The 144,179-nt window shown below is 40.1% G+C and overlaps 5 protein-coding genes and 3 pseudogenes across 5 annotated transcripts; 6 read left to right on the forward strand and 2 right to left on the reverse strand.

Annotated features, from left to right (window-relative positions):
* The first annotated feature begins 567 nt into the window (after window positions 1-567).
* LOC131687653 (CKLF-like MARVEL transmembrane domain-containing protein 4) lies at window positions 568-37,152 on the forward strand. Its single transcript, XM_058971752.1, has 4 exons — window positions 568-1,600; window positions 26,192-26,359; window positions 26,512-26,625; window positions 36,100-37,152. The coding sequence occupies exons 1-4, from the start codon at window positions 1,439-1,441 to the stop codon at window positions 36,178-36,180; spliced, it is 525 nt and encodes a 174-aa protein (XP_058827735.1). The 5' UTR covers window positions 568-1,438; the 3' UTR covers window positions 36,181-37,152.
* Window positions 37,153-37,383: 231 nt separating this feature from the next.
* Window positions 37,384-41,390, forward strand: LOC131687659 (protein MAL2-like). The gene is made up of 5 exons (XM_058971759.1): window positions 37,384-37,459; window positions 37,531-37,944; window positions 39,718-39,882; window positions 39,941-40,057; window positions 40,831-41,390. Exons 2-5 carry the CDS (start codon window positions 37,810-37,812, stop codon window positions 40,897-40,899), a joined length of 486 nt encoding a protein of 161 aa, XP_058827742.1. The 5' UTR covers window positions 37,384-37,459; window positions 37,531-37,809; the 3' UTR covers window positions 40,900-41,390.
* Window positions 41,391-48,278: 6,888 nt separating this feature from the next.
* On the forward strand, window positions 48,279-49,976 carry LOC131687668 (uncharacterized). Its single transcript, XM_058971768.1, has 2 exons — window positions 48,279-48,673; window positions 48,736-49,976. Exons 1-2 carry the CDS (start codon window positions 48,494-48,496, stop codon window positions 49,162-49,164), a joined length of 609 nt encoding a protein of 202 aa, XP_058827751.1. The 5' UTR covers window positions 48,279-48,493; the 3' UTR covers window positions 49,165-49,976.
* Window positions 49,977-53,327: 3,351 nt separating this feature from the next.
* Window positions 53,328-54,241, reverse strand: LOC131676154 (craniofacial development protein 2-like). The gene is made up of 2 exons (XM_058955275.1): window positions 53,697-54,241; window positions 53,328-53,634 (listed from the first exon to the last, which is right to left on the reverse strand). Exons 1-2 carry the CDS (start codon window positions 54,239-54,241, stop codon window positions 53,328-53,330), a joined length of 852 nt encoding a protein of 283 aa, XP_058811258.1.
* Window positions 54,242-58,206: 3,965 nt separating this feature from the next.
* On the forward strand, window positions 58,207-105,988 carry LOC131687677 (tumor necrosis factor receptor superfamily member wengen). Its single transcript, XM_058971777.1, has 5 exons — window positions 58,207-59,570; window positions 82,154-82,621; window positions 82,693-82,942; window positions 91,953-92,189; window positions 104,730-105,988. Exons 2-5 carry the CDS (start codon window positions 82,157-82,159, stop codon window positions 104,873-104,875), a joined length of 1,098 nt encoding a protein of 365 aa, XP_058827760.1. The 5' UTR covers window positions 58,207-59,570; window positions 82,154-82,156; the 3' UTR covers window positions 104,876-105,988.
* Window positions 99,420-101,364, forward strand: LOC131687687 (serine--tRNA ligase, cytoplasmic-like; annotated as a pseudogene).
* Window positions 105,989-107,280: 1,292 nt separating the features above from the next.
* On the forward strand, window positions 107,281-108,243 carry LOC131676156 (general transcription factor IIH subunit 4-like; annotated as a pseudogene).
* A 1,137-nt stretch (window positions 108,244-109,380) lies between these two features.
* Window positions 109,381-112,030, reverse strand: LOC131676157 (serine/arginine-rich splicing factor 7-like; annotated as a pseudogene).
* Between the last annotated feature and the right edge of the window lie 32,149 nt (window positions 112,031-144,179).

Here is a 144,179-nt window from a genome sequence, read left to right on the forward strand (position 1 = left end):
CGAAGTCGAAACGTAAATTTCGTAACTAATTTAAAACTTTCTTGGCCATTCTTTTTTCTCAGTACCTTTGACCATTTCATCTAGAGTCTGAGAGAGACTGATTCTCTCGGTGAACGTTTACGTTTACGTGAGGAGAGGCTACACGTTTTCTGTACCAAACAGCTCGTAGTCAGGGTTACCATATTCACAGATTTTTTCCCGGTATTATTTCAAATTTATTTACCTGTTTTTAGATACAGACACTTTTTCACAAATGACTGAATTTGACACGTTTTTAAGAATAACTCAGATTTCTACAGAACTTTGTAATTAAGCATATATTTCCACAGATTTTAACAGATTTGTTTTCTATTTCAGGCATCACAGATGGTAAAAATATTCATTGAACTGCAACGAAAATTCCAACGTGGCATCCCTGGTCCTAGTTCCAGTGCGCAGAGTAACCAGCTTCAAAACAGAGAGAGTTTAGACGAGACCGGTCCCGATTCGACCCCGCGAGAGAGCGAAGCGACGATGCAACTTAAGCCTAGTTCCCTCTCTGATACTATCGCCTAGCAGGCAAGACCAGACCGCCACCAGTATCGAATGTACGATCCCCGCGAATGGAAGTCGGAACCGTGTGACGACGTCGCGCATTACCTTTTGAGTTTGTTGGAATTTGTCAAGTAGCAGCACTAGCAGCGGCAGGTAACAAGTTCCGAATCCAGAAAAAGACTTACGAGCGAGAGAGAGAGAGAGAGCGAGAAGAAACTGGTCGCCTGTTCCGGTGTGCAAAGAAGACAAAAATACCTTACAGCACACACCTGTTTTTTTTTTGTGTGCTACTATCTATACGACCCGTTCGTGGTTGTAAGGTATCTTTTATTTTTTAGTGTTCGAACGAAACAGAGCAAAAAAGTGCGCGAGGAGAAAATGCATATTTAATCAAAGTTGATAATTCAGTCGGGTGTCTAAGTTGGGTTAGTTGGAAGTTTGCTGTGGCAAGGGTGTCACCAGAACCAGAGAGCTCTAAGTAAGTTATTTCGAGTGTCGCGCGCTGCTAGCGAAAAAGTATCCGGGTGCGATCACATTCCCTGTCGAATTCGACGACGATAGGACGGATAGTGTGTGCGGTAGTATTCTATCCATCCGTGTCACGCTTCTCTTGTTTTTGGGTGCGTACAACTACGCTTCAAAAATAGACCGAGCAACGCAGCAGTCTCTGACTGGTGCAGGCGGGGGTGTCGGGAGGACCGAGGAGGACCATAGTTGAAATTGAAGAAGAAAAAGAAGACGAAGTGTCACACCGTGGCGGTGGTGGTGGTCTAGTGTGCGGAGAAAGTTTTGTGGTCAAGCGACTGTGTGCGGTGAGACCTTTTCTTGGGTCCGAGAGCGCGCGCGCGTGTGTAAGGGAGTCGGCAAGCTCAAACAACAGTAACAACAAAAACAACAGTAAACCATGATGACAGAAACCGTGGTAACGGTTGAACAGTCGCAGGCGGCTCCTGGTTCCAATGCAGCTCACCAGACACAGGCCAAACCGGACAATAGTCTCAATTGGATCAAGTTCAATGTGCAGTACTTCCAGTCGATTCCGGGGATTTTGAAGGTGGTGCAGTTGGTGAGTAGAGTTTTGTTTTTAGTGATGTTTTGTTCTGTGGGGTAGGGCAGGGCTGGATCAGTCGAATGACTAGACTAGATCAAAGTAGGTTGCGCATGACTAGACGCTATGTTTCTAAGAGACCTTGAATATTTTACAAGGTTTGACATTTGTGATCAGTCATTGAAGATTAGTTTTAGGTACTTATTTTGAATGTGAAACAAACTTAAATCTTAAACACCATTTTCTAGAGTTGTCAGTCTAATACCCAACTAGAACAATGAGCTATTATTGTTGATTACAATGTAACGATGTAAATTTCGCATTTTCAGCCTTGAATGCTAGAATAATTGAAAGGTGTGAGAAATATTTCTACAAAATTGATGAAAATAGTCTACCTTTGAAGTAAGTTTATGGTTAATTGAATTTCATGCTGACAACTGTTAAGTCTCTTCAAGAATTTAAGAATAATTTCAGCTTAATTTTCAGATCAAATCCACACTGACAAGACTAGGGTCAGTTACCGATTTGGTTGGGAAAAATGTTTTTTAAATTGCTTCAGTATAATTTTTTTAAATAACAAGTTTATATGCCAAAAAGGCAACTAATTCGAACTACGATCGCCAACTTTTGATGATGTAACTTCGCCATTGCTGGACGACGTGCAGAAAAAAACAACTCTCACAGGTTGCTTTGCTTTTGTTTGGTCCGCAACATTCTCCTTGACCAAGAAAACAACAAAAAACGTGTCAAACAGGAAAGTCTCGTATTTTGGCTAACAACAGGTTTTTCTTCCTCATTCGAACATATGGTGATCAGTTCTGCTTGTCACTTTCGACGTCGTCGGTTGCTAGTTTCAGGAGTATAAATCTGAACCTCTTCACTTGTTTTAAATAGGGAACGCGTCGTATGGCATAAATTCATTTGGTATAATGGTCATTTGGCGTAATGGTCGTTTGGCATAATTAATTCGACATCGAATTTGTGCGCAAAAATTACAGGGTTTTATAACATTTATGACATTCTCCCGAAAGTCATTTCGAATGACGTTCGGCGGAATGTCATTAGCCAGAATGGACCATTTACCCGAATGCCATAAAACCGAAAACCACATTCATTCAAACATAATATAAAATCAAATGCAACGGACGGTAACCCTATACTTATAAGAACTTTTACTATTGTCACAATTCCAACTAAAGTATTACGTAAAGTCCCGTCAAAGATTCTGAATATTGAGCACATCATCATAATCGTCATCATCATCATTGTAGTTTGCTGTTGTGATTTCCCGGTTGCTGTCGGCTAAGAGCAATATCACCACATCACCGGGTCCGTCGTCTATGGAACAACATTTGTTCACGGCATCGACATCAACCAGTACGTTTGCCAGAAATGTATGCGTTGTTTCCTTCTTTCAAACATGAGCAGTTCTTCGAATTGCATAACTAAAACCAAGATCCGCCGGAGGAGGTGGTCACAGATCCACCGTCGGAAGTGGCGGCCCCTCGCAAGCAAACCTGCGATACACTCGTTTGTCCGGATTACTCAAACATAGAGGTTATGAAATGGTTTAAGTCCGGCGGAGCGGAGCCATGTCGAACAGCACCAAACTTAAAGACACCTTACGTAACCTAATATATTTCTAATTATATCGAACGTAACTTATACCAAACGAAAGCATGTGTCACTTGCTGTTATGTCAAATGAACATAACGCCAAACGAACTTATGCCAAATGACGTGTGCTCCGTTTTAAATGTAATTTAAGGTCAAAATAAACTACTTTTTGAGGTTCATCCACAGTGGAGTTGTTCGAATCCCAATCCGAGACTTGAAATTTGGAAATCCCGAATCCGACACGAATCGGTGAAGCAACCTTTCGGAAGTCACGCCAATGAGCAGCTTCTGATAGGTTCGATGATTTTTAATTTTTTAGGCTCGACCCGAGATTCTCTTCTATTATTTACCTAAAACCATCTTCTAAGTCTAAGACTTTTTTGGGGTTACCAAATTGGTTTAGGGTTAGTGGTTAAATTTGGAAAGTTCTGTTAGTGATTCGTTTGGAAAATACACGTGATTCTGTGGGACGAATTTTGTCTTTATGTGATCAGTAAAAAATTGTACTAGATGGAGAACGAAAACAAAAAGATGGGTGGGTAATGTCAGAGACATAACTGCAATGAAGTAGAATACACTCAAGTTTTTCCCTTCTAACTTGTGCTGTAAATTGTCTTCGAAAACTCTAAGTAAGTCGTTTGGGATGATTCTTGTTTCAAATTTCCTAAATAACAATCCCAATCGTTATTTATCAAATTCGAAAATAATACCATCGCATTCAGTGATCTGGAATATGCAAGCAATTTAAAAACAATGAACAACTCAATCTCCTCATCCACCAAAATCTCCAACTAACCCCCACCTTTAAGTAAGCGCAAAGCCAGTGTAGTCCGCCCGTGCTTTATAAATACCTCCAAGAGCACGTTATCCTTACTGCTAAAAACGCATCACCTATATTCAAAATATGAAACGTATATGCCAATTGGTTCATTCAGTGCTGAACTCCACTACGGTACTGATGGCAAACCTACTGGACGAAAGAGAATGAAACGGTTAGCAGTCAAAACAGTAAGCCAATGCTTATTGAGTTACGGTTCTCGCTCCAATGAATTGACAACAGTAAGACGGTTCTCTTCTGATTCTCTCACTCATTGAAATCATTACTGAGAGGAATGGAAACTGACCATCATTTTATTTACAATATAAATACGGTCATGACGGTCGTCCTATTACAAACAACGAGTTAGTAGTAACTTGCATAAAAAACGAGAAATTAAAAAAGGATAACATGCTACCTGTATACAAAACACTGATAATATTTCGTTTACCATACAAATACAAAATAAATGGTTCTCAATCTGCTATCACTTCAAAACGCTCTCTCTCTCGCACTGCTTCTGTGAAAGATAGTTTACTGAAACACTATGCGAGGAAAATGGAAATGAAATAACGGTAATTTTGTAGTGGTTATTTCATATGTACCATCACAATTCAAAGACCATCGTGAGATTGCACAGCATTGGGTGCATTACCGTAGGTAATTACAACCCCGCCAAAAGCATTTTGAAATGAAATTTACATAGTATAAAAATAAACAAGCAGCACACACTCGTTGCACCCTGTGCAGTGTGCTGAACTCAATCCAAACCCACCCTATCAGCTACCTTTTGTAAATCATCGAGTGCACACCATGATCCATATCATAGTGGGGTGTACTACACTCGTTCATTTCAAATCGCGTGCGTAATAAGTTTTACACACAGCAAAGAAACGAGTACAAATTCGAACATGTTTTACGGTGTTTAACCGCTTATTGTACCTCCCGGACGTTACAGCCATGATGTTGCTCGTTTGGCAGGCGAGCGACGAATGATTCAAACGGACAGGCGGTGCTTCTATTTATTCGTATTCGATTGAGTCTCTCAGATGTCACATTCCCCATATTGACGGCTCTGGCCAACCAACAAGCGATCTGCGGTGGACGGGTAACAGCAATCATGCTACGGCGTCAAAAAGCAAACTACTCATTCGATGCGATATTTTCAACCCATTAGTGATTGCAAATTGCGAAAGGCTTGTCGAGCTTAATTCTCAGACCCGATTCATGTCCTTGTACTTCGATTACATGGCACAGAATATCAATTCATCTTCGTATAACGTCAACCGTGCTCATCTCTTAGATACTTTTGATCTAACTGTATTTTTCGACACATCCATGAAGGACGAGATTTGTAGAATGCCGGATCACATTCGCCCACAAGTGGTCCCAAATACTTTCTATAATAAATACCATTAAAGTCGACTGCGGCTAAATGTTCTACACTGACGGATCAATTCCCGACGGGTCCACAGGCTTCGGTATCTTCAACGAAAATCTTGCTGCCTCATTCAAACTCAATGATTCTGCTTCAATTTCCATCGCAGAATTAGCTGCCAATCAGTATACTCTCGGGATCATTGGCACCCTACCCTCAGACCATTACTTCATCGTTTCGGACAGTGTCAGCTCCATTGAGGCTATCCGTGCGGCGAAGCTTGGAGAGCACTCACCGTATTTCCTCGGGAAAATCTGAGTGCTTTATCTGAAAAATCTTATCAGTTTACCTTGGTTTGGGTCCCGTCACATTGTTCTGTTGGCGGGCAATGAGAAGGCGGGCTCTTTAGCCAAGGTGGGCGCATCAGAAAGCGACACTTACGAAAGACCAATTTGCTTCAATGAATTTTTCAGTATCTCTCGTCCGAGGACGCTCGATAATTGGCAAACTTCATAAAGCAATGGGCATCTTGGACGGTTAATTCGCTTCACCCAAATTACTTAAAAGAATCGCAAAAAATGTTTTTTTACGCTGAAATACTTATAACTTACACCTCTTCACCCCCCTTAAAATCAGTCGCAGTGGTTACTCTCGTAGTGGAGGCACATTTCGCTTCTGTAGTTTTCTGATATCACCGCGCAGTCGGAGGAACGATACTGTACAGTTTGTGCAGTGGATAAGCAACAAAACAGTAGAAATAAGGGTTTTGGCGTAAAAAAACTTTTTTTGTGAATTTTTTCTAGAAATGTGGTTGAAGCAAATTGATCGAAACTTTTCTACATTATATTGCATCATTGCAATAACATTCTTTAATTTTTTCATGCAAAAATATCGACAAGCGACTCGGTACAGAATGTTATTGAAATGATGCAATATAATGTAGAAAAGTTTCGATCAATTTGCTTCAACCAAATTTCTAAAAAGAATCGCAAAAAAGCGTTTGTTTTGCGCTGAAACCCTTATAAGTCACCCCCCCCCCCCCCCCTTAAAGTTAGTCGCAATGGTTGCTTTCGTAGTAGAGGCACATTTCGCTTCTTTAGTTTTCTGATATCACTGCGCAGTCCGAGGATGATACTGTACAGTTTGTGCAGTGGATAAGCAACAAAGCAGTAGAAATTCATTGCTTGCTTTAGTGATAGCAATAAGAATAATTTTTTGCTTCCTTTTTGAGCGAGATCAGAAGGTTGACTGAAGCAGAGCTTACCAATAAATGTGTATTTTTTAACATTTTATTTCGCTCTGCTGTTATTTAGTTTTTTTTTTTTGACTCCCTTAGAATCCCTGCCTCCCTCACCCATCTTGCATAACAAAAAAAGGAAGGGTAAAAGATTGGGGTTTACATTAACAACTCCCTCCCCAACACATTCCTTCCCTCACGGCGAAACCATCTATCAATTTATTCTGGCTTGTGCAGGATAGAAAAGCTTATACAGCTTTGGTTTGAGAACTACATTTCCATTTTTAACCCCGTCTTCGTGGCTCTCAACAACAATGACTTGACAAATTATCATTAAATGCCTCGTGCATGTATACTTGCGAATAGTGTCTCTATCCGACCTTACAACTCGTGAGATTTGTTCTGTCATAGTCAATATGTCAATATGACTGATAAAATAAACAGAATATACGTCTATTGTTCGGCACATTCACCATCTTCTGATGATGTCAAAAGGGTTTTATCATGCTATGACAGAAATGGGTATCCACTCATAATCGGCGGTGATGCAAATGTCCATCACATAATTTTGGGACAGCTCTGATATCAATTTGAGAGGCACTCAAATTGAGCTAAAACTTAAGCAATACAAGTCTGCCTATACTCAATAGAGGAAATCGTCCAACATGTGCACAGTCTGGCAAGAATGAGGTGTTAGATGTAACTCTGTGTTCTGACAGTACTGCGCATGAGTTGGCACACTGACACGACACGAATAGACAATAGCGACCCATATGCACAAGAAGCAAATAAGAACATCCGATCGTGAATAGCAAAAAAGAAGGATCTGTGGCGGCACGGATGTGTACACGCAGTAGTCAACTGCGTGCCAGGGTTACCATATTCACAGATGTTTCTGTAATGTCACAGACTTTTTTTCACAATTTTTTATCACAGATTCTTTTTCACAGATGACAGATTTTTGGAAATATTGTGATTTTTCACAGATTTTTTGGAAATTTACCACATATTTTCAAAGATTTATTTTCCTGTTTAAGTCATCACAGATGGTAAAAAGATTTTTTTTTCGCCGAAACACAGATTTCAATGTGACATCCCTGCTGCGTGCACGTGATTCAACGGACAGAAAAGCATTTAAGATCTGTTTTGCATTACAGCAAACGTGGTTTGATCGAATCTAACATCTGTTCGACTTTGCTGTCCTTATTGAGACTGCAAATCACATTCGTTCGATAAAGTGGTCTGTCATAATGAAGAATAAAGTAATAATGTGTAGCCTGAAATTTGGTTTACCTTCGTACTCCACTGTCTGACCGCACATCGACGTGCTTCTCATTCGACTAGCAAAAGTCGAATAAAGCGCAAACATGCATGCTGGTCTTGCATAACTTCCCGGTGTTCGATTAGGGCTCTTAAGTGCTCCATATTGGGGGCACTGTCTGCATCCATACCCTTGTGGTATGATATCAATACTGACTTCCGTAAGCCTAAGCTCCATTTTTACCTTTAGAAAATATTCCACATCACGCAGACTCGGTCGTATAGAGCAAAACTTGATACCAGCGACCGCGGTGTTGGGTCGGCGAGCAGCGCTTTTTCGTCAACTTCACTCATGACGGTAAGAACAAGAACAATGTATTCGTTATGCTTGAGACAATGCACACCACATCGAGTGGCTGCTAGTTATCATTCATTTGATCTTTTTGTAACTTCGACTCGAGCAGAAGTCTCCATTTTCAGATGTTATTACGGTCCATTTTCACTGAAATTTAGCATGAACATTTTTTATTGATTTTATTACCGGCGATGGACAAAATTGGAACGTCGCTAAATTATCTGCCACTCTGTTATAAACAAATAGTGAAAGATGATACGAGTGAGGAGAACCAAAGTTATCTTATTTTTTTAACTTCAACATGGACATCAAATTTTTGTCAAAAAAGTTATTTTCGGAATTTCTGAAGGTTCCGAAAGCTTGGGCCATCATAAACAGAACACTAATGCTCAGAACACTAAGTATTAGTTCAGGAGGGATTGTGCTCTGGCTCTGTTTATTTTGTGTTAACCGTTGGTGTTTTTTTACATTTAAACTGTTTCTCGCTTGCTGTCTAGTCTTCGTGGTATAACTGATCTGCTCAGGTCAGGTGGAAATATCGTCACCTATCGAGACGCGATCCAAGCCAGAGAAGCCGAACATAATTACTTGCATCTTTTTAGAACCAGGGTTTGTTATCTGTTTTGGCTATACTCGTTCCTAATTATCTACTAGCTGGTGCTGAGAGTTTCCCGATAGCGGAATTTCTCCGGATACCGGTGCCCGTTTTGTGAGCTATTTAGTTTTCTATCACTGTGGCGCAGAGATCACCTACGGTGAAATTTCTCTAGTCTATGATATCCCAATATTCTCCGAGTTCGTGTTGTTCAATCGTTGCTATTCCTCCTTAGCTGCTGTTGCTAGCTCGCCGACCGACCTTTGCTGTGTAATTGATTTACTCACAACTGTTGTTAATATTGAAACATGTCGAGCCCTGAAACGATCCAGCGATGCCGACCAACTTGACTTACATCCTTTTACAGCCCCCCCGCAGGGTTTCTTCGAAAACTTGTTTCTAGAATGACCGAACTCAAATCACATTTTGTGTATTAAAACCAGCCCCGTGAATACTGTGTGTTGCCTGAAACTGCTACCAAATGCCAGTAGCGCTAGCTACGTTTCAAGTGTTTAAGGTCTGTTCACAGGAACTGTTTAAAAGTGTAATTCAAAATAGTTAATTATTAACATGAGAAACCATGCTTTTTCTTGCATCGCCTTTTCCCCATAAAATCCGAACGCTTTCATCACCTGAGTACCAGTTAAGCACATCAAAATGAAGTTTGTTTGCATTTGACAAATTTCAGGTCGAGTTAGCAACATTGGCTCGCGGCAATATGAACGTTGCTTAAAGCGCGTTCGCTGTCATTTTTGGCAGCTAGTCGGGCCAGGAAGCCAGCCATTTTTAAAAACAAACGTCGAAACATTCACCCTCTTGATTAAAACGGCTCACAGTATAATTTTTTTTCAGATCAGGAGGTTAAGAAATTTTCAAAAGTAATTCAAAACTCTTAACCATCCCCTAGCGCACACGCCTTCTAATGCTTCATAAAAATATAACTGCAAATCCAAACTAGCAGCGAATCAAAAGTTGATTGAAAATGAGTATAAAATCTGAAATCAAGCAAACCTGGAAGCATTGGACGCAGCCTACTATCCCACCTTGGAGTGGGCGATGTTCATTGTACGTGTATCTGAATTTTGGGTGATTCGACTTTGACAGTAACTAAACGAGAAGTAAGGCATGCTTGGATGATGATTCAGGACAGATAAAATTACTGCTAGCAACTTTGAGACACGGATATAATTCGAAGCATTCTGATGTGGTTTCTGCTTGAGACGAAACCAAGTCAGTTTCTAACCCCAACTGCAGTCAAAGTGTATGAACTGACAGCGGTTGCGTGTGGAATCTGACTTAGTTTCTGGGTCAGGCCAAAACAGCCCTAATTGTTATGTATTTCATGTGACATATCGTGCTATAACTCTTCATGTTTTCTTTCAGAAAATTATAATTCAGATTATTAATCGATGATTGGTATACTTGTGACTTTTAGTCTAATAATTATTTGAACTCGCGACTGGCCGCTAACAAGTTGAGTAAACAGTGTTATTTGCTGTCATCGCGCAAATTCAACAGGGCGTATTGTCATTTTCTCGAACATCATATCCCATTTAGACTCCTCAAGCACATTGGAACGTGGGGTTCTTCTCATTTTGCGAATAAACGATCTCACTCAGCTGGCGCCAGTATTCACCGCACCCATCCATGTTTGGTGTGATGTTCTAGAGAAAACAAGTTCCCGTAGCCGTGTTGCCTTGGTACCGGTGATTCATTTATTTTGTGTTCAAGGCCGCCTCTGCGCTAATGGAAAGAACTTTGATTTCAGCTGTGACAAAAATACACAAACACACTCTAGCCCTAGAATCGGTCATACGATTTAACGTCCTCAAAATTAAGTTTATTCTGAAGTTCATTAAGAATATTATAAGCAAACTTTTATATGAATGCAGAATGTTTCATTTGACCATAGCGTGCACCTTAAAAAAACAACAAAAAACATAAATCTCGCATGCACCTCACACGTGCGAATTTCCAACCCTTGCGTGTCGTGGGAAAACCTTTTTTTTCGACCAGAGCCTTGGCTTACGAACGGTGTTAACTTGCTGAACATATTCAGCGCTGCTTCATGAGCATTTGGGATCGATTCCGGAGGGGTTTTAGGCAGCCAGCCGGCCGGGGGAAACAGCTGGTGCTTGTACTCTTGTACTGTACTCTACTATACTAATACACAGCTCACTTGGCGTGTGGGTTTTTCGCTGTTCGCGAGATACAACCTTCTAGCGTTTAGTTCTGTGCTGTGGCGAACAAACGCTCGGTTCAATTATTGCGGTCAACAAGTTGCTGTAGCTAGCTGGTTCCCCCGTGGGCTGGTTTTGATGCAGTGATTTTCATGCTGTGCATTTGATAGAAGTAGGAATGAGTCCAGAATAGTAATGGGTATGTTATAGAATTACTTCTGAAAAGTTTCGAGTTAGAGACATTACATCTCTATTTTTAGAATAGATTTTTTTTGATCGCAACCCAAGCAATTAAAAGATTCATTTTAGGTTCCGCAGATGCTTTTTGGCTGCTGAGAAAACACGCTGATAATTCCAAATGCACAGAGATTTTGTTTTAGGACTTGGATCAACTTGAAAGTTCAAAGCAAGAAATCTCGTCAGTAACTATGATTTTTTTAAACTGGCTTCTCCATGTCGCAATTTCAGTTAAAAGATCTTTTAGCTTTCGCCGACAAAAAAAAATGAACGGATATTTTTGTAATTTGTAACCTTCGGAAGTCGCCTTCGAACGAGCAGTTTCTGGTATTCAAGGATAATTTCGCAGGACGCAGTGCACTAGCGCAACTGCATTTTTTTTTTCAAAAATATCACCACGAACTACTTTTTAAAGTAGAGCACGCTAGAACACATACGTCCCTTTGAAAATATATTCATAAGTCAGAATGGTCTGGTTGTCTGTGAATCATATGAAGATTCACAAACCGAACACAATTGAAAGATTTCGTTCGAATTGGGCATGGTGGGTTGTTTTGACATGGAACTCATCAACGGAACCATTGCAGAGTTCATTTTGGTATACGTTTTTTGGCCGCCCTGTCACAAAGGGTCTATCTGGTGGATACATTCTATACAACAGTGCCTCGTCTTAATGGATGAAGATCGCTCGTCGCTCTGTACGCTCATTTTCAAAGCTTTTTCATGCGATTTTTCCTGCAACTGATTTTTTACATCTCACTTAGTTTTGTACATAAGCCTTCCTTCATTTTTTTTTCAAAAACCAGTCAAACAGATAAATGCGCAAATTAAATATTACCCGGTTTTTTAACAGAGGTAAGCGACAGAAATGCTACATGCCTTACAATAGTATGATTACCGGGCATTCGAGTATACAGGAATTCCTACCAAAATGCAAGTGTTGGCTGAAATAATTGATGGTAGTGAAACTTTGGTCATTGGAGCAAATAATTTTTTTTTGCTGTGGGCAACTTAGTCTCAGGTTTAGCACTTCACAAAAATCAGCTTTTCGATAAGCGAGAAGCATTTTTTAAACCTGTTATAAATCCCTTAAAGCTTGGGATTTATATGGAAATATATAAGTTTTGGCAGCAATTCAGTTTGTTGCACAACTTGAAGCATACTGTAAAGTCTGAATCGAGATGCGTCTACACGATTTCTCGCCGTGCAATACCGTAAGCGCTATTACAAAATTCATGTCAAAAAACGCAGAAGTGGGTCTCGATTCTTCCTTGGTAGAGACATGTTGGCTAGCACTCGCTTTTCCTTCGTTCCTGTCCATTGCTCCACACACACTCAATGCTAGAAACACACTATTGACGTACGAATATGAAACCGCTACGGGACAACGCTAACCCCAGAAAGGCCCTGCACGAGAGTAGCTAAAAAGCATCTACTGTAATTTCGGCTTTCGAACAAAAAAAATGTCTTCTATTTTTTTTTATTGAAAAATCATTTAAAAAATAACTAACAGCCCTGTGGATGTTTCTTTCTCGCGCATTCGGCAGTGGTACCTTTGTGCAATCTGTTTGAGAAGTCCAATTTGGTTCCAAAAATTTCGCCTTCCGCAAAAATATTGATTGACAAACGTATGCAGTAGAAAATTGCGCGCACAGGATTCAGTCAAATAAACTATTTAAAAAAATAATGGCTGCGGTCTATGAAAATAAAAATAGAACGATTTTGGAAATAGTTTTTTATAATCGAGAAGATCAATTCTATATGTTGGCTACCTTAACAGCAATTGCATACATGCATGATGGATGGAGAAAAAATAGTTTCTACCAAAATTGTTCTCCACCAAGGAGAAATATAGCATAGTGCATCTTACATTGGCCTGCTAAGTCTAACCAACTGCTTCGATTTCAGTAGTTATCATCTACTTAAAATGAGCTTCTTTTCTTGCAGGACATCACGCTTGACTAGAAGTTTGCTCAGGAACACAACTTATGTCTCCGTTTTTTTAGTCCTGTCACTGAGTTAGTGTTAGATTCTGATGAGACGAAATCGAAAAGCAAATTCCACAAATAATTGAGGTATATTGTTCCTAAGTAATTTTTCCGTAGTGCCAGGAAGCATTTTTGCAAACATTCGTTGACATAAACATCTTGCATGACAGTGCCAGATGTCACTAAAATTGCCCTCTTGCGCAAATCGCCTGCCAAACCATTCATTCGGAAATTGACAATCTTTTCTACCTCAACCTATCTTGAAAATTGTTCTTTCTATTTGCCTAACAATAGTATGATAACCGAGGATTCGATTATCCAGGAATTCTTTTTTTTTGAGAGTTGTTCTACTGGAGCTGTAGGTTCTCGGAAAGGCTCCCCGTCAGAATCACATACTACAATTTGCAGACGAGACAGGCAATGTCGCCCACTAAAACATTGCTTAAGGCCAATTGCAGCGGGCCGTGATTCTGAATGTGATATTCATTGTACGGTTCAGGTATGTGCGGGTGTAGGGACTCGCGATCGCGTGTATCATCGCGAAGGACTCGAGCATTTGTACGTTAACGTGTTCGATCGCGTGTGCGTTTGTATGTCGCGTGTGTTAACGTGTATGTAACTTCGCTTGTATAAATTATATTTTATAACCGTGTGCCTTTCGCATATTCGCGTGTGTTCTTGTATAATCGCGCGCGGACCGTGAATCTAATATTTTATTTTTTGTGTACGGCTAGGATGCTATAAAGAGAGTGAGATCTTCCATATCACTAGAGTTCCCGGTGATGTCGCCATCGAACGTGTGGTCTAGTGGATATGAGCTTTATTTTTTAATTGGCCCTACTGAATGTATTGGGACAGAGAGTAATGGTAACTTCGTAAGTGCCAAAACGTTCTCCTTATTATCGCGTGTTATTAAGTTTGCGCGATCGCGAACGTAGATGTGCGTTAATCGCGAAGGGCTTAAGCGTTCGTATGTTAACGTGTTTGTCACGTGTGCTCGCGTTCGTGTGGCTTCGCGTGTGCAAGACTGGATTTTGTAACCGTGTGGCAGTTCCTATATACGCGTGCGTTCTTGGATGGTCACGCGGACCTTCATTCTGATAGTTAGTTTTCGGTGTACAATTCACATTCTGACAGAGAGTAAGTTACCCCATATCACTGGAGTTCTCGGTCATGTCGCCATGTAACGTGGTGTCCAGTGGATATGAGAGCTTTCTTTTTTTAATTGATCCAATTGAAGGCATGGGCCTAGTCTGCTGATATCAAGGATAGAAACATCCGGAAGTGACCGATTCATGATCGTGCTGGTGCGGGAGTTTTTAGGTTCACGCTTGAGACCGCGTTTGAAAATTTATAGGAGCTGAGACATTCATTTTATCACCGGGATGTTATCATGTTTACGAGATCGCGGGTGTAGGTGCTGGGGATGGTCGCGAAGGGCTCAAGCATTTGTATATTAACGTGCTTGTCACGTGTATGTGAGCTCGCGTGTATAACTTCGATTTTATAATGACGTAGTGTGTATTTTTGTTTGATCGCGCGCGGACCGTGAATTTGAAGCTTAATTTTTAGTGTATGGTACAGATGGTAGTCCGTTTCCCTATGGGGAAACTTGAGTTCCAGGTCATGTCACCATGGAACGTGTTGTTTAGTGAATATGAGCGTCACTTTTTTGATTGGTTCAACTGAAGGCATTAGTCCAGACTGGTAAAACTTTCGGACGCGACCGTTTCATAATCGCGCGAGTGGTGGGTTAATGTTTGAGACCACGTTTGGAAGTTTGAAGATGCCACGTTTACTTAACTACCGGGGTGTTTTCATGAAGGCGAAATCGCGGGCGCAAGTATGGGTGGATTACTGCAACTGCATGGTCGCGCCCGTGGCCAGGCCTGTGTTATCGCGAAGGCCACGAGCGCTTGTACCTATATAAGTATAGATAGTGTATAGTAGAGATATACTAATAAAAGGAATCATAATATGCCGAATAAAGAAAAAAATTCAAAGAGCTTGACTAGAAGTGTATAAATTGAACAATACTATTTTGGTATACATAAATAATGGAAAAGCAAACTAATAGATGTACAAAAGAAACAGACTAATGAAGTAGAATAGAAAAACACATGTAACATGCAATCAAACTCGTCTAAAACCAGGAAATGTTGTATATTTATTATTAACGACAATTGCATGCTGTTAGACTTTCATCATGCTGTGCTAGCCGGGAATAGATGACTCACGTGCGTCGGTAAATTCATTGTACCCGAATTTATCCAATCCGTCTTTCCCGAATGAATAGAACCAAATGTACAAGTTGATCACTAGAAGTATTAGCCACTATTCCATCATATACGTTAGTGCTGCATCCGTTCCCTGACCCAACTGTCACAAATACTCAGACGAATACATACATAGATAGACATACGACTAGCACATAACAGTTGTACACTAGTACGAAAAACTACGATTATTACAAAGCTACAACTAACAGTTTTCTACTTATTCTACTTTATTAAATTAATTTAATTGGTATGGACAGACAATGACTCCCTCCGTGAGCCCCGTCCACGAATACCACCAATAGAACAATATTTGCAAACACGGCATACAGCAAAAGTCAATCTACGTCGATCCGCCAGTCGGCCACGACACCGCTCGTAGACCAGTGGTTTAGCGTTGGTATGCGCAGGTGCAGAGTATGAAGCAACATATCACGTAAAAAAGCCGCATAAGCCCTTTCGGTCTCCTCGATGCACCACTATCGAGGCGTAATGCAATACCCATCTTAAAGCAATTGATGCTTGATGATGTTTGCAATACCGTCAAACCCCTCAGCCTAGGGGAGTGAAAATCTAATCACGCCCTCAAAGTTACACTAAAAATAATCATCTTATTTTCAATGCCACTGGGTGGCTACTTTTATAATTGAAAATATTTTTTTTTTCGATTGCTCATAAAAAGCGATTCTGATGCGCTAGAGACAAATGGTAAACGTAATTTTTAATCTTTTTTCATCTACTTCCTGAAAGAAATGCGATCACAACACACTCAAGTTGTGTAACACATCGAGATCTGGTGTCATCCCGAGTACAAATTTTATTTATTGAAAATAGTATTTCTGGGATGAACCAAACCGATTGTTACATGATAAAACGCTTTTAGCGCTGTGATACACACGATGCAGATGCAGAGTATTTATAGGTTTCTAGCAGCGACATGTATCGGACTAACATTTCTTCCTTCCCCAGAAGATCTGCACTCTGGTGTGGCCGGCATCGATATTGTGTATCAGCTTGCAGGAATCAATATACAGGGACATCACTCGATATCAGTTGCTTTAGGCGTTCACACACGTTGTGTGACCTGTTTGGATTTAGTGTCTAACTGGAGCCAATTTGGTGTTAATTTGGATATATCGTCTAACTGGCAGCAAGTTAGTGTCAGTTACTAACGAGTGGAACATGAAACATAAAAATCGAACTTTTCAATTTTGAAACGTTTTCCAGGCATGATTCATAGCAAGATGAAATAGCCATATTTGAGGAAATCACCGACAAAAATTGGATTAAAAATCTCAGTCTCGGTGTCTTTTATTCCCTATGACAGTTCTCAAGTTAATAAAAAAACACCCTGTGAATTGCTACCGGAACCGACCACCGTTTTTGTTACAGCAAATAATTTTATAACTTTGTAAAGCAAAATAAATAAATATGACACAGAACTAGGGAGAAACCATTTCATCATACACTGGATATTTGAACAAGAGTTACCTCGACTGTATTGCAGTTAGTTCCTTCGAAAGAATCCGCCCTCACCGCGCGCCTTTAGTCAGCTAAGTTCTTCGAAACTGAGCAACTATACAAACAAAGCGATGATGTTTATCCAATTCACTATTTTCATTGCGGTTGCATTGTTTTCTATTTTCTCGTTCTTTCTTGCGCTAGCTACCCCTTCAGCAGCTGGAAACCCTGAGGAATTTCATTCAACTTTTCAATTCTCCGTGGGTAAACGTCGCGCTAGGTTGACATTCCGTTCCTAACCTTCGGCGACCTAAACTTACCAGCGAGTATAAAGACGGTTACCCGTTTGAAAAAAAAAACCTATTTTAATCCACCTAGCGGTGCAATTGTGCCTTTCTCATTTCTCTGAACTATAGCACGGAGGCTTTTTATGTTCAACATAGTTGTGGAAATGTCCATTACATTCTTAGTACACTTTGCATTTATACACAATAGCTTGCCAGCCACGAACTTGATGAGCTACGTGACGACGGTGAAACACTTGAAACAAAAAAATATCGTACTTCATTAGCCTAATCAGTATTAGATCAATGTTATCTGCTTGCTAACTCATTTTGTCATGCGGGGGTGGGTATGTGAGGAGGGCGAAAGTCCCATGAACGAACGACTCCCCAGCTTAAATTGGTTTGCTTTGTGATATAGTGATGGTTTAAAGATGATGGGGTTGATGGGGAGGGGTATGAGGGCTGAGGGGTGATTTAAGGAGATTTTTAAGAGAGGGGAGTGAACGGTAGAGGGGGGGGGGGTGTAACCCCTCTCCTTAAACCATCAACTACGCCCCTGTTAAAATCCAGAAACCCTATGCGAGTCAAAAAAAAAATTGGCCGGGATTAGGTTGACGTTTTTCAGAGTGATTGCATAACCTTTCTATATGAGAAAGGCAACAAGGCTACAGCCCGACGGTCAACGGCACCATTTTACAACCGGTGGGTGGGTGGTCGGTCGCTCGGTTGGTCATAAAAACTTTGTAGGTAATTAAACTACTATTACTGGAAGCAGCGTGGAAACAAACACACACACACACACAATTCGTTTCAGATTTTGAAGTGAAACAATTCTTCGCTCGGTTCACGAATCGGTTGGACACACGGCCTTCTTCGATTTGCACGAAGCTATAGATTTGTTTCAGTACTCGATAATTGATATTAGGTTAGGTTTCTTTTAGTACCATGAGAAAGCAAACAGGGAAAAAGTTATTCCTGTCTTCGCTAGTTCTTTTGCATCTTCCAGTAGCAATCCCGATTAAACAGAAGAAAGTTATATTTGCTCCTGCTTGCTTTGGTCGGAGTAAGAAGCGTGTACAGGAACAAACCTATTTGAGTACAGTTGCATAGATTTTAATCAACTTCCAATCATTTTCTGAAAATACAAATTGCACAAGAACCGATTAAGCATGACCCGGCGCATTACACAGAAAAGTTATCACAGCCAATATATCAAGTGGCTATGACAACAAATAAAAAAAAACCGCGATAAGATGATAAGATTAACAATAACTCCCACCAGGTAATTCCTGAACGGTTCAACTACCACTCGATTGCGTTGAAAAGGTTGAAAAGGTAATGACGAAGCATAAGCACATTATTGTCCGACAGCGAGGTGTGATGTGTCACGCGAAACTGTTGACATACTAACTGATATAAAAAGCTGGCTTTTACTTTGCCCAGCTTTGGAAAGGTTGTCAAGCCACCATCAGTAGCTTGTCGCGTGGAAAATATGGCAACCCTTTCCGGTGCATTGGAAGTGTCTTTGCGTAAACAACGACTACTTTTCTTTGATCAAGGAATGACGCGATAACAGTGTCGCGCTGTGGAAAATGAGCTCACAATTTACATATACGTATACCCTTAAGTCGCACCTGCGTTGGCAAATATATGTACCTATGTATGGATTAGATTGTTTGCAGTATTATTAAATTCCGTACGTTCGGCTAAGTCTGTGCTTGGGTGTGACTTTTCGAGCGGTGTGCTGAAATTGACACACACATACGGTAAGCGAAGTGGTTCCAGCTAAATGATCAAGACAGAACTTGTAATATTGGTGAGGTTCTATTCTAGGTCGTAATAGTGTAACCATAATTCGTGGCGGTAATTTTCCGGAGGCGTCCCGTCCTCTGTACGTACGGCTTCAGGCCACGAACGATGTTAAAAACTAATGTTGTCGACTTTCATTTTTTTATTTAGTGATCTTCCTACCAGTATCCGGGGAAACTAATTCTCGTCAGCAAACCAGAGGTTCTGTGCTTGCCTTTCGGGACATCCTTCGGTGTCAGCCGGTTGCTTTAGACGTGCACTCAAGTTGCTAATTTGGGTACTAGTTTAGACACACCGTGTTCTTTGGCGCCACGTTGGTGCTAGTTACTGACGAGATGAAACACATCGAGAAAAAAATAAAACTTTTCGGACAAAATTGGGCAATTTCACCATCAGAAATACATAAGATTGGCCATTCAAAATGATCGCCATATGGGGTATGCATTTTGTGTGCAGAAACTTAGCAATTTTATAAAATTGTGTCTGAATTCAGTTCTCTTATTATTTTTTTTACTAAATTATATTCATAAATGCCCAACAGTGTTGATATAAAATTGAAAAAAGAATATTTAAAAACATCTTTTGGGTGTATTAAGGATCTATCGCTGAAGAGGTCTGATATCAAAATTGACAAAATAATGGATACTTTTTATTTTATGAAAATAGGTTTGGTAAAAACAAAAATTGCTCAAAAATTATCATTTTGTTTTAGCTGTTTTAGACTATTGTGCTAAATATTACAACCAAAGATGGAATGAAGCCGTTCAACGCAACCACCAACATTACATCGTTTTTGCTACCATTTAGCGAAATAAATCTTCTTGATTCCCTAAAAAAGTGAAAATCGTTATATTTCCAACAGACTTGATACCAGTTAAAATTCTAATTCAAAAATACTGTGATCTGCGTCTGTGTGTTCCTTTTATTTGCATACAGGATTTTTATAACGGTGGAGTTTTTGCTTAGCGTCTCTCAGTTTCCTTGTTTTGACGTGTGACCGCCGAAATCGGCATTCTATTCTAACGTGCATCCGCTGCAACCATTCAGCTCCTAGCCTGGTTTTTCGCATCTATCACTCTTCGGCACTCCACATCGAATACGCTATTGTGCTGCATTTTCTCGAGGAGTATCTAATACCTTTGTGGATATTGTAGTGGTCGCCTGGTAGTGTTCTATATTGAACTATTGTCGGTCAAAGATCAGTGAAACATCACTAGACGTATAATATATGGGCATAATTTAAACTGTTTCGATTATACATCAGTTTTTGCAACTTTTTTTTCTCAAGCCTGACGAAATAGTTGAGCTCAGTTTATTACTTTCAAGGAAATGTTTTACCCTTTTGAGAAAGTTGTAAAACAAACAAAATGAAGCAATTTTGCGGAATAAACTAAACGGCTATCGCTAATGGTTCATGTGTTATGATTGTTTAAGTATTTAAGGTAGGGTGGCTCTTGAATGTCCGATTTACTGGTATTATCTTTTCATGTGTTATTTTTTTGTAAATGCTTTATTTTAGTGACATTAAAAACTTTTAACGAGGCACGTTTTAGCCGATGTGACCAACTTTCTGTCTCTTTTCTTTCGATAGCTACAAGTGATTTTCGTAACAAAAATGGTTTTCTTCGAATCTGTATACGTTCGTGGAGCGCAAATAGATTTTTAAGTTACTTGAAAAATCAAAGTTTTATCACATTTTGGTGAAAATACTGCATGGGTTATGTTGTAGTTAAAAACTTTTGAATTAGAACAGATTACTTTGTTACTTCAATAGAAAAATACGATGAACCATTGTCGAACCACTGTTGGATTAATGTCGGAACAGACTTGACGCAGTGTCGGACATGTATTGGACCAATGTCGAACAAGTGTTGGTCCTACATCAATGTAATGTTGAACTTATGTCGGTTGAATTTTGAATCTATTTCGGACCAACGTCTGTTCAATGTTAATTCAATGTCGGACTCATGATGAACCAATGTCGGGTAATTTTTTTTAATTTAGATTATAGAAGTTTTAACCTTAAGGTCATTCGTCTCTTCGGGTTAGAAAAATCTCTTATATAGAATTTCTAACACTATGTACGGGGTCGGGACTCGAACCCAGCCGCGCTGCGTACAAGGCAATCGATTTACCAACTACGCCCACCCCCCAATTTCGGGTAAATGTCGGACCAATGTTGAACCAATGTCGGCCCAATGTGGAACTAACGCCAGACCAATGTCGGACTCATATTGAACCAATGTCGGTTTAATGTTCATCACCTCTCGAACTCATAATATCAAGAGCAAAGCTAAACAAATCTTGCAGCAATGTCGGCCCTATGTTTAACCAATGTCGGATCAAATTAAAGCTAATGTAAGGTCCCTGTTGGACCAATATCAAACTAATGTCGGACTAATGTCAGATAAATGTCGGACCATTGTCGGACAAATGTTGAGCCAATGTCGACCCAATGTTGAACAAATGTCGGATAAATGTCGGACTAATGTCGAACCGCATTGAGACCAATGTCGTATCCATGTTGGACCAATATCAGTCTAATTTAATTTAAATTTAAAATAAAATATGAATCAAAATTATAAAAAAGACTAAATTTTGACCGGGTTTTTTGAACTGTTTCAAATAAATTTGTATGTTTCATAATAGATTTTATTGATTATCGATGGTGGACCAATTTCGGATCAATGTTGGACCAATGTGCAATCCTTGTTGGACCAATGTCGAACTCATGATGTCAAGACCAATGTGGAATCATGGTCGAGTCAACGTCGACCCAATGTTGAAACAAATGTCGGGTCAATGTTCGACCAATGTCGGGCGGAATTGAGACGAATGTTGGACTCATATCAGACTGATGTCGGATCAATGTTCGACCAATGTCGGATAAATGTCAGTCAATGTTCATCCTGTGTCGAACTCATAATGTCAAGAACTAAATTGAACAAATGTTGAACCAATGTCGACCCAATGTTGAACTAATTTTGGACCTATGTTGGACCAATATTAGACTAACGTCGGATTAATATTGGACCATTGTCGAAGAAAAGGTCGGACTAATGTTCATGTTATGTCGGGTCTCATAATGCCAACAATAAAGGTGAACAAATGTTGAGCCAATGTCGCATTAATGTCGGATCAAATTGAGACCAATGTCGGATCCATGTTGAACCAGCATCAGACTAATGTCGAATAAATGCCGGACTAATGCTTATTCCATGTCGGGCGCATTATGTCAAGAACAAAGTTGAATAAATGTTTAGCCAATGTCGGTTCAATATTGATCTAATGTCGGATCAAATTAAGACCAAGGTCGGACCTATGTTGGACCAATATTAGACTAACGTCGGATCAATGTTAGACCAATATCGGAGAAAGGTCGGACCAATGTTCATCCTATGTCGGGTCTCATAATGTCAACAACAAAGGTGAACAAATGTAGAATCAATGTCGGACCAATGTTGAATTAATGTCGGATCAAATTGAGACCAATGTCGGACCCTGGTTGGACCAATAGCAGACTAATGTCGGACCAATGTTTATCCCATGAATGTTTCAAGAAAAAAGTTGAACAAATGTTGAACCAATGTCGGTCTTATGTTAGACCAATGTCGGATAAATGTCGGATGAATCTCGAACCAATGTTAAATTATTTTCGGCCCAATGTTGAATCAATGTCGTATTGAATTTGAGCCAATGTCGGACCATAATATCCACAACAAAGGTGAACAAGCGTTGAACCAATGTCGACCAAAATGGAACCACTGTTGAACCAAGTTTGGCCCAATAAACCAATATCGGCTCAATGTTGAACCAATTTCGGATAAATGTCGGACGAATTAGTTCTGTAATTTGGACCAATGTTGTACCATACTAATCTCGAATCAATGTCGAATAAATATCGGACCAATGTTCAACCCATGTCGAACCAATATCGGCCTCGTGTTGTTAAAGCCAATGTTGAACCAAGTTTGGTCCATTGTTTGACCAATGTCGGCTTATTATTTTACATTTATTATTTTATTTTTTGTCGGACTCATTATTGACCCAAAGTCGTATAATTGTCGGACCAATTTCGGCACAATGTCGAACCGTATTAAAGCTAATATCGGCCATATGTTAAACCAGTAAATAAGACCATTGTCGGTTAAATATCGGACAAATTTCGACCAAATTTCGGAACGATATCAGCCTATTGTCGGACCAATGATAGACCCATTTTAATGAATTATTGTTCCGTTTAAGGTTCAACTGAGAAAGCCGCGAAAAGTGGCCATCTTTGAAAGCGGAAAAAGCAGTTTTTTCGCTAACCTTTATTCAATTTTCGACCACAAATAATGAAGGCATTAAAATTAAAAAGATTTTGTAGTGCTTATGGAGGAAATGTCAGGACTTTTGACCAAATCATGGCACACAAATTTTGATATTTTGATTAGCCGAAAAAATGTCGAAATTTTCTAATAGATTGCAAAACATTTAGAAAATAGTTTTGAACACAATAAAAGAGTAGATATATTAAAGATTTCGAACGAATTCAAATGTCAAGTTTCGAAACAAATTTAAAATAAAATATCAAAATTATAAAAATGTTACTGTCAATGAATTTTGAACGGGGTTTTTAATACTGTTTAGAATAAATTTGTATGTTTTATGATAGATTTTATCGATTGTTATTATTTTTATTATGTTTCGATATTTTTCTCGAAAATGGATCGAAACAAAAATTACTCGAATCTATAAATAGGGACAGACTGAATCATTTCAGCATCACTCGCCTTCGACATATGTACGACCATACATCGCGGCTCTTCCTACTGTTTTATCCAATCCAATTTAACTTGATTTGACGTGAATTATCGCTTTGTGTGTGGAAGATAAATGCTGGTAGAATTCTCTATTTTGAAATTACTGTAATTTATTGCCTGCTACAGAAAATTGTTCGATACTTGTGTCATCTACGGTTTGTGTGTGTGGCCTACTGTCCAGTTCCCACTGTGTATTGGATTCGTCCCAATACGATGTACATGACCTACCGAGTAGTATCGTCAATTTAGCGATTTAGTTAACTTCGTTTGATTCTAAACATAATACAAGTCGTCTAAAAATTATACGTTTCTGGTACTCGAACCATTCGCGTTTTTATTTGGACTTTTTCGAAACAAAAAATTGCAATACTCATTATTGAGGTCGATCGCAGAGTAGTGGAAGAGGCATTTTTGCGTTCTTACAAGGGAGTTCACGAGAATCGGACTGACTATAGACGCCGACAAGACAAAATACATGGTAACTGGTAGAGAACGAGGTAATCTTAGTTGAAATGTGGAAATTAGTGGTGTGCGGTAGAAGGTTGTAGATGAGTTCATGAGTTCATCTTGGAACACCGGTGACATGTAATAACGTAGTGAATAGATGTATTGCGGCTGAAAATAAGATTTTCTTTAGTTCGCTTGGTCAGCTGAGGTCCCGTAGCCTACGGATACGCACAAAACATGCTCTAAACAATTCGCTGATACTCCCTGTTGCCTTGTACAATGATAAGGCGTGGTTGCAGAAGGATCCAGGAGGGGGTGGGCGTAGCGTAGTTGGTAAATCGATTGCCTTGTACGCAACGCACCTGGATTCGAGTCCCGACCCCGCACATAGGGTTAGAAATTTTTCATGAGAGATTTTTCTAACCCGAAGATGCGAATGACCTTAAGGTTAAAACCTCCATAATCGAAAAAAAAGGATCCAGGAGTGCTCGAAATTCTGAGCAAAGTTGAAGTTGAAAAGTTGAAGCAAAAATTATTGATGTCATTTAAAATTTAAAACTAGCTTTATTTATATGTAATATAATAATAACTTGTTTATTATTTTGTTTCAACAGTAGTCGAATATTCCCTCAGTTTTGAAGCTGATGAATTCTAAACAAAGTTTATGTTGACAACAACAACAACAACAAATTTGTTTCAATATCTTCCCGCATGTGTAATTGACTCACCCGAAACGGGTACAGTGACCAGTTGGCAATTGCACAAGTTTCCGTCAACTAACAAATCACCACATGCTAGCTATGCATATGTTGGCGGCGGTGTGCATCCTGGTTTTGTTTTCTTTTCCAATTTAAGTGGATGCGAGAGAGATCAGAAATCAGCACTAGGTACTACCACCTATTATTAAAGATGACCGACGACGTCTAAGCAAAGAGATGACAGTATTAGGTTTACGATCTTCGAGCTTCGATTCGGTATGGGTGTATGAAAATCTATCTGTATGACGAACGCGGTGGCGTATAGGTACCTCCAATAATGGACGGATGACTGTGGCTTGTAAACATCGTAAACCCACGCAGTTGAGTATGCATGCAAGCTAGGGGACACGATGACTAAAGTTATGCAGTTGAATAGGAAACGAAGATGGCCGTTAATTTTTGAAATGAAAGAGCACATTTCGAATGTGAAGTATTTAGTTGTAGTTACTATGGTTACGGTTTATATTATACCATTAGCTGAACTGTCTCGCTCTATATCGTCAAATTTTACTACGTTGACATGGTTAGGTTAGTAAAATTTTCATTTGGAACCAGTGGACTTTGGCCAGACCAGAAAAACGTGCAGTAGCAATTAAACCTCATTTATCACCCGGTTGCATTCGCTTAAACTAATAAAAGTCTGTCTGTTTCTCTCACCACCACCGAAGTCCCAGCTTTGCAAAAATCAAAAACGTCATAAAATAACAGTAAGTAAAAGTGAAAACACATTTTATTACTGTTTCGAACAGTGCCACTATGGTCCCATAGATTTTGACAATATATTTCTCAACTAAATAAGATTTGCTTGCTTTCAATCAACACAACAACAACAAAAAAAAAACCAGAACACTCGCCCGTTATTCATAACCCTACCCCGTGGTGGTGGTGGGTATCGACTTCGTCCATAGAAAGTTGCCCGACGTGATCACCATATTTATGCTAATTAGTGACGAACTAGTTTCGTTGAGCCGCGCCGGCTCGGAACAACGACACGCTCTCGACACAAAACTGAAACTGCGACCGTGTCCGGAGCAGCTGCTATTTACCACCGATCACTAACCACTTGTCTCAGATTTAATATGTAAACCTAAATTAATTTTTTTCAGATAATCGGCATCATCTGCATGGCCTGTGCTTCCCCTGCCCTGGTTGGAGGAACCCACTGGTTTCTGTTCGTGGTGATCACCTCGTTCATTGCGACCGTGCTGTGGAGTTTCGTATATCTGCTTGGGATTCGTGAAGTGCTGAACCTTCCGATCAACTGGATTCTGACGGTGAGTTCTTTGGACAGGGTTGGGCGAGTTTTGGAAAGGTGTGCAATCAGGCGTGGTTCCTACCAATATCATCGTTCGTTTGGCCCCACTGTCATTGAATTATTTATAATTGAAACGATTCGTTGAATTATTTGTTTTTTTCTGTTTTTTAGGAACTACTGAACACTGGCATCGCGACGTTCCTGTATTTCATTGCGTTCATTGTGCAGCTGGCGTCGTGGTCCAATTACCACTACCTCGGAAGGGGTTCGAACATTGCGGCTGGCGTAAGTTAACAGTTGGTTTAGAATGGGTTAAATGTTTACATGTAATCGAGAAATAGTATTAGTACTTATATGTCTTTTTTCGAGAGTTGTCCTACAGGAGCTGTAGAGCTGTAGGTTCTCGGAAGGGCTCCCCGTCAGAATCAGAATACTACAATTTGCAGACGAGACAAGCGAATGGCGCCCACTAAAACACTGCTTTAGGCCAATGGTAGCGGGTCGTGATTCTGAATGTGATATTCATTGTACGGTTCAGGTATGTGCGGGCGTAGGGACACGCGATCGCGTGTATCATCGCGAAGGGCTCGAGCATTTGTACGTTAACGTGATCGATCGCGTGTGCGTTTGTATGTCGCGTGAGCTAATGTGTATGTAACTTCGCGTGTATAAATTCTATATTAAAACCGCGTGCCTTTCGCATATTCGCGCGTGTTCTAGAATGATCACGCGCGCACCGTGAGTCTGATACTTAATTTTTTCGGTACGGTTCAGATTCTAGAAGAAAGTGGGTTCTTCCATATCACTAGAGTTCCCAGTCATGTCGCCTTGGAACGTGCTGTCTCGTGGATATGAGCTTTATTTTTGGATTGGTCAAACTGGATGTATGAAGCTTAGTTGCTAGAATGAAGAGTAAAGATTTCCGGACGGGACCGATTCATGAACGCGCGCGTTTGCAGGTTCGCGTTTGAGACCGCGTTTGTAACTTCGTATGTACTAAAACGTTCACAGAATTACCGGAGTGTCATCAAGTATGCGCGATCGCGGGCATAGGTGTGCGTGGATGATCGCGAAGGGCTTAAGCGTTCGTATGTCAACGCGTTTGTTGCGTGTGCTCGCATGTATGTGACTTCGCTAGCATAAATTCAATTTTATTTTTTTTAGTAATTAACATGGATCTAGACTGTTGGTACCTAGGATAGAGACTTCCGGGCGATCCCGATTCATGATGGCGCGAGCGCGGTAGGTTGATGCTTGAGATCGCGTTGGTAAGTTTATGAGTGCTGAGGTGTTCACCTTATCACCGGGGTGTAAGCATGTTTGCGAGTTCGTGGGCGTAGGTTGCTTGGAAAATGGCGAGGGACTCTAATGTTTGTACGCTGACGTGATTTTGTAACATATTTGCGTGTGTTCCTGAATGGTCGCACGAACCGTGAGTCTGATATCAAATTTTCGATGTGCGGTTAAAACTCTTGGAGAGATTGGGATTGGATCCCTTATATCGATAGGATTCCCTAGTAAATATAGCGTATTTTCTTAATTGGTCCAGCTGAAGGCATGGACCCAGGCTTATAGGACCAATTCGCAATCTCAGGCGCGAGGGCATTTTTGTAGGTTCCCGCTTGAGACCGTTTGAGAATGTGTGAGTGTTAAGACGTTCACTATCACCATCTTTGCTGACCCAGCTGAAGGCGGATGTGGAATGGCAGTATAGGACTCGAAAAGAAGAAATAAAAGACAATTTATGTGAGACGTAATAGATTAGACAGGTACAAGATATAGCTAAAGTTATGATCATCACATGAAAGACATACATTAGTACTTCAAACACTACTAATACTTGAATAGCCAACCACCACCCATGACACATCCTTCCTCAATTATCTATTTGTTACTGGTTGACAGAAAAAAGGCTCATATCAGCCCTCCCGGCCTCCTCGATACGCCACTATCGATACGTACAATACGTAATCAACATCTTGAAGCGGGCTTCTTATATATCAAATCCTGAGTAGTCATAGTGATTGGTGGATTATTAACATGAGAACTAATTAACCTCTAGTAGTAGAACTTGGTGCTAAAACTAAAAAGAGCTAAAAAGAGCGAAAGTCCTTATATTTAAAAGAGCGAAAGTCCTTATATTTAGATAACTCTATTGAATCTATTGTGGCTTGATGATGTTTACAATACCGTCAATTCCATCAACCTGCGAGAGGAAAAACGAATCTAAATATTAAATTACACAAAAAACTAATTCGTACGATGACTCTCGGATCGCTTAGACGCTTTTCCCAGTATGTGAACCGTGTAACATTATATTGTATAGCGCAAAGTTTGCTAATCCGTTTTCCAGGTTATCTTTCCTGATCTCCGCCTGTTAAAGTTCTTGGATTCTTTATTTTTTGCGCTCGTGAATACACCCGTTATTCGAGCAGCAGTCTTCCTTTTCTTTGTGAGCAGACTGTATACCGTTAAACAAAGTTACATATCGCTATTTTTGATTCTCCCATTTTTGTCTCTTCTACCATCCTGCACTGGACTCTAGGCCCGTGCAAAAATAACATTCACCTCAAGATAAGGCGCGATGTTGACATAAAACTGACTCTCCGACTGAAACTATACCCATGCTCCTCAACCAGGCCCTTTGTGTGATATATCCTGGCCAAAGACACATTGAAGATTCCAAGAGTTCTGATGGAATCATATTCGACCGCGATAGAAATATCGAAAATTCATCCTGCTAAGCTTGGATAAATAGTTTGAAGCAGGCAAATTATATTTTGCCTTTACGAAGAAGTACAGAGTCTATGTACCAGCAAACCAGGTCGAAATCGATGGCGTGGTTCCCGATTCGAGTTGCTGAAACACGAGGTTGACCATTTTGTAGATCCCGTGCTTCCGGTAGTGAAAATATTGCAAACGATTGCATTCAGCATCAGTCGCAGCTGACGGGAAGAGGACCTATGTCAACTCAGACTCTTATCGGGTGACATTCGGCGGGGGGGGTCTGCTCTACCTAACTATCTCTTCTCTGTCATGGTTCGTCCGCCTGTTCACCTTTTTGTACATCGGGTCATGAACAGCACTAATTGCAAACAATCGCGGCACATAACCCCCCGCTGTAGCAATAAGGTTTGTTGTGGACAAAGCGGTGGGAATTATGTGGATGATTCCTGTGGAAGGGATGTTCCTTCAGGGACGTTTTTCGCGATCGTTTGCAGAAATGCTAAAGAGAGCTACACCACCGGTCACCACGTATATCTATCTAGAAGCATACGAACGTGTCCTTTCCTAAGCTTCGTTGTAAAGGCCAGAAGGTGTTCCTCCAAGGTCACCCAAAAGTAATATCTCGAGAAAGTACTGATGTACAGCTCCTGCTCTCGGAAATCTGAGTTCAGAAAAGAAGTTCCCTCACTGGGACATTAAAAATCCCAACTGTTCCCATGATTCAGCCGGCGAAAGAAATCTGCGCTGGATTAATAAAATTTCTTAACACAGCTTTCAATATTTCTGACCCTCTCAAAATCATCCCAATAGCCTTTCTCCCGTAGTAAAGAATTCTTGGTACAGTTGACTCCAAATAGTCCCTCCTTATGGCGATTGTATCTTTCGATAGCTCATTCATCTAATGAGGTTACGGATTTGATCAATTACTCCTATTCCTGTTGCGACCGAGACTCAGACATAGCTTCGAAGCTACACTGCTGTGGCACGAATATTGTCATATCAATTCATTTGATTGAGTGGCGGGACTTCTATTGATGGTGAAAATAGATGTTATACTTTCACCTTCATCCAGTTCCATCACACAAGGAATACTGATATTGGCCAAAGCAGAAAACGGTAACATGCCTGTTCTAGATGCACTGCCGATGACAAAAATGTCACAATGATGATGACAAAAATGTCACAATAAAGAAAGGTGAGATCCGTTCCGTTTGAAATATGGACGAACTTCTTCACAGCCGTTCTCAACAGTGTTAGTGTGATGAGAATGTGACAGGTCCAACAAATTACTCCCTGCCTGATTCTACGAACTCAGCACAATAATAGCTCAAATCACGCTGAGGACATATCAACGCACATCGATTTGTATACTTGTTACTTGTAAACCTCGTTCCGAAAATACCCAGATTGTTAAGGTCATTTTGGAATTTAAAATTGCGACACACAGTATTCCCCGCGATTTACTCGTCGTACTCATTTAAAAAATATCTATATTGTTGAGGTTATCGAGAATTTAGCGCAGCCCGAAACCGCAACCCTGGATTTTAAAATGGCGTCAGATATCGATTTTTGTCATCTTCTCGTCATCCCAATTTCTACAATACCTATATTGTCAGGGTAATAGTAATTCATACATCACGGCACTTTTACTTTTCGCAAAAATCGCAGAGCCGGTCGGTTTTGTTTGGGGAAAGTGTGCCTTCGAGTCAAAATTCGAAGGTGATCCAAGTGAGGCTTACGACCGTTTCATGTCCCTTCTGGCGTTATTCTGCGACCTTTGCTCGGGGAACGTTTGGCCATGTACATATGTCTCAGCCGCTACTGCCTCTGCCCAGAATGACTTCGGTAGCTTCGCCTCAAATAACATGGAACGGGTCAATCGTACTGGATGACGGTACGATTGACCAGTTCCACCAGTCCATTTTGTTCCGGAGTGCACTGAGTTGACATTTGATGTACGATCCCTGCCGCGATTAGACACCCTAGTAAGGCGACAGTCACGTCACCTAATCACTTGGTGATGTGACTATGGAAATGGGGCCCAAGTTTGTTCTTGTATTGCTGACCATCGTCACTTCGAATAACTTTCAACTTCAATAACTTTTTTTCGTTGTTTCTCAGCTAAAGCACAAAACTGGTAGAACACAACTAGAGCTTCTTTTTCAGATTTTTTCTTCAGGAAATAGATGCTTATTCGCCTTGTCCAGAGTCATCTACGAACGATACGTAATTACGATTTCCGCCCTAAACACTTCTTCCATCAGTCCGTATATATCTGTGTGAACAAGCTCCAAGGCTCGGTACCTAGTTTTTGGAAATCAAAAACGAGTTTGCTATAGCCCATAGCTTGCAGTTACCAATCTTTGATTCTTTACCACATGACAAATCATTCTTAGGTGTTTTAAATCCACTGTATTCTTGTGCGTACCAGATGTCCAAGCTTGCTAACACTGATCCAAGAAACACCACTTTCACAACAACACTCGGCATAACGAAAGATTCCATTGTCCAAATTGCAGGTTTCGGATGCAATCACGCCTTCAGACCACGTCGCATGATTTGGTTCAACGAGAGTAGAATGTTGGACGTTCTGGTTCCTCAGCTGGCTTAGTTCAAAAGCTAAAAATCGCAGGTCATGAAACCTAAGTTTTTGCTTTTGTTTTGTCCAATACTGTATATTCGAAACATGGAACGTGTGCGTGTGTCAATAGGCTCACTACCTTACGTACTTGCAAACCACCGAAAACACGTTGGCACAAGAATTTCACCCGTACTAACCCAACACACAAACAAGTAGAAAAATAAATTAATTTATTCCAACGCAACTCACAACCAGGCACCCATACGTCGCGTCGTCGCACCCTGCAGTGTTGAACTCAGTTTCAAACCTACCCCATTCCCATTCGCATTGCATACTCGTTCGTATATATGAGAAGTTTCAAATCACACAGCGTCATGAAGATCGTACGGTAAACTTTGTACACAGCGCGGTGCAAGTTTTACACGGTTTCACTTTGCATGTGCATGTCCGGATGATATAGCCATGATGTTGCTCGTTTAATATTCGAGCGACGATTGGTTAAAATGAACCCGCGAAACCTCTATTCGTAAATTACCCGCAGTTGATTGAGTCACTTAGGTGCGAGTGTGTGCCAACGTTACCGAAAATCCATACTGTCTACCCGCTTATTCTACTGCCTGGACAATACAGTCAACATATTGCTCGTTTGGCAAGTAAGCATCGACTGATGTGAAACGAACACGCGGGGCCTGTATAAATAACCTTCTCGTATGTGATGAAACGCTTGAAATGGCTATGAACTTCCGAACAGCTCCTTAGCCTCCCAACGAGTGAAAAAAAATCGTACGTAATTGACGAGCTTGAGGCGTATCCTATCACACCTTGGCTGCCCATAATCGTAAGTCAGTTCCATGTTCTATGGGATTCCCTGTCTACATGGGACTGACTTGCGATTCTGGGCAGTTGGGTAGTTCAGCGAACTTCAGAAATGCTCTCCGAGATTTAACTAGCTTCTATGAAGGGAAATTTTGATGGACTCTAGGAATTTCTAGAAGGTTATCGAATATATTGTGGAATCCGAAGAAGTCCCACAAACTTAAATAAAATTCTGTGAAGCTTTGAACTCAAGCACAATACTTGAAAAGGCATTACAAATCCAGGGAACTCTTACGAATAAAAAGCGGCGAAATGTGGAACTAAAATTTTCTAACCGAAACATGACTCGTATTATTTACTACAACTCTTCTGAACATACTATTGAGCTAAATCTAACGGTTATTTCTCAAAAAATGTTTAGTTCGTGGGAATCGAGTACTGATACACAACCATGCACTGCTAGGCCCCATGGAAAACTGACTCAGACATCACTTCTTTAAAAGCTTAATAACTTCTTTTAACAAAACCGGATTGACTAGCAGTCTGCGACAAAGTTGTAGATAATTAAATTATCTTTCTTTTTTTTACTTACAGTGATAATACGATGCATACAGTGCCACCTGGCGGCCAAAAGTCGAGTTAGTGGGTTTTCTCCAAGTAAATTGTCAAAAAATCTCATACAAACTTCAGGCACGTTGGTCCGGTAGCTAGACTTGTCCGATTCGCTTCAAATTTGGAACAAGTAGCCCTGGTGGGACTAGGAATCGACTCAGGGGTGGGCCGATGGGGGTCATTTTTTTCCTGTCACTCTATTGGATATGAGTCTGGATATCACGCGTTTATATCCAATTCCTTGGCCATGCTTACGGTGATACCTTAGATATAATGGAATGTAGCCAATGCTCCAAATCTCCATGAATTTCGCCAATATGTGATGGTACGATAGGTCTTTCGTATAATTCATCCATTTTCGCGAGAGAGAGAGAGAGAGAGAGAGAGAGAGAGAGAGAGAGAGAGAGAGAGAGAGAAAGAGAGAAATCGCAGATCCCTTACAGTTTGAAGCGCGAAATCCTTGAAACGACCAATGACATGATTCAATAAGTCATCTACGGTTAGACTCGATTCTGTGACTACACCGCCAATCTCCACGTCCCGTGCAGATACATATACGCACTGCATTTGCGTAAAGAGCTGACATCGAGCGAACGCGTTTGCTTGCTTCACGTTAATCAATACAACGCGACCCTTGTTTTACCTATCCTTCGCTATTTTGGTTGTAGCAGAATTCCGTTTTGTCAGGTCCCTCGTAATTTGATTTACATTGGTGTTTTTATGAGCTGGATATCTTTAAAACGGAAACGGCCGATATGGTTGTCCACGTTACTTACTTCTTTAAGACTCAAAATATTTAGTTGCTTCATTGATTGAATAATTTGAATACGTTGTATTCTGGCATCATAGCTACAGGCCGTTGTTTGAGGATGAACAGTGTTTTGGCCTAACGTGAGGAATGATGGAGTTGGGCGGGTGGAACACATATTCACCATTCGAACGCGTGGTAACAGCAAGGAATTCGTCACATTTTATGTGCGGTTAAGGTTGTTTTTTAAATGATGCGATTGTTGTGGCAGTAGAACCTAAACTTTGTTGACAGATGTGCAAAAATGGCTATTTCAGGTGTCTATCACTCAGGAATTTTTGATCCACACTTTGGAAAATGCCACCTTCTCTCTTCGCTAGCAGATGGTCAAGAGAGATGTTTTGTGCACCAGTTCAATGCGGCCAGATCAGAAAAATGTAGGTATAATTCGAACTGAGCTGGGCATATTTCACATTTGGTTCATACATAACCTACCTAGCAGACTCCGTCAGACAAAGGTTTTTATATTGTATGGAAAGCAAAACGTTACTACTTTGAATTGTAATCAAAGCCATCTGGGATTAAGGAAGTTGCTTAAGGTGACCTAAAAATATTTGAAAGTTGGCAAAAACTTTTTTGTTTCAAGAGCTGCAGATTCATCGTCTTCACCAAAAATGTGTATTTTATTGCCCTGCACAACTTTATAGAAGACCATTTTAATATAAAAAATAATCGTAAGAAGTTATGTTAGAAAAACTGTTTTAAGGGGTCTATCGCAAGTAACCCTCCATATCTTGCTACCCTTGCCATATAGCGCTTTAGTATCTTCAGCAAAGTTCTCCACAACAATATTTTCTAGAACTTTGCTAAAGCAGTAAGCTTCTAGGTAAATTATTTGAGCAAATTAATTTTTTAGCTCACTTTTAGGTGAATTAATCACTTGACTCGTCATATCAAAAGATGCGTCTATTTATATCCAGAAACATCTTTGAAGAAGTCTGATCTTCAAATCCAACGGTTCAGGAGTTATTGAATTTTGATCGTTAAAACGGCGTTGTGCGATGTAGGAATAAGAGGTTCTCGGCTCATCGGTTCTGAAAGAGCGAGAGGAAAATGAATCGATGCATGGTATAGTTCTGCTTGATATCAACACAAGCTTTGTTAAAATTAAATGAGCTGATAAGCTATTTGGAAGAATCGGTTCACTTCAACGAACTGAATGATTCGGAGCCACTCACTAAAAAGTGCTGTTTCAAACATTTCTATAATCTGCGCTGAGTGTCACGTGAGACGTCACTGTTCACAACTTTTTTCACCCGATTCCGGAGAATCTCTTCGGGTGACGTAAAGCCCTATTCTGCACGGCTTGTGACGTGAGACGACTATTCCCACCTCACACTACACGTGACTTTTCACACCCTATCCTGAAGAGTCTCTTCGAGTGACGTGAGACGCCCATTTAACGGCAATGGAAAATCCCACCTCATCCGAGATGACTCACGCGGCCTTATTCTGCGCGGTGTGTGACGTGAGATGACTAAACTCACCTCACTTTACGAAACTTTTTTCACCCCTTTTCTTAGAGTCGACTCGAGTGAGGTGAGATTCCCCATTGCGGTTAAATGGGCTTCTCACGTCACCCGAAGTGACTCTTCAGAATTGGGTGAGAAAAGTCACGTAACGTGAGGTGAGATTAGTCGTCTCACGTCACACGCCGCGCAGAACAGGGCCATCAGAATCGGTCCGGAAAAGTCACACAGAGCGATGTGAGATTACACGTCTCACGTCGTATACCGCCCAGAATATGCCCGAATGGCAATCTCATCTCACTCGAGACGACTCACAGAATCGAGTGGGAAAAGTCACATATACTAAAGAGAAAGAGATTTGTGTGCTCATGCCACACGCCGCGCAGAATAATCCGTGATAAAAAGTCAAAATAACATACGGCCCTCTTCTGTGCGGCGTATGACGTGAGACGACTAATGTCACATCGCTCTGCGTGACTTTTCTCAACCGATTCCAAGAGTTACTTCAGGTGACGTGAGACGCCCATTCAACCGCAATGGGGAAGCTCACCTCATCTGAGTCGACTCTCAGAATCGGGTGAGAAAAGTCACGTACAGTGAGGTGAGTTTAGTCGTCTCACGTCACACGCCGCGCAGAATAAGACCGATTGTACAAACAACCTTTTGCACAGCAGTGTACAAAAACTAGCTGTGACTCTCACAATAGTCGAACCTAAAAATTTAAAACTTTTCTTTACTCGTTTCAGGTCTTCGGACTGTTCAACTTCCTGGCGTACGCGATCGGCACATATTTCCTGTACGTGGAGTACAAATCCAGTGGCGTGTAACACATTATCTGCGCATCAACAAACATCACAAACATTTGTAGAAGTAAACTCTATATGCTAGCGCTGCATGGTACTCGTCAATACGGAATAAAATACGCGCTAGTGGGAAACGAAGCAAGGGAACAACGCCGACGTCTTCGGTTCCCGATTTCCAAAAGCAACATTAAACTGATCTGACGAAACTGATTTACCACCACCATCACCACTTCGACGAGGACGACGACGATTTATATCTACTACTATCTTCTACTACTTCTACTACTACCCCATCTTCGTTTAGCCCTTGACTCGATATTCAATGACGTAGTACAGATTACTTACAAACTTTACAAACTTACAATATTCAAATTGCAAATTGCCAGCTGCTTAAGTAGCTTTTTTTGTAAAGGAACAGCATTTGTAGACAAAAAAAACAATTACCTACAAACTGCATTTTACTATCTAGAGACGCACATTGTTTTGTTTGCGTTCATTTTTTTTGTTAAACTAATAGTAATATATTGTTTTTACTAGTACCTAATGAATTAAGGAAAAAGGCACAACAATCCAAGATGCAATATTGACATACGTTTACAAACAACAGAAGAAAAAAAAGAATAGAAAACCAAAACATCACAAAACTAACGGATACAACCGAAGCCATTTATTTTTTTTATTTATAACATGTTCGTTAAGTAAAACAAAAACTAAGGAAACTTTTTTCGAATGGAACTAGATAATTTAAATTGTGTAACGATAGATGAAAAAAAAAGATTGTCACATTCGTTAATTTATTATGGCTAAAAAAACGCTAACAAGAACACACATCAGTCAAGCATAAAAAGAGGGAAACGGTTCCCTTCCAGGTTCGCGTAATTCCTCGTACTAACCGATTCGATCGAAATAGATTATCAGGAAAGTTATCGAACTTATAATAGGACGCTAAGAGAAAGTAAGTTTGTTTTCGAAAGTACATAAACATATTTATAAGTTGCTGGTAGTCGTTCACTGGTCGTAGGATGTATCACTTGAATACCTGGAGGTTTTTCGAAGAATGTTCTGGAATTAATTTTGTAGATCACGATAAATTCAACAACTGTGAAAATGTCATTTTAGATATCCAAACACGAACTGTGGCATCCAATATGAATCTTCAGGAGTTTTTTAAGATCTCTTTTCCGACTGCGCATCGCCCCGAAACCGGCTAGGCAATAGTTCAGCTACACACCAACAGGTGTCGCCAGTATGGTGTTGAAATTTATTTCTCTTCCAGTCCGGCATCAGTTTCAAAATTAACTGGGTGAGTAATCAATCCACCTGTCGCGTATACACGCCACCCGAACCGTTAGTAGGATATCTTATCGATTCTAGAGTGATTACGGAGTACCTTCACCTCCACGAAGGAGAGAGAGAGAGCTCGCATTCTGGCAACACCCGAACAAAATCGAAAAGAGACCGGCCAGTATCGATCGCGCAGTTCAATCGGATGGTTCCACCCCCAAATTCGAAGAAGTTAGTTATAGCGGAATAACTCGGAATAGTTCGTTATCGAAGTGCTTACAGGATCAGCTAGTTGACTGTCGTCAAAAACCACCGGAAACCGGAACCTCATTTCGCCACGGAGTCACACTTAACTAAACCGGCACCACCATGATGCAAGGAACGGTCGTAACGGTACCAACGCCAACACCTGCTCCTAATCCCGTCGCGTCGGAATCAGCCCGGCTCCGATTCAACGTGGGATACTTCACCAGGGTGTCCGGGGTGCTGAAGCTGATTCAAATAGTAAGTAGTCTCAAAAATCATAATTATCATCCAATGAGATGAATTCCTCGCATCGCACCGAGTCATTGTCGTTGGTGAGTTTTTGGCAATTTTTTTTCTTTCTGATTCGTCTGTTTTATCAGACGAAGAAAAAATCCGAATTCGGTTGCCGCACCAACAACGCGGCCCAGTGCTCGCTGATACGCTGATAAGATTAGCTATCCGCGGTATGGTTTTTGCGGTCGGTCGGATGCGTTCGATGATACATATCAGGGAGAGAGCCGTAAATCAATACCCAGGTGGAGAACCGGCTGGTTGGCTGGTATATTTACCTTTAGCTTTGATTTTTTGACAAGGGGAATTTTGGATCGGATCGCGATGTGTGATAAGATTCCACCGTATATAGGTGAATCATTTCGAGTGCGTCCTTCAAGTGGAAGTAAGTGACTGTCATAAGAGGAAGTCATCCATTTTTATGACTGGTTGAGGAGTTATATTTGTTTTTGTCGAAATTAGTACACTCATGAAGTCTTGCCGTTTCCACATCCGATCCATTATTTAATTTGTACTGGTGCATGTTTCAATAAGGTTCTTATTGTGCATTGTTTATTAGGGCTTTAACCTCGATGGGTCATTTTGTCTTTAGGGAATAAGGTAACCTCATTTTCTGACAGTTAAAATGTACTGTTTACATGGTCTTAGAATTTTTCGCCGACGATTTGGGTCACTCCAAACACTGCTCAAGATTTGCAACTTAGTTTTACATAAACAGTTCACAATAAACATGTAAAGAAGTTTTGCGAATTCATCTTCTCAAAATCTGGCACTTTACAACAGTACCAGATAGACGCTAGTCCAAAATTTGAAACAGTACTCGTGAATACACCACCAAAACGACACGATCTCCCATAACAGAAGAAGCTGCCTTTCTCTTTCTTTTCGAGACTTGTCCTACTGGAGCTGTAGAGCTAGGGTCTCGGTAGGGCTCCCCGTCAGAATCACTCACTACAATTGCAGACGAGACGGGAAATGTCACCCACTAAAACTTTGCTTAAGGCCAATTGCAGTAGGCCATGATTCTGAATGTGATATTCATTGTACGGTTAAGATACGAGCGGGCGTAGGGACTTTGCGATCGCGTGTATCATAACAGCAGAAGATGCCTTTCGCGCATAAAATTTAAATTTGTTCAAATGTACTTAAACTTAAGTTAAAAGAAGCTATTATTTGGGTTGTGCTTTTTCTGGGTAGATAGTGAATGGAGTTCCGACTTGTTTATACATTACGTCACATTTTTCCAACTAAACCACCTGCACTTTGTACGTTGATAATGTGCACACTTATCAGTGTTATCTTATCGCAATATTAAAGATGAAAAAGCCCTGGCAAATGAGTTTTAATTTCGGTTATGTTGCATTCGCCGGTTGCAATTACACAACTTACATGATAGCGCGTTGGAATAAAACTTTACAAATATCATTATGCCAAGTTTGCTTGCAAATTTCGAATATGGGCAAGTTTTTTTTGTTACACTGAAGTTTCTTCAAAGAGAAGAGCTGTGTAATATGGTATCAATGAATCTTAAGTCTTCCATCTAACAAACCCAATCCAGTGAATTACTAATGGCGATTTCGCTTGAACCTGAAACTGAGTCAGGTTCTAACCCCAATCGCTGTCAGTTCATACATTTTGACAGCAGTTGGGGTTAGGAACTGACTCAGTTTCGCCTCAAACAAAAACCACATAATTAAATTGAGCGAACACTACTCTAACCTCACTCCCATTCCATTTCAGGTCTTCGGCATCATCTGTATGGCCTGTGCAACCCCAACAATTCCTGGCACCGGGTGGTTCATGTTTGTGGCGGTCACCTCGTTCGTCTGTACGGTACTGTGGACCTTCATGCACCTGTTCGGCATTCGGGAGGTGCTGAGTACGACATTCAAGTGGGGAGCAACGGTAAGGGTGCTATTATATTCTGTGTCAAAGTATTACTACAACTTACAATATTTTTTAGGAATTTTTCATGACCGCCTTTCTGGCTTTGCTTTACTTTATAGCGTTCATCGCACAGTTGGCGCTGTGGGCTAACATATACGATGATCCCAACAGGAGTAGAAATCTGGCCGCTGGGGTAAGTTTTAGATAGTAGTTGTTCGGTGCGGTTTTTAATGGCGGAGATTTTTCTCCGTCGTTTAATCTGTATACTAAGATTCAGCGTCGTTGCGGTTAGGTTGTAGGTAGCCTGAAGGGAACTAGTTTAAACTTTCACTTCAATGACGAACCAAAACGTCGAATGAAGACTGAAGAATAATCGCCGTTTTTCAAGTAAAATTCATACTCATATTAAGTGTTGATTTGGGAGATGTCCCGGGAAGCAAAACAGAAGCTATGGTTTGCTGACGAGAAAGCGAAAACGAACTCTTGTCTTCTGGCTAAGGTGCTAAACGCCCGGTATTATGCAATCTTAAATACCAAAAGGGAAAATTGGATTAAACCAATTTGCGCATTAAGGCCACAAAACCTAACTTAAATTAAGCGTTAACACTTAATCATCAACTCTCAACTCATTCCACAGTTAGCTTTTCTTCTTCTGTTTTTTTTCTCATTTTATTAAGATCTATCCTTTGTAACCTCTACGCTAATTCCGTTTTCGCTTCCAACTCCAACCCCGCTTTCAGTTCATACATTTTGACAACAGTTGGGGTTTTGCATTGTATTGTTTATTGGGGCTTTATCCTCGATGAAATTTGTTACGAATGTTGCAGCTACAGTGTTAGTATGATATTGAAGTTTACACATGCGTATACTGAGATGGGTTAATTTGAGAACAAGTCAGCTAGAATCTGAATAATTGGATAGGTTTTTAAAAAGCTCGAGATCGATAATTATTTTCATCTCTTTCAGTCGTTCGGAATATTCAACTTTTTGGCGTATGTGGCTGGAACTTACTTCCTGTATGTGGATTATAGATAGGATGTCAGCATTGTTACCTCAGTATCATGGTGCATTTATGATGTAGTTCCAATCGAAGACACAGAATCCGATTGCAGAGATTGAATGGATTCTCCTCTATCTTACAGGTCAGGAACGTCTTTTTTAAATTTTAAGGAATGTAATGAGTATTATCGAATATTACCGCTTATATTTAAAACGATTTGAGAGTACGAATAACATTTCAACCATTTTCGAAATATGTAGAGAATTACCATCCTTGAGAAAATTAAAGGCCCTTAAGAAGACAGCTTCAATTCCTCCAGTCGTAGAAAAATTAGTTAATAATTCTTCAAATGCACAACCCAAATAAGCGTTGAATTGCCAATGAACAGTCCATCGAAGTTAAGGCTTCCCTCGATCGAGTCATAAATCTTAAAGGGGTTTAATTATTGCAACACTGTCAACTTCAAATTAGGCAGACTGGACGAAATACTTTGAAGTCGTAGAGTAAAATGCGCGACAGTAGTGATTATTTTACTCAAACTCATGCTAAAATTTAACCGACGTATATTTGCTGAAATAAATACATGTACTAAACTGCTGCAAAACATTGGAGCGAGTAAAGACGCTTTAACCTAGGCTTATTGGCCAGGGCAAGGTGTAAATATCACTGTCCCATCCCAAAAGACCAAAGGAGTGACATTAACCTTCTTAGCCAAGTCACTCCCAACGATTTATAAATCCCCTTTAAACTGAAACGGTCGGTACGGTTGTCCTCGTTTCTTCCTCCTTTAAGATTCGAAACCATTCGTTAATTAAATTATTTATTAAATACATATTTTAATTAACATTTATAGTTCTGTTTGTTCTGTGCTTACTATCGAGACATCACTCGGTACAAGCCAGTTGTTTAGTGTTCACGCGAGACGTGTGACTTTTTGGATTTTAGTGTCTAACTAGTGCTAATTTGGGTACTAGTTTAGATACATCGTCTATAACTAGACACCCAGTTGGTGCTAGTTACTGACGAGGTGAATCCGAAACAGTAAAAGAAAAACCATACTTTACGCGAAGACTGCTAACGAAATACCGGTGATGTGTCATTGATGATGAGACCGACATTAGAGCAGATTTTAAGCAGCTTGCGGCACAGAAAAATTTCATGGGTAAGGACAACTCTGCTGTGGATGTCAGTTTTTAAGTTTCGATTCGAAGTTCCTGATTTGGCAGGCCATATGCACCTGTGCAAAGGCACTATAAAAGGGTGAAGTTTAGAAAACTGACGACTTTTTGTCGTTTTTGAGGTAGCATGATCAAAAGCCGTTGTTTTGGCCCGATTTGGCTTCATGCCACTACTCTAAAACCGCGCGGCTAATTATACATGGCATGACATACATGGTAATGATTTTAACGGAGTACTACTTTCGCCTCATCTGCTCATGGTTTTGAGTATAATTGATAACCTTTAAATATATTATACTGCCAAAAATTTATTATTTTGTAAACAGTGAACCCATTATTTAGATCAAGGGGAAACAAGACCTTTCTGTTACCACGCCGTCTATCTCAACGAAGTTAACTGGTGTGTACACTCGATATTGAAGATTGAAGTGTGCATACCGGCTTGAACATTCGTTCGAACCGGTCACAAATCTTGATAGCTCCTAGTTTACCTAGAGTTTTTCAACAGCAACAGACTTTCTCAATACTATCTATATTTTCGCTTGGTCAGTCTTTCTCAAGACTACCTTTTTCTACTCAATCAGTCTTTTTGCAGACTAAAGCATCAAACCAAAAACATAAAAAGACTATACAGTTCGGTTTCTCATCTTGCTGAAATCAGAAGCTAGAAATCGCTCCGTTGCTATAGCAGAATCAAATTGACCTGCGCGCCGCTAGGTCTATTTGCAAAAAAAAAATGATTCCTTTTACCTAAAGTGTGAAACGTGAACCAAAAATGAGTGACAATGCAAAGCAAGTTTATATCCCGTAGCGAGCAAACTGTGTTGCTGTTGACTACTCGAAATGTCCGGTAAGACCATTGATTCGTGAAGTGGACAAATGTAGAAGGTGAACATGAAGCTCAACGTAACTGATGATGTTCAACAACATTATTCAAGGCGAATTATTTGCTTCGAAGAACAACTTGAAACACGTCGTCGAATGTAATGACATTTTATACAGTATCCTAACGTATATAGATGTTGACATAATTGAAGTAAAACTACATGACTTGGCACCATGTACTATTCCCGCCGCTATCAAACAACTCATGTCAAAATACGGAGAGTTGGATAGTGTTGAAGAAGATACTTGAAGGAACTTCTTTTCAAGGACTTCGCAATGGCGTTCATGTGGTGAGAATGCGTCCGACAAAACCTATTCTCTCCTACTTGACACGTCCAAGTAAACCACCTCAAGGTGTTACATATTCTCAACGAACACTGGTCACGTATCCCGGGCAGATTTCTGCATGCCAATATTGTGATCAGCCGTTACACCACGGATAACCTTGCGCAGAGACTGCTAAGGACGATCCACCTGATATGACCAAAGCCGGTATACAGTCGTCGTATGCTAACCCAACGTCTGCGGACAAGGCAGTAACAAACACCAGCACAACAACGATCGGGCCCAGTACTACTAATCCAACTGCCATTACCAACATCGAAGTAACATCTATTACACCAAACGTCTCCAAACCAACACCACCAACAAAAAATCAAAAACTGATGAAGAAGGATTTACAACAGCGACCCATAAGTACAAGAAATAAACCGATGACCGATGATGACATGGACGTGAACGAAAACACGAGAAGACGGACTGAACGACCCCCAAGGTGCGGCAGACAACCTACCTAATGTTTCACCACCAAGAAAGACGATCTCAATACGCAGCAGCCAGCTGTGTCAACGAGACACGATGGAAAGGCACTGTGAAAATTTAAATTTATTTTTACACATTGTAAAAATAAAAAAAGACCCACGGTTCAGTTATGCTAACGCATGGAGCGGTGTCAAATAAACAAACAAAAAAACATTTTTCAAGAATAATTCAATCTGAAAAATATTTAATTCTTCCAAAATGTCTGGGTCCTCCCAGGAAGGCCGTGTGCCAAATATTAAAAATAAACGAAAAATGGCAACTTCTCCACCCGAAAATTCAATTAATTGTAGCAACTCATTCGATGTTCTATCCAAATATGAAGCTGAAGAAATTTGTAAATTTCCTCGCATTGTGCGTAATGCCAATGCGAAGAAAAAGCAATCACCTCCGCCGATTACAGTGATGATCTCCGACTTCATAGCTTTCCGAACTGAGCTTTCGACGTTCCTTCCGGACGTGAAAGCGTCTTTTCAAATTGGCCGAAGAGGAGAATGTCGAGTTACAGCGGCGGCCATAAACGTTTACTCCAGTATCTTACGAGGAAGTGATATAAATTTTATTCATATGATTTCAAGTCACATAGCCCATTCAAGTCTGTCTTGAAAGGGTTACCATAAGGTCAAAGTTTGGAAAAAATTGCGACGAAATTTCCAACGATTTGAAAAATTTACCTGGCTTTTCTTCTTTACAAGTTATTGTCATGAAGAGAAAAGCTAGCGGCACTAACACTCCCGCATGCTCCGGAATTATCCAGGAGCTTTATTTAATTCATTTTAACCGTAATTAGGGTAAAAATTTGGAAGCATTGGAAAAAGCACGTTTTATCTTCCACGTGCGAGTAAAGTGGGAACATTATAGACGACAGGGGGGCAGAATGCAAAATCTGACCCGGTATCGTAGGCTTTGGGCACGGCACAAAAAAAAGAAAAACAGCAACTAAAAATTTTACCTATTTCTTCAAGTACATTTCAAGCAAACAAGTTTAAACGTGTTGATCCGCCTCAAAATAGAATAATAACTTCTATGCCTATACTAGGATCTTCTATCTCCGTCACACCATCCTACATTGATGTGTCATCTTATGCTTCAGTGGTGGGAACACAGCCAAAATAACGGCTACCGCGCCTCCAAATTCGTTTGGACACAACGCTTCCTTTAGTCCAATGGATCTAGGTAGCGTAGCGGAAGAAAAATTGAATTTCTTGCAACAATCAATGTTACAGCTGATGATTGTAATGCTAAATTCTACCTCTACATTTGAATCCTTTCAAACTGGGCGGAGAATTTGCTAACAAAATTGCAATGAAATTAAAGTTTAACATTGACTTAAATTAATCATTTAAATTTATTAAATTGGAATGCTCGTTCATTAATAACGTGCGAAGACGATTTGTTTAACTTCTTCTATTTCCCACATAATAGGCATATAGCCGTCGTAACCGTTTTTAAAATCCAAATATGAAATTGAACTAATTTTTTTATTCATCGGTTTGATCGAATTGTTGGATTCGGCGGATTGCGTCATACCGTCTCTTAACATTATTTTTTTCATATGTCGCAATTATTAAAACGGCCAGGCCTACTATGCAGAGTTGGGTTTAAAGATGTCTGAAATAAAACGGCAATCAAATTATTCAATTAATGAATAATTTGATTAACGAATCATTTCGAACCTTAATGGAGGATGAAACGAGGACAACCGTACTCATCGTTTCCGTTCGAAGGGGATATGATAAATCGTTGGGAGTGACTTTGCTAAGAAGGTTAATGTCACTCCTTTGGTCCTTTGGGATGGGACCGAGATATTCACACCTTGCCCTGGCTAAAAAGCCTAGGATAAAGCGCCTTTACTCGCTCTAATTATTGACCAGAACCAATTGAGATTGCAAACGTTTATTGGAACAGCGTATTTGGGAATAACATGATAAGCCACATCGTGCAATCTACATTGATTCATGCATGCTGTTCAATACTGACGCCAATCACGTCCGAATAAATATCTTCATCAGGGAAAGAAAGAAATGTTTGTAAAGGGCAGGGAAGAGTTGTTAGTAAGTATGCCAATAGCGTAATAATAATTGCTCTGGGCAGCCCGCTGCCGAGAATTTGAGAAATGTATCAGTTGTCGTGTTAATACGATTGGCCAAATAATCGACTTTAAATCCGGATAGCCAGCTTTGAAGAGCATTAAGTATGTTTTAATAAAACTGTTTCGTTCACATTTCTATCAGGCGACAAATTTTTCGTAGTTCGTCGTGTCTATGCTAATTTTAAATAACTTTATTCAATTTTTTCTCGCAAATGGGTATGTAACCGTTAAGAGAAAATTGAAAGTATATTTTCCGATGTCTGACGCCATTCTGAAAACCAAAATGACAAAACCATGAGCAGGCAAAATCGGGGGCAAAACATCGAGTCTTCACTGTATTATTAAAGTTTTCACTATACCAGATGTCGCCGTTCTTGCTCATAATATGGCTTCCGGGATAGACATCCGGCATCTGTCCATCACCGCTATTCCAAAAACTCTCGTATTGTTGTGGTTATAGAGAATTCCGCTGAACCGGAAATCGCCATCTCGGTTTTTAAAATGGCGTCAGACATCGATATTTGGCGTCTACTCCTATTCCGAAAACATCCATACTGTTGAAGTGTGGGCCACAAAGAATCATCACTATGCGTATTTTCCACTTTTTCATCTTCCAAGTTCTTTATATTCAGGAGGAGTAAGATTAAATGCAGAAACCGTGTTAACTTCAAAATCCGTACAAAAAAGCAGCGTAAATGCGAAAATCGCGTAAAAATCCTTATTGTGTTTACCGTTTACCGGATCCTGGCATCCCTGAGAGTGTGGAGCGGAAGGCCGGTAGCGGCCGTCCGGCGGATATAATGACGAAGAAGAAGAAGAAGAAGGAAGCGTTGAAAAAGTTATTGAACAACAAGAACGGTGGGTGACGCCGGCCGAAAATATCACTGCTCCCACATCTTGATTCACCGAACCCTCAAGGTGGAGGAGATCATCTGTCGCAAGAAGACTCGGTCCCCCGGGTACACGGACGAGCAGATAGCGATCGTGAAATCGCAGTGCCGGTGGATGACGAAGAACTACCCGTTTTTCGTGCTGGACGACGAAAGTTACGTTCCGCTCTCGAAGACTCACATTCCCGGAAACGACAGTTATTATTCCAGCGACAAGCCAGCTACACACCCTGAAGTAAAATATAAGTTTAAGTATAAATTTGAAAAAAGGAACGCGAAAAGGAATGATTTTTTTGCTAAAAGGTAATGGGATGAAGTTTAGTCGGCTTTGAGGAATATCTCATTATTTTTGGGTGAATTTTACCTCCCTCTCTTTCGTTTTTCGATGGAGGAAATAGGATGCGCAAATTTCAGATTACCTACCGCTAGGTAATGCAAGTTTTCCGTGTAACGAACCGTACCACATAAAAAGCAGATTATAAAAAAGCCAGCGTTTCAAGCAGCAACAATTCCAAAAGCGTCTCGGACACCGACGTTGACAGCTTTGTCAAAGGAAGCTGCCGCTCGAGTTTCAATTTTATGCAAATGGATCGTAGTAGGCATCGTTTGTCATCTGCAACTTATTGTGTACATACGCATGGTATTTTGATTATGCTTCACATTGTAAATTTCCAATGGTATAATATAAGAAAATTATACTTTTATCTATTGGAATCTTTTAAGGAGTATTTCTGACCGATATTTGCAAATTTCGAAAATTTGTCGCGTGCTCTCTAAATTATATACGTTCAAAACCTAACTACTTTTCGTTACACGATGTTTGTTCAAAACCAAAAACAAAGGCATAGTCTTACGCTAAAAGCACATGTCTGTTTTGCCCACCGTTCCCCTCTTTTATTAGTTTCGCTGCGCATAAAATCACCAAATGAAAAGATCCGTTTGTCTTTGGTTCCGATCTTAAAGCTCATCATAAGCATTCGAGCATACACAAATCTGCAAATCCCCCCTTTCGCTTTTGCCAAACCAATCAACACACTCCTACAGCTACAGATACTCTATGCTTCAACACGCCAACACAACCGTACATTTTTTGGGTTTGGTCACGGAGAGGGGAACTTGTTTATACTCTAGCCACGACGCTTCCCGTCGCTGCTACACAACTTTGAACCCAACCCAACCCACTGTCATCCCACTTTCCACCCAACCGACCAGCAGCGGGTGGCAGAGACGAACAATAATAGATGTTTTCACTTCGGTATGCAATTGGTTAAAGAATTACTTTTTATCGAAAGTAAATTCCACGCATATCACTTTGAAAGGTCAATTAGTTGACATTTATGAAAGCTTACGTTGTGTAAAAAATGCGTCATCAGTTCAAATTCTCACTAAGCAAATTCTGAAACAGCGCTAAAACTAGCAGTAACCATCCTAGTAGCCATCTCTATTCTTCCGTGTCCCGCAGTCCTAAACGCGTCACACGCACACACACACCCATCGAAGGCGCAAACTTGCGCCTGTTGAACACCAAAGCTGGAAACATTGCGCTGTTGGCCTTTCGCGGGACCTGGCCTGGCTGGGATTCAATCCATTGCAAACACTTCACCCGTAAAGTATTGCGCGCCCCTTTTTCGGTTTCATTGCTGTTTCCAGTTCAGTTTACAAATAAATAGCAACAGCAACAGGAGCAACAGCAGTAAGCAACAGGGTTTTCGCGTTATTTTTTTTTGCGTGTTAGAACCAAATTTGGATCGTCCCGTCCTTGGCAATGTCGGACAAATTAAAAGAACCACCGACCAGCAGTCGTGATAGTACAATGGAAGCGAAGAATGCGGTCGAGGTTCCGCTGGCAGGTAGCGAAGGTAAAGCGGGTACACCCCGAAAGCCGTCCCAGTTTGATTGGGATGTTCTGAAGACCTGGAAGGGGGCACTGAAGCTGGCGCAGTTGGTGAGTATCTGTCTTTGATTTATTCGCGAAATTTATGATACGTTTTTATTTCATTGTTACAGGTGGCCGGCATTATCATTCTCGGATTGGAACATCCCAGACCGAAGCTTCCCACGTATTCTACGGTGGACGGTTTACTGTTCTTCATTACACTTTATGTGACCATCGCGACGCTAGTGATTCTGGTAGATGCACTGCAGAAAACACATCCGGTTCGGAATACATTTGGGCCGTATCATTGGTTCCGTGTTGAACTATATTTCACCGGACTGGTTGCGGTTGGACTGCATATCCTCGGATTCTTGGTACTGATGAGTGCCGTCAGCTACTGGTGGGTACCGGAATTGAATCTCGCCGGAAGTGTGATTGCTTTGGTGGCTAGTGCATTGTATTTCATCGACTGGTGGAGGCTGTTTAGTGGACGATCTGCTGTAGTGGCCGAAACCGGATCAGCACCAGCTGTGGAACAGCTTGTCGTTGAAACGAGATAGATTGGCGATTCTGAATTGGAATAACATATTGCAGCTGAAAGTTTTTCTCACACTAAATATCATGAAACAACAATTCGCTCTGCTGTAGATGAGTTCATAGGCGATTGCACCACACCCTTTTTCGACTATCGGTCGGCTTGTGCTCGGCATCTTGTTGAGCTGTGATAGCTGATAGAAGAGCACATGAAGATGCCGGTTTGTTTGCCCAGCACAGATCGGAAAGAGATACGGTACGGTATCAGTCATACATTATGAAATAATTTTTATTATTACACCTACACCACCGCTCAATAACTGGGGTGGTAAGTTCACGACAGCACCGAAACAACGTAATCAAACCATCACAGCGGGACTGTCAAAGACAGCAGAGCACATGAACCGATCTATTTCGCAACGGCAAGTACACGCCGAATTACTTCCCAATAAATGGAACCATATGGACCGAGATAAATATTTACACACATCTAACAACACTAACAGGCAACGGCCAACCCTTTCGCCGCCCCTCCCTCCCTGACTCGGTTGCACTCGATCATCTATGTAATAGGCGACGGGATGAAGTGCAATCCTGCGTGTTATAATAAATATGAGGAGATATCGAGTCAGCGGGTGTTCACTGTGTTTTTACCGAACCGACGTGTGCGCCTGTGGCGTATTTAACACTTCAACAGGCTGGAGAACAAAACGAAACCATAAACGAGAAATTCGCCATCCATTATATATGTGTATTGCAGCTTAAGTGTAAGTGAAAGTGTTTTGATGATCGATGTATTTTAATAAAGTAAACTTTACATATTTATGTATATCCGATAGAGGGCTTGTTTCGCTTGGAAGATAGGGTGATGGACCTTTTATCACATGTTGTATATGGTTTTCAAGACATGATATCTCAATCTGATGTTTACCCCGGGAGTTTTGGCGATATGCCCTGGTACTGGCAGTCTAAAGACAAGCTGCGCACCGTTGTCCGAGGATTGGTGCTTTTTGGTTTTCAATACATGTCTCCCTGCTTGGCAGTGCGGCTGTAACTGCAAGGGGTTTTTATTAGTTCACTGTGTTGATCAGTATTGCTGGTCCGACCGACGATGGGTACCTTGAATTGGTGGTGTGATGACGAGCAGGGGGAAGAACTAAAAGTTCCGTATCAATAATAAGATTCAAAATAATATGGCCTATTTGTTACTCTTATTTTTGTAAGACCCACCCATGCACAGTTAACATCTTGTTTTGATCAATGGGTTATGGGCCTTCCACGTTACCATAGTAACTGCACAAAACAAACACGTGTTTGGCGAAGATTATTCTCGCAATAGGAAAAATGGAAGAAGATCGAACGCAGCGTGTGTGTGACGGGACATTTTTTCGAATTGGAGATTCCGAAGGGAGAGTTTTTTCCTGGTAGTTGGATGGGACTCACCAGCTGAAAAATGGGAACCGCCTTCGACTCATTGATTTCGCCGCCTCCAAGAACATGGCCATTCGTAGCACACTCTTCCAGCACAGCCTCCCTTATCGTTTCACCTGGAGATCACAGCTACAGACCACGACCACGTCCTGATCGATGGACGGCACTTCTCCGACATTATCGACGTCAGGATCTATCGTGGCGCTAACATCGACTCTGACCACTACCTGGTGACGGTTAAATTGCGCCCAAAACTATCCGTCAATAATCATGTACGGTACCGACGGCCGCTTCGGTAGGATCTGGAGCGACTGAAGCAACCAGATGTCGCCACTGCATACGCGTAGCACCTCGAGGCAGCGTTGCCGGAGAGCTCGACTTGGCCCCTCTAGAGGACTGATGGAGAACAGTAAAAGCAGCCATCAACAACGTAGCTGAGGATATTGTCGGGTACGAGGAACGGAGACGACGTACAGAGCGGCTTTGGAGGAGAAGAATGCAGCGGAGCGGTCATGCTGCAGCATGGAACCCGAAAGAATGTGGAATGATACAAACAGAAGCGGAGACCGCAGACACGCCATTTCCGGGAGAAAAAACGCCGCCTGGAAGAAGCCGAGTGCGAGGAAATGGAACTGCTGTGCCGTTCTCAAGATACACGGAAGTTCTACCAGAAGTTCAACGCATCCCGCAACGCGTGCCGCGAGCCGAAATATGTAGGGATAAGAATGGGAGCCTGCTGATGGACAACCGTGAGGTGATCGAAAGGTAGAAGCAGCACTTCGACGAACACCTGAACGGCAAGGAGAATGTAGGTACAGATGACCAAGGGAACGGAGGATTTGACTACGTCAGTGCAGTTGAGGACGGGAATGAACCAACTCCCACGTTGAGGGACAACAGCTCAAGAACAACAAAGCATCTGGCAAAGGTGGTATCGAAGCAGAACTCATCAAGTTGGGCCCAGAAAAATTGGCCACTTGTCTGAACTGGATAGTAGTCAGGATCTGGGAAACCGAACAACTACCGGAAGAAGCGACCATTTGGAGTGTGCGAACTTCCGAGCGATCACCATTTTGAATGCCGCCTACAAAGTTCTATCTTCCGTCGTCTATCACCTAAAGTAAATCAGTTCGTGGGAAGTTATCAAGCCGGCATCATCGATGGCCGGTCGACAACGGACCAGATCTTCACCGTACGGCAAATCCTCCAGAAATGCCGTGAATACCAGGTCCCAACGCATCACCTGTTCATCGACTTCAAGGCGGCATACGACAGTATCGACCACGTAGAGCTATGGAAAATCATGGACGAAAACAGCTATCCCGGGAAGCTGACTCGACTGATCAAAGCAACGATGAACGGTGTGCAAAACCACGTAAGGATTTTAGCGTTGCGATCGACGGAGATACCTTCGAGGTAGTGGAGGATTTTGTCTACCTAGGATCCTTATTAACGGCTGGCAATAACGTGAGCCGTGAACGAAGACGCATCGTCAGTGGAAATCGGGCCTACTATGGGCTCCAGAAGAAACTGCGATCAAGAATGATTCACCCCCGCACCAAATGCACCATGTACAAAACACTTATGAGCCCGGTGGTTCTCTAAGGGGGCACGAGACTTGGACCATGCTCGAGAAGGACCTGCAAGCGCTAGGAGTTTTCGAGCGACGGGTGCTAAGGACGATCTTCGGCGGTGTGCAGGAGAACGGTGTGTGGCGGCGAAGGATGAACCACGAGCTCGCTGCACTCTATGGCGAACCCAGTATCCAAAAGGTGGCCAAAGCTGGAAGGATATGGTGGGCAGGGCATGTTGCAAGAATGCCGGACAACAATCCTGCATTCGCTAACGATCCGGTTGATACAAGAAGGCGAGGAGCGCAGAGAGCACGATGGGCGGACCAGGTGGAAAGTGATTTGGCGAGTGTTGGGCGTAACCGACGTTGGAGAGCTGCAGCTACAAATCGAGTATTGTGGAGGCAAATTGTTGATTCAGTGTTATCTTGAAATTGATGTTGAACTAAATAAATTAATGAATGGATGGGACTCTATAGCGGTGAAGAAGGAGAAACAGGCCAACCGGAAGCAAAATAAGACCAAATGCAAGTGGATCCCGATCCACAAAATTTCGGATTCCCAGTTGGAGTACATCCGTGAAAAAACTTATCCAAGGGCGATTTGGACCACACTGCAGCACGCATTTTAACGGAAAGAAGTTTCAGGTGTGTTCCTGGTAAAGCAGCTTGCTACGACGATGATCAATAGGTACTGAAAGTTCGCCAAGTTTACATTTACAGGGTCCGGCACTCAAAACGTAACCAATTTAGGCTGCGAACCATATGGCGATTTTTTTAGCTTTTAGTTATTTTCTCTCGAATGATAAAATTTAACCGAGAGAGCGAACAATTTCAAAAGTTTACACGCGAACGGGCTGAAGTAGGTTACACTTCAAGTGCTGCACCCTGTATATAATTCGAAAGAACAGCTCATGACATAAAGAAGGATAGTACGCAAATAGTTTTAATCATTGAAACGCTATTTTGAAAAGTGATAACTATCTAGAGGAAAGGTACAGACATATGGATTTTTAGCTTCTGCTCTGGGCGAGATGCCAAAGATAGTTTTTGTCACCCTTTCTAGCAAAACATTGGAATATTTTATCGCGATGCCGAGAATTCTGAGCAATTCTCAGAAGCTCAATTTTTAATTATTACCCCTAAAACCCTCGACAGATTTCCGACGGTTTCTCGGACCCGTTCCAATCACTGTTTGCTCTGGGTACGTAGCTCACCCAGATTGGTCTCGCCGGTGGCGATGAAGGCGTTCTTGATGGCGGTCCATTGATCTTCTACGCTTCCACCTTCCGGAATCTCTGCAGCATGGTTCTTCAGCTCCTCGACGAAGGACCTTCTTACCGCAGCATCTTCCAGACGACGTGTGTTAAACCGACGCCCGATCTTTTCCTCCTGTCGATGAATCCTTGCAATACGCAGCCGGATCTCGCCGATTTGGAGATAGTGGTCGGACGCTATATCGGCGCTACGCTTGTTACGCACATCAAGGAGGCTCCTTCAGATGCAGATTTGGTCGATTTGATTCTCCGTGAAGCCATCACGGGAAACCCATGTTACTTTGTGTACTGGCCGAAGGGGGGAAGAACGATCCCCCGATCAACCATGTCATTGTTGCCACAAAACTCTGCAAGCAGCTCTCCGTTTTCGCTCATTTCTCCGAGGCCATAGTCCGAGTTATCGGAGCCCACCTTCGCGTTGAAGTCGCCCATGTAGATCTTGATATCACTGTAAAAGTTCTCCTTTTCTTGCATTTCGGCAGCATCAGTTGGCGCGTAACATTGGATCATGGTAAGGTTTCGAACCCGTGTTCTGAATCTGGCAACGATTATTCTCTCATTAATAGGCTCCCACTTCATTAGCACAGGGTAGGCGTGCGCGCTGAGCAGGAAGCCAACTCCACGGTGACGAGGAGCGTGTTCACCTCGTAGACCAGAGTACAACAGAAGTTGACCCGACAGCAATCTGTGTTCTCCAAAGTTCGGCCAACGGACTTCGCTCAGTCCTAGGATCTCAAGCTTCATGCGGCATGCCTCATTGGCAAGTTGTGCCAATTTACCCTGCTGGGCTAGGGTCAATACATTCCATGTTCCAATTCGAACCATTAGCTTGAAATTTAGTTTTTTTTTTTTTAATTTTATTTTATGAAATTAGTTTTTTTTACTTTTTTATTCTCTTTGATCATCATAGATACAACACAGGAATTAACAAATAGCCACAGCAGGACACACACACACACAGAGAAAGGTGCTCAATCGTTTCGATTTGTTATCGGGAGGTATAGTTAATCGACCGCTTGCCGAAACGGTCATTGCGTGTGGTCGATTTATGGCCGCCCGGGTGGAATTCGTAGAGATGGCGATGTGGAAATGGTTGGTTTTATTGTTGAATTTGTCTTTGGATTTACCAATAATTCGAAGCGGACAAACTGTGAATGTCGCATTCACGACATCATCCAAGCCATTTGGATCCCAAAATCATGTACTCTGGATTTTGAAGATTTTGGATTACGATGTGTGACGTAGGTTAGAGAAAAGTTTGAATGGACACTCACGTGTAATACTGTCGGAGCAGAGAGTGGCATCTAACACCTCTTTCATTCCATATAGTGCATATTAGATGATTTTCTGTCATCTTCTTCCAGGAATAGTTGGAATAGATTAATAGTTGATGAACATTTACGCTGGACATTAAGTTTTGAAATTCTTCAACCTGGCGGATGCCACACAGCAGGATTAGATTGAGCAAAAAAAATAATCATTTTCTGAACTAGAGACAACAATTTTTTCCTAGAATAAGTTTCAGATTCGAACACGGTAGTAACGCTTCATCTTCGAACCTGTGCCCACAGAATTTCTTGGATGACCTATAACAGGAGATGTGCCCATCATTTCTACGGTGACTTTCGGATCGCTTAGACGCTCTTTCCACATCGTGCAGTGTAGTGGGCAAAATTTACCATTCTCCTTTCAAGATTTTCTTCGGGGCTTTTCTCCTTTTAAGAGGTTTCACCATTCAAAAGCACGAAAAGACAACAAGAAGATAAATTGAGATTTACAATACTAATTGTGAAGCACAAAAAAATTTTTTTTTCAGGTGAGTTCATAACAAGATGGCGGCTGGGCTTTGTCTTTCCGCCGGCATATTTTTGGAGGAGTTTCATGACCGGAAATCTTTTTTCCCGGTCATAGACTCTTTCCGAAAATATACGACGGTGGAAAGAAGCTGCGCAGCCGCCATTTTGTGATGAAATTACTTTAAAAAATCTAGCCTGGAGCCAAAAATTAGTTTTTTTTGTTTCTTAAGAACATTAGTAAGAGACGTACGTAAGAATTTTTCGATATATTTAAATTTTGCACGAAATGACTTTTTATTTAAAAAAAAATGACTGAAAATGTCATAAAAATTGGCACAAAATCGTTTATCAAAAAAGCTATGCAGTTATAACATAAAAATCTACGTAGGTCGCTGAAGAAAGCTACTTTGAATTTACTATAAAAATTTAAAATCGATCGAAAATGATTTCTTTGAGTTACGTTTCCGGACAACTCAAAAAAGTGGTTTCGAAAAAAAAGTGTTTAAAGTTTTCAGTACGCTCAGAGTATACTTAAGAGGCATGGCTGCAGAATTTGAAATTTAAACTTTTAGATATTGTCGCCCTTCAATTTTTGTTTTAATTCTACGGTGGTGTATTCCCTCAAAGATTTTGTGCATGAATAGCCGTTGTTCGAGTAGTAGAACGGACTGCTTTGTTGTGTACCGCATGGATACCGTGGAACAATGATAAGTGTTATTGAATTACCTTTTTCATTCCGGTCACTCCGACCCCGCAGTACTAGACCCGTGCAAAAATGGATTCCCCTGACAATGATTCCCCTCGAGGTGAAATGGATGTCGAAATAAAATCGATTCCTCGGCTGAAATTATACCCACAGTTGAAACCTTTGTGTAGTTCTTTTGGGTCAAAGATAAAAAAAACTTTAAGTCTGTTAAAACATAAGACATTTCAAAAGCTCGAACGCAACAATATTCGGCTGTGACCGAAGTATCACAAATTCATCCCGATAAGCTTAGAGTGGTGCTAAACAGTCTAAAACAGGCAAATGATATCGCTAGCTAAGCGAGTACCCCGTCTACGTACCTGCAAACCAAGTCGAGATTGAAGGCGTTGTTTCCAATTCGAGTTTGAATTGTGCGGCTCGGCTGAAGCAAGGAATTGACTGCTTTAAAGAACCCATGCTTCAGTCAGTGAAGATATTGTAGCGCAAAGGATTGCTAGTGACGGATATAGGACCTATACCAAGTCAGGCTCATTTCGGGTGAACTTCGCCAGGTCTGCTCTACTTATCTTCTCTTTGACAAGATTCGTCTGCTTGTTCACATTTTTGTACAGCGGCTCATGAACTGAACTAATTGCAGACAATTGGGATATACAATTACTGATTGAATCAATAAAGTTCGTTATGGGGAATGCGGTGGGAAGGGATGTTGAAAAGTGTTGCTACTGTGGGGAAAGTCCACATAATCTTTCAATATGTCCCGCGTACAAAAAGAGCCCGAGAAGAAACTAAAGCATTTCCTCCAGGAACTTTAAACGGTCCTTGGCAGAAATGCTAAAGAGAGCTAGGCCACCTACCATTATGAATATCTTTACTACCTTTTTTAAGAACGTGTGCGACTCCGATGATAACTAAGAGGAAGAGAAATAAAGGAAAGATGAGACATGTATCCGCTCCTAAACTTCCTCCAATATTTTTTTTTCTTTTAATCGAATTGACCTCCCCTCGACATCTGGCACTGAAATCGTCGCTTGTCTAATCAGAATAAAAAATCTTCGCAATGCTTCCACCTACATTTCCTCCTAGAGTATCGACGGCTTCCGTATTCCTCTGGAGTTCATAGTAATGGAGAAGGCGACAAACCATTTGCTGACGTGGACTGTTGATTCCAAGCATTAAATAATTCCAGAAAACATTCGTGTCGCGGATCCTTTCTTCGCTATGAACGTGCCAATCCATATTGTTATTGGAGCCCAAATATTCTTCGAGCTCATTAGTAAAGGTCACGTGAAAATCATCGACAACAAACCACTACTGCAGAATTCGGTGTTCAGGTAGCTGGTGTTCAGTTCACATTTGGGAGAGGACACTGGAGCACAAACTCAGTTCTATTGCCGCCTGCCCACCTACCGGGATCTAGAGCAACAGGTCAGCTTTCGGTAGATTTTCAAATCACCAGTTTCCCGACGACTTTCTGGTTTTAAAATTCGATCGTTCCGCTCCAGTACATGGGCTAGATCGACGAATTTCTCTTCAGGATTGCGGAGTGATCTGAACGCCCAACATTGACCAAGCGAAATTTTTTATCTTAAACTTGCAGTTTTTTTTCGATCCGCTGGATCTGACAGGTATTGGTAGATAGCTTTCTAGAATTGAACAATCATTCATCCGCCGAAATGTAGGCAATTTTCCGGCAAAAGTTCTGCAGCTTTGAAAAATATTCATAGAAGAGAAACTCCACTGACCAAGATGGTATGATATTTCTCTTTACTCTTATCCGTCTTGGACGTACTTTTTGTTTACAACCTACACATCACAGATCACAGACTGGGAGGTCGTTATACCATATTGAAATCGCAGTTCTGTGTCAAAAACTCTCTTATACACTTGTAACAGAAATCATCGGAAAAATTATTTAGATCGGCTTTGATATTTCAAAGAAATTTCGATAAACTACACCTAGTTATTTCAAAATGCGTTGATATTTTCAACGAAAAACCCATGGAATGATATCTCTCTGTTCGCAGCCAACAATCAAAACTCTCGCTCTTTACGACAAGAGCCAAATTTAGGATTCTGCCGATTATTCGTAGAAGATTCAAACAACATCCGCTTCGACTCTGCCGTCCATTTTCATGTGCGTTTTGTATTGTTCAAATTCTCTCGCCGCGTCGCGTGCGTTCAATCAAGTGAGAGAGAGAGAGAGTACACATTCGCTGAGAGCAATCACGTTCTCAAACAAAACTCTTCGCGACGCGAGTGTCAATACATCTAGTAGTTTTTCAGTTTCAGTACCAATTGAGACTCTGGCCGTGGTTGAGAATGAAATAATCGGAAGCTCCGTGAGTTTTGAACTGTGTTTGACTGAAAGCCAACCAGAAGGAAAGGAATTGATTTTTGTGTTGTTTGACCTCATCAGCAGTCCGTCCGTTCGTCGCTGCTGCCCTCTCACTTTGGGTTGGATATTGATTGTCTCAAACGATCGCGTGTGTGTGTGCATGTCGGATCCGGGGTATTATTTTTAGCCTATCCCCAATTTCGGATTCGAATTTTTGTGTAATCGATATACCTACCATCACCGTTCGGAATCGAGTTTGTTAACGGGATTAGAAGGGTTGGCCAACCAACAACCACTTCCGATAGTAGGTGATATAAGAAGTACATATCGATGCGAAGGGTGGAAGTGCAGTGATTTTTTTTTTGTTGCTATTCGCCAAGCTCGAAAATTGTCGTCGTCGTACTGCGGCATTCGAGGTATTTTTGTGATTTGAATAATTGGTGTCAGGCCACGGAACACGGCGGAACCTCGCAAAAGGAAGAGTGTGTGAAATAGGTATTTTGGCTGTGTTTACTCGCGCACCGAGTCAGGTCGGTCCGGAATTTTCCGGCGGTGGTTTCGGACGCGTCGTGTCGGGGGTGGTGTTTGTCGCTGCAATCTGGTTGGAAATAAATTTCGACGTTTAACGAGACTGGTGACTCCATCCAACTCACCGTCGTTGGGTTTTCAGTGCGTTTCATAAATATTTTCAAAGTGTTTCCAAAGATAGTTTCCTCTCCGGTGTGTCCGTGTGTGTGTGTGTGACGTTTAACGTTGAAAAACCGGGAGGAAGGCAGTCATCCGGTCACGAAAGTTGAAGAACCTAGGCGTAAAACGAAACTAACCAAAAATACAAACAAGGTAGGCCGGTCACACACCCGCGTGTGTAACTACGCAAACGCGTCAAGCGACAAGTCAGAAAAAACTTGTTTACAAATGTGACGAGGTTTAGTCGCGCATCGGAACCAAGAAACGCTGCTGGTGAAGAATAATTACCATTTTTTTATTCACTCGTTACGGCGAACGACAACAACAGAACGCCGTCTCCAGTGAGTGTCGAGAGTGCATATTAAACTTCCGATCGTACGAGAAGCGAGCGAACGATTTTTTCAAAGTCATCATTGACAAAGTGACAGTTTGCCTGCTCAGTGACATACCGTCTCGGTACGCGTCATCCGTGTCGGCTTGCTTTGATTGATCTGGCTCTCTCATTTGTTGTTACAACTTTCAACTTCAAAGAATGATCAAATATGGCGGTCTGAGATCGGTAACGATCCTACCCGGATGGACGTTTTGAAACAGTGAGCGTCAGGGATTCTTCAAGTATTAAACTCAGAGGTAAGTTCGGCAACTTTTTGATAAATAAACGAAACCAGAAGTTCCGAAAGTAGCGAAAGATTTTTGTTGTTATAGAAGCGGTGAAATGGCAAGAACACAGCAAAGCTGCCATTATCATACACACAGTAGTAGTAACAGCGCGGAGTTAATTATCATTTCATCGCTCCCTCCATTTAGTGTATACAAACATCCCATTTATTTTTGGCCGGTTGCTTTTCCGTGGCCAATCGCGGATGCTGGTGGTACGCGGCGACTGACTGAATGAGAATGACTGACAGACGAAGACAACGGGCGGCAGTGGTGGCGGCGGGTGGGGTATTGCTTTTGCATTGCAGTTTGTGTCTATATAGTTGGTACACAGAAGTATAACGAAGGAAGAGAAGCAAGCCGGGTCTGAGCCAGGACGAGTGCCAGTAAGACTGGCAAGATGTGTGCAATAAACGAAGCAGGCTGTGCTTTTCGTTTTCGGTTCAATGTTGATGTTGTTTGCCAACGAACATGTTTACACTGTATGGATATGTGGGCACGGTGGGCGTTTGTGTGGCCATAATTTCTGCTTTTAAAACTGGTGATTATAGGAAATCTGGACTCTTTTCAAATTGGGTGTTTTACTTAAAAAAAGGCTAATTTGGAGCATCAGTCAGAAACTAGAAATATTCCGCTTACCAAGTACAAAAACATGAAAAAAATCGTACTGACTCAATTATCCATCATAACCAATGTGTCAAATTTGTGGGTTTTGCAAACAGATATTTTACGGAACTCTAACTTATTAGAGGCACTGTTTAATATTATCTAAAGCTACTAGTTTTCGGTTCTGGAATCTTTTGACAATTTTTTTTGAGAGTTGTCCTACTGAAGCTGCACTTCCAAAGGCCAATTGCAGTGGGCCGTGACTGATTGTGATATTGAGTGTACGATCGCGTGGGAATGAGTGTTTACTTGTTCCCGCTGGAGACCGCTTTTATTCAGATTAGAAGTGCTATAACGCTCACTAAATCCTACGGGTGTTTTCATGTTTGCGAGATCGTGGGCGTAAGCGTGCGTGGATGATCACGAAGGGCTCAAGCGTTTGTATGTTAATGGGCTGAATGCTAGAAAAGAGTAAGTCTTCCCATACGACTAGAGTTGCCGGTCATGTCACCAGAAAACGTGTCGTTTAGTGGATGAGTATTTTTTATTAGTGCAACGGAAGCCTTGGACCTAAGCTGCTTAGACCGAGAGTAGGAACTTCCAAACATGGCGGACTCATAATCGCGCGACCACGTAGTTTGCATATTCGCGCTGATTCTAATATATAACTTTTTGCCTTGCTCAATCGAATGGATATGCTATCATTCTGAAAACCTTCAACGGTTCGCCACTCGATTTGTCGGTTGTTTCGCTATTTTTCACCGATCTTCTTGGGCTTCTCGGTTCCTCGTCCTCTCCTGGTGTTAACCTTACACCAGTGATTCTCAAACTGGGTTCCACGGACCCCTAGGGGACCGTGGTGTTCCGCGAAGATGGATATATTTTCCGGTTGAATATTGAAATTTAAAAATTTTTCGCGGCGAGCTGAAATTCCCAAACAGTATTATATCGAACCAACCACAAAAACTGAAAGTGCCTCGAAAGCAGGAGAATATAACTTCGATTAAAAAAATCTTTTTGACCTACAGTCATGTACTGTTGAATTCTTACTGGAAGGGATAACGGATTTTAATATCAAGGAAGTGACATATATACAGTTACACCACGTGAGAAATTGTGTTTAGATAATGTTTAAAAGTTTAGTCCTGGCAGAAAATTTCATTGCGAATAACAACATGCAGCACGGCATCGAATATGACACTGTTGAAAAAGAAAGATTCTAAATATACGGATGACGATAAAATTGAGGTGCGCCTACATGACTTAGCGCCGCGCATCAGAGCAGAACACATTAAAAGATTTATGTCATCAAAATACGGAAAAGTGAAATCTGTTACTGGGCAGTTCTCACTGCTATTAGTGCTGCGGCTGCATTAGCTGTTGCGCTTGGTCGTTTTGCAGGGTGAACGGGTTCACGGCACTTGATCCGTTAGATTTTTGTTATTTTTTTGTCTTCTTCCACGCTTTTTGAGTCTCAACTCCAAGCCTAGTTGCATGGTTACCTTTGCAAGCAGTCAGGTCGCATGCGAGGGTTGACGCGATTTTTCATGGGGTACCGCGTTCAGATTCCGATCGGCTCTAGTCAGAAACGTTCAGCTGAGCCGACTTCCACCGCCGGAGCAGCCAGTACCATTTGCCCACTCGCGCTTTCGGGGAGTGTCACCTATCCTTACTAAGGCAGTGGAATGGCAAGGCCGTTGAGTGTCGGGCCATGGTTCAATTTCGATGAAATCCTTATTCGCATCCGTGTTCTGCTGCCAGTATGCCATAATTGGCATCTTACTGGTATCGATTCTAATGTGTCGGTTAAATCTTGGATAAAATCTTAGCGGAAGCGCCACAGACTCGCTTCAACGGAGTTGCTACCGATTTTATATGGCTTTTTATAGAGGTTTAGCAGAGCCCAACATTGCCACATCCCACCAAATCCTAGCAAGACTCCCCGACTCGCAGTAGGTACCGGGAGAGGTATTATGGACGATGAAACTTATGTAAAATTTAATTTTATGCAGCGTCAATTGCAGAAGTTTAATGTTGCCAGAGATCGCGGATGTTCCTAAGCAATATATTTTTTTAAGCAATGTGCTCCAGTAAACTGTTGATCTGGTAGGAAATGTGTAGTTGTGGTCGGAAGACTCCGATTTTCATCACAACCAACAATATGAACGGACCGCTATACATCAAAGAATGTCTAAAAACACCTCTAGTACTGCTCATTAGGTTGCACCAGAGCCCCGTCCGGTTTTGGCGAAATTTGGCAAGTTGCCACTACATAGAGAATGCGCAACAGTGGTATCGCGGTAATGACGGAAACGTCCTTGAGAAAGTGATGAACATCACGGGATTTAGTAGAAATATGGGGTATCATCAGATTTCGAAATACTTTAGATTGTAGGTCTACTGATTCAAGATTGATAGGGTTTTATTGCAAGTACAGGGTTTTGGTATGACCTGGGGCCGAACATGGAATAGAGGGAAACTGAGCTTCGCTATCGACTTAAACACTTTCTCATGTTGTCTGGAGGGAGAAATAGGTAAGCAAGTTTGTGAGTTTCAATCCTGTACATATTGGGCAATCGATGATTCTGAACGTCAACCGTGGTGATGAAGAAGGAACCAAAAATGTCCTTTGCTCCCACGATTCTCGCCGCACTTTCCATGGCGGACCTCATTACTACAATGGAGGGCTGTGTGATCCAATTGTACATAATTGAGGCAATTCAAACGGTACAATTAGACAGACAGGCAGTCGCAACCTGTACAAGAGGTTTTAACTCAGCAGGTCACTGTAGCACAATAATTTTGCGATATGATTTCTGTCAATTTCCCGTTTTCAATACAGAATAAATACGTTTACAATCCAGCATTTTCACTCTGCAGAGGTTAGCGATCTGTAAAACAGACAACGCTGTACTTCAGCAGATCCTCGCCCGCGAGACACTCATCGGTGACGACACCATCGATCTCGACTTCACGAGCGTGGATGTAGACGTTATAGTTAGTGAAGAGCTCAGCTCAGTAAGCAATCTCGTGTGCCTGTTTTACACATATGATATCACAGCCCTGACTGCGTCCGAGCGGATCTTTGCCCTATCGTTTGAAATTTTCAACGAATTAAAATATGTCGCCTTGTTTTTGGACCTACTTTAACCTAAAGGGGACCTGTTGAAAGTGTTGGTTATCTCTGGTTTGACCTCAATTTGGCCGAAACATTTTCCGATAACGTTAACGTTGCATTTAATCTACGTGCCTTGACGGTAGACGATGAAATCATCGCGTATATCAATTTTCCAGCTGAAGAACGTCTACCAGCACTTCGAGATTCATCGTTGACTATATGCAACCCAGGGCAATACGTAAACAACGATACTGAATTATTTCCAGTTTGATGAAGTTTATCTTCGTAGCGGAGCAAAAGTAGAAACTTCCGTACTCCATCACCGGCAATATCGTTGTTTGGTACATCCTAATGAGGTCCTCTTGATGGGCACCCCAGCCTGTTCCAGTTATTGTCAGGAGAAAATTGATCCTTTGCTGGTATTTCTATTTCTGATACCAAATGTGACATTTTAAGACCTGGTTGATTGTTATACCCTTTAATAAAAACTTAAGTTGCGCCAGTTCATGCTTCCTAGAAAAAAAAAATGACCAGCTAGTTTTCTTCCAACTAGTCAAATTATCCAAGATATCTAGCAATAATGCTTGAAAATCGTTAACTTTGAGTATCGGAGACCACCCCGCCATCTGCAAGTCGCTTTAGCGTGCATGAATTGACAAGACACCTTTATCAACGTCATTCTCGTAAAAATAGCACAGAGGGGCACTTAGACATAAACCCTGACAACGACCCATATAGGGCAGCTTCTTTGAGAGAATTTTGGTACAAACTAAATCAAAAGACCTTTCGATATCTAAGAAAGCCGATGCCATCTGCTCTTTGCATAGGCCATTTGAATTTCTGTAGAGACAAGCCGGCGTATGCGGAACCCGAATTGTGGTTCTGACAGTAAACCCTTTGCTTCAGCCCAATTGTCAATGTAAAACTGGACCATTGTCTGTAACAACATCCGAATAGAAAAGAGCATCGCAATCGGCCGATACGAGTTGTGATCAGAGGTTAGTTTTGAGATAGCGATGACCAGTCACGAGAGACAAACTGTTTGTTACAGTACACACTTCTTACTCCTAATTACTCTGGAGCAAACAGGAGCAAAAAAACTAGCTTCTTTTTTATCCGGTTTGCTACCAGAAGAAAAAAAAAAGAAGAAAAGAATACAGAAACGGTTTGCTTTCTGTTTACTCTGGAGTTCTTTCGGTTTCTCCTGTTACTGGAACAAACCTAATGTTATCCTTAAGGAACTTTAATTCAACAAGCGTAATTCAGTAGAATCAGGCAGATCTACCAACAAGTGTAATTTGATTCTGACGACTCCCTTAATTTTTTATTCAACAAGAGCATGTGGAAACTCCACCATTGAAATCATGACTCGTTTCCGATAGCACGACGCAACAGGTCTTCTGTGCCAGTGCAATATTCTTGGCGAAATCGAATATTTAGCTTCATGCTTTCGTTAGTACCACTTCGATTGAGGGCTCATCGATGTTTCTCTCAACGAACTGGCGCCAATAACCGCGTTTTTTGGTTTTCATCAAGCCTTTGATTATAACATCACAGGTGACAAACTTCCATGCATGTTGTCGGGGGGAGGTTGATTCGATTGTAAGGATTTTTTTAATACAAAAGTAGTCACTCGTAGGGGTTTACTTGATCTAGACGAACAATATTCAAATCGTGAAAGTTGGGGTCTATTTCTGAAGGAGTAATTGAAAAGAATCGATTTTCTGCAATTCCACCTTAGAACAGCAATCAAATCCTTTGGCTCGATCGCTGAATAGTTGAAGGATGCGGTTGCTGCAAAGAGAGGCCATTGAGCAATCAACAGCTTCGTATTCAGTTAAACGGAAATTAGATGTAAAAATCGCTCTAGAGGTAGGATTCGAACAGGCAACCTTTGAGTCTCCTTTCCAATGCACTATGTCGATCTATTTCCCCTTGGACATATACCAAACATCTTAGAATATTAACGTCCAAAAATAAAATTTTTGCTTCAAGAATGTCTTCACTGTAGAGAGAGAAGCTATGTTGAAATCCGTGAATATCCAATCTACGATATCAGAGAATGTCACGAGCCCAATACTAGATTGGATCCGGAACTGAACTATTGAGACACTTGGGCTGTTTTGTGCCCCTGGAAATGTTAGGAACTCCTTGTTTGATTCTTAATGTCCAAGACCAGGAGTAAGTTGTTTCGATTTTGTGGCAGTATATCCTCGCGTTTTTCTATTTGGGGACGCCCTGCGGCCTTTACGGGGAAGTTTAGGAGACGCAATATAGCTTCCAGGCACAGTAGATGTTCCTCTAATAGGGTCATCAGAGTCGCACTTGTCAGTGGGCAAGGAAGCGTAGAAATTTGATGTGGTTAGTGGCGTAGTTCTCTTCTGTATTTCTGCAAAACAGTGATTGAAACATTTCTCAAGGGAACGCGTCAGTTTCTCCTGGTGTTGTTTTGTACGCTGGACATGGTAAGAGGGCAGCTGCAAGAACCGTTTTTTTTGTTAACGACCTATTGAATCAATTTGTCAACTGTTGTTACAAAATTTAATTGGCAAGGGACTGGAAGGTGAAGTATATTTTTCAATATTAAGAGCCATAGTACTCAAGGGAGAGCAAGGAGTTGAAGGGAGAAAGTTTAGAAAAGCGTCGAAAGGGCCATATGAGCTAGTTTAGAGTTTACCGGCGACTTAACCCTTTGTCTTCTACCGTAGTAGTCAGGATCTTTCGGCATTAGAAATGCGAATCAATCTAAGCTTGCTCATATGACCCTTTCCACGCTCTCCCTTGAGTACTATGGCTCTTAATATTGCAAATATACTTCACCTTCCAATCCCTTGCTAATTAAATGCCGTAACAACAGTTGCAAGAACCGTCCTCCTATCTGTCTCTGTACGTATCACAAACTTCCCGAATAGAATGCGTTAACATAATTATAACAAAATGAAATTTTCGTAGGGAAGCGTGATCTTCTTATCAGGGTATGACCCAATTTGAGGCATTTAGGAACAGTTCGTGACCCGTGACAAAAAGCGAACATGAACCTTGTCGAAGAGGGCGTAGTTTGACAAAGCAGACCCAGCGAGTGTGAGAGAACATAGGATGGAGTTCTGTTAGCTGCAATTGATGATGAATTTAATCGCTTACAGTGCAGCATTTTTAGCGACTGAAGTAATAGATCCTCGAAACAGTCAATTTTAGACTTCAATGGATCCACATCATTCAAACTCGAATCGGTGACTACACCATCTATTTCAACTTTTCGGGGAGGTACGTAGACGTGGTAATCTTTCGTGAATTTCCCGTTGAAAGTGATTGCATTTGTCTGCTTCAGCCTGAACAGCACAATCCTAGGCTTGTCCAACCGAATTTTAGATATTTGGTCAAGTACGAATATAGCTTCGTTAGTGCCTGCGAGATTGATACTTTTTTTACTAGCGGTACGAAAGAATACCATGAAGGGCCGAACCAGCTGGCTGGATATAACGGCAAACGAGGGGCTGTGACGTTGTCAACAGCAAGATCGGCTGGAATTTTTGCAGGCGAGTCAAGTCCGATCTTCATTCCAGTATCACAAAGGAGTCATTTTTAATAGTGGGATTTTAATTCGCTCGTGCTCAGATCTTGTGCAGTGAGGGAAAAATAAAACAAAAGCAAAGAAGCCAGAAACGGCAAAGACTGCGTAACCGTAACGATTAATCCAATAAACAAACAATAATATCCAACTTTAAGAACTAATACAAAATCAACAGTGAGGATCGCAAGTCTCTGGAACTATCATATTCGTTATTGATAGCTCCTGGGATTAATTGATCTCCAAGCAGTAGTGAGCGACGCAACAAATGGCTCCCCACAAAAATAGAGGATGTCCACACGTAGTAAGTAGAAAATCTCTAGCACAGGTTCCAACGGACATCCAATAACATTCGAGCTTTCTTCATGTGGAATACTTCGAAGCTTTTAATATAGAGGTTTTTATTAATTTTCTTTAGAAAAGTTGGATGTTTCACTCTTCAGTAACTGACACTAACTTGGAGCAATTTAGATGACAAATTCTCAATTTTGCATAATACTAACTAACTGGCTTTCAAGTCCAAAGACAAGAGTACGTTGTCGAATTTTCGTCAGCAAACCAGAGTTTCTGTGCTTGGCTAGCCCTTTTGCTTTAGACGTTAACATGTGTCAACCTATACTGTTTAGATTTACCGCCTAACTGGCCTCAAGTTGGTGTCAGTTACTGACGAGTGAAACACGAAACATAAAATCCAACTTTCCTAGTTTTAACATATTGCATCAAATTGAGATGATACATCTTTTTTCCTCTATAGGGAGGTTAAACTTTTATCGTAGTTCAAATTTTTTGTCCGGCTGTGTAGTGCAACAAGTTGAATGTCAAAAGAATTCTTGTGAGGTATGCATGTTATTGAATGCTTGCCACAGTACAGCTGCGATTGAAAAATCATATAAGACCGTGCGGAGTTTTCAATTTTGACCACCCCGTTCTACGTCCAAACTCACTGTTTCACCTCAGCCCGAACGTCTCTCGCCTACTGCTGATTCAAACTTCGACGGACGGCAGTAGCGTCTTCCTCCTAGTCCATACGCGGGTTCTTGTTCGCTCCTGCTTTACCGCCCGCCACATTCGGGTTGATGTAGTGCGTCGTATTAAATGTAGTAAACATTGCGCGTGATACTGCGAACCGACTGTACAGTACCTACTGTACAATAATTTACCCCAGAAGAAGAAGCTAATGGAAAATTTCACCACACAAAAGAGTTTGTTTACAGTTTATAGCCTACCTACTGCGCGGCGGATACTGCTGTACGGAACTCCACTCCGGTTTTTCAGTGATGAGTGATGTGGTTGCTGTGGCTGCTGCTGCTGGTTGCGATCACCACCGTGCGGAGCTGCGTCTACTGATCGGCAGCAGGCCGGCCTCAGGCCGTTGCGGAATCTGTATCCAATCGAGTAGGTTATTAATTTTGTGTAGGAGGTCCGTTGACATGGTAGGGTAACTGCTCCCTAATTCATCTTAGCTCCTCTATTCATCTCACCCATTTGAACACATTAGTTAGAACAGTATCTGCTATCTCTATTCAACGCATTAGCTCAAATGGTAGGATGAATAAGGGTACGTTGTACTCGACTTTTCACTTCGTTCAAACACGAGCATTTTACATTTTCCAGGCAAAAATTTTAACTGTTCTGCTTCTTAGGAACGTAGCAAAGATGATGACACCTATTTAGCCGCAATCCAGTCACTCTAAGTCGAGTTATCAACGAAATAGTGTGACATACTGACTAATGAGATGAATAAGGGCTCGTCTACCCTATATATTTCACAGATGGTGGGTTGATCTGAGAAGCAGGCTGTGATTTGGACGGAAGGATGTCTGACAGATCGCTTACAACGGGAGAAATGCAGCTTTCGAGAAAATCAATTAAAAAGTGTTCTGAAGCTTTCAGAATAGAAAAATTATATTGTTACTGCAGAAAAACAGCTCCACCCACGTAGGGGTTTTGTGCTAGTCGAACTTGACCTTCAACAGACTTTGGAATTGATTTCCAATATATTGCTAGTGCTATGATCCGGCTAATCACTACGAATCCTTCCTGGATGATTTGTATGTCGATTGTACGACGAGTGGCTGAATCGCCCAACCAGGACATTAAAGTTTTCATGTGATCGTTCTCAATGTTATTATGGTCGTACGTTTTTTTTAAGAGAATGATCAGTTTTCGTTGTTAACCCACCGGAAGTCGGGTAGTGAAATTTCAGAGAAATCGTCTTACAGCCCCAAGCGGTCATCTGAATGTAGATTGTGACACAACTGTCGGAGGATTATAAGACAGCTTCTATTCAATCCTATAATACATCAGTAACTCGACCAGCCACATTCCTCGAATAGTTCGTTTTCCATAGAAATTCCACATGAAACAGATTGATTCGATTAGTGGCCGCCGACTGCAATGGATAAAAAACTGCATTGAAACTGACGTCTTCTATTGAGAATGAACCGCACCTAATAGCAATACAAATAGGAAAACATCTTGAAAAGTGCAGTGCGCTAAGCACAGACTAAACCTACCATAAGTGCGTTGTTAGTCGGACTCGGACCGTGGCAAAGCGCCATCATGATTAGCGTCCTTCAAAATAGTTACAGCAGATTCCCGCACTTGATTCACGAGGGCCACTTGACAACGACGATGACGACGACGTGAAGTACACCAGCAGGCCATGATGATGACGTTTGATTACAGAGTCTTTTAACATGTATAATACAAGTCATAAATCTATCAACGTCATTCATTCTAAATTCCAACAAAGTTTTGCTTCTGAAAATTTGTCATGTTTTTGGACAATCAAAAAACCAAGTGTTGTTTAGTTTTCTTGTTTGCTTTAGCCGTAATAAATTCCAATTCTAACCCGCTGGTCCAAATAAAATCACATCTAATGAACGCACGTGATTCGTTACGGTCGGAGCCAGAGCAAGACTGGGGACTTTTCTCGAGAACTTTTCAGTCTGCCCAAGATTAGCTCGATTAGATTATATGTCATGGCACTATTTTGCCGGTTTCAACGGTGAGTTCCATTTATTTCCTGGACCTCTCGGAGGTCATTATATACGTTGTTCCAGATGGCCCATTAGGAGGTTGCAATTGGACGGGGAAAAAGAAACAAACACAAACTGGTTCGAACGTCACTACTCAGGAGAAACGTGATGTTTATACGAATTACTACCAATTAGTGGAGTCTGGTGGTTTGATTATACAATTGCATCGGCCGGTAACAGAGAACCGGTCGGTGTTCTATTTTTAGCTTTCAAAGTAAAGAACGAGAAACCTCGGACCTATAACCCTCGCTTGTTTTACGTAAAGGCCCAAACATAATTCGTTCCGTTAGTGACGCAGCGTCAGGTTCGATTTGAGAAGTTTTTGCCAGGACAAAGTGACGTGATGGTCCTCGTTAGCTAAAAATTTGTTTCGATGAAGCTTGTTAGCGTGACCGCCACCCACCCCAGTTGGTCTGGCTTCAATCCCAGTCGAGGTCGTTGAGATTTTTCAGAGGTGAGAAAAATCTGAGGTCACACCTTCCTTCGGAAGGGAAGTAAAGCCGTTGGTCCCCGGTCCATGAGTTGATGGGTCGATATCCAATCCAGATAGTGGGAGTGTCACCTCTCTAGCGTCGGTGTTTGGCCTCGTAGCGGAAATAGGCCGACGGAAAATAAACAGAATTGGAAGATGAAGCTTCAACTATACTGTTCGGCGTTTTGTTTGCATGATACTCATTTGCTAATCCGATGGATTGGCCACTCTTCTCTGCTGAACGAAGGCGGTGCTCCATTTATATTAGGATCGTTCCATCTGGAGCTGAATTAGGTCCTTCAGTTTAATGCCCAGCACGGCGAACGTAAACTTTTTATTTTAAAAGAAACCGCGACTTGAATTTCTTTTGGTTAAAGTTCTTCTCGAAGGTATCGTACAGAGGAGAATTTTTCCTTCAAGCATTGAACATTACAAAAAAAAACATTTTTTAATTAAGTTCCTACGTTTGTAATTCATAAAAACGTATCACATGTATTTGTTGCACCTATAATAGATAATTGAAAACGTAAGCTGGTAATGTCAGAGACATAACTGGAGTAAAGTGGAATACCCTTTAGGCTGTACATTTGTATGCTGAAATTATTACTGTTTTCGGAAAAAAAATGTATGGCAACAGATATCGAATTCCGCCATCTATTCGTCAATCCTATTTCAAAAATTCTATATTGTTAGTGTTATAGATAATCGTAAGTCGCAATTTGAGATTTTAAAATGGCGTCAGACACCGATTTCTGTCACCTACTGCTGATCCACATTTCGGAAAAACAAATCTTGTAAGGGTTATGGATATTTTTTCTCAACTGTACAACGCTATCTTGGATATTAAAATGGTGTCAGATTTTGGCGAGTTTTGCCATATAGGGTAACGCACTTATTTTCACTCTGTTTCTATTTTTACTACCCAGTTGAAGCTGTTGGTTAAAGCAGCGTCTACCATCTTTGTTTAACACATGGGCTCAAATGGTATATCGATAATTGAGGCACTTGAGACGAGTTTGTTATCATATTGGTTCTTAAGAACAAAGCAAAGGCGTCTCAAATTAATACGCATTCTATCGAATGTAGACCGAGTAATTAATGAAATAGTTGCGATCATCCCTAATAGGGCTAAAACTGACGTTTTACCTTACACTTCGTCCACATTTTGAAAATATCCACGCTGCTGGGTTTATAGAAAATCCTCAACTGGAAGTCACCATTTTCAATTTTAGGATGAATGTGACACATCGACTTCTATGATCTAGTCAACATCATTCTGATATACTCATATGGACGAATGTAATAAAGACTGGCTCAACCCGAAGTCACAATTTGGCAATAGAACGCGCCACATGGCTTTCCGAAAATTACTTGTCATCCTCATTCCGAAAATACCCATATTGTACTGTAGTTTTCTATCATAGAAGTTCAAAAATGGCGTCAAACATCGATTTCTGTCATCGACCCATATTGTCAGGGTCGTAGAAACTTTTGCGTAATCGGCAGTAGTCGTCATATTGGATTGAAAAATTGGCGTTAGATATTTATTCGCGTCGTGTACTCGGTTATCTCACGAATAATTTTCAAAATAGCGGATTTAACTTACATTTCATTTTACGAAAAATAAAATGCATCACCATGAAGAGTCAGATCAACATCAACATCAGAAGCTTAGCATCTGAAAACATCACCCGCATTTCTTTCACATGTATCATACACTTTCAACTCATCTGCTAATGGCACGATAAAGCGATACGCGAGTGATATTCTGACTGTATTCCTCTACGATCATTATTTTCCATCGCTTGCTGATAGGTTTAAAGCCCATCAGTAATTAAGCCTCATATTAGTCATAAAGCAAAGCAAAACGGGTATGCGTTTTGAGTTGAGGTCTCTTCAGAATTTGGCACTTGGCGTAGGCACCAGTCTGGCGCAGGTCCAGAATTGAAAAGACTGCCTGTGAACGCACCTAAACAGCTTCTAACTTTCGATGTACCGAAAAAGGTAAAGTTCTGTTTGCTGATGTTCACAAATTTTTTTTTGGATTTTAGAAGAATCCATTATTAACGACCAAAAAAACCGATTTCCTAAAAATCTTTCTAAAACAACGCGGAATAAGTGAAAATTACGAAACTATCTCTGAAGGAGCTATCGATATTGTTGGTACACCAAAATTCACAGCTAGCTGTTTGTATGCAACGAAGCTACGGCTGCAGAACTGGCCTAGTAACCATTATAACGTAGCCTAATATCTGCTTTAGATCTACATATACGGCAGCCTTAAAGAGCATATATACTGATATAATGCCAGTATTATGGCAGAAAAGGCGAGCTATTGTGCTTTTACTGTGTTGAGATTGACAACCCATTTTTGCGATACTATTTCTATTATATAGCACCAGTGTCCAAATATCAAATTTGTAGGCTTGATATTGACACTAGCCATGCTATTAGAAAGCTTGAATTGGCTGCCATTTTCCGCAGTGTATCCTTAGTAAGTCTCGAATAGAGGTACCTTTACTCGTCCTACACAATATGTGCGCTGTTTTTGCTGCCTGGGCAATATTACATACGTTCGATTGAATTGAAATATGCCGAAACCCACAGCATCACGGTAGCATTGTATCGGTTTTCTATTTGCTCTATAATGGCACTAAATGCATAAGTAAAGCATGCTTTAAAGATCCTTGAAGCACGTACGCGTTATACCAGCGTTATATACGTATACAAAGCAAGCGATAATGCCATATTTCGACTGTGCCTGTATGCAGTAATGATGCTAATATAGAGCTTTAGCGTATTGTTAATGCTATAATGGAGTTTCAATGCAACCTTTGGGCAACTGTATAGCCAACATTGCGTAATGGATTAATCCTTATGGTTTCTTGGATGTACTACATACACCGCAATGAACCGGTAACAACATTTGGACGTCCGACCTGGTTGGATTGTTTGCTGTTATTATGTTGATTGCAATAAATTTGTTCCGTTTCGTACGCTGTTTTTTTAATATCTGCTGTTTTTAAAAATCCGCGAAATATTTTTTCCTTTTTCTTTGTTGATTCTATCTAATGGAATGGCTGCGTCTGCAAAGTTTTAGTTTAGCTCAAATCACGGAGCTTTGCTCAAAGATTATTTAATTTGGAAAGTTATGAATATTTATATTGAGATGTGAAACGTTTTCCATGGTACGTCAGCCTTTTAACCACTTTTATTCAATTTACTAGCATTTTTTGTGTTGGTTAAAAAATGGTACATTTATCACAATCTAGGTCAAAAGTGGTTCAAATAAGAATAAGCGCTATCGTTTGAAAGGGGGGTGGTCAGTAGATGACGGAAGTTGATGATTAACGCCATTTTGAAATCCACGATAGCGGCTTCCGAAGGATGGTGTCGGAATCACCAAAATGATATTGCCGATGATTTGTTCGTGGAATTTGACAGTGACAGATATGTATATTGTATTGTATCATCCTCGCTGCATGTTATTGCATACAGATCTTCCCATGTTTCACAGATATTGTACTACCACTCAAATTTTCAGAAAATACAACACCAACACATACAAAATGGCATCAACAATCAATTGTCGTTATATTTTGACCAACCACATATTGGTGGTAATTTGCAGAAACGCCTTTGATTCTTTGAGGAAAATTCCGTGAGCAGTGCTAAAACTTGCCGACAAAAACAACGCACTTACTGAGTTTTTTTCTTTTCAAGCAGCCGCACACCTTACAGACAAGACGAAATGGATAATTGAGTCCTAGAACGTTAGGTAATTTCGTTTAAATCTAAGAATGTTTGGTTCAAATTGCCAACCAATACCGAACACGTTACGTCAAGTCTAGCAATTTCGTCGCATAAGCCACACCCGTTATCAATTCAGCGGTAACAAGGCGTCTGCAGACTACTTTCTATCTCTGCCTAAGCCAGACCTACAATCGAACCAAGTGAACGAAAACTGTCCTGAGAACAAAGGAAACATTGGATTTTTCTTGTCATCATCAGTAAAGTCGACGAACAAGCTCTACTCTACGACCCACGTTGATTTTAAATGGTGTTCAACGAATGAGTTTTCATGAAGTAGGAATACCTCCTGAAGATAAAAATGGCACTTAAGTAGGTCGCCTGTTTTCAGTATCATCATATCCGCAATGCAGTACTGATATTAGTCATCACGTTAGTCCAAATCGAACGTTTCGTTTTGGGTAATAACTTAAAGCACGTAGTAGAAAGGGATAACGTTGGAATTACAATTCCCGTGTATAAAGAAAATGACTAGAGGTAAGGCTACATCAGATGTCACCGCATACTCCTCGTGAGCTAATTACAGAATGCATGCCGCAACACGGGGAAGCAGAATCCGTTACACCTGATACGTGGAGAAACTTCTTCCCGGGTACTCTTAACGGTGTTTTGTGGTGACAATGTTAGTGGAAAGACCTATACCCTCTTACTTGACGATAAAACTCACGTAGCTACCAGATTGAGTTTGAGCTTGTGCGACCACCCCTTGCTTCTACTCCGTTATCGATCTGGGCTAGCTGAAGTTGCACAGGGAATCAGTAGATAATTATGCTTGGCAGTAGTGAAACATCTTTCAATGTGCAACTTCTGGTAATCCTAAAGTGTTTATTGATCAACACCAGCGCCGGCCAGACCCGAACGTAGATCGCGTAAGGAAAGGGAAGGAATGTTAGTCCGATGCTTTTGCTAGGGGCCGTATATACTACTGCGCACTCCGCAAGTATCACGGAAGGAGCAATTTGTTAGTATGTATAGAAGTTGGATTCTACTTCTTCTTTGCCGACGCAAGAGAGGTGACTCTACTATCTGGACTAGAATATCGATCCATCAACTCATGGACTGGGGACCAACGGCTTTACTTCCCTTCCGAAGGAAGACGTGACCACAGATTTTTTCAACTCAGAAAACCTTTGTTCCGATTAAACCCAGACCAACTGGAATGAGTGGTGGTCACGCTTACCACCAAGCCACCGGTGCCGTCGGCTCAAATATGGGAACGTGGAGATTTCATAATCGGGTGGGAACGAGTGATTATATGTACGCGCTTGAGACCGCGACTATAAATTCACTCTTCTCGGTAATCACCGTTGTGTTTTTATGTTACCGAAATCAGTGGCGTAGATGTGCGTGCATAATCGAGATTACATGTATCACCAGGTTTTCATTATCGAGCAGGGCACGAGTGTTTGGATGTTAACAGGTTTGATTGCATGGACGTTTGAATGTCGTGTATGCCAGCGCATGTGTGATTTCGCGTATATTAATGCTTTTTACAACCGTTTGGTCGGTTGCAAATTCCAGTGAGTTTTTGAGTGGCCTTAATTCAGTCATTAGTTTCGAGGAGAGAGAAACAATCAAGAAAATAGCCTTAAAATGGAAAAAAGGAAACGATGATATAAATAGCATAATTACTATTATTGAAAAATAATGGAAAATAGAAAAATATAATTGAATAAAAAAGATAAAAATATAAAAGATGCAAACAAAAATGGAAAAATAGAATAACGTTGAACAAGGAACAAGGAGCAATGGGCAAAAATGGAGCAACAAAAAAGTGGGTGCGGTCATAGTGTAATTGGTAAATTGATTACCATGTACGCTGCTCACCTGGAGTTGGAGTCCCGACCTTGGAACATAAAGTTAGAGATTTTTGTAACCATTTTTTCTAGCAAAAGAGACGAATAACCCAAAGGTTAAAATTTCTATAATCTTAACAAAAATCATATCAATGGAACGGAAATTTAGGAAAAGGAATAATAACAAGATGAAATGTGAAAAATAATTAAAAAGTATCGATTTTTTGTGCTTTACCTGCTCCCCAGTCTATATTAAATATACATATCAGCATTATATTGGCTTTATATTTGCTCTATAGTAGCACAAAATGAATATGTAAAACAAACATGCTTTAAAGTTCCTCAACAATTGTATGCGTTATATCAGTTTTATATATAGAGCAGTCACTATTTGTATTTTGCAAGTGCTTTCATTGTAGAGGTAATAAGGTTTTGATGCTATTTTAGTGCCAATTTCTGACCAATGCACTTCAATCGCTTAATGCTTATGTTAATGAAAGAATATGTTTTTCTGTTTTTTGTGTTAGTCAGAACCAGACTGTTTTTGCTCTTGTGTTTGGTCAGCATCAGCATTAGGGTACGGATGGTACGTTTGTGCCGAAATCTTTTTTGTTTCGGTAACTTCGCAGTACACAAAAAAAACTTTCCCTCGTATCAGTTTCCGTGGTTCTATATTTGATGGCCTCAATAATATAACCATTGAACTGAATAATTGACGATAATCAATATAGAAGCAGCAAATACACCATTCTTTGTTTCATGAGCTGTTCTTCAAGACATATGTTTTATTCTTGGGCAACTGCACCATGCATGTATTTAAGAACTAATCTAAGTTTGCCTAACGTACTTGTGCCTAATGGGATACACTCCCCGAGAGATGGTCAATAATCAGCACCGACATGTAGAAACAACTTTCAAGCAAAAATATACGCCAGTGTTCGTATTGAGCGAACAAAAAATATCGAAGCTCCTACGAATTGAAACAAAAGGCGACGAAACCCCTATTTTGGTGAAAGACTGAAGACGAATTAAGAAACATTCACTTCCATGTGCATAAGTTTATTGTTATTGAACATTGCCGTCTCATCAGTATCTAGTAGACCGACTTGACCAAGAGATATCTGGTGGTCAAGTTGGTCTGCCAGATACTTTTTAGGCGAAGTGGAACGGCAAATACCATGGCTTATTGTAGTATGATATTGTGCCCTTCATACAAGAATTGATTTTAATCCAATTTTCTCCTGAGGGATTAATACAGTGAAGACCCGCTTTTATCAGCCCCTTGGTTAATATTAGGCTGATAAAACGGGGACATTGATAAAATCGGTACACATGAATAAGAAAAATATGCTCAAGAAACTTGGTTCGTCTGCTAGAGCCCATCAAACTACCAACTATGAATTAAAATCGATAAAATCGTGTCAGAAAGCTGATAAAATCTGGTCTTCACTGTATATGGTTATATGCAAATCCCAAACGGAATTTTTTTTGGACCGCGTCAATTTTTTCTGTGCATAAGGACACATACCTATCATAAAAGTGTTTTGGATTTTCCTCATCAAAAAAATAGGTTTTGTGATTTAGGTTTCTACCTGAGGCGTGCGTTTCAGGTCGAGAGCGTCCCATGGCGACCAGGACGCCGCTTCGAATAGTGGGCCGTAGAAACTTTTTCGATGCGCGGATCGAAAAACCAGTTTAACAGAATATAGTAGACAGTTATACCATTAAAAAAATGCAAAGAAAAAAAATCAGAATTTTCAAAAATTTGGAATGAGAACCTCCTCTTAAAGAACCAGTTTGAAAATCGGGTTCAACAAGTGCCAGTACACCGTGGAGCTAAACGCAATGAGTGTCTCTAATGTTGAGCTTTGGTTCAGTGATTCGAATCCAGTCAAAAAAAACTACAAGGGCTGCCCCTACGGGGTTGCACGAACTGTAAACACAGAACTATACTATTTAATGTAGAATATAATATAAATAATATAAAAATTTCTATTTTGCCATTATTGTAACTTTCCTAAAGTACGCATACAAACGTAGCGAATGCAGTGGCCTTAAATATATATCGAAATTATAAATATATAAGAATCGAAAACAATTTTTTACATGGACTTGTATGCGTTTTTGCAACGGTTTTTCGAGTGGCAATGTATACATTCATAAATAGGATTTGTAGTATGTACCTATAAGCAGACTCAAAATAGGATAGGCTGAGTGAAAATGAATCACGCGTGAAGTGGAAATGAATCAATGAATTGATCGAACGTAAATAATAGACTTTCGTTGTGCTTTCCATCGATTCGCGTAAATTTGTTGCTAAGAAAGTTTTGCTTCTTTGCGCAACGAAACAACAGATTGCTATCATGCAGTTTACGCATGCAACCGCTAACAAACAAGGATGCCGCATTGAAATCTGTGTTTCGGTCAAAAATATCTTTTCACCATCTGTGATGACTGGAAGAAAATCTGTGATAAATTTCCGAAAAATCTGAGAAAAATCACTATATCCAAAAATCTGTGAAATTTTCATAAAAATGCCAAAAATTTGCCATCTGTGAAAAAGAGTCTGTGATCAAAAATCTGTTACATTACAGAAAAATCTGTGAATAAAGGGCGAACACGAAATTATTGCGACACATTCAACAGGGCATAACTTTTTTACCATTGGGTAAAAATCAACCAAATTTTGCACACTTTCTCATTGATGTGTATTGTTTACATACTGTCAAACTCGAAGTCGTGTTTTCGATTCAACGAAAATGAAGGTGAACCAACACGAGTCGAGAGAACAACATCTTTCCAAACACCTGGAATTTCCTGACCTGTCGCACTGGCAGTTGGGGAAAATGTTGAACATTCACCATTCAACCGTCTCCAGAGTGTTGAAGCGGTTCCAGGAGCGGTTGACGTTGGACCACGGCAAAGGAGTTGGAAGAAAACCGGAACCGGAGAACAAAAAGACGGAGGGAAAGGTGAAGCGGATGATTAAAGCAAATCCCAACGTCTCAAGCCGTGATTTGGCTAAAAAGATCGGCATGTCGCAGAGCTACGTCCAGAATACAAAGAAGAGAGCTGGACTACATACATACAAGATACAGAACTTCCCAAACCGCGATGAGCGGCAACAATCGACGGCTAAAACTCGGGCACGGAAGCTCTACGAGAAGATGCTGACAAAATATGGCTGCTGTGTGATGGACGACGAAACGTATATAAAAGCAGATTTTAGGCAAATTCCGGGGTTGGAGTTTTTCACCGGCAAGAGCAAGTTCTATGTGGACGACAAATTTAAGAAGAAGAAAATGTCGAAGTTCGCCTCCAAATATCTCATTTGGCAGGCCATCTGCTCTTGCGGACTGAGGAGTGAGCCTTTCGTGACAAAGGGCACAGTAAATGGCGAGATCTACAAATCTGAGTGCCTCGAGAAGCGCCTTTTGCCGTTCTTGCAGCAGCACGACGAAGCTCCGCTATTTTGGCCAGATTTGGCATCATTCTAAATTCTATTCTAAAAGTGTCCTGGAGTGGTATGAGGCCAATTCTGTCCATTTTGTTCCAAAGGACATGAATCCGCCAAACTGTCCGGAGCTGCGCCCAGTGGAGCAGTACTGGGCAATGATGAAGTGGGAACTTCGGAAGAGCAAGAAGACAGTCAAAGACGAGAAGGACATGTTAAGAAATAGGAAAAAAAAATTGAGAAACTGGTACCGGATGACACTGTAAAGACTTTGATGGAGGGCATCAAGCGAAAATGCGTTCAATTTTACACTCAAGGCTCCATCGATTAACTTTTCTTTTGATTTTTGAAGTAAATATATGTATAAAACAACCCTAAAATTTTGGTTTGATTTTAAACATTATAAGGAATCAGGAATCAGAATATATTGGCTCAAATGGCACGTTCCCCGTACATAGTCGGGGATTTGTGCCTTAGTTTCGTGTTCGCCCTTTATGGTAACCCTGCTAACAAATTAGATATACCCACAGTCTATAGAGAACAGTTGCGCAAAGAGTGAAGTCAAAAAAGCCTACCTATCGAGCACAATTGGAATCCATCTCTGAAAGATACCTCTGCAGCAAAGTTGGATTCTAATTTTGCTCGCTAGGTACTTTTTTCGGCTTCACTTTCTGCACACTCTTAGGCCTACCTTTACACTAAGGCCTTTGGATATACCTACCTACACGTTCGCCTCAAACATTGAACTCAAGCACACAAAGCAAAATGCGTCATGCCGACGATGATGGGTAAAGCGAAATGTTGACCGTGTTTGCTAATGCAAATGGAGCTCAAATGTGACGCTCGATTTTGTGTACGAATTTGTGTTCGAGATTGTACATCAAAGTGTGCTGGAAACGAGCACAACACAAAAGGGAAGCATAGTGTTTGAACGGACAAGCTCAGTCGCGTGTTGAACGGAACTGGGTAGCGTACACACAGCGCGATGATCTGCTCCACCTGCTGCCGTTCAACAGGCAACTGAGCTTGTCCGAGCAATTCCGTTCTTTAAATAGTCGATGATGGCGACATTCATAGAAGCTTAACGCGGTAGGTACACAAATCTGTCGTGATGGACTTGGGAAGCGCTATCTGTTGAGTGTAAATGCGCGATATTTTGACTAGGTTGTACATTATTTAAATTTTTAATGCCATGATATCAAAAATCTTTGGGTTTATCTATTGGAATCTATTCTTAGAAGTATTTTGTATTTTTGTAGAATTTGCAAAGTGCACCCTCATATCGAAAACAAAGACGTAGTCCTACGTCAAAAGGGCAAATCTGACAATAACTAGCCTCACTATATACTAGGAAAATACATTTCTTTAGATTCTTTTTCTAAACAAGTTAGAATGAAACCATTTTCAACACATTGTCTGCACCATTAGGTAAACAATCCCTCTTCGTGGAGCTCCCGGCAATAACATTCCCTTTCCAGTCAATAGTCGCTAGTCAGGACAAACAGGAAGCTCGAGTCAAAAACGTTGCATAAAACATCCTGTTTTGTGTTTCGCAATGTCCGTCAATTTGCCGCGCCGCCGATTTGTTCGGCACAAATCGTTTCTTCGTTACGCGGATTCGGTATGGGACCACACCACTTTGACACGTAAGCAAATAGGAAGTACGTAACTAGCCACGGCAAAGTAATGGCAAGTTTGGCCGATAACAATCGCCGGTGCTTCGGACCGTTTCTACTTACCGGTGGAATATAAATTTAATGTTCGAATTCTATTTGATAGCCGTGTCTTGGAAAAATTTATTGCCAACATCCGATTATGAAATTGATTATGAAATTTATTTATTATTCCTTAATTTCTATGTTTACATTTTTTAAAGCTGGATTTAGTATTTCAAATTCATCTCATCAGTAACTAGCACCATCTTAGTGACAGTTAGACGATAGATCCAAACTGGCGTTTCCTCAATTTTCGTACAACTTGAATATTTCAAAATCTTGTAAAAAAGGGCTTAGATCAGGCGGAAATTGTCTATTGTTCATTTCACACATTCTGACAGTTAAAAAGTGTACTAGCGTCACTTACCCAAATGTCATTTCCCTAATCACCACTGTCGGTCGACACTGTAGCAAAACACCAACCCAAATGACACTCGTTATTGTAAAATATTGAAAATTAATAAAGTTCACTGCGCCCACGTCGGCCATCCCACCCAACAAGACAATCGATCGATGACAGTGACGAAGACGACGACGACGACAATGAACAAGACAAAAACGGCACAGGAAGTAGCTTACAGTTTGTTGAATAGAAAATGCGGCGCGGCTTGCTTCGATTGTCAACACAGAACCGATTGTCAACGCACATCTACGACGACTGCTTCAGGAAGCGTTTCTGTTCCTGTCTCTCTCTCTCTCTCTCGCCGCTTTACGTAACAATTTTTAAATCGATGGACGTCACTTTTCCACACGACCACCGCCTCTCCACAGGGAAGAGTAATTAATTTCAGAGGAAATTTAATATTCACCACCAGTAACAGCAGCAGCACAGTGCTCATCGCGCCCGCTTTGCCCGGTATAGTCGGGTACTTCCGGTTTGGTTGTTTTTTTTCGTATGCGTGTTATTTTCGATGTTTGACAGGTTTGATTTCGTTGCTAACCGGCCTACTTTTTTTTCTCTATTTCTATTTTTCAGAACATGCCACCTTGGATCGGCGATAGTGCCATGCAGCACTCCACAAAATCGAACAGAATGCACCGACACCTGCCTTGCTCCACAAATTCCGGCTCCACACGGCCGTCAATTATGTACAGAAGTAGTAATAGTTCTAGTGATAGTTGCTGTGGTAACACTTCCAATAATTCAAGAGGCCGCCTACTAGAGCTAGGTTCGCTGGTGTACCGGTTGCGGTGGATCACCGTCGTGATGATCCTGTTGACAGTATTTGCCGCCGTGGAAGCGGTTTGCGAAGAGGAACGCTGGTGGGATCCGGTACGGACGGAGTGTGTTCCTTGCACGGTTTGCGGTGAACAGCAACTTGTGCTGCGGCCCTGCCAGGAGTACATGGACACGGTTTGCGGGACGATGAAAGATCTCGATATGGATCTTGCTCAGTTGGCCCGCACGGCGGATGCTCAGCACGAGCAGCGACACTGGAAGGAGGTAGGTTATCATCGTTGATAAAAAATGTTTCAAAAAAAGATTAGGACAAACATTTTTCTTCCCATCGCCAGGAACGCCGAAAAGATGGCCACCACCAGGCGGAGCACCAGCACGATCCGCAGCACAGCCGGCAATCGTCGGCGCAGCAGCACCACGTCAGCAGCAAGAAGAAGGACAACACCGCCGAAATCATGTGGGACTGGCAGGCGGCTTCGCTTCTACTGGCCATTATCGGATGTCTGCTGTTTTTCTTCGCTGCCGCCATTATCGCCCTGAATCAGACGCGCCAGTGGAGGCGAATCGAAAAGCATTTCGATGCAGGTAAGTTTCGGAGCTGGCGCCGCGGAAAAATCAAAACACTTGTTAGCCGTCGCTTGCGAATCGATACAACACCACCAGAGCGTAATTTACGGCAGGTTCCTGTGTGCGAGAACCGGAATCTGCCGCTGAGCGAGATGTTTACCTCTGATTACCACCGGGCAGGCCGGCCGGCCCATAAGCGACCGTGCAAAGCGGGTGCATATTAATGATCATCCACATCGTCCGGTCCGGCCGAAAACAGTCGCCGGGCCGGGCTCGTACTGGGAGTGCGAAATGTCAGCCAATTTGGGACCGGCACGCGGTGTTTGCTTTACCGGGAAAGCGGAACGGAACCGTCCACCACCGGTTAGTTAGTTTGGGCAGCGCGCAAACACGACGAAACGGTCTATTTGCGGGATGGTAGACGAGGTCACGTCGTAGCAGGCCGGGTTTTTTGGTTGATCAGAGGCGTCGTTTGGAGGGGGGTTAATTTTTGAATATTTGTAACTTTTAGTTGTCGATTGACGATTTGACCTGATTAACAATTTGTTTTGTCGTCCATTTGACAAGTTTATTCAGATTTTTGACAGTCGAAATGATAGCGACGCCACTGAACATTTCCTCAACCAATCACGACCAAGTAGTGGCAGTGGTGGTGGCTACCGAAAAGTCGTTAAAAACACCAAACTTCTATAGCAGCAAGCGTTGCATTTTCAAGTACCTCTCCGCCACCACACCGCCATGTTCTACTAACATGACGAATAGGACGGACGGACGAACGGGGATGAAATGAGCGGAAAAAGTAAACTAATTCGTTTAGCAAAGTCATCAATAATGGCAACTGCGCAGTACTTTCAGTAAACAGCTGTCCGGGTGAGAGACGGTGGTACAGCAAAAGCAGATGTCGATTGATGGTCTATAGGAACTCGTTTGGTCGGTAGCGTGGCCGGAAGTCGTTTCCACGAAATAAGTGTGTATTTTTTTCGGAATACACTGAACGGTGGCTAGCTATAATTAATGATTGTGATACTTGGAAACCCCGGAGATTCTGGTTGTTGTGTATTTTATCAAATCTTACGGCGGAATCGGAAGAAAATGGTTCAAATAGGGAAAATATACCTGAATGGGAAGCCCACAAAATTGTCTCAAAATCGTTCAGTACGGTTCCCATACTGGACGCCTGTTAAATGATTCGTTGGATACAGTTTAATAGAGGATCTTTGTACGATTTTGAAAGTTCCATTTTTTAGTCTTGATTTATCGGAAATCAGTAACGGAAAGCGCGATGATGTAGATGGAATATCAAAACCAATATCCAAAGTTCAGAGGGTGAGGATATAAATCCTCAGGTTTGGATGAAATATGTCCATCGTATAATCAAAAACGGATTGGGAAAGCGCCTGTTGGAGGCGAGACCTTAACCCCGAGAACTACTATAAGCGGCCCTCCAGAAGGAGTGCTGTCACTCCTTCCGTGGTCCCTGGTGGTGGACGAACTTCTCGTCGAACCGGAAACTATGGGATTCGAAGTGATGAGTTATTTTGACGGCATAATATTACTGTTATGGAGAAGGCAAGAATGAATCCGCAATTTCCAATCGTATTCAAACAGCTTTAAAAAAAACTCGCCCTATTTTACGGCTTCCAGAAGGATGCTTTTCAAGCCGCACAATAACTGTTTAAGCTTTCCACAAAGCAACGCTGGCAACTTTGTCAAAGGAAGGTGACGTTCGAGTGTCAATGTTGCGCAACTGGACCACAGTAAGCAACATTAGATAGTAGTCCAGCCGTTTACTATTTGGCTGCTCCGTCCCTTTCTCCTAGCCGGCTCTCCATCAAACACCGTTCTAGGTTCCAGGGTGTACCGTCCATTAGCGCAATCCTAACTAAAAAGCCGGTGAGCCGGTACTCGGTCATTTGTGTATTTGATGATTTAATAGCAAAACTGATGATGATTGGCATTCGTGGAAGTGGTTCAGCGAGGTCTAGGTACGGCGTCCAGGGCTTGAGATGGGCAACCTTCTGTACGAATATTGGACCAGTACTAAAATTGACTTTTTTACCATTTGAAAAAGTCGAATTTTTTAATGATGTTTGATCTAAACTTCGGAGAATCCAAACGTACTAGGCTAGTTAAGCAAAGAAGAATGAAAAAACGAGCGGATATCCAAAAATAAGATGAACGGTTACTCGGCTATTGGAAAATAAAAAATGCAGCAAAAGTAAAACTTAAAAAATTAAAAGAGAATCAACAGGAAAGACCCGAAAAATGTGGAAATGTAATAAAAAAAACTGAAAAAAGTGAAAATAAAACAATAATCATAAAATAAATAAAAAAAATCTATAAGAAACCTTGCAAAAATTATTGAAAAATAATAAAATCAAAATAAAAAAAAATTGATCCGAAAAAATAAAAAAATAAATAAACTTGAAAAAACTACAAAAAATGAAATTAGATAAAAAATTAAACTGAAAAATTAAAAAAGCTTGCTAAAAAAATAAAAAAAATAAAGCTGAAAAAATAAAAAAGGAAAATAATAGCAAAGATGAAATAAAATAATAAAGATCAAAATAATAAAAAAATGGAAAAAATAAAAAAGGGAAACCAAAAATGAAAAAAAAAATAAAAAATAGAGTGCCGCGCCTCCGATTTCAGGTAAAAATAGTTAGCGCGCCGGCGTGAAAAAAATTGAAAAATAAAAAAAAATAAAAATGGAATTTTTTTTTAAAAAACTGAAATAAATTGAAAAAGGAAAGAAAAATTATTGAAAAAAGATAAAAAAGAAAAATGCGAAAAAAATGAAATTAAAGTAGTGGAAAAAATTAAAAAAGTGGAAACAATAACAAAAATAAAAGAAACAAAAAATAAAAAAAAAATAAAAAATGGGAAATGTGAAACGGAATAAATAAGAAAGGATATTTAGAAAAAATGGAAACAAAGGAAAATAAATGGAACATAACAAAAATAGAAAAAATAAAAAGCGGAAAAAATAAATAAAATGAAAAAAACAAAGATGAAACATTTAAAAAATGAAAAGATTGTGTAAAAAATAAAAAAAAAATATAAAAAATGGAAAAACAATAAAAATGGAAATAAGAAAAAAGTTAAAAAAGAAAAATAATTTTAAAAAATCTTTAGAACTAAAAAAAATCAAAAATGGCAAAAAGAAAAGAAAAATTTGTGAAGAAATAAAAAGAATAAAAAAATTAAAAAAAGGAAAGCTAAAAAAGGGAAGAAAAAGTGGAGAAAATAAAGAAATGGAAAAAAATATATATATGTAAAAAATAAGCGGAAAAAATAAACAAAATGAAAAAAAAACAAAATGATAAAGTAAAAGATTGAAAAAATGGAAGAAAAGAAAAACAAACAAAAAATATAAAAAAATTATTTTTTTTAAAAATTGTAGATGGAAAAAATTAAATGGAAAAAAAGTTAAAATGAAAAAAAAATTAAAAAAAAGTTAAAATGAGAAAAAAAAGAAAAAAAATTAAAAAATCTTTAAAAACTGACAAAAAATTAAAAAATGGCAAAAAGAAAAAAAATATGAAAAAAATAAAAAAGGGAAAAATGGCAGAAATAGAAAAGGAATGGGTGAAATAAAAAATAAATCAAAACAGTAGAAAAATTAAAAAAAAAAGGAAAAATAACAAAAAACATTTTTGATCGAAAATGAAAAAATAGAAAAATAAAAAAATGGGAAATATTAAAAAACGGAAATATTTAAAAAAAAATGGAAAAAAAATAAATAAAATTAAAAAAACAAAAATAAAAATATTGAAGCAAAGGAAAAAATCAAAGAATGAAAAATCGATTAAAAAATAAAAAAAAATGTTCTCGAAAAAATTAAATTGCTGAAAAAAAACAATTTAAAATAAAAATCTTTAAAAACTGAAACAAATTGAAAACTGGAAAAAAGAAAAAAAATTAAAAAAAAAGAATGAACAAAAATTAACTTAAAAAATGGAGCAAATAAAAAAAGAAATGAATAAAAATAATAAAAAAATAGAGAGAAGAAAAAAATTACAAAATCAAAAAAAGAAAAAAAATTAAAAATAGAAAAATGATGGAAACAATAAAAATGTGGGAAATATAAGACGGAAAAAACTAAAAAAAAAGATTAAAAAATGAATATGGAAAAAATAACAAAAAATAAAAATAAATAATCATAGAGAAAAAAATTAAAAAATTGAAAAGATGGATAAAACAAATAAATAAAATGGAAAAAAAATTAAAAAAATGGAAAAAACTTAAAAAGGACAAAATAAAAACAAAGATAAAAAATAACGAAAAAATAAACAAAATGGAAAAAAAGAAACAAATAAAAAAGACCGAAAAAAATTGAAAAAATCAAACAAAAAAATTAAAATGGCAAAAAGAAAAAAATATGGAAAAAATAAAAAAAATAAAAGAAAGAATTAAATTAAATAAAAAAATGTAGCAAATAAAAAATGAAATAAATAAAAATAATATAAAATGAAAAATAAAGAGAACAAAAAAATACAAATGTAAAAAATGTAATGAATAAAAAGTGGGAAACGTAAAAGACAGAAAAAGCTACAAAATGGAAGATTAAAAAATGGAAAGAGAGAATATTGAAAAATATAAAAAAATGAAAAAATCAAAAAAATGTTGATATAGAGAAATGAATAAACAATTGAAAAGATAAAAAATAGAAAAACCAAAAAAATGGCAAAAAATGAATAAAATGGAAAAAATTGAAAAAGCCTTGAGAAACTGAAAAAAATAAATGGCAAAAAGAAAAGAAAAATTTCCATAAAAAAATTAAAAAAATAAAAAAAAATCAATGAATAAAAAAAATTAAATAAAAAAATTAAAAAATGGAACAAAAATGCCATAAATAAAAAAATGCAAAACACAATTTTTTAAAAAAAAAATAGAAAAAAGATTGAAAAAATTAAAAAAAATGGGAACAATAAGACAAAAAAATAAAAAAAGGGAAAAAAAAGAAAAAATATAGAAAAATGAGCGCAAAAAAAATGAAAATAAATGAAAAAATAACATAAAAAAGATAAATTAATAGAAAAATTTAAAAAATGGAAAAAAACAATAGACCAAAAAAAAAATAATAAAATAGAAAAAATAAAAAAAATCACTAATGGAAAAATGGAAATAAAAAAATAAAAACAGAAAATATTAAAAGAAAAAAATATAAAAATTGAATCTTTAGAACTAAAAAAATCAAAAATGGCAAAAAGAAAAGAAAAAAAAATTAAAAGAATTAAAAAATTAAAAAAAGGAAAGCTTAAAAAAATGGAAGAAGAAAAAATGGAGAAAATGAAGTAATGGAAACAAAAAGCATAGATGGAAAAAATAAGAAAGCGGAAAAATAACAAAATGAAAAAATAAAAGATTGAAAAAATGAAAAACGAGCAAAAAATATAAAAAAATGAGAAAAAAATATTTAAAAATTGTAAAAGATGGAAAAAATTAAATAAATGGAAAAAAAGTTAACATGAAAACAAAAAAATAAAAAAAGTTAAAATGAAAAAAAAAAAGAAAAAAAATCCTTAAAAACTGACAAAAAATAAAAAAAATGGCAAAAAGAAAAAAATATAAAAAAAACAAATAAAAAAGAGATAAATAAAAAAGGGGAAAAAATAAAAAAAGGAAAAATAACAATAATAGAATAAACATTTTTAATCGAAAAAAAATAGAAAAATTTAAAAAAATGCGAAATATTAAAAATTTCCATAAAAAAATTGAAAAAATAAAAAAAAATTAAAAAATGGAACAAAAATGCAAAATACAAAAAAATTAAAAAATAGAAAAAGGATTGAAAAAATTAAAAAAGGGAACTATAAGACAAAATAATAAAAAATGAAAAAATGAAAAAAATATGGAAAAAATGAACGCGAAAAAAAAATAAAAACAAAAATAAAAAATAATATATAAAAAAGATAAATAGAAAAATTTAAAAAAATGAAAAAGAAATGGAAAAATAAAAGAAAATGGAAATATTAAAAAAGAAAACAAATGGAAAAAAATTCGCCTCCGCACCACGCCGCCGATATCAGGTAAAAATGTACAGCGCGCCGACAATTTTTTTTCCTGAAATAGGCGGCGTACCGCGTCGGCGCAATTTAGGGTTAAAAATAAAAAGAAAACGGAAAAATTAAAAAAAAAATGGAAAAATTAAAGCGAGGGAAAAATAAAAAATTAAAAAAGGGGAAAAATGAAAAAATTAATAAAATAAAACTTAATGAAAAAATGGCAAAAATAAAAAATCTGAGAAAATTGAAAGTGGAAAAATTAAAAAAAATGGAAAAAAAAATTAAAAGATTGGATAAGTTAGAAAATGGAAAAAACAAAAAGAAAAAAACAAAAAAGAAGAAAAAATAGGAAATATAAAAAAAATTAAAACGGAAAAAATTAAAAAGAAGAAAACAAAAAAAGGAAAAAATAAAGAAAAAATGGAAAAATATGAATAAAATAATAAAAAAATAGAAGAATAGAGGAAATAAAAATATCTAACAAGTTACAAAAAGGAAAAAATATAAAAAAAACCGAAGAAATGGAAAAAATGGAAAAACGAGAAAAAATTAAAAATATTAGAAAAAAATACAAAACGAATAAAATGGAGAAAATACAAAAAATAAAAAAGAAATGAAAAAAAAATAGAAAAGGGAAAATAGAAAATAAAAAATTATTAAAGGAAAAAATAATAAAAATCAATATTTTTTTAAATTTGAGAAAGCAAAAAATGGGAAAAAATTAAGAATCGAAAAAAGTAAAACTAAACAAAAAAGTGAAAAAAATAAACATAATAGGCAAGAATCCGGATAAAATAAGTACACACGTTGCTTTCAGACATTCTATATACAATCGGTTCTTTTCACTTCTTTCATCAGAATAGACCAAATTCAGGCGTTTATTTTACTGCATAAACAAGCACTTTAACTTCTATCGTTGCACTCGATACAACGCAACCGTACTGCTACTGCACTGTTAGCCTTAAATTGCACAAAATGTCGCACGTGCTGGGTTTCTTTAATTCTTCGTCAACCTGTTTGAGTGAGCCAGTAAAAAAGAAATTTTTCAATTTCGCGTGTAGCTATTTTTGAGAGTTTTTAAGTGTAGTCGGGATGACAAAAGATCAAAAAAAATGTGGTGCCCAAAATGCCCCACAATTATGCTCCTTATGATCAAAGAAAAATTTCAAATACCAAAACAATATTGGACAATCAAATTGACACGAAATTGTGGTATTTCAAGCTCAACTGTCCACTGCATTGTTAAGAAAAAATAACGTAATTTATCATAAACGGAAGTAAGCACTAAAATATACAGTAAAACAATTGCAAATAACACCAATTTGCTGCGGTACACTTCACCGTAAACACCATAAAACCGTAAAACTCATCATTTAGGATGATGGTAAATATACCGGCAAATCGACATTTGAGTTCTGAGAAGGGCGTTTCAATGCCTTTAATCAGTTTAGGCAAAGTTAAAGCGACTGATGCAAATGTTTATATTCGCCAATTTATGGAAAAATATCACGCTTGAGAAGAAATCATGTTTTGTTCAGAACTTTTAAGCTATCGTTGTGCGAAAAAACGATAAAGTAACGAAATAGAAAAAAAAAACGGACCATTTGTGCCGAAAAAAGCCCCGATATTGAAAACAGTAGTCGTAGTTCCATGTCAAAAAATATGACCTCATGGGCCATAAAATACAATTGTGTTAAAAAATGGTGTGAAATTTTGCGTGTTGTTTTTTCAACCTTCACAATTCAACATAATTCGCTCGTGGTCGACTGATGTACTTATGAAACTGTCAAACGTGACAACTCCGATGTCACGACGGTTCCGATCTCACTTTGCCATCCAAGCAGCCAAATAATTGCTCTGTCAATCATCACCAGTGTGGTAGAAATTGGCAGTAAAATTCCCGGGTGAGTGTTTTCAAAATTTCGACAAATTGATGTTTATCTCTAAACACGCTGCCCGGTGACGAACGGATGAATTGACGGACATCCAGACAGACACGGTTGCCTGCGTCCAAATCTGAACGATTCCGGTAGTAGGTAGGTACGGGTTCCGCGACGACCAACGGGAGCTGCAAAATACCAGCTGATAAACATCAAACTTTGCGTTCGACAGCGAAAATTTATCGACAGCCGCCTTGGCGGCGGCGGCGGCGGCGACTGCTACCGCGACTACCATTGCCGGATGATGAAGATGAGCGAACCGATCCAAAAATATCCTGCACTTTCTCGATGTTTGAATCGAAACCATCACTCAGAAGAAAAAGAAAAAACGAAATGGCTTTATCATCACAAGAGGTGGCCCGTAAATTAGTTCGCTGCCGGCGAGGTTGAGTTACAATAACAAACAGATGCCAGGCGAATGGTAGCCGTTTTTCTTTTCTCAATTATATTTTACACTCGAATGGAAGAGTGTAAAATATGTATCAATTTTCTTCCGTTTTGTAGTCCGGAAGCTCGTCTCTTGAAGGAAAATGCGTTGAAATAAAAATAAAAGCATCCGACACCGGATTTTTACTCGAAGTGATCGCTTACAACTTTATTACACACACGTCAACCGCGTCAACAAAAGCCCAGAAGGCGCTTCTGTACAGTGGATTTGCCGGAATAAAATTTTTGGAGAAAAAAGAAGCCGGAAGTATGATATCCGCCTGCTGCGATTTTTTGAAAGATGTTTGCTTTCAACGTTGCTATAGAACGGAAAACGCACCGGCCGGTGAAACAACAATGCGTGCCGCCGTAAAAAGCACGTGCCTCGAGGGCGGCTCAATCTAATTTGACGAAGTAGTTTCCGGTGCGTGCCGGTCTTGAACGGCGACGGGGTAAGAGCGGTATTGTTGGTTTTGTCAGAATTCGTTTCTATTTGAAAGAAGGGTCCTGTTTCAAGAGGGTAAAGTAATAGAGAACTTTTAAACAGGACACAAAAATGAATTTTATTCGACACGGTCGACGGCGAAACAAGAAAAAAAATTCCTTTCGATTCTCGCTAATCATACCTATAACTAAACCTTTCTTCTATTGCAGACATGGAAGCCCTTTCCGCTCAGCTAATGAATCACCTGTCGAGCATGCAGCAGCTCGAGAACGGGTCGATTTTCCTAGACGACGTGATCGGCGGAGGTAACAGCGGCATTGGTGGTGGTGGTGGAGATTCGCGACGATATCGGAACGGAATCGGCGGTGGTGGACACCACCATCAGCATCATCATCATCATCACCATCCGATAGAGGTGCGCTGTGTCTACTTGGATCAGTTGTTGGGTGAGTTGGGTTTCGATTGTATGTACGTAGGGGTAGAAGTAGGTGCGCAGATCATTATTTATTCTTTATTCGTGGAGCGACAGACTTTTATGCGGTAACTAACCAGGTCTTGGTCAGTATCCAGGTGCCAAAACCACATTAAAGAAACCGGCCCCGACGCTCCGTTTTGTTCGGACGGAATGCGACTTGCGTGTTGTGTTGTACCTTCTTTTTACATTTCGCATGCAGAGCACTGTTTGCAACAGTCCCCTACCATCTTCTTCTTCTCGCCTTCATATGGTTCATAGAGTATGGGATCAAAGTCGGACTCATTGAGCAGAAAACAGTGCGGACCTTGGTAGAATGCTGATTAGTGGCAACGATCAATTTACGTCGTTTTAATGGCGGCTCTGCCCGTCCGCCGGTTAGCCGCTAATTTATGAACCAACTGGCATCCAGCTGGTCTGTGTACGTGAATAATAATGGTGGGGCTTGATCGCATTGGCGGGGAAGACGGCAACACTGGTAGTTGGGATGAGTTTGGCTTCATATTACTAAATCGCTTTGAACCATAACTGGAAAAACAGGGAGAAACTGAGAGGGATTCGATTGTGCCATGGTCCCGAACTAGCCCGTTATCAGCACTGTAAGCAGGCCACTTTTTATGAGAGTTGATTTTTTTTAAGTCGTACGATAGTCTACGAACTTCTTTCCGGTCTAGGCGGAGCTAAACTGGATTCCGAGAATGCTACTTTGGCTAAACCTGATCCTGCTACGTTCGGCAAAAAAAACATCTCACATTTTTATGTAGACAGCTTCTGCATACCAAATTAAGTTGTGCAAAATCGGCAAAACGCAACAAAAATTCATGTTCGTTTTTAAATTCAACTGCCCTCCAGCGCTAATGAATTCGCAGGTGGATTTTCGATTTCTTGGAAATGCATTGGGATTCGCCTCTGTGTATATTAGTGCTGACGTAAATGTGTATTGAATTTTTATTTGTTTCATTTCGAAGAAAATAAACAATTTTTTAATGATTTTCCGATTCCCGTGGCAACTTTGAGTCAATAACGTGAAGTCCGCTGACTATAAACAAACAAAAAAATCTTTGGCGATATAGCGAATCCGGCCGCGCCAAAACGCTGTACCGGTCGACTGAATACTGCTACAAGATACAAGGATATAAGAGGAAAAAGACGATTCAATAAGGGAAATTAAATGGGGAGTGATAGGGTTTGGTGTTGAACACATATGGGTCGAATCTGGGATAAAGAAAATGTTTCCAAACAGTGAGTTTCCTTGAACTGTTTCTTATTTTTCCTAAGTAAGGACTTTCCTTTCAGGTTTATCTAAGTGAAAGAAGAAATGCCTTCGGATCTGTTGGAACTCCGGTGTAATAACTATCGAGGCCTAATGATCCTTAATATGACTTACAAGAGACTCTCCCGTGTTCTATTTAGCAGACTGCACCCGTTGGTTGAATCATTTGTCGGTGAATACCAAAGCGGGTTCCGAGAAGGACGATCAACGACGAACCAAATGTTTACCCTGTGGTAAATTCTGAATCGATATCGGGAATACCATCTGTTTGTGGATGTCAACGCGGCGTACGATTCAGTGAAACATGGCGGACTGTGACAGATAATGCTTGAACATGATTTTCCGAGAAAACTTATCAAGTTGATTCTTATGGCGCTAAACGGTTCATAATCAAGCGTAAAAATAGTCGGAGAGAAACCCGACTCGTTTGGGACGTTAGATTGAAATGCGATGCACTATTGTCCAACATAGAGCTCGAAACTGCTACGCTAACATCTGATGTGCAAAGGATTGGAACTATCGTCACGAGATTTTACATGCTTAAATCGGTGTTGATCGCAGAGCAGTGGAAGAGGCATTTTTGCCTTCTAAAACTTATGCTGACTGATTGGACTGAGTATACACTCTGACAAGGCAAAATACATGATAGTTGATAGAGAACGAGGCAGTCCGAACTGTCTTGATTCCGCGATAAAAATCGACGAAATACGGTACGAGCTTGTCGACGGATATTCGTATATCATGGAATACTAGTGACATGATATCGGTGTTGGCCGTGAAATAAAAGGGCGTATTGCTGATGCGAATAGGACTTTCTATGTTGTACTTAGTCAGCTACAGTTCCATACCCTACAGATAAAACTTGATCAATATAATTTGCTGATACTTCTTGTCATTCTGTTCTGCCTTCAATACTCGGTGGCACAGTAGAAAATGGAGAACGACGCAGATACATATGCCATGAGCTGTACCAAGTAAACAAACATGCTGATATTGGAAGGTTTTTAAAACACGGGAACCTTTAGTAGGGGAGACATGTAGCGCGACTGCCGAAAGAAAAACCAGCTAAAGCTATGTTCTGCTGAGAACTTGAAACTTCTGGGTCAGACTCCGTACTCGTTGGCTGTATGCAATTGAGGAAGATGCGCGTGCGACAGGTGATCAAAAAGGATCATGATCGAGTAAACAGAATATCTAAAATACATTCAGCCATGATTCGGAGTACCCAGATTGTCCGGCCGCGATGATGATGATTAGACTTCATTTTCGCGTTTGAAGGCAGGATGCTGTGTGTTGAGAATAGTCTGTTGAATCAAATGAAAATTTTGGGAAATCGTACTGGATTACAAAAGAAGGATGACGACAGATAAATCTGACTTTTTAGATTGACTGTAAGACGTTCCGAAACTGCATGCTGATGATGAAATGCGTAGTGCTGTAATCGAGTATGGTTAGAGTAGCACAAATTAATCTTCAGCATAAACGTACAGCAACTATGAATGTATCCCGCCTTGTGCAGGAAGGAAAAGCTTCCATAGCTTTGGTTGAAGAACCGTATTTCCATAAGGGAAACTTCTATGTTGAAAAGCTGCTTAACCCCGTCTTCGCAGCTTTTAACAAAAATGGCATGACAAATCCACGTGAAATGCCTCGTGCATGTATACTTGCCAATAGTGCTATTGACGTATGTCTTATATTCGACCTCACATCTCGTGATATTTGTGCTGTCACGGTAAATATGACTGGTGACAACATAAACAAGAAATACGTCTATTGTTCGGCATATTTGCCGCGTAATGAACTGATGATTTCAAAAGGGTTGTATCATACTGTGGTAGAAATGGGTTTCCTCTCATAATCGACAGTGATGCAAATGCCCACCACATAATTTGGGGCAGCTCAGATATCAATTTGAGAGGCACCACATTAATGGAATACTTAAGTAGTACAAATCTGGACATTCTTAATGCAGGAAACCGCCCAATATTTGCACGAGCTGGCAGAGAAGAGGTGTTAGATCTAACACTCTGCTCTGACGGTATTACGCATGAGTTGGTAAACTGGCTCGTACCAAAAGAGTTAGAACCGTCCGATCATAAGTACATCGTCTTTGATCATTTAAACGTCTCGTTCGATATCGCCACATATCGTAATCCTAAATCTACGAACTGGAACCTCTACGAAGAGGGTTTGGCGACTGGGTTTCGTGGGTATCTTCCGACGATTGAATCTCCAAGTGACTTGGATGAGGTCGTGCATAAAACAGCATACCAAGAGGCTTGTCCGCTTCGAGTTATGCGTGCTTCTAGAGGAACACCTTGGTGGAATACCGAACTTGTTCGACTCAAAACGTTATGCAGAAGAGCTTGGAATCGCAGACGCAGGGACGGGTTCGGAGCCATTTAAGTTGGCTTGTAAAGCATACAGAAACGCCCTTCGGTCCTCTGAGCGAAGCGGTTGGAAAAACCTGTGCCCAAATGTCTCAAGTCTCAACTGTTTTTTTGATACACACTTTCCAGTCTGTACGGAGCCATCACTGACGACTGCCCCTGATTTATTTTCAGATAGTTGGGATTCTTGGGCATTTGCTCGTAGAATTTTGACAACCGAAACGATCAAATGGGCGATTGAAAGTTTTTCTCCGTGTAAGCCTCCGGGAAAGGATGGAATTATTCCAGTTCTATTACAAAAAGGATATGAACACTTCAAGCATATGTCCAAAAAGGTTCTTACTTGTAGTCTTGCAACAGGATACATTCCAATAGCGTGGCGGGAATCAACTGTCAAATTCATTCCCAAAGGTGGTCGCGTCACTTATGAGGCGGCAAAGAGCCTTAGATCGATCAGTCTGACCTCCTTCCTTATCAAATCAGTGGAACGTTTAAACGACCACTACATTCGGGATGTTAGCTTGGGTGAGGACTCGCTGCATGCAATGCAACATGCATATCAGCGGGGGAAGTCTACTACTACCCTGTCACATAATGTTGTCTACAACATTGAAAAAGCTTTTTCACAAAAACAATCAAGTTTAGGAGTTTTTCTCGATATTGTAGGTGCTTTTGATAACGTGTCTTTTGAATTCTTTTTGGAAGCAGCACGAGGTCATAGAGTGCCTTCATATATCACGAACTGGATACACGCAATGCTTAGCAACCGTCATCTGTTAAGACAAGTAGAGATAAGCAAACTGAGTGTCTGCGGATATCCTCTAGGTGATGTGCTGTCACTTCTATGGAACCTTATTGCCGATGCCTTGTTAAGGAAACTTAATGAGCTTGGGTTTCTGACGTATGGGGTCGCCGATGATTATTGATCACCGGTATTTGTATTAACACTCTTTTTGATTTGATGCAACAAGTCTTATGTGTTGTCGGCCAGACAGTTAATCCAAATAAAACATCAATGGTGCTTTTCACGCAACGAAGGATTACAACTGGAGCTAGTCCATTGCAGTTCTTTGACTCTGAAATTATGATCGCAGATCAAGTTAAGTACGTTGGGATAATCCTTGACTCAAAACTTAATCTGACAGCTCACATCGTTTTCAGGATCAAGAAAGCTTCGGCAAATTGGCAAACGTAACGGAGTGTTAACCGCCGGGAAGTTGAGTAGTACGTGATGTGACACCGGGTTCGGGTCGTCTGGGCGTCAGCGAAGCAGACACTAGGCTCCACCGAAATCGTCGAACCGACCTCAAAATCCTACTGGTTGGTCCTTGGAGGTGACTTGAAAGCAGCAGAAAAGTGGGTTACGATAGAACTTCCGCCGCCGGAGAACGGTGTAATCGAAGTCCATCACTGGGATCAAAATTAGTGGTGTGAGACGAGACGAAGTACTGAGTTCGGTTCGTCGGAGCGCCAGTATACCGGAAGGTACTTCCTATCCAGTTTGACATCTTGCTGCAAGAACTAAGTAATACCCAACGGTGTTCCCGGGAGGACGCGGATCCCGAAAAACAAGAGGTTCAGGTTTAGTCGGTAGGCTTCTTATAATTGTCTTCTCAGTATACTTGTTTTGACGCACAGTCTTCTAAATAAATGCTTCGTCCGTCGCCTTTAAACACCTGACTTCGAATGATTTCACATATATTCAGTCCAACGCTTGTGACTAGAGGTTACATGAACTGAGCAGCAGCCAACTACGAACGTTTATTTCCAACCAACGGCAATAAAAGTGAAGAAACAAATATTTAAATAAATTTCATGATCAGATACTGAACGAAATGTCCGATAGGGGCAATTTTTCCAATTGTTTCTTGTCAGCACAAGAAATTTATACAAAAACATAAATGATTGCCAAACTAGCACAAGCGGATCGGAACGTAATAAACACTCACTCAACAACGACTGCACCTAATGCCTGCAAATTAACAACCAGCAAAACCAACAAAGAAGCCAACGCCGAAGCAGACGGATACAAAATAGTGATTCGTAAGAAGAATAAACCAACAAGAAGTTGCGATGATCACATGGAGATGGACGCGAGAGAAGGCAAACCGATTGACCCCCGTATGTAGTTGATCAATTTTAAATTTCACACATTACAGGAACATGAGAAACCCACGGCTCAGTCAGATTACCGCATTGAGTCGAGTTAAATAAATTCGTAAAAATGCACTAGGAACGAAACCAACCAAATACAGCTACGATCCACTCACCTGCTGCTGTTTCTGCTAGTAATCCTCGATAAACCGCTCATGTAGACCTCCGAAAAATGATCCATTCGTCGCCTTCAACCACCAGGTTTGGAATATTATTAGAGACAAAGTTTACTCAGGAAAACTCAGGTTTAAATTCTCACAAAATTTCACAGCTTGGTTGGTGTGGCATATTGTTTGCACAGCTTGCAAGACTGACAAATTTTGCTTTTTCCGACACGATTTCGAATGATTTTCTGAAAATCAGTTCATGCATACTTATTATTTCAATATAATATTGGTGAACATTTTCCTGATTGGTTGGCAAAAAAAATTGTTTAATTTTAAGTAAAAGTACAGATATTGAAGTTCATAAACTTACCCTTCATTTTCTTACGAAAATTTCGAAAAGGCATCCCTATATTGAAAGGTTAAAGGTGGAAATTCGGCTCAGAATCATGCTTCAACTTCCAGCAATGGGCAATCTGAGCTCTGCCGTTTTCGCTTGGCGTGGTCTTGCGATTAAATTGTAAATTTCTTCCGGCAGTTTGTGCTGGTCGGTTCTTTCCCGAAAAATCAACCTTTTCCACAAATTTACTTCAATTCTGTTCTGGGAGCTGGAAAATATAACTCAAAATTGTCAAAGGTTGCTGCGATCGATTTGTCGATGTATTTTCACATGCAAACTTCAAAATAGTAAACAAATTATACCAAATAGACTGGCGAAGGTGAAACCAACGACACGACGAGACACTGCTATTCCGAAACTGCATCACAAATATGACTACCCCTCAGTGACTCAGGTAACTGGTACTGTCAAATTTGATAGTTGATTAAAAAAATATGAAACATGCAACACTGATGAATCTGTCATTATTTTTTCCTAACAACTTTTATAGTTACTGTTGCAATCCCTGGTTACGCTTGTTTATTTCGTCATACTTACAAAAAAGTTTCGAATGTCCAACAAGGTATTTCATTTTGTTCAATTAAAATTGGGACGTGTTCCAATTTCAACATCCTTTCTAGCGTCGTATCAAGTGGTATGTAATAGTTGTTCAGTGTGACAAAATGGTATAGATCTGTTCCGCGCCGAAAAGGGTCATGATCCGGCCAATGTTCGCGCAAACCAGGAGCGTTGCTTTAAGGACGTTGCCTTGGTACAATCGGCGAACAGTACGGAGGATATCGCAAGTATCGGTTCAATGTGGATAATTAAGTTGAAAAATTTCTGCAGCAAAGAAAAAAATGATGAAAAAGAGCCGCAAGTAGCTGCGGACGAATTGGCACCGGAAAGTATTCGAAACGGTTTGTTCTCGTTGCAGATCCAAAAAATTACTATAAGTCCGATAAAAACTGGACATGGATTAACCGACTAATCTGTAACAGATAACGGGAATACGATTTGTGAAGCGGAAAGGAAAAAACGAAGTGGGAATCTGCACGAAAATGTGCCCGACAGCACTGATGAGGGCAAAGATAAGGTCGAGAACGTACGGCGATTGTGAGTAAAGGTTGAAATATTCGTATCTTGATCACATAGTTATTAACGGAGAAAAAGGTGTTATAATTTCAGACGTAAGGAGACGGTTCGTGCTGTCTTCTTGGAACAAGCCCTGATTATGCATGCTTTGCATACCTTATATTCAAAAGACTATACACCGCTTTACACTTTTTTGGGCAAGGAACTAATGCAAGAAATAGTCAAGCTTTCACAGTTTGACGAGGAACTACATAAGGTCGTCGGAAAAGGTAGTGAAAAGAAGGAAGCAGGCAATACTGATGAAAAGTATCTAACCGCAACATCTGAGCAGGGATGCATGAAGCACAGCATGAGAGCCTAACACGAGCTGAGCGGCCGCTTTGAACGAACCAAAAGCAATAAGCACTGACACCGCTCGTGCTAGTTAACCTTCGTGCGCGAGCTGTGGGATTCGAAGAGCTAGCACAACGAGTTAGCACGATAAGCTAGCGCTATGAGCCAGCTCGGTAAACTGGCACGAGCAAGCTTGGTGAGCTAGCTCAGTGAGCTAGCACGAGTTAACTCAATGAGCTGGCACGGTAAGATTGTCCGATGAGCTAGAGCGGCGCAATAGTGTAAGCTATGGAACGAAAGAATAGGACAAAGCAAGAAATATGCATTGGTGAATGTCTTACAGGTTGCTGAAAAAACGATGCAGGCATCATTACTCACACTAACGCGTTGTTTTTTGATTCTGCTTTGCTATAGCTGAGCTATAGCTCTGTGTAGCGTGCTAGCTATCACCGTGCTAGCGAGGGCTCTTCGGTGCTCGTGCTACTTGCTAACTCTAGCTCATCGGAAACCAGCGCATGCACTAGCTCAATAGGGCCCCGTACACGAGGCGTTAGTAATGTCATTACTGAGCAGTAATGTCACTTTTAATGAACGTGTAATGCGAGTAATGATGGAATTCCCATACAATTCCAGTAATGACACTACTTAGTAATGACACTTTTATTGCGCGTGTAAGAGCCCCTAATGAATTTAACGCTGACACATTATGCGTCAGTGCACAGCAATAGGACACGGAGCAGCACCGTTCTTGTGCATGCCTGCATCTGAGTAACCTACCGCTACGTATCACCGAGAGAAGTGGAGCCTCGCTGCCAATACGCTAGATTGTCGACAACCTGTTTCCGACAGGAGGTCGGTTCAAATGGCCGCGATGGTATCTTCCGAGTACATCAGTTTGAGAAGGTTGAATATTTTGTACGAACTTCTCCTCATTAAAATAAATCCTAGGAGATAACGCGGTGATGCGGAGCGGCATACCATATCGAAACTCCGAATGATGCTGCTTAAAAAACAACTTGGAGCCTTGGTTTTCTGATTCTGGCGCATATAGGCAGTTAATTTTCTGCACCAACTAGATTATCAAGCTAGAAGGCTATCGGAAGCGAGGAAAATGGTCTTGGTCGATTTCGTTCACATTCTTAACGCAAGGATATGTGCAACTACTCGAGTGTGCTCAATACTCGTAATTCATCAAACCGAAACTGGTGTCAAGGTATCAATCAACATGTTTTAAAACCATGGTAAGGGCAACTGACATATATTATTTTTAGTTCGTACAGGTTCCGGAACCATTGAAGAAGTATAAGCCGGAAAAGTACTGCGAAACGATTCCTTTTGTGAATCCAACATTTACCGAGGTAGAAGTTGCCACTCAAGCTAAAGAGGATAGGAAAAGCATAAATTATAGTACTGCTACCTAAGTTTCCAAAAAAGCAAATCGTTACCAATCAACATTGAAGAATTTTTCCCCAATGTACATCTATAAGGTCGAAAATGAAATTTGAACATGATTAGTTCCTTCGTGTATTTCACAACCTTTTAAACTGTTTTAATTTGTCTTCACAATTCGAATAAAATACAAATTTGGAGCATCCAATGTTAATTATTCCTTGTCATTTTAGAACGACCGAAAGATAAACGCCTTACGCGAACCTGGAGGGAAACTTATCTTGAGGTAGCATAATAGCTTCCTAGCTCGGGCTAGAATGAATGAGCCCCAACAACGAAAAATGTTACATATCGGAATAATCGTGCTTACACTGCGGAATTTTCGAAAATTCTTAAACAGATCAGTTACAACATTCACTGTTGCTAATCCGCTTATATTTTTCATCTGTGGTTCGTAGCGGTAGAGTTTTATACTTGTAAAGTGCTGCTATGTCTGTGTCAGCCTTTTGTGACCTGCTGAGAGAAAGTTGGTCGTCTGGGATCACTCGTCCAACTGTTCGTTCAGTTGCGGCAAGCTAGCTGTCTTGTGATCTCAACTCAGCGACGCATTGATCTTGGGCGACGAGGAACTGCCATTCCTACCGATATCCGGAGTACGATGTCTAGAACAATATCTGCTTCCCCGGCTAACGGAACGAGAGCGACGTTCTTTCTTCTTCATTGTTCTTTCTTCTAGAATTTGAATTACCTTGGTTCAATTTATGTATAAAATAGAGAACTTTGACCTCATTACCTTGTTGCGTTGAATCTTGGGTGAAGGAGACTTTGAAGGATGGCCGTTTCTCGTTTTTACAGCCTTTGCAGGTTCCTTGTGCGAAAAAGAACGAGAGTGCTTACGATGCCGATAACTTTTTTCAGGTTTTCCAGTAACTAGGCAGTTGATTTTGTATAGGGTAAGGTGGGGTAAATCCGACCTAGTAAATGGTTTTGGCTGTAAAATGCTCATTTTACATCGAATCGAATCGTTTTATATACCAAATTAAAGGCTAGACACCTGGGCAACTTTCTGTGTATAGCATTTTATTTGGATCTTCGGAATATCTTGAGATGCAAGCGTTTTACAAAAATGTTCATTTTTGCTGTTTTTAAAAATGGTGGGGTAAACCCGACCCCCTATGTTTTTGGTTGATTTAGTGCAGATATTACTCAAATTTTATGGTTTTTCAATGATAAATCAATCAATGTTGTGTTATTGAAGTGTAACATGGAGAGAATGGAGCTCAATATAAATCTTGGAATGCTAAAATCACGAGCAGTAGCACGTAATGATATTCCCATTTGCATTGGAGCAATTGCTCGACGAATACTATAATCATCACGTTTTTGTGTCTTTCGTTTGTAATTATGAACCATTTTGCATAAAAATAATAAATAATGACAATAAAAACATATTTCAATTTGATAAATAAAAATATTCTTAGTAAAAAAGCGGTCGGATTTACCCCAATATTTGGAGGTCGGATTTGCCCCACCGCGTCATTTTTCATTACGATGCAATTAAAAAATATATGAAAAAGGTTGAACTAAATTCATCTATACTTTGTAGGACTCAAATCAAAGAATTTAAATCCACTTACATTTATTATGCAATAACTTTAACAATCAGAAATATCCTGTAGTCAATGATGCACAAAAGTCAAATCAAAAGTTGTAAAAACACGCTTTTTGTCGTATGAGCATCTCAATGTAGACTAATAAAATGCTGTCACAACACCATTATGGTTATTTTCGATGCTCTACACGACAACATTGATATTAGTTCGCGTAGTGTTTCTGATTTTTGGTAACAGAGGGGGGTCGGGTTTACCCAACGGTCGGATTTGCCCCACCTTACCCTACATAAAATGGTTGCTATGCAGCTACTAAAAATTAATAAACAAAAAAGTGCTGCTGAAAACAATTTTTTTCGCTCGAATCAAGGGGTCACTCAATATACTGGTAACTGGCGGTAAATGACTCGGACCATTTTTCTTCATAAAATTTCATTAAGTGTCAGGTCGTGTCGTTGGTGAAACCGGAAAAAAGTAAATGATTGAATAAAAATCTGCATGTTGACAAATCGCATTTGTTTTGCATGGGTTTCCCCTCAATGGACCATCATGTTCTTTTGGATAAATAAAATTTTATACTAGTTTCCCGAACCCACATTTCTGCCAAAATCTATATTTGTGTTAGTCTGCTAAACACATATTATCAAATCACTTTTCAGGTTTGAAATCTGTGCACTTAGTCCTCGTTCCAAAACTGCCTAAATTCAGCGGAACCAGCCAGCAACGATAAAAGATATCGTGGAAAACGAAATACCCCAAGCGCAACGCGCCATCAACATTCCAATCACATCTTTGCATTTGAATGCTATTTCCCTCACTCATTCTTCTTCTCTCATTGACCAAAAAAGGGTGGGATAGCGGATTACTTTGTTTCTCTCGTCTGCTCACTGGAAGTGTCCGTACTACCCACGCTTGACGCGAGATTCCCGAAAAGCTGATAAGCCACATTCGCTCACGCGAAGGTGACTTTGAAGCGGCTACCTGTTTGGTTCAACGTTGGAACGTTCGTCAAGATTCAGGTTAACGACTTGCTTTGGTTGGTTCAATCACATTTTTAATTTGTTGAAGAGACCTTTCATTAAGAAAAATTACCTGTTATATATAGATTGGTAACGGGTACATACGAGTAGTGGTCAAGTTGGTTGTCTGATACTGATGCTTTGAAGACGAAACGTTAATCTTATCTTACTAATGAACGTAAGACAATTTACGTTCATATGTAGTATTCCTACAAGCTGATTTTTTGGGAAAAAATATCCAAAATAAAATCTTTATTATTGGAAGAGGATATTTTATGTACTAAGGCCAATACCAGACCGTTTCGGTCCATACTACTCAGATATAGTGTCAAACACGAACTTTGATTCATAACCCTTGCATCTGTTGTTTTTCTAACCTTACCTAAACAAACAATCAATCATACTACTCCAGAGATGCCAGGTACTTTTTTCAAATGTCTGCAATAATAATTTTAAAAGTCTGGGAACAACAAAAAATATCAGGAAAGCTAGTGTAACCTTTATATTCAAAAATCTGTAAATATCTGCAACCAAACTAAAAAATCTGCAAATATCCGCGTCATCGCAAAAATCTGCAGCTTAAATTAAAAGTCTGCGAATTTGCAGACTTGTCTGCAAATCTGGCATCTCTGTATTACAAAGTTGGCCACGCCACTGAACAAAATATATCAATCAACACGTATCAAATTGCATCGTATCTGCCTAGGTTTGCAAAACAAAAGCCATCAATCAATAACTTTGTTCCTCTTTTTTCTTTCCAATTTACAGACGGCAATAAAAATTGCATCACCCATCAAGGACCGGGCAATCTGTACATCGAGGAAAACAACGAACGGCTGTCACCGTTGATCGCAGGGGGAGGTGGAGGTGGATCGGGTCCCGCCGTTCATCACCAGTTGAGTAGAATGTATTGATGAAACCATGGCGACGACGTCGCTTTGGTAAGGTCAGAGCGACGATTTGCGCTTCCCCAAATATGATAGTAGAACGTCGTCGGCATATAACTGCTGTCATTGTCACGCCACGTCACTTGAAAAGTTTGAAAAGTTGTTGCTTTAGAAGTAGTATTGATGCGCTTTTAGCTTTGGTTGTGCTATAGGTTCTCAGCGACGACTAGCGATTCGTTAATGAGTTGATAAAAATACAGAAGTTGTAACAAGTTTAATAAAATTGTAATCTATGTCGAATTACTTTTAACATTAGAAAAGCTTACAGTTAGAGAGAACTGCTAATATGAAATTCTGAAATTATCCAAATTTATTCGCAACGCAGTGTTGCTCGGAGCGCGGCCTACTTGTATATAGGACAAGAAACAATAAAGTATTGTACCAACAACAACTACCTGTCGAAAAGTTCAGCCTTAGAACAAATGAAGCAAGCAAACGAAACCGTTATTAGTTTATTATATTAGAGTAGTATTACTTTTTAATAGAAACTAGGAGGCAGTCGACATTTTGTAGGTTAAGAGCATGTAAACATAAAATGAAGTTGTACAGAGGAAAGAAAGATAGAAATAAAGAGATGGCTTATAATAGTAATTAGTCGAGTAAAGTGCCTTGTTTAAAAGGAACACGTTTCAAACTTCATAAATATGTTATTGAACTGTACTATTAAAAAAATGAATTTATATTTGAGTCACTATTTTATTGTTACTTTTTGCAGGGACAGCTTTGAGTGTAAATATGCTTTTTTTATTAGGTTTTAGACAAACGCAATATGTATTTATCAGTACAGAAGAAGATAGAAAGAGTTATTTTTCCTTTCAAAAGAAAATGTTCGCAATTACATATTAACCTTCCATTAGGGCAGCAGTTTAATAGTGACTAACAGCATAATTCCAGTATGAGTTGTAGCGTGGGCGAATTCGCCGCGTTCGGAACGCCGTCGTGGACGTAGTAAACTACTAATTGAATGGAAAGTTGCCGTCGTTTGTGGGTGGAATGTGCCCGGGTCTGTAATAGTTTTGATGAATGAAGCACGTACGAATGAAAATGCAAATTATATCGAGCCTGTCGAGCTTAAACTTAGCACGTTGTTGTTTCTTTTTTCGTTTTTTTTATTTCTACGGTATCCGAATATTTTCCTGTGTCCAGTACTGGGTACCTCTACCGATTGGTGTTTTGTTTAAAGAAATTGCCTACTCTTTGCAGTTTGACGCATTTGGAAACATCCGGGTTGGGCAGAATCCATGGATTAGTAATAGTTTTAGTGAGAAGAAAAAATTGCTTTTCCGTGGAAAGTTTTGAAAGGGTGTTCAATAAAAATGAGAATTTTTTCAGTCATGTAGTTAAAAAACAGAACAAAATTTCAACGAGTTCATTATTTTTTTTTTATTAAAAACAATGTTTATTCTCCAAAAAACGTCAATGAATATTGGAGGAGGGGCCCTGGTCAGACGCTCAGAGATGCCAGGATCCGGTAAACTGTACTCACGGGCACGTTTTCGTCTCGAAAGTGGTCTACCACAGTTACATATTTATTTTTTCAACGATGATCATCCGTTCCGTAAAACCGTACAACACGCTCCCGGAGTGTTTGCTGTTTCGACGCCATCTTCGATGGAACTGACAGCACCCGAGCGAAAAGAAACATGTCACCCATTTCTAGGAAGTCCAGAGAGCAATTTTCTTGGAGACAAAAATTACTTGAATTAGGTACAGTATTGAAATAATTCTCATTTTTTTAATATCCGTTAATGTTCAAGACCAAAATAATGTCATTGAGATCATATGCTCGTTGCCGCCTCTAGGATGCTCGCGAGTTGTAGGACAATTTGGAAGTGGTCCCCGCTAGAATCCAAAATGCAGGTGTTGTCCAACAATTTCTCTTCAGAAGATTGTTAGATTGTTTCGAATTCCCAAACTTAAAGATATTGTGATACTAGAGACAATTTTAGGATGGATGAAAAAAATTATCAGAAAATTCGGCCTTACCCTACGCGGCGTGACGTAAGACGACTAATCTGGCTAATCTGAGTGCTGGCGACAAGTCGCACCGCGAAATTATCGCAGACTAGTATGGGGGAACCAACGACACGACTAGACACTTGCATTCCGAAACTGTATCGCAAATCTGACTACCCCTCAGTAACTCAGGTAACTGGTACTGTCAAATATGATATTTGGATGGAAAATATATGAACCCTGCAACACTGAATAATCTGTTGTTATTTTTTCCAAATAACCTTCCATTGCAACCCCTGGTTACGCTGTTATTTATTTACAAAATCTTTATCAGTTAAAAAAAATTTCGGAAAAATATTTTGTGTAGTGTAGAGAGTAATAGTTATAGTAAGTAATTATTCATCATTTGATTGGGCTTCCAATTCTTGTTGCTGGATACTCAGGCACAGGTTTGGCATTTTATGCTACAATATTTGGATACGTGCGAAGCTAGTGGATTAGACCTCGCCGAATGTCTGTCGATGTTGTTTTAACTGAGCTTTTCAACTCTTGGCCGAGATTACAGTTCCGAAGGATTGAGCTAAGGGTTGCTTATATTCTTGCAGCATCTGCGAGAGTTTGGTTTAGTCTATCAGCAGAAGCGGAAGGAGCGGCGGTTTTATACTACTCGATTGGAAAATAACATTACTTCGAAGAACGCCATTCCGACCACCCGGAAGATGATATTTCGACTCAAGACAAAGGATAGATTGGGGTTGAAACAAACTACAGAGCTTGTGCGTATACGGATTCTAACCTGCAGGTGGCTTTACTGGGTCACAGAGCTACTAAATCGCTTCCCAAATCTCGTGGTGGGCGTGTTGGCCCGTGAGGCAGTCCTTCCGGGGTGGTATAACAACTGAACAGATAATCAGCTATCTGAAACAGCTCGCGCATCTCACGGTAAGTGAAAAGTTTCGTGCAATTTAAATTTGTTATGACCTCTTGTTAACATTAAAGATGCTGAACACGAAACATACCGCCAAAACCAAGTCAGCCCTACCACCGACGGTTGTCAATCAGATCAAATTATGGGAAAACAAACGCAATCGATTCACCTACACCGAGGGAGTGTACAATCAGTTTCTTTCGCCGGGCGATTTCAACAAACTGCGCGATTACGCCCAGTCGATTGGGGTGATGACCTGGCAGAACGAACGCACCCGCACCATGGTCGTCACCAAGAACGGCCACAACGATGTCAAATGGTTCTAAGAGCGATACTCAAAGGGGTGGAACTGAACCACTGGCTGCCGGAACTAGCAGCCAAGGGTTGGGATTTTTTAAACAGGGAAAGATAAGCTATGTCGCATTTGGTTTGCTTTAATAAAATTGTAGAACTAGGGGAGATCTAATACAGATGTTTTGATTAACTGTACTATCTCATCTCTTAGATACGAAGTTATCCTTCGAATGACAGTTGGTCGGTGTTAAGTCAGACCGGACTAAGTGACAAAATATTGATTTCGAGAAAAAACGAGTTTAAAGTTTGAATCGCAGCATCCTTTACATTATGATTGGAAATTAATTTTTGCCGTAATTCTTGTTTATTGTTACATATTTCAAATCTCGCAAGAGTCGAATGTAGCTGACGAAATTCTGTATCCATTGCTATAATTATCTCATTTTTTGATGTTTTGCGACTTAGTCCGGTCTGACTTAACACCGACCAGTTGAAAGCTTTTTAGGTTTTTAAATCAGGCTATTTTCTTAACTCCTAAAGAAATTAGGTTTGAAGCTCGATGCAACTAAGGGACCATTCATAAATTACGTAACGCGAAAATTGCCCAAAATTGACTCCCCCTCCCCCCATGTAACAAATTGTCACAAATTTCTCTATCCCCCCTCCCCTATTACGTAACAAATTCCACGAAATTTTTTTTGTTCGGTAGAAACATGTTACGTAACGATCTAGCCTACTCCCCCTCCCCCATATGTCACAACATGTCACAACTTCTCGTACGTGAATGGTCCCTAACGTATTTGTGATTGGTTTTCTGTGGCCACATTGCCAATTCAAAGGCAACCATCAGTAAGCGGAAAGAAGTTTAAAAGCTATAATGGGTGATCGGGCAGATTCAGCAAAGAGCGATTCCATCGGAAGTTTTCAAAAGTAGTAAATCTATAAAAAAAAAGCATTCTAAAGAAGTTGCCGCCCTGCAGCAAGCATTCAGCGGACTGGACATTGCCAAAGCAAATTGACACCCCGGTTTCTAACACCGATTTTAACGTGCATAGTTTGTCCTTATAACTCAAAAGAACATGGATTTTAGTAGTTGTATATTGCATTATTGAATGTTACAATCTGTATTTCTGTTCCAAGTGAAACATTCTCTAGATGACGTAGTTTTTGTAGCATTATTCCAATCCATCGTTAAAAGCAGTGAACACTAGAAATGCTCGGATCCGACATCCCCGTGCAGTTTCTGAATGAGCTGAAAGCTATTTTTTACCAAAATTGCGTACATCTTGAGAAATATATCTGTTCGTTATACGGGCAGTAATTTGCGTACACGGTTATTCAGATTAAACCGTTTTGCTCGGATGAACTGAAGGTTGTGTTGCAAGGCTCATATCGATGCAACCGGTCAACGGCGATGCGATCTGAAGCCTGATCTGGTTGCCGAACGGGGTGACTCCAGGAGTGGGTCTTGGAACGTCGTGGCGATTTAGTATAATCACGAGTAAACGAACTTTCGCGAGTTGTCTTCCTCAGTGTGTTGGATTGGGTATGGCGGTCGCGGTCATGTTTACGCTTCGGCTTCGACTGTAACTCTTGGAACGAATTCGGAGCTTATGAGAGCGCGAACGTGAACTGCGGCTCCGAGATCTCTTGCTTGCTTTAGTATAATCTCGGACATAATGACCTCGCCCTCCACACTCGTAGCGTCTGTCGTCCGGATGGAAGTTGCCACGACCTCATTTGCCATGCGGTGGTTCGCCACCACAGCGAAAACAACGACCGCTCTTGCCGGTAGACAGTTCGACACGAGCACAACGGCCGCAGACTGTTTTTTCATCAAGACCACGCGCCGAATCCTCTGCATCCCAGGCATCTTCAAATGCTACAAATGCAAACCCGGATGGATTGCGAGCAACCCACACGTTTCTTAGCGGATCTCAATCTTCTGCTTGCTGGCGTTATTGCATAGCTCTCCAACCTAAACATAAACAAAGAGTTGCGAGGATGTGAGACATTTTTCTAGACCAATAATAAGAGCTATCACTTCACGTTTTAGACACGTTTCAGGCCAGAAGGCTTCGAAAGAAGCAAATTTTGCCGAAATCCAAAAAACAAGTTCGCTTGCGACTCTTGCGGCAAACGAAACAGTATGTTTTCTTTCCTAGCTGTTATGGACTTTGGTTGCTAGGGTATTCAAATAAACATTGAGAAAAATCGAGGCAGTGTTGCACGAGAAATTTATATTTCATCATTACCGAGGGGTCGCTCAATGTACTGGTAACTGGCGGGATATTTCTTGGACACTTTTTTTTCGAAATTTTACATGAAGTTTCAGGTCGTGTCGTTGGGGGAACCTTTATTCTGCGCGAAGTGTGATGTGAGACGACTAAATTCACCTCACGTTACGTGACTTTTTCAGCCGATTCTGACTCGGGTGAGGTGAGATTCCCCATTGCGGTTAAATGAGCGTCTCACGTCACCCGAAGTGACTCTTCAGAATTGGGTGAGAAAAGTCACGTAGAATGAGGGGCCCTATTCTTACAGTCACGTCACTTAGTGAGTAGAAGAAAATTTCCTTCTAGTCACTAGGTGACGTGACTGTGAGAACAGGGCCCGAGGTGAGATTAGTCGTCTCACGTTACACGCCGCGCAGATTAAGCCCGACCAAAACAAAACAAATTTTCATTCATTTCTGTAATAATCAATGAGATCACAAAAATGACCCCACTTCCTATCAGGCGGTCTTACGGCAATTGGCCGGATCTTTGTCCATAGTCGTTGAAGTATGATTTTGGCATATTCTTCAACTTACTGGCCATCTTATTCGGCCTTATCCTGCGCGGCGTGTGACGTGAGATGACTAAGCTCACCTCACTCTACGTGACTTTTCCCATTCAATTCTAAAGTCACTTCGGGTGACTTGAGACGCCCGTTTAACAGCAATGGGGAATCTAATCTCATCCGAGTCGACTCGCAGAATCCGGCGAGAAAAGTCATCTATAGAATGGTGAGTTTAGTCATCTCACGTCACACGCCGCGCAGAATAACCTCCCCGTTGACAACAAAGTTGCAAAGAAAAGGTGACCGACTTTTACGTCTCCCTCTTACTGGTTGTCAGCTACAAAAAAAGCCTTCCTTGGGAACTTCGGAACGGGAAATGAACTTTATGTCGCTGCTCACCTCATGCGCTTCCTGGGGGGAGTGAAATATCCGGTCCCTGGCTAGCCATAGCCATTGAGCGGCAGCTACATCTCGTCGTCCATGATTTTCGTTTCGCAGGGAAGACATGAAACCATGTTGGCCAAATTTTTTTTTTCGTGATCGGAAAATGATCGCTGTTTTGCGTGTCCGTGTCAGAGTAAAAAGTATCAACAATTGACGTACTTCCCGTTGATGTGAGTTGGGGAACAATCATTCAGAATTACGAGCCTTCTGATCATTCTCGTTTCTATTATGAACCGACCAAGCGCGTTCGATGACTGGAATCCTCCTGCGCATTGATATCACTAAAGAACAGCACTGGGTCCTCGAGCTTATCGAGCAGATTATGTACGGTTGCTTGACATTCATGGGTACAAATTGGGACGTAGATAACATCTACTGTACTGGTAGGGTGATACAACCTGTAGAGTGGTGTTCAGTCGCAAGCGCTCAAAGTGTATGCCTTCGCAGGGCCTAAACCGTGTTGGGCATTCGACTTCAGCGTATAGTTCTTTCGCGGCTCATATTGCTTGAGCAAAAGAGCTCATGAATTTTCCGCAGCTATCATGGAGCCTCACTTGATCCATGAAATGACTCGATCTTTGGGCCATTTGGCCACGACTTTTCTCTTGCTTTTCGTCTTCATCTATTACATCGCTTCTTGCGACATTCAGCTCCTGTTTCCATGAGTCATTTAACTCCCAGTCACGATCTACTCGAATAGTCCCCAGCGATGAACTCATCCTACTCCGGCTGAGAGTTTCCCGACGGCGGAATTTCTCTCGGTAGTACCGATGTCTGTTTCGTGAGTCAATTAGCTTCCAGACAGTGACAATCTACCCGACTGTGAATTCCTCGGTGGTTCTAGCTCCCTACTTCGTCTCGATCTACTCGATCTAGTCCCCGACAGTGAATCTAGCCTACTTACGAGCTACCCGGTAGGGTATTGAGTGCGGGCCGGTGATTCCGGTGGAGCCTAGCGTTCAGTTCGCTGGCGCCTCGATGACCCGAACCTGGTGCTGCGTCGCGTACTGGCGATGGATCTAGTCTGCTCCGGCGGAGAGTTCCCTTGTGGTAGAATTTTTCCTAACTCGATTCGATGCATTTCATTTGTGTGATGTTGCTGTGTGATGTTCCTTCAGCGGCGGAATGTATATCCGGGAGGTACGGACAGTCCTCTTCCCCCTATCGATCTCTTCATGATGAAGTGGCGACGGTACTTTCTTCGCTTCTTGCCCCAAACCAGTTAGTTACTCGCTCGATGCACACAAATCACACCTGCAGTGAGAGAAACTGGATCAGAATTCGTTGAAAGAAAAGATGAAATGTGACTGACCTGTGGGAGGTCCAGTCCCACAGGCCTAGCTACTGTCGAAGCTACTACAAGATTACTTCCAGAACTACCAAAAGCGACCGGCACTGGGGAAAGACATTGTGTAGTTTTCTTTGTTTGCTGATTCGAAACTGAAGTCGCGGTTTTAGCAGTACCGTCTCAGTGCGTGTCCCTAGATGAACCATCTTCGGGTGATACATGAGGGGGATACATAGAATGGATATGCTCTACGTTGCCAGGCGAACCAGTGAAAATGTTAAGGACAGCAGTACTTGTGAGATGATTTACAATGTTGGAACTGACCTGAGGTAGATTCAGCCCCATAGTACCCACCGCTGTCGCAAGCATTACACTACTAGTTATGGGATTTGCGTTTCGATTTCGTCTCATCAGAATCCAATACTAACTTAATCCTAGCAGTAGGTTTTAATTACTTTAATGATTAACAGAGTGTAACGGTTACGGTTTCATTTATCCGGGCTGCTGCTTATTATTAAAAAAATACCTAGAATGAAACCAAATCTACCAGTTAGTGGCTACCAATCGCACAACATAAACAAATATTCTCGTTTAAGTCTGGTTTGGTAGTGGTGATCTGGCTCTAGTGCCATACCGACGACATGTTCGCATTGAATTCTAAAATCCTCATTTTACTACATTTTCGTTTGTTCATATCCCTTACATTCAACTTCTCCTTGATGGTCTATTTGTCTGTGACTGTATTGAGCCATTTGAGCTAACATTACATATCATATCGAATATTTCTTCATCGTCAAAAGAAACCAGAAGCTCCACTACTTTTAATCGTTCATCAGCCATATTTGAGCGGGGGCTCCTTATTTGCATCGAGTAACGATATTAGTGCTATACATGTAGGTACTACTTTTTATGGTAGCTGGCCGTCAAACCTAAATTGGTGCAACAGGTGAGAATTCCACCACGTCGTTCCGTCTGCTAGCCTGGTGTTGTTTTGCATATACTTAGTTGGAATCCCGCATGAAGCGTTGTGGTATGAAAGATTGACGCTGCAATGGTGTCAAAATTCTGAGCTTCGATTGACTTTAAATCATAGAGAATATACGTCCATCTCGAGCGTTTAAGTTCTGTAAAAACTAGTGCGCGTTGATGATGCTATAGTTGAATAAAAAAGACTTTGATCTGCACCCTACTCAGTTACTGTTAGAAAAGTTACTGTAGCACTAACCACCTTTGTGATTTTTGACTGTGAAGCAATCGCGTAGTTGAGTCCCTCGTGTTGTGGTTGAAATCAATCAAACAAAGGTCGTTACGATCAAAATTGTAAATTCATTATATTTATTAAGAAATCTTTCTTTTTGAAGTTCTATTACTATAACACTCAGAAAAATATTCAGCGAAGCTTCCAGTTGACCGAATCCAACTTACAGGGCCTTTCGTCTAATTTCTGCCACCGGATTCTGTGCAGCTGTCCACTTTGGTTGTCAGTTTGACTTAAGCTGCTTCTCGCTTCCTACAGGTTTTCGTTCCTTCTTCAAGCTCCACCTGACGATGGCTCAACATTTCTCAGTTGGGCTAGCTCTGGTGTGTAGTAAAGAATTTTGTTCTTGGTCACCACCTGCATGTTATTGGCTGCATTCCATTCCATGGTCTTTTTCTCGTTATGAAGGGGGAACCAATCCGACCTAATCGGAGCGGCAAAATCATGTTGCTTCAAAAAGGACAGCAGATGTTTTTCCAGCATTTCGTTCACGTCAATTTTCTGTTTGGCAGTTCTGGTTTCAATGAAAATGTCGCTTTTAGAGCCACAGGTACAGACAGCCAGCCAAACCAGATATTTTTTTTTGCAGTTTTGCATGATTGAACATATTTGCCTCCTTGTCCGTTTCGGTTGCTTTATATAAAAATCCTGATCAGGAAGTAGTTTGAAATCTGCGTTGACGTTACGTTTGTAGCTTGTTTGCGAGACATCTCTGACGGACAGGTTAGAGTTCCGCTTGAATCCGCTGGCCACTCTTTTTGTTGTCGTTACGGTTTCCGGCTCGGTTTTCGATTTCCTAGTTGCGACCCAGTTGCGAATCCTTTGCTAAAATAACAGTCAAAAATAAAAAAGTCAGTCATAATGGAAAACTTTCTCTATTTTTATTTGTCAAAACAATTGACGTTTCTTTTGGTTTCGTTCACACTTAAGCGTTTCATATTGAGCAACAAATCAACGAAATGATAGATTACCTCAGGATAATTCAGCGAGCGAGTAGTTTGGATTTTCTCAAGCAGAACTTGAATACGTTTCTTCTTTGACTTTGATGCCATTTTGACAAACGAAGGACAAAGTCGAAATCAATAAAGAGACATCATTCTGTACGATTTGGAGAAATGCGTTTTTAAGTCGAAAAAAATATTTATATTGAGAGCTTAGATATATCTTCATTGAAAACATAAATCACCATCGCATCACTCAGTTTGTTCCAACTGACTTGTTTATTATTGTGACCAATGCTATGGTTTTTCCTGGAAGGTTCCAGCAAAGGAATAATGAAACAGCCGTTGCGGTCAAACGCGGGCTGTAGTAGCAGGGTGTTAGAACTCATGTACAGATGACAAATCCTTCAATCATAGTCTGATGGAAAGTTATCTAATTTCAAACAAATCTGGAAAATAACAACAAAACCCACAAAGAAAAGGAAACTGGAAGGAAGCAACTATGAACTATGCCCGGATAGGATCCCATTCAAAAACAACGCAGATCTCGAATTACGGCAGGAGCGACGCAAAACAAAGCGACCGTTGGCACCGTAGTCTCCGCTTGTCCTCGACCCCATAGAGGATCTTCCGAATGTGCCTCCTAAGACAACAACAGTGCACGCACCAAATGGGACAAATTGTCATCTTCTTGCATTTTCAATGGTTTCTAAACAGCAACACGTGCGCGCATTTGAAATGCATCCCAAATTGAAACTGCATGTGCCCCTCTCTCCTTATAGATGGGTGGATGAATGTGGCAGGCCAGTTCCTATCCTATGCTTGCGTTCGGAGATGCAAACATTTCCAGATGTTGAATATATCATCGGGTACAGGGTTGCTATAATAATCCGACGACCAACTATATTCAGCATTCACTGATGTGGTTCCCTTGATAGACTACGATCATTTAGTCAAACTAACCAGGAGATACTGTACCACCGATGTGGAAGAAACGATCCGATCTAAATGCATAATACGACAGATAATATACGGTACATATACCGATGCGGAAGGTAAGGCAAATAAGAAGAAGGACTTGGATGGAAAATCATTTCCACATACAACGCATATGGCAGTACAGAGAGTTCGAGACCGTGTGCGCAGATTTTTTAAAAATAGTTCCTATTTCTTGATTTGAGTTGATTTGTTTTTTTTTCTCCTCTTCGAAGCGCGAACTGATGATTCTTGTTGGCTTTCCTACAACACATAAGGGCAAAGAAGGTATCCTCTACCACTGAGCTGCAGCTGTGAGTTGATGGCAATCCATCAACCGTTGCATTTTCTTTACTCTCCCGTTGCTACGAGTGCGCTTGTATGTATACGATCGGAACAGAGAGGATAACCATGAACGGGTTAAACATATAACAGATAGATGTGTTGTTTTGTTTGGTGGAGTTTCTGATCTTTCGGCCCATCTGGCTTGGCGTGGATCAACATGCTATAAAACATGTTTTGGGTTATGAATTTTTCGTAAACATTTTCCGTCGGATCAAAGCTCTATTTTGCTATTTTTTTGCATTTTTCGTTTATAACTAAAGTCAAATTTAGTTGTTCCCGTAAGACTGGAATCATTCTGTACTTTTTATAAATTTATAATAAATTTGAGAGATGTTTGGAACGACGTCCTCGGTACAATTCTTATGTTTAGATGCGTATAGTTTACGCGGGTTCCGATAAAAACAAAATTGAGAATATTTTCCACTAACCTTCTAGTCTGTTTTTTTTTAATCGCCCACTCAAAATAGTACCTGGGGACTAAAAATGACCGAAATCTGCTTTCTTGAGCCAACAGTTTTTCTGTGGGAACCCAGGATTAGTAGTCTGGTCAAATCACAAAAGTATTACGAACCTGGCCAGATTTGTTCTTATTTGTGCAGTTTTATTTCAGTTCTGCTTTCGACGAACCAAATAAAGCTTCACTTGACGTAAGAACACATGACAAGAATAGCACCAGCGCTTGCTTTGATTGATAGCTGTCGGTGACAGCCATAGGAGGAGTACAGGGAACTCAGCGCGGTGAGTGGCTGCGATGGCAGTACCGAAAATTCAAACAGCATGCAGCAAGTCAATCAACATGCTTGTGCCTTTTCTGTGTCTCATAATGAAAAACATAACTCATTCATGGCACATGGTCCCCCGATTGCTACGCGCAAGCTGTAACGATAGCAGATATTTATCGTTTCGCTTCTGTGCCATTTGAATTGCGCATCACTCGTTCGCCTAACTTATACAGCGTATATACTTATTTTATGTTGGAGCTATTATGTATGTTAACCAACAGAACAACACGTTCAACCTTTCCCTACAGATGTTACGTTCTTTTCTCTGATGGGCAGAGCGAAAATCCACAGCTGTTTCAAATTTATGATCGGAGTTGACTATTTGTTTCTGCGAAAACCTAAGGCACGGAGATCGGCTAATAACCGAGTACGATTGTGACTTTATGAGGACACGTATAGGATCTGTTATTGACCGGAACCAATGTCTGTTTTGCAAAATTGTCATTGAAAGCAACATGCTTTAGAATTATATGTCGATACATGGTGAAAGATGGAATATTAGTCCTATACATGTCGCTACTAGAGATCGAGAGCCAATACCGTTATAATGTATTAATTACTCTGGGCAACCGGTTGCCGAGATATGAGAAATCTAGGATTGCATTTATTCCTAGTTTTGAGATTGAATTAAACTTTACTATGGTTGAGTGGTACCCGCGGAATGGCAAGTTCATAGTTGCGCCTGTTTTTAGTTGATTTGGATACTTTTGATTTCGGGAACTCAACCATTTGCGAACTCTGTGAGGGTGAGCTGATTTTTCGGAGGTCTGATTCAAGTACTGGGATACGATTTATCAAGCTCGATGCAGCCCTGGCAGCATGAGTGTCAAGATTTTTATAACTGCTCCGGAGGTCTGCTTGCTATCATTGCGGCTTCTTATGCCGATTTGACTACACAATGGTCGCTCGCTGCTAGTCGCGGGAACCTGCTTCGGAATGACTGTCAAATGGTCCCATAGCAATGAGACGTAGTCTTCTGAGGCAACTCCTAGCATTTTGACGTCCGTATTGCTAGCCTGTGATTTTCAAACGATTTATTTTTTGGATTTGACACGTTTTATGCATTTCTAAAACATTTGTCAAACAAAAAATCAAAAGCTGCATTACCAAACTCAAGTCTCATCTCAACTTAAAAAATTTGCATGCCCCAGATCGGCAATTTTTTCGAGATTACACCTGTTCAAATTTTCCATAGGGACTGTTTCAAAGAGTTCAAAATTTTTGAAATGTGTCCGGCTTTTGAGTGTATTCGATTGACCATAAATATTAGCACTCTCCCGTATATCAAGACTAGTATACTGAGGAGTCAAATTTTAGGAGCTGTGAACTGGTTAGTGGATTGTTGATTACGTCATTTATCATCAGATTGGAAAATCGGTAGCATCCAGTCAAATATCGAGTGAATATAGATGACCACATTATTGCCAAACCCCTAACTTGTCTTTCGATTTATTATATCTCCCGTAATTTAAGTCTCTTCCTTTCTTATTATTTCGGTTTCAATGACTGCGACCTCCCGCTTAAAACCATATACATTGAAATCGGTCGGACCATATCTGAGCTAAGTGTTCTAAAGGTTTCGAAAGAACTTACGCAGAAAAATTCAGATGTTCCACCTATCCCAAAATTCGACACATGTAAGCACAGAATTGTGATATTCTGGCTAAACCAAGCAAATAAGGTCACTAACAACAGCCTTTTTTATGAAGAACTACCGCGTATACATACCCGCTCGCAACGTTGAGATCGACGGTGTTGTCGCCGATTTGTTTCTAATGCGTGGATCTGCTGAAGCACGCGGTTGGCTGTTTCAACAACTGCTTGCTCCAGTGAGTGCAGATTTTGAATGGCAATCGTACTCTGAAGTGAGTCCCATCCAACTCGGGTCGCGGGTGATCTTCGTCGGGACTACTTTACGCTTAATTACGTCTTCTTCAAAAAAGATCATCTGCAGGTTCGGCTGTTTGTACAACGCACCCGGCATTGCATCGCTGCATTACGTACAGCTAAATGGGCCATTGTATCAATAATGTGTGACAATTGTGCAGAGCATCAAGAGTATGATTCTTGCATTGCGAATGCTGAAAAGTGTAACTATTGTGGGGAGAGTCTACATGAGTTATTACTATGCCCCGCGTACCAATAGCACTCAAAGAATCCGGAGCGTTCGTTCAGACAACGCTTTAAGAGCTCTTTTGCGGAAATACTGAAAGGAGCTTGACCACTCATCATGACTTTTCTGGATCAGGAAGAGCGTAACCGTGATGATACTCATATACAGGTATACCTCGATAGTAAGTACATTTGGCCTCGATAGTACGTACACGTACCAATATTTTTTTATTTTCGTTTGATTTTGTAAAATTCAATAAAATGCGACAAATTTTACAGCAGTTTTACGGGTTCCATGTTACATCTGCATACTTTAGAGAGATTATGTCAAGGATTCTGTGCTACTCAGAGTAGTTCTCCAAACTCCAGCAAAGTATACCAAAGTTTAAGTAAACCATAAATGCATCATGAAAATCTATCAAGTATGAAAAGAATCCTACAAGCTCTAAGGACGTCCTAAAAGCATCTTGAAAGTCTTATAAATTTCGGGAGCTTGCTACATTACAAGGAGAACATTAGAGAGTCTTATTGATCTTTAAGGATGAAACTTCGAAGGTTGTAAAAATAAGGAAATTGGTTCAAACCTTAAGGGGTGTCTGCAAGTTTTACAAACTCATAGTTAACTTTAATGTGATAAAACTAACAAAATTAAGAAAGTCTGACCAAAATCTTTTGCATGCTTTATATACAAAAGTACCAGAGAAGTATTACTAACCTCAAGGAAACCTGTAAAATTTAGAAAATTATTCCGAACTTAACAAGGTTTTAGGAACCTTTAAGGTATACCATCTAGAGCAATGATAAAACGATTTTTGCTATTTGATTTTCAAATATTATGTACATAAAATGTGAGTGCTGAATTCATTACATTCTAAGAGATACAAAGTTTTGAACGGGATGGGTAAGACTCGGATCAAGAACGTCCAAGCGGAAAAAACGCAGGTAAAAGAGTGTTTTTCCTCCCTACCAAGAAATATCACCATAGAAGAAAAATTAGTCCAACGAATGTCACTACTGGAGATCGAGGAATCCTAAATCGAACGTCGCAAGAAAGTTGTAAAGAAGTTGAGTCTACGACTATTCTGATCCTTTAAATTGACCTATCCAGCGTTAAACGAATCAGCTTAGTTGGTCTTGTCGGAAAACCATGTGCAAGCATTATCTGTCACAGTTCGGTTTCGTTTCACTGAATCGTGCGCTATCTTGAAATCCACGAAAGATTATCAGTCTGCAAGTTATATTCGGAAAATTTATCCAGAATCTTGTTCGTCATTGATCATTCTTCCCGAAACACACAATTCTATTCGGCAGTAAAGAAGGGCAATTCACTAACGAATCGATCGAAACAGTCGTCTTTTGGAAAGAGCGAGTAAACCATAAACCTTTGTTAAGGAGTTGTGGATCATTAAAATAGGTTAACCCCCCCACCCCCACCCCAAACCAAAATTAATCGGATCGAGAAAAAAAATTAATTGATGCTAATTTAATAAAATATTGTACAAAATATTTTTGAAAAGATATTGTCTGATTCTTACATTGAGAAACTATTGTTTTAAGCACCACGATAAATTTTGGAAAACTGTGGGATGTGAATCTTGTAGCTTATCTCTTGGCCGATCCGTCATAATATCGCAAATTTGCATAACGAAGAGCTGAATGAGAACACAAGTTGTTCCAAAAAATCAGCCCTGCGTTATGCAAGGTTTTGTGCAGATTGACTATACCAGATGCAAGTGGTGCCAAATTCACCACATTAAGTAAAATTCAACTATTCTTTTCTGAGCACAGAATTGATAAAATTGGTTTAATTAGCTATACTGTAAGTAGCGGTTTGCCCACTACTCGGGTTCTGATTGCCCGGCGGACCCTTTTTATCAGGGCGGCTTAGGCGTCTCTACATGAATTTCGAATTTTCGTACATAAACAAAAAAGGTAAAACAAACAAAATAAATTAATGAATTTTTATTTCCTCTGCTGTATTGTGCACTGGTGGATCTCACCGATCTGCTGCTACTGTTGGCGGGAATGCGGGCGGTTTCTTCCGACCGGCCGGGACTACCACGGCCACGTTCTCCTTTGTCGTGTTTATTCGCTGCTCCGGCAGCAGTCCTTGGCTGTTAGCTAGGGAGGTCTGCTTGGCTCCTTTGTTGGAACCGCCCTAGCAAGGTTGGCGAACTTTCGCCGAGTCCATTCACTCCCTGTGAATGGCCCAAGTAGATACCGCAGTGACCTACCTCAGGGGGAACCTTTGTCCGCCCTGCTTCGTTCTCCTTTGCGATTAACTGAGGAGAGCTAAGCTCCTTCGATTGATCCTCCACAGTGAGAACGTTACTGGTGTCACTTGGGTCCGTTTTTATTTAGCCGGGCAAGCGAGTGACTTCTTGGCGATTAGCTTCCGATATCCGGCGACCCAAAACACTGAGCACCCGAACCACGGGCCGACACTTTCGACGGGAATCTAGTGTCGCACACGCGCACTGAACGTTGGTCATGGTGGCGGGAAACTGTCCCAAAAAACAACAATTTTCTGGCCGTCTTTTCGTTGCCGTGGTCCGTCACTTTCTCAACATTTTAGAATGGCCACCTTCCTCATGACCAAAACAAGCATAAAAACAACACAACATCGCGTAACTATCATCACTATGGTACAGCATAGTCAGCCCACTTATGCAGCGAGAGGAGAGCGGTAACCTAACTAAACCTTATGCTATTTATTTACAAAAACACAACAAAAATTACTACACCTATCTGGATTAATGACAACGTTCATGGACTATTATTTAAACAAAATTTACAGCAAAAACATGAACGAGTATAATGAACAATACACTCTACGGAGATAGTACGCAAAAATTGGTATATTTCCACCCAGTGCTGAATTAATAACCTGAAAGGTTACAAATTGCAGCGAACCGTGATTCTGGATGTGATATTCATTATTCGGTTCCAATATGTGCGTGCGAAGGGACTTCACGATCGCGTGTATCATCGCGAAAAGCTCAAGCGTTTGTATGTTAACGTTTTTGTCGCGTGCGTTAGCATTTAAATTAAGTTTGATTTTTTTGTGTGTTTCGAATTCATCTCGTCAGTAACTAGCCCTATCTGGGTGTCTAGTTAGACGACGTATCTAAACTAGTGCCCAGATTAGCACTAGTTAGACACAAAAAACTACTAAACAGTTCACACGACATATGTGAACATCTAAGCAGCTGACTTGTGGCCATTTCCATATTCGTGTGTATACTTGTATGATCGTGTGCGGGAATCTGGTGATTTTTAGTGTATGATTCAGACGCCAGAAGCAGAGTTACAAATATTCAAATTCAATGAAAATGACCGCATTCCGCTGCATAATTCTTCAGTATTCAGCAACGCTAACGAAAACGTTAAATATTGCACGAAGCGATTATGCAAGAACGAATCAAGCGCATCACAATAGGCTCTAACACAATGAAAGCGATGATAATTAGTTTTATATGCTTTACCAGGTTTCAAAAACATTAACATGAATTGGTTAATGCTTGAGACCGCGTTTGTAAATTTTGAAGTACTAAAACGATCACTTAATTACCGGTGTTTTTTTTCATGTTGGCGAGATTGGTGGCATAAGTATGTGTGGATGACGGCAATTGCATCGTCGCGTTCGTGGACAGGTTTGTGTTATCGCAAAGGATACGAGCGTTTGTACGTTTGGAATGAGAGAAAATTGTGACTGTATATATGAGAGAATGCGCGATTAAATGTGTTAGTGAGTGTTAGTATGAATCGAATTAAGGATATAATAATAGAAGGAAATATAACATGCCGAATAAAGAAAAAAAGATACGACAAGATGAATGAAAAGTGTATAAATTGACTGATCATTTGTGGTATACATGAGTAGAGGAAAAACAACAAAAACAGGCCAATGAAGTAGATGAAAAGAACACATGTGACGTGCAATAAAAGTACTTGAGCTCGTCTAAATGCCAGCAAATAATGTTTACCTACCATTAACGACAGTTGCATTCCGTTAGAATTTTATCATGATATACTGACTGGGAATGGATGATTCACGTGCGCCGGTAAATTAATCGTATTATAATTTATCCCATCAAATCTTCCCGAATGAATCGAATCGAATTCACGAATTGAACACCGACAAAATTGACCAACGAATTCTAGGAAGAATTACCCACTATTCTATCATATACGTCAGTTCTGCACCCATTCCCTAACCCAGCTGTCACAAAGACTCAGACTAGCACATAGCAATTCTACAATAGTACTAAAACTACAATTATTACTGCTCTAACACTAATGGGTATCTACTTTTACATTTATATAACTAACCTGTGCACGATGACGAATCCGATCGATAAATCGACACACAATGACCCCGCTGCGGGCTGCGTCCACCAACACTGCCATTAAGCTGTTGAGTAATGTCTGCAAACACGGCCCACAGCAAAAGTGAATCCACGACGACCCACCAGGCTGCTACGCCAGCGCGCACAGGCTACTGGTTGACCGTTAGTTTGGGCTGGTGCAGAGTACGAAAAAACAGAAAACATAAAAAAGAACCATAGGCCATCTCGGTCTCCTCGATGCACCACTGTCGCGGCGTAATGCAATAACAATCTTAAAGTAGTTGTCGGTGAGAGGTTCTTTAGCACTGATGCACGAAGTTTGCTTGATGATGTTTGTAATTCTGTCAAACCCGTCAACCTGGGGGAAGGGACTTGTAAATTAATTAATATATTATAATCAAAATATTCTTTATTTAGAAGTGTAGTTCTACGTTAACAGTTTGTACAAATCCCATTGGGATGTCCCTTGTAGTTTTTTTTCGGTCAAATTAAATTCGACACCCTGCCCAGGCTATTTCTTCGATTTACCAATTTTCGGAACGATTATCCTGTATTCGAGACAATCTCTTTGAAGACTGAATATGGGATCAAAATTATCTTGAAATTCCAAAAACAAAAGCCGCAAAAATTATTTTATTATAATAACAAATCGAAATAAATGTAGAAGCTGAGATGAGGACTACACCCGTCCAGTGCTGGGAATCAGTTGGATTTTCGTGTTTCGAATTCATCTCGTCAGTAACGGGCATCAACTTGGGGCCAAGTTGGACGATGTATCCAAATGTATGCAAACAGTCACACGACATACATGTTCCAAATTATGTCCCGGGAGCCAGAACAAGCAGCTCTCGTTAGTCGACGAGAAAACGAAAACGAACACTTGATTTTTTGGTTAAGAAACCAAATGCCGGGAACTATCATTCGGGATTTTCCGGTTGCTTTAGGCGTCATGTATGCCGCGTCACTGTTTGGATACGATGTCTAACTAGTACTAATTTGAGTGCTAGTTTAGATTCATCGTCCAACTTGGTCCCAAGTTGGTGCTAGTTACTGACGAAATGAAAATCCAACTTAATTTAATCTATTTTTTGTCTTTTGGAAGTGAATATTGCCTGGTTTTGGAAATACAGAAATTCATTTTTGCATTAATTAAAAAAGTTGTTCAAAAAGCTCTACGAACAAAATCAACATTCATCCGCTTCACGGTAATCTCGTGCAATCTTGCAGCTAGAATGCAATCTTGTTAGTATAGATTGTCTTTGATAAAACTTGAACGCAAGCTTCTGTTGAAGTCGCATACGAGCCCATTGCATACAACATTTCACGGCCACAGATGGCAGATTCGTCGTAGTAGGGTGGAAATAGTGGGAAATGCTTAGGGCGTACATCTGCTCTGTGGTGAAGAAAAGTGAAGCTGAGTCGAACATATGGGAATAAGTAAATAACGAGGAACTAAACAAGATCTTTTTCGATTCGTCGTAATTCACCTATTTGTTTCAGTAATAAGAATCAGTATGTTATTGTTATAAAGTATGAATTGGTTACTGCGTAAATATTGATAGTATTGGCTGATTTAAATTAATTAATCTAAACATTCTTGACCTGATTAAAAGTCTGCACTAACATGTTGTCGCACTCAATAAAATTACAAAATTAAATTAAAAATTTAACCCTGGTCAACAGCTAAAATCCTTTCTTCGTAAGAAACTTGTCAGGGAACCAGACTAAAAGTTATATTCCCACCATCAAAGCTTCCTAGTAGAAAAAAAACTATTCACCAACGACCATTCCGCTGCCCCTCTCACATCAGACACAGTGTCCTAGCTGAGCCATACCATATATAGTCCAAGATTAAATTACGACTGAACTCCGATTAGGGAACAATTTTGAATACATAAATTACTGCGCGTTGGCTTGTAAGGAATGCCGGCGCCCCCCGAGGATCGGAGAAAGGTATGTATGTACTTGTTTTCCCATACGTTTGACCTTTTTCCCTTTTTTCCGCCGGAATGCGAGTGTAGGAAATGGATAGCTCCCCCGGGGATAGCGAGCTGCTCGAGCTGGTTGACCATCTAGCAACTTTGAATCAGGTTAAAATTGTTGTGAATGTGTATTTATATAGTGGTCATCGTAGTAGGCTTAGAAAGATCAAATGTGGTGAGGAAATTGTGTGATACAATCATGTGATATGACGTAAGAATTTGTATTTGCTCTTCTGATTGTAAAACTGTCAACGTGGCCGTCAATTGTTCTGAGCTTGTTTCGTACTTGAATACGCAATTACTACGTTTATTAATTAATTATTAATAAACTATGAATTATAAATTATTAATAAACCGCGAAGCGATGCAATATTTTCTGTAAACACACTGTAATGTGAAAAACGATATCAGAAAAATTGTGTTAACAGCTTAGAAATTTTGAATTAGTAATCTCAATTTTTTTCCTTTTTTATTTCAACTGTGTTAGTCACATTTTCTTTTTTACATTTTAACGACATTCAATTAGCTAGAGGTAGGGAAAGTTATAAAAATTAGAGCCATAGTACTCAAGTGAGAGCAAGGATGTGAAGTAAACAGATCGGAAAACTAGAAGTGGCAGGGTCATTAGAACAGGCCTAATATCTTACGGGCTTAATTTTTGTCTTCTGCTAATGAGGGTCGAGCTTAGGCAGCATAACTACGAATCACCCGAGTTCATTAGCATGTGTCCTGGTATAGATAGACGTGGCCATCTTTACCGTGACAACATCTCTAGCTAATTGAACGTTGTTAAAACGTAAGTAATCTCTATTATCGCCGAATTTTTGACGTAGGACTACGTCTACGAACGTTCAATGAAGAGTTGTTAAATTTTAAACACTTATAATTCAGTAATAGAACTTGCTGGGGATCGCATGTTTCTCATCCTAAAACTCCAGAAAGGGCTTGATATCAATGCAAAAAAGGAAAAGTTAATTTCGAACAGCTATACCACACACTCGTTATGAACTTTTATTTATAAGGATTAAACACAATTACCTCCTTTTCTCCCTCCAACAACCACTTTTTATCAGACCAGCAAAAAAAGGTAATTAAAATTACAACGAGACAATTTGAATTCAAAACGGGTAGGAAATCTGCGTTGTTATCTTGTCGTTTTTCCATCCCCTTTCCCCACGCGATAGTCCCAGCAGAAATGCCACTGCGAAAGGAGTGGGAAGCGGGCAGCTAAAACAACACGATCGGCGGATTCTCCGGCTACAGCCACAAACCAAGCAACCAACTGGGGGGAGGAAAAACTTCACATAAAAATTAAATAGATTGAGATAACATTGTGAAAGCAGCGTCTTGTTTTAAGGTTTTTATTAGTAATTAGATTTGCCCGCCGAGAACGACGCAACTTTCAAAACTGGGAGACAGAGAGCAAAACGAGTGCCGTCGATTGTTGGTACAGGGATACGGATGGATTGTGCGGTTGTATAGAGCGAGTTCGCGACATTTACGTTTCTGCTTTGCTGAAATTATCATAGGAGGCAAGGTGGGGAATGTTTTCAATAGTAAGTGCGGCACGGAAAAGAATTCAACGAAGGTTTTAATGATTTTTTGAATGTCACAATTAAGTAGAAATAACTTTTGAAATTTGAATAAATTCAACGCAGTGCACTTCGGAAGTGTGGCCACTTTTGAATGAGGTCAGATCCGTAGATTTTGAGTTTATCCTCCAGAACCCAATTTTTTGAGGAATTATCATACGTGAATTTGGATTCTTTTTTAATCGGAATTGCTGTAGCGTTTTGCTATCTTGGAATTAAGTTTTAATTTTCTCGTGTTAATGAAGAGCTGAATTGGAGCCCTGCATCTGTTTTTCAGCATCTTCACTTCATACTTTTCAGTTTCAGATCTGGAAATAGTTGATATTTTGTCTTTGGAACATAAATCAGTTTTTCTGTTTCCATTGGAATTATCAAGTTATGAAACAACATAATTATGATTACAATTTTCCCTTGATAAGTTCAGTTTCTATTCTCTGTATTATCGCGAATAATTAAAAAAAGTCATGTGATTAGATTTGCACATTATACTTAATATATAAAAGAACTAACACGATAGAATGCGTACAAATTAGCATCAACAGCTTTGCTTTCTTGTCAAGAACCAAGATAATATCACAAAGGCCTTGAAAACAGTGGATTGCTCGTGATTGAGCGCAAAGAAAACTAGAATCGAGTACCCTTAATGTTACCCTACCTGTTGACTCAATGCGTTAAACAAAGATGGCAGACGCTGCTCTAACCAATGGCTTCAGATGGGTAGGATGATAATAGAAACATGGCGAAGGTAGACTCATTACCTTACTTGACCGGCGAGTGGAGAGAGCATAATTTTTTATCGATGCGCGAAAGAGAGAAGCATGCATGCATTGTTAACCTATGCTGAATGCGAAACGAACAGCTGTGCTGCAGAAACTCGATAGTTAGTATATGCGAGAAACCGAAACTATGAAGGTTCTATGTCTGAGAATTGACTTTAGGAAGAACTCACATCAGCATATTTACGATCTTTAAAAAGTAATAGATCAGCAACATGAATGGCAGATCCCGACTGGCCAAAGTTATCACGAATACGGACATTGAGGAATCTAGATCGCAGTTTTAAGGAAGCATATGACCAAACAACATGCTCGATGTTTTGGTGACCCATAGTTTACTATCAGTGATCCCAATTTGAAAGAGATGTGCATAGTCTGTATAGCCAGCGAACGTAGATGATCCGGACTCCTAAGAAAATTTTCTTTCGTGGACATGTAATCTATGCAGAACGTGTAATACCTTCCACAAGTGACTGAAGGGATATCCTAGAAATGGAATTCAATTTCGGACAATACGCAAACAACGCTACAGTATTCGTTCCAGGTTGATGATATGGTTTAAGGCTGAACCGAAACAGTAGCACCCATACTCAGTTACAGAGAGTATAGTTATTTGATATAATCTTTTTAAGTTTTCTTTGTAAACACCATGCCAAGATAAAATTAATTCCCTGGTGACATTTAGTCTAACGATACCTATCTTCTTCAAATGCATTATGAATCGAACTACCCTTCAGGTACTTAAATGCGCAGCTTCAGCGATCAATCTATCTTTTATTAGGAGCTGAAGTTGAGCTGGACCACGCTTTATTGAAAACCAGCTCAATTTCCTTCTTGGGGAACTCGATACGCGGATTTGCAGCCACAGTGCAAAAATATTCAAAGATATCTTGCATTGTTTTTTTGCAAATCTATAGCTCTGTGAAAGAAACCACGGCTTGTGGAAGCAACAAATTATACAAATAGTTACTTAGAATTAACGGCGAAGTCTATTCGAGATTACAATTGCTACAGAATCGTATGCTCCTTTATTGGTCACGAGTACATAAACCAGTTGATCTTTAGAGCGTATGCAAGCTGAATTTTCGCCGAAAGCAGCGTATTAAAATCATTCGTACCCTTCCCTATGCGAAAGGCAAATTGAATTTTGATAACAATCCATTAACCTTCATCCAATTGTCTAGGCGTAGTATAATGCAATCGACCGATACGAATTGTGGTCGAAAGCTGGTTATATATGAATAACAATCAATGTTACTTGTCTCTTTTAACCCCTCGGACCAAACGCCGTCTTCAGAAATCAGATATATGAATTCAACTATCGATTCTTTGTCGGATCAACAAATGCTTCCAAAATTGAGTTTGATTCTGTCAAGACCATTATTTTTGCAGGACACTAGTGCATCTGGGAATTCATCTTTAAATGTGAGTAACTTGTGTAGTTATAAACGGAGTACTGGCATACCTTTCTAGCAAGTCCAAGGTTTATAGCGTTGAACTACCTCGTGTGTTCGGAGAAACCTGGTTCGAAAAAATCCAATCATAGTTTCGTTGGCATGACGATTTTTGCCTAAGGTTATGTTCCATGTTTTGAGCGAAAAAGGCTCACCTATTTCTCGAGTGCGGGATCTGCACCAACCACATCCAGGTTTACAACTAAACAGAACTTTAGTTGTTTTCTTTTCCTGCAAACTAGCTACATACCCGGTTTTCTGTAGTCTACCGTACTTTATAAACCTTGCATGTTTACATACCAGTTGATAATCAATTTCCGTCAATGACCGCACCTCATATCTGAACCGAGCAACAGGGAGTACCAGCAATATGTATGGAGAAAGTTTTGTGTGTGTCCGTAGGCTGCGGGACTTCAGTTGAATACGTTAAATCGTAGAAGTTGCCATTTACAGCCGCAAACCGCTTTTTATCCTACGGCTGTATTCGTTATCACATGTCACTGATGTCACTAGCACAGACTAACAGACATAACACTCAAAAATAACGCTTCGCCCACTTTAACGGTCATTGTAAATTTATTTGTAGTTGGGACTGTGGCCGCTTTTGAAATTATGGCGCCACTGACATATGAACAAGCATATGAGGGATAAACCACTAGTGAAAAATTGTTCCCAAGCCTGAGGGGTAACCCACCAGCAAATAAGTGTTTAGGACCGTGAATAAAGGTGGTGGAGCTAATGTTCTAGGGAAATTGTCAGATCGATATTTTAAGGAAATTCCCTCATAGTGTTATGTCTGTTAGTCTGTGTCACTAGTCTTCCAAGATATATGAACTCGTCGACAACCTATTGCCGCGTCAATTTCTATCTCGGAACCAACACCTTGCTGGGGACTTGATTCTCTATCAGCTACAATTTACTTTATTTTGCCAGAGTTTATACTTAGACCGATATTGGCAGCCTCAACACAAGCCTCTTCCACTGCTCTACGGTTGACTCTAATGGTTTCTAAGTCATCCAGAAACCAAGATGCACACGAGATCTTTTAATGATAGTGGCGTTCCTTTGCACAGCAGGTCTCGGGGTCGCACTTTCAAGCACTCTTTAACAAAAAATCAGGAAGTGCATCGCTCAGCTTCAATACAGCAAGATGATGTAGCTTGTTTGTAACCCAAACTATTCAATTTGTCGGGAAGTCAAGTTCAAGCATTATCTTGCACCACAGCTGATTTTATTGCACTGAATCATGGACTACCTTGAAAGCCACAAATAGAAGATAAGTTCACAAGTTGTATTCCCAAAATATAGGATTGATCTTCTAAAGGTAAACTATTAAAATCGAGAGCCATTACTTCGTTGTATTGATTCGTATTCGTGTAAAAAGTTCAATATTGAATATCCGGATATAAATATAGAAAGGTAACTCAATACAGATATCCTAACGCCTTCTAGTAACTGGCCAAATTTGAATAAGATTTTCTGATTCCACAAAATATCCCAATGTTTGTTTCCCCTTCAGTCTTCTGTCCTATAATAGTATTTCAGACTATTTCGATGCGAATAACCTATTGAGTTCATCGGTGATCTGTCACATTAACATCAGAAATATAATGAAATTCAATTATAGGGTCCGATATTTTATGAATTTGTTTATAATCGCAGAAATTATCCACGTTTTCAACCCAGTGTTAATATTGGCTCAAAGGTACCAATACACTGAAGTTTTTTTTTATGCGGGGGATACGTACCGCATAAAAAAAATCCGCATAAAAAAAAACCGCATAACTTTGAAAATCCGCATAAAAAAAAACCGCATAACTTTGAGAATCCGCATAAAAAAAAACCGCGTAACTTTGAAAATCCGCATAAAATAAAACCGCATAACTTTGAAAATCCGCATAAAAAAAGTCGCATAAAAAAAATCCGCATAAAAAAAAACCGCATAAAAAAAGACTTCAGTGTAGTATGTCCCATTTGCCTTCATGAGAAAAAGCCCTCATTGTCCATTATAGGAATTCGCGTTGCTCTGTACTCCAAACGAACGAACTTTACGAACTTTTATTTAAATGTTCTAGATTGAATACCAGTCAAATTTTGCAGAAATATAATTCGGGATTCTTGTCTATTCCTACTCAAATGTATCAACCGATTACGGTTCGATTGGTTTCGGAATCCAAAACATGCATGATTGTCTATTTGATGTCATGAAATAAAAAGTGATTGAAAAAATCGAATACGTATTATTTTTACTAAAATAGCGTAGAATTCTGAATAAGTTTCGAAAATTCCGTAGATTTCACGAGTTAATCCGCAGATCCGTAGAAAGGACAGAAATCCGTAGATCTACGGGAAAATCCGTAGGGTTGGCCATCCTGTGATTTTTCATTCTATCATGCCCATTTCAAAAGAAAATTGTTTCACGTGTATCACATTGTTGCATGTTTCAAAAAATACCCGAATTCCTGCCCTTCGTCAACGAAATTATCCCTGAACAGACACTGGCGACACAGCCCGGGGTCCGATTATTGGTACACAGAAAACAATGATGTTTCCTTTCGTATTTAGCAAGGATTTTCTTGTCCGTACTCCACCGTCTTATTTCTCATCCGCCCCTTCTCCTCGACCAATCGCGAGCTACTTCCATGTCTCATTCCGGCACGGCTGTATAGAGCAACGAGATAATAGACTCCCCGGTTGTTCGCCTTTTGTACGCCAACCAAGAGCCTGAAGCCTGGAGGTTGGTGGGTTTGGTTTAATAGACTTGTTACAACTGTCGTTAAGACGTACAAATGCGACCGGAAGAAAAAGTGCCCCCACCCAAAACCCATCATCGAAACAGGATCGAATTAAACTAACAAGACGAAGGCAATAAAAATCTCAAACCCGTTGCTGCTGGGTAGATTCGGACGAGGTCTCGGGTGTGCGAAGCAGGACAATAATTCGGTCTCGGATTGTCTTCTCGCGGACGGTGGGGAATGTCGAGGATTTTACACCATTTTGACTCCCCCCTAGCTTTTTAGTCCGCACCGCCTTTGTTGGCGGACGGTGTCGGGCATCAGGAATGTGCCCCCCGGCAGTACCGAATCCGCCGATGGACCGTACCGTACAGGCGATCCAAGCGCTGGTTCTGGGTAGAGCAGTTTAATAGCAGATTAGCAGGGGCAGGAAATAAATTTTAAACTTGAAAGATGGGGACGGTGAAGAGTTTTTATTAGCATCGGGGTTTTTTCTCTCTGAATTCCATCGTTGGATTTCGAGAATTGCTGTGATTGTTGAGAAGGATCTGCTTCGTAACCGGAGGTAGATAAATATTTAAATTGTTTTAAAAATGGAAAGCACGATGTGTCTTTTGAAATTTGTGACTTCGTGGTTGAAGTCGGCAGTATTTGAAAGGATGAGTTTAAAAATTTTATCATTGAAACACCAAATTTAACTGGTTTAGGAAAAATTGCGCTAAATGTAAACTTACCTGGAATAACAGCAACTGAATTATTCAGCTTCTTCAAACACAGATTCGCACACAATAATTTCTATAAAAAAACCATCACTATCTCATGCTTGAAAAAAAAACTACTTGAACTTTTATATTAATTTTCTTGGGGGCATTTTTCAACCACCACCTTAAAAAGCGCAATACTTAAGATCGCAAACGCTGATTTGATCTTCAACTAGCTCACCGCAACTCGCTCACTACGATGAAACCACCGCCAGCGCTGGATTCATCCGAGCACTGGATGCTCTCATCGTGCTCACTTTTCTCACGACAGACTACTCTCACCGAGAGTGAAAAAGCACTAACTAACCTGCTGAACAGGATTGAACACGTCGCGCGTTCAAAATGGCTGTCGAGCTATCCACACGCTCAGCCAGCGGAATTTCAACACACAACACTTAACTCTGCTTTTTCACTTGATTATGATCTTCTGGAAGAATTTTTCTTCTACAACACTCCTTCACTGCACTACCTATGGTAGGACGGCAGAACCGCCGCCAGTTAAACTCGCACTAGAACACGAGAATATGCGCGATCACGATCGATCGATTCAATTAAGAAACACTTGAAAGGTAGCTTCCGTTTTCCGCAAAGTGATACGTTATCTACGAAGCTTTATTGAAACGCGGACGAACCAAACCGGACGCGAAAAATGCACATGCACTGCATTGGAACCATTAAACCGACCGTGCCGCGATCACCGATGAACTGAACTGATCGAGAAAAAAAAACGTCGCTGCGGAGGTGCGCCTGCGCGAATGCTCTATGCGAGAATTGCGAGCGGAGTGAGAGTGTTGCTCTCACTGCGCTCGCAAGCATCTGCGCCTGCGCAGAGAATAATTCTCGCGCGCACGCAGCTCACTGGCGATGTTTTTTCGTTTAGTTCACCGGTTGGCTCGGACAGGGAACCCAGATTGGTTTAAGATTAATTATGCACTTTTTATAGACGAGATAAAATAATCTAATTGACATGTTATTGATGCACTTGTGGCAAACTATTTAGGTTTCGGCGAGCGGGCTAATGTTACAATGCAGTTGATACCTACTATTATAGAAAACCGTGCCTTGGACTGGTTCCGGAATTGTTTTAAGCTGGCTGCACAGTGGGACGGAATCAAAAGCCGGACTTTGATATTTGCGACGAAACTATTGGCTATGGCACTTTGATGTCTTCGGAAAGATTTCTTTATTTTTTAAGTAGTTTAATATAATGTTGGAAAATTTTGATTTAAGGAGGTATATATGCAGATAAAAAAAATAACTTTGCAAGTTGTTGCCAAAATTGATAGTCATATATGAAAAGTTTGTAGACGAAATGATTTTATTAAACTTTGTCGAAGTAGCAAAATGGGTATCTGTTAAGCGAAAAAAGTTATTGGGTGAAATTGAAGTACAGGTCGGAATACCCCCTTAAAAAGTGTTTTTATTGCAACTTTTTTATTTGATTTTTTACAGTTTTTCGATGTTCTAGAAAGTTGTAGATGCTTTCAAAACACACCTTTTTGCGGAATAGATCAACTCGCTATCTCTTCGTTTTTAGGATGTATGGCTGTTTTTGGTATTTTTGGGCTAACATGTCAGGCGAATTGATTTTCACCAAATATTCGGATGCAGAGGCTCATCACTTAATATTCTAAGAATGCAGACCTTTTCACGAGTGTAACCCAGAACTCTCGGAATTCTAACAGATGATGTAGTAGGAATAGGTTTCCGAATTACAAATTGAAATTACAATTTATTTCTCTAAGATAATCCTAACTGTGTGTTGTCCCCTGGAATCAACTTGATTCGTTTTTAAAACACCATTCTATCAGGTTTTGTGACACCTACGTTGGTCTTGTACTTCGAGTTTGACTGATAGCAATATTTGAGGCGATGATTTGGCACCTTGAAAAACATCAATATTACTGTTGGCTGCCCGTTAAGCCCTTTTATCTTATATCCTATTTTGCCTCGTTTTTCTAAATTTTCTCACCATTTGGATGAAATAGGCGAAAAACGAAAAGTAACTCTAGTCATTCCAGAAGGATTTACCTCATATTCCTCCTGATTTTTGGTCTAGGGTAGACGAGCCCTTATTCATCTCATTAGTCGGGATGTCACACTCTTTCGCGGATAACTCTGCTTTCAGTGATTGGAATGCTCTTAAATTGGTATTAACATCTTTGCTTCGTTCCTAATAATCAGTTCAATAAAAAATCTCGCCTGGAAAATGTAAAATACTCCCGTTTGAGCGAAGCGAAAAGTCGAGTACAACGCACCCTTATTCGTCCTACCATTTGAGCCAATGCGTTGAATAGAGAGAGCAGATACTGCTCTAACTAATGTGTTCAAATGGGTAGGATGAATAGAGGTGCTAAGATGAATTAGGGCACAGTAACCCTATTTATCATCTCACTCACCTTCTGTTTTGCCAATGTGCTAGAGCGAGACCACAGCGCTTTGCTCTCTCTTGTAGCTATAATCTCTTTTATCTCGACCAAAACAAGTTGGAATGATATTGTATCAAAGTCGAATGAACATTGATCAGACGTCATATTGAACTATCTAACAAATTTGGCTCATATTTGCATCTAGTAACAATGTACGCTACATTTTATTAACAAAAAAACCGAACGAACGAATAAAATTACGATTGCAAAGTTTCCTTATCACGGAATAAACTTACTCTGAAAGATATCAAATTTGCAATTTTTTTTAAATAAAATTTGAAGTTTTTCCCTTAATTGTCAACATCGAGGACATGTCCCTTGAAATAAGGATGGTTGGTAACCCTATTTTATACCTCATAACCCTAATGTGGTATATACAGGTCAAGACGGATACAGGTGTGCACATTTTTTTCTGTGTGTGAGTTCGGTTGTCATTTTTCTTTGATGAAGCCGAAAAAACAAGAGAATGTAAAGAAGAAAAGCACAAACAAATGAGGTAGTGGGCCTTTCTGTTGCCATAAGTTTTCTTTCGGTTCGCTCATAGGTAATTTAATCGGTTTTTTCGAAGTAAAAAGTACACTTAAGGACACTTAAGGCTCTAATAGGTAGATCCGAGGTGAAGCTCGGCCTTTTCTCACTTTTCATCGTGCGCCAAAGAATCAGGATGCTCGTTCGTTCACTTCAAGGGCCCCGGCCGCCATGCTTAATTTTGCAAATATTAAACTAATACACTCAAAAGTGTCAAATGTTCCCACCTTCCTCCCATATTGTATACAGGTGTGGCTAAGATGGCACTTTGACATTTCAATGGCTGGCCTCCATAAGGGGCTAACCCACATTTTGCCTTTTTTACAGGAAATAGAAAAAAATTTCCGCATTTCCAAATTAACATTGTTTTTATTATAAAAATACATTAGTTTATTAGTAGTTCAGGGGGCGGGTAGGGGGTAGCCCCGGGTGTACCTAGCCGCTAGCGTCCAAAAGGGGCTAACCCACAATTCACACGTTTCCTTATCTTTCGTTTTAGAGTTATAGTGTCTTTGGTAAAGTTGTTGTGTGAAATCTAGCGTTTTATTTGATCATTTCATATTAGTTCGGAATTCAGTCGCTAGGGCGGCACTGTTATCAACTTTTTAATGGAATGAGATAGGAAGATGGTGTCTACGGCAAAGTTGTATGTCAGGTAATTATAAATATATCTTCTGAAGATACCGACTTTGTAGGTCCTACAGGTTTTGAAACATGTCGCATTTTTGAAAACATAGTCTGTAAGTAAATGACTAAAACCTTCTCTATCTCAAAACATACAGGACCTACAAAGTTTGCATCTTCAGAACATATTTTCAAAATGATAGGACCTAATACTTTCTCGAAGACACCACCTGAAAAGAACCTTTGTTGTTGGCATCTGCGTTGATAGGGGATGCGCTGGATTCTAAGCGCGTTGAGACATTCATTCATGAAATGAACAAATTTCATATTTTCTTGCTTTGAAATATCAATGTAAAAATCTCTCGAAACGACCATCGGAATCTTTTTCCTAGCGTACAGAAATGACCACGTTTAGCGAAAAACTAGAGGCGGGTACCGGGACATAATCACGATGATCATATTCTTAAAATTCTGCTTGTATCTCTTTCAAATGGCTAAATTTTACGCATTAAGTTTCACCACCAGGCTCAGAGAAATTTTCCTGGGGATCCCGTTTGTTAGTATATTCAGCAAAACAATTTTATTATCGAGTTCTCCGCCGCATTGAATACAGGTCAATAATTTCATATAATGATTTCAACAAGCAGACAATGTACATGTATGACAGGTGGGAGTGTTCTGAAGTGTTTTAGTGGAGGTAACAACATTTTACAATGATTCTTCTTAACCCTGCAAAATCACGGGGTTGGCAGCAGAGGGTTAAGTTGTTTGGAAGAGATGACAGTTAATATATGATAACTAAAAATATAAAATTGTTCTATAAATTGCAAAGTTATTGCCGCGTTGACCTGAAAATTTGTCATTTCATTCATATAGGAACAATCATTGAATTTATGTCAATTTATGCTTTGCAAGATTGGAAATAGCTTCGAAGTGTGGTCACGACACCCCTGTTATGTCATATACATTACCAATCCATCTTTTTCCATTCGTCCTAATAAAGACGGTTTGTAGATAACTATGTTGATACAAGACGAGAATCTTTTGAAACAATTCAAACCTTGCCGACGATTGTTTTTACTGCGTACACACATATGATCATTCCCCTTTCGCAGCCCACACCGAATGAGCACGCTGTGCATCAAGGCGTTCCTATTTATAAACTTTTCGATGCAAACGAGGGCCTTTTGTGCGATAAATGAAAATATTTTCATCATTCGTTTTGGTGTGGCTTTCGTTTAGTGGTAGAGTTGCCACATTCACTGATTTTATTGGAAGGATTTGCAAAAACCTATTATTAAGGTTCAAAATGTACGTAACGCTTTCGCTAATATGCACTACTATCGCTTTCTCGCTCGTTCTCGTGCCGTGCATGAGCCTTTCCTTTCCGTCCGGTTTCTAATGGCATAACCAAAACGAATATGCCGGCTTTCCCCCACCAACTACTCTCGTCAAGCAACCCAATACGAATAATCATAGGAACAAACATGTAGTGGACCTATATTTAAAACTTTTCTTCATTTTATTTTTCGGTTGGTGCACTATATTGACGGCTCTGTACGGGATGGGCTGAAAATTTTCACTTTTCCGAGTCGTTTTCGAAAGATTTTTTAAAACACTATTTTTCCGTTGATAATGAATGTCCTACATATTCCAAAATTTAATACAACATTGGTACAAATATTTTCGACAAAATGCCGAAGAAATTTAAATCCTTTCAGTACAACAAAAGATATAAGCGTTCAAAATCTAACATCATTTTTCTTTCGAAATTATGAAAAGGGGCCCTTATATTGAAAGGTAAGTCGTTAGTCACGACAAAAAGCACATTACAGTTGTTAATGTCTTAACCGTCAAAGTACGATACGAACCTGCTTATCTTGTTAGGCTTAGGTGCCTTCAAAGTGTGTGTCGTGGGCTGGTTAACTTTTTCACTACGCTCAATTATAGTCAACCAGGATCAATAGATACCTACATAGAAATTGCATGTGCCATGCCAACGACAGTCGATAACCGGTTGGGTATGAAATTCCACCATATAAGATCTGGCGGTGATGTCAAATGCTCGGTACCACTGTGTGCAGGTAAAATAAATCTCAAGAATTTTTTTGAACATTTCTTCAAGGTACCTGTTTTATTTTGCTTATGCTATAGAATGAATGTATTATGCATTCAAAGACGTGAATTGTTCGTAATATTTTCACTTTGCAGCAGAGACAGAATAGTAAAGATTGCCTTGCAATTGTTAAAACAATTATTTCAGTTTAGTTTACCTGTACTCACCACATGCAACGAAATACCTGTCGCAGATATGTGCTAGTTATGGTGTTTCCTAGTTTGATAGCAAAAATCTTATGTATTTTCAGTATTTCTAAATAATTAAAAATGTTAAGAATTGCGCCATCTAGTAACCCTTATTCCTAAAATTATATTCTGGTGTAACACGCAAATTTTTCCTAACTTATCATTGGAACGTAAACGCCAACAATCAAAATACACTTTGAGGGTAACTTTCAAACGAACTGTCACTCGCCAAGCATAACTGTTAATAGTAAACAAAAGAATTTTAGCCTTTGTTGACCGCTGTGGCCTGCCAACTTTGCTTTGCCTATATAACGGTTTATCCGGATCATCCCTCAAAGCCTACTTTGAGGGTTGGCTTTCACTCCTAAATTAGTCGGACGCTTTAATTGTCGACATCGCAAGCAAGTTTTCACATGCCGGTAAGATATTACTTCGTTACGCGAACAGCTCTCAGTACCTGATGTAAAATGTGTTTTATTTTTGTTTCTTTATCCAGTCTAGTCCTTGATCTCGCACAGACCAGAAGCTAAATACACACCGCTCGTTCACAGCAAAGCAAACGAACGAATTTTTACCCGCATCGCTTCGTTTCTTCTTTACACCAGTAACAGGAAAAAGCCTCGTTGCCCCACGGTGAGCAAAATGAGCGAACAAAAAAGCAAAGTGCGCCCACTAAGGGAAAACACTGTCGTGATTGACTTTACGCAAACTCGACGAAGACCTACAGTGCGTGAGGTGGAACAATTAATAAAAGTGAACATGAATCTTGATCTTGCGGCAGTTACACACCTCCAGCTGCATCATACAAAAAACGTGATACTAATAACGTTCCAGACGCTATCCGATGCAGAATTCTTTAGTGTGATGAATAATATGCAACACGAAATCGAATACGACAACATTAAAACCAAGATCCCCGTCTATATAGACCGAGATTTTACTGAAGTTTACATGATTTGGCACCGCGCACCAGCTCCGAGTACATTAAAAAATACATGTCCCAATACGGAGAAGTGGAATCCGTCAAGAATGACACCTGGAGAAACTTTTTCCCCGGTATTCTCAACGGGGTTCGTATCGTCAGAATGCAGCTGCACAAACCTATACCATCTTACTTGACCTTCGAATGCAAATCTTCTCAAGGGATTACCTACATTCAAAAAACCCTTTGCACATACCCTGGGCAGACGCCCACGTGCCAGTTCTGCAACCAAACGGCACACTACGGTAAACCATGCGCTAAAACTGCTGCGGAAAATGGATCTACTACAACACGCACTGATAAACAGCCTTCCACCGCTAAACCACAGTCAACCGGCCAAAAGATAATCTCCGATAGCCCAAAAGCAAACATCCAGTACACCGGCCGCAGGAATGACCAAAAAAGAAGACGGATACACCAAGGTCACTAGTAAACACAAAAAGCATCAAATATCAGCCAACAGTGAGCAATCAACCAACTCTAGCGATAGTGATATGGACGTACACGAGAGCGGTGGAGAGGACACACAGATTAACCAACAAGCGGCAAACGGTAAAGGGAATAATGGCAATAACGCTTCGCCCCCGAGAAAGATAACGAGAAACAGTAAGCAGTGCGCCCAGGACAGACGATCGCAATAATTTTCGCATTTTTCTTATACTTTTGAAATGTAATTTCCTGAAATGTTTATTATTTCTAAAAAAGGCGAATGACCCTTATGGTTAAAACCTTTATAAATAAATAATAATAATAATAATAATTGTTTATGATGGAAAACACATGTAAGAACATAACTAGTTTTTGCCGTAAATACAATATCTGATAGATGAATGCGCAAAGAAAACGTCATGTTGTGCTTCGCCCAATCCATTCTACTTAAAGTAGGTTAAAAATCTGCAGTACAAATATAAAATGATCGATCTGGTCACCCTGTACCTATCACTTGCATCAGCCGAGCGCGCTTTGCAGAGAGCACACAAATCCACGCACCATCAACCGATCCAACCATCTCTCGATCATCTGCGCCTGCGCGCAGAGAGCGTATACGAACGCGAAGCACTCAGTTGCACATCTCACTTGCGATGTTTTTTTTGCGTTCAGTTCATCCGCGATCGCGCCACGGTTCGGATAATTGCTTCGAAAGCAGCGCGTTTGTTAAAAGAAAAATCGTAGGAAATGTATCACCATTCAAATGTTTAAACTTATCTTTTTATAGTGTTAAGTGTTTTTTTTGCTTATAGAATCGAAAAAACGGGCTCGATCGCGTATATTCGGTTCGATTAGTGTGTGATCATCGCGCGGCGGTGCCGGCATCCCGCAATTGTGCAGAAAGTGTTTAGTCTGCCGTAGGCCAGAGAAGAAAGTGTTGGCGGTTCTGCCCTAAAAAGTGCAAAACGTGTTGTTGTGAAGAAAAGTTCTTCCAGAAGCCTGCCCAAGTTCAGTTTCCAAAAGCAGAGTAAAGTGTTTGTGTTGTGTTCAAATACCTATGGGCTGGGAATGGATATCTCGGCAGCCATCATGCAAGCGCGACTTGTTTGAACGTGCTCAGCAGGCTTGTTGCTTTTCGCTGGTTGGCGAGAGTGGTGAGCTGCGTGAGTGTACTGCCAGTTCAGGCGGTGTTCGGATGAAGCACTGCTGGCTGGATGGAAGTTCGATCGCAGTGGGCTGTGGTGAGTCAGGCAAAAGAATTTTATTGTGTGTTGTTTGTGTCTGCCGTCGGTTGCGAGCTGAAATTAGGTTAGTGTAAATGCCCCCAAATAGAATTAAGAATTTCAAGTGAAATTTTGGCTTGTAAAGCAGAGTATGTGATAGTGTTAGTGTTTGCTTTCTGGTGAAAATATAAAAAAAGGTGTAATACTATTGTTGCGGATAAATACCCCTCGTACGCCAATCGGACTGAGCCAAAGTGGTTGTTATACCAGTTGCGTCGCATCTGACAATCCATCTCTGGTGAAGTAAACGACTAACAGGAAAGTAGATCAGAAAATCAGTTTTTTTGTAACCCTCTGAAGAGTCAGGAGCACATTAATCAAAAAATATTTATATACACACCATAATTTACATTTATTCTGTTACAATTGCGAATTAAATAATCGGAAACCAAATTGTGAGTAGAAGAACTTATATTAATCTAATTAAAACTATACTGGAGAAATTAAAATTATTTACAGCTTGAGCAGATTCAAGCGGAGAAAGCTTCGACTTTGCTACGAGAAAATCATCCGAAAATCAATCGTAACAACTATATTGGAAGGAACTAAAGAGGCCGTTCGCTGGTAGTCCAACTAAGTGCGTATTTTCTAAAAAAGATTCGAAATCAGGTACGTTTTGGTGTATTTATGATTAGCCATTTACGTATAAATATTTCAACACACTCAACATTTCGCTTTTATTATTTATTATTTTCAGAAAATTTCGAACTTCGATTAGGTCGAAGAGGTTTTCCGATATACGACATTTTACTGCAAACTACAAACTAGTCTGCATTGGTGATGTCTTATGAACTTATTATACTAGTATTTTCATAAAAATTGCAGCACACAGAAAATGTAGTTCCAAAACATGGAAACTTTATATACTATGCAGACAAATACTGGAGCAGCAAATGCTGCGAATAGAATTTGAAAAGTATTTTTAATCTATCTAAGAAAAAAAGTAACAATATTTTTTATTTACTTATTGGAATAATGTTTAAAGCCATCATATTTTTCGGGTTTTAGTTAAATTTCATTTGAAACAATAATGGTTGGAAAATTAGTTAAAAACAATGCTAGTTTACTAGACTTATGAGCCGTCAAATTATTACCACCGCAATTAAATGTTTTGTGAATATTGAAAAAGATCGAGTGTAATCAATTTATAAATTTGTATGGAATGGATTGGTAATAATTTCGTGCATCAAACTACACTCCTGGGTGAGTTAATACCCTTCCAAGTGGTCACCTAATCCTTCATTTTCACTTTAGCAGCTTTCCCCCATAATTTTCTTCTGTTATCCCTTTCGATGATTGACTTAATTTAATAATACATGTGAAGATGAATCACATCTAAGCTCCGAGGCGATGTTGGCTCGAAAGAAGAAACAGTTTGCTAGTCCGGTATTTGCTGAAGGTACGCGGAAGGGGTACAGAAAGGATCAAACTTCATAGCTCTAAAAAGGGGAATGGTGTGTTTGCTTACTTTCGTAAGAAGCAAAAAAACTTCGAACCAAAAAATGACAAAAGTTTCCTAATGAAAGATAAACAAAGGACCGAGATAAGAGACGACGATCAAAGTAGGCCTTTCCCAACCCACATATGAGCACTTGTATTCCTACCACAGCACAGCAGCGCATAGAAGAGACACGTGAACAAGTCAGCTTCGTGTGATTCATGGCGAGTGCGGAAAAACTTCTTGGCAACGCGCAGTAGGCGTCGGGCGAAACTTTCGGCGAACGACCTGACTGAAAAATGAATAAATATAAATAATGCCCGATAAAAAGTCATAGCAGGGAATAAATAAATATGATTCCGTTTTTATTTTCATGTGGTTTCGCTTCTGATTACTTGTACCTACACCGCGTTAGTCGGATATGGGCTGAAGAAGAAAGTCCCGCCACGGTAGAAGAAGGGTAGATCTTATCACACACTGGTAGAAATATGTATGCGCTGCCGTAACTTTTTGTCCTGTGGTTGTCACATTAGGTTTTATGGGTTTTGTCGTTTTTTTTCCTTCACCTCATCTCTCCTCCTTTCGTTTTTGGTGAGGTGATTTCCGTGGTCCTTCCTGGTAAGGACAAGGAATCGGTCACAGTGCGTTTAATTCAATTTCGGATGTTTTGGATGGTGGTAAGGGGACCGACCAACAGCTGAATAGTTCGTCCGTTCCAAGAGTGGGAAGAAGGGCATTTTGCAACAATGGAAAACCGCATCATAAATCATGCGTCCTCAAATGAGATATTTACGCACATCAGATAAGAACCGATCCGAGCAGCTCAGCGTCTTGCTCAGGAAAAATGTGAAAGAAATATCTTCACAGAAAAGCATCGAGTCCGAGTAGTAGGCTGTCGGAAAATGAAAAATTGACTTCCGAGGAGAACACAGTCAGCTAGATAAATGGCCTACTTTGATGGAATTAGGCGACGGGAATGATTGAAATAGTCACCCTATTTGATTTGAAAGTGGACATCACTCTAGCGATCTTCTTCAAATGGTCCTATGTGCAAATGAGAGCCATTATTTGGTTACTTTCTCTTTTATATCCATCTTTTGTAGAGGTAGTAATTTAATAGAATTATTTAGTTTTTAGACTAAATGTTTGATATATAGGAGAAATCAATTTTTCAAAAAAGATCAGTAATAACAGGGATCATCGTTGGAAAACTAGGATTGCTCATACGACCCTATTCCACGTTTTTCTAAACTTTCTTGCTTCAACTCCTTGCTCTTCCTTGAGTACTATGGCTCTTAACATTGAAAAATATTTTCAAATATTTTGTTTTTGAAAAGTATTGTAAATATATTGATTGATTGATGTCTGTAACGCAACTGAGCCCCAAAAGTAATTATATTTATTAGAACACTGCTAACAAAATTCTCATGCACTGTAAAAAAGAAATTTGGAAACACAAAAAAAAGACAAAATGATGATAAAATTAGAAATTCTCGCCAAG

Source organism: Topomyia yanbarensis, chromosome 1 (assembly GCF_030247195.1).
Source record: "Topomyia yanbarensis strain Yona2022 chromosome 1, ASM3024719v1, whole genome shotgun sequence".
Lineage (NCBI taxonomy): Eukaryota > Metazoa > Arthropoda > Insecta > Diptera > Culicidae > Topomyia > Topomyia yanbarensis.

Excerpts from the sequence above, each read along its gene's own strand:
- LOC131687668 (XM_058971768.1), top strand. The coding sequence starts at position 48,494 with ATGTCGGACAAATTAAAAGAACCACCGACCAGCAGTCGTGATAGTACA. Across the intron at positions 48,674-48,735 it reads CACTGAAGCTGGCGCAGTTG|GTGGCCGGCATTATCATTCT; the intron begins GTGAGTATCTGT and ends TCATTGTTACAG.
- LOC131687659 (XM_058971759.1), top strand. The coding sequence starts at position 37,810 with ATGATGCAAGGAACGGTCGTAACGGTACCAACGCCAACACCTGCTCCT. Across the intron at positions 37,945-39,717 it reads TGCTGAAGCTGATTCAAATA|GTCTTCGGCATCATCTGTAT; the intron begins GTAAGTAGTCTC and ends ATTCCATTTCAG. Across the intron at positions 39,883-39,940 it reads CATTCAAGTGGGGAGCAACG|GAATTTTTCATGACCGCCTT; the intron begins GTAAGGGTGCTA and ends AATATTTTTTAG.
- LOC131687677 (XM_058971777.1), top strand. The coding sequence starts at position 82,157 with ATGCCACCTTGGATCGGCGATAGTGCCATGCAGCACTCCACAAAATCG. Across the intron at positions 82,622-82,692 it reads AGCAGCGACACTGGAAGGAG|GAACGCCGAAAAGATGGCCA; the intron begins GTAGGTTATCAT and ends TCCCATCGCCAG. Across the intron at positions 82,943-91,952 it reads CGAAAAGCATTTCGATGCAG|ACATGGAAGCCCTTTCCGCT; the intron begins GTAAGTTTCGGA and ends CTTCTATTGCAG.
- LOC131676154 (XM_058955275.1), bottom strand. The coding sequence starts at position 54,241 with ATGGTTCGAATTGGAACATGGAATGTATTGACCCTAGCCCAGCAGGGT. Across the intron at positions 53,635-53,696 it reads CCCTTCGGCCAGTACACAAA|GAGCCTCCTTGATGTGCGTA; the intron begins GTAACATGGGTT and ends CTGCATCTGAAG.
- LOC131687653 (XM_058971752.1), top strand. The coding sequence starts at position 1,439 with ATGATGACAGAAACCGTGGTAACGGTTGAACAGTCGCAGGCGGCTCCT. Across the intron at positions 1,601-26,191 it reads TTTTGAAGGTGGTGCAGTTG|ATAATCGGCATCATCTGCAT; the intron begins GTGAGTAGAGTT and ends AATTTTTTTCAG. Across the intron at positions 26,626-36,099 it reads GTTCGAACATTGCGGCTGGC|GTCTTCGGACTGTTCAACTT; the intron begins GTAAGTTAACAG and ends TACTCGTTTCAG.